Source organism: Myotis myotis, unplaced genomic scaffold (assembly GCF_014108235.1).
Source record: "Myotis myotis isolate mMyoMyo1 unplaced genomic scaffold, mMyoMyo1.p scaffold_m19_p_5, whole genome shotgun sequence".
Classification (NCBI taxonomy): domain Eukaryota; kingdom Metazoa; phylum Chordata; class Mammalia; order Chiroptera; family Vespertilionidae; genus Myotis; species Myotis myotis.
Window position 1 is genome coordinate 88,093,788 of NW_023416357.1, and position 102,497 is coordinate 88,196,284.

A 102,497-nucleotide genomic window follows, 5' to 3' on the forward strand; every position below is an offset into this window, starting at 1 on the left:
TCAGTTCACACTTCTCTCTCCTGAGTTTTCAGTTTCTCCCTCTGTACTGTAGCCTATGTGATGTGCCGGTTTCTCCCATCAGAACAAACAACAATTCTTCCTCAATTCTGCATCCTTTTCCAGGCAGCACACCTTTCTCTGTCCCTTTGTGGTCAATATATTCACCAGCATAGTCTGCACTTGCTTCCTCTACTGCAGCGGTTCTCAACCTGTGGGTCGCGACCCTTTGGCGGTCAAACGACCCTTTCACAGGGGTCACCCTAGACCATCCTGCATATCAGATATTTACATTACGATTCATAACAGTAGCAACATTACAGTTATGAAGTAGCAACGAAAATAATTTTATGGTTGGGTCACAACATGAGGAACTGTATTTAAAGGGCCAGAAGGTTGAGAACCACTGCTCTACTGCCTTATCACCATTGCAAGTTAGATTCCTGATCCATCACGTCACGGAAACTGCTCTCCCGAGGATCAGTGTGGCCTCCTAATTGCCAAGTCAAACGATTTGTCCTTTTTGAACTCTCAGAAGCATGTCACTGCTGACCAGCTTCTCTCCCTCTTAAACCTCCTTCCTCCTTTAAATTTCATGGCCCACTTCCGGCTCTCCTCTTCTCCCCATCCCTTTTCCAACTCCTCTGCAGTGGTGTGGGATCCCAAAATTAGTCCTTGGCTTGCTTCTTTCCTATTCTACATATGCTCTCAAGATGATTCTGTCTACTCCCGTGGTTTCAACCACGTTAAAGATTCCCAACTTTAAATTTCCAACCCAGCTTTCTCTTGAATTTCAGATCCTTGTCGGACATAAAACTATTTGACACTAGAACTGGATGTCCCCAAGGGCACTTCAAACTTAACATGTCCAAAACCTAACTCAGCATCTTCCCTCCAAATGTTTCATCCTCCTTGATTTCCCCAATTTCCTCAACTCCTTGCTCCTCATCCATAAGGTACAAAGGAAGAAATATCTTGATTGAGAGGGTGGGTTGGAGGGTTGGCCTTCCTTTGCTCTCCCAGCTTTGAGGAGGAGATCATTTGCCAGCAGCTTCCCAAGGCACAAAAGCTTGGCTAAAGGCCCACTTGATCTCAACCCAGCTCAGCTCTCTCTGTCCAGCCTCTGGTGCACCCCCATTCATTAACCACCGCTATTCCTTAGCCTGGACTTCTCTCCCCAAGGTCTGCTTGGTGCAGATGAGCTCTCACCTGTTTCTCACCCCCCTTTAAGTGTGCCTCACTGAATACTAGAAGCTGCCATCTAGAGCTATTTTCCCCAGAGTACTTTGCATTTTGCTTGGTGAAAGCTGGGTCAGCTATAGAAGCCAACTTTCACCCAGCAGGATCAATGCCCTTGGGAGTGGAAGGGGGACAGTGAACACTGAATTGGAGGCCATGCTCTGTCTCTTTTGGCAGGCAAGCTTGGACGTGGATGTGTTAAAACTTTTCCTTCAGCTGTCATGGTAGCAGAGGTCCCAGTGTTGAGTTCTACTTTCCTGGATGTCAAAAAGCAGGGTGAGGGCATCATTTTTGCTGTTTTATTTATCTCTGTAATATCTCCAAGGCCCAGTAAAATGCTTGGCATGTGATGGTAACTCAATAGGTGAATACATGAAAGAAATTTGTACTATGATCATGTTCAAATAATTACCTCTCTCTTGTCCTGACTGGTTTGGCTCAGTGGATAGAGCGCCGGCCTGCAGACTCAAGGGTCCCAGGTTCGATTCCGGTCAAGGGCATGTACCTTGGTTGCAGGCACGTACCCAGTGGGGAGTGTGCAGGAGGCAGCTGATCGATGTTTCTCTCTCATCGATGTTTCTAACTCTCTATCCCTCTCCTTTCCTCTCTGTAAAAAATCAATAAAATATATATTAAATAAAAATAATTACCTCTCTCCATAAAATTGTTTCTCGTGTGTTTAATTGGTAATATTAGTATACTAGAGGCCCAGTGCACAAAAATTTGTGCACTCGGGGAGTGGGGGGTCACTCAGCCCAGCCTGTGCCCTCTCGCAGTCTGGGACCCCTCGGGGATGTCCATCTGCTGGCTTAGACCTGCGCCCTGGGGAATTGGGCCTAAGCTGGCAATCAGACATCCTTCTGGCAGCCCAGGAGACCTCGGGGGATGTCCACTTGCCAGCGGGGACCAGGCCTAAGCTGCAGTCGGACATCCTTAGCGCTGCTGAGGAAGTGGGAGAGGCTCCTGCCACCACCGTTGTGCTGGCAGCCGTCAGCCTGGCTTGTGGCTGAGCAGAGCTCCCCCTGTGGGAGCGCACTGACCACCAGGGGGCAGCTCCTGCATTGAGCGTCTGCCCCCTGGTGGTCAGTGTGTGTCATAGTGACCAGTCATTCCCAATGGTTCTGCTGTTAGGGTCAATTTGCATATTACCCTTTTATTATATAGGAAAGGGGCATGGATTCCTGTTATTAATATCTTAAAGGTAGAGAATTTCAGGATGCTGTCATCCCTGGGCTGTGGGGACTGGCTTCCCTCAAGTTGTAAGAGGTCCTAGGGGTCTTATTCAGAACAGAACATGAAGGGAGGGCTCTTTGGTTTGGGGGGCACACTGTTAACCATGGCTACCTTTACTGAGAAAGAAGATATGGGCCCCAAAGTGCTCTCATCCCAAGTTCTTCACATGTAGGCTTTTGGTGGGTGTTGTTTTATATTTTCATTTATTATTTAATTAAATAAAACAAATAACAAAATACAGGTGCAAAAATAACACATCTAGAATTCCATGAAAACAGTGTTTTATGAGTCTGGTTTAAAGGTCTATAGTTGTGTTGCCTACTATTGCCTATTCATTTCTCATCCCTATGTCTCCAGTCACCTCGGGAAGCATTATAGTCAAGTCCCACTGGTGGGCGGGTGAGTATCTTGGAGCCACATCCCCAGTTCTCCCTCCCACTTCATGCCCAGTTTGTATAGCATTTCCACTGGTCTCTCAGCTCAGGGTTAAGCACCTCACTGCTACAATATCTGTCACCTCCATGGGTCTCCAACAAGTGGAGGAAGACGTTAGCTGAGAATATAACCCCCTGCAGGCTGTCTTCTAATGTTCCCATCTCTGGGGCCTCTTCACCATTCCTCAGACTTTCTCCCCACAGGCACCCCCCACCACTTAGAAACTGCCTTGGATTTGTGGCTTGGAGGGGCCTCCTTCTCTGGGGCAGTAAAAGGGTATCTGGGAAAAACAACTTGCCTTTTAGGGGCTTCCTAACTCTGACATTTGTTTAGAATTGCCCGTTGAAAGTCCTTCTGGTTGGTGAGCAGCATTAAGGTGTGCTGAAACATTCTCTATCCTGAGGCAGGAGCAAACTTTCCTGCAAAGGTCCAGATGGTAAGTATTTTCAGCTTAGCGGGCCATTCATTGGTCTCAATTTTGCTGCTGTTGAGGGAAAGCAGCCATGGCAAGACATAAATGATAGGTGTGGCCAGAGTCATTTCACCGGTTGTAGTTTGCCTAGACCTGTATAAGAAATAAATCACTGCTACCCTCATTGTGATCCTTTCATATGTGCTCCACTAAATGTCCTCATCGCTGACACCCTGCTTCATTTCCGGTTCAAGTCCAAGTTACTCATTTCTGAAGAACAACTAATATTCAAGTCTTCTGATTATTTTTTACATTGATTTTAGAGCTCATTGGTTGCTTCTTGTATGTGTCCTGACTGCGATAGAACCCGCAACCTTCGTGTATCAGGACGATGCTCTAAACAACTGAGTATCTTGGAACCTGGCAAGGGCTTCAGATTATTAATAGTACTAATTTTTAAATAAAAATAATTGGCTAAAATAATGAGATTTATCATAAAATAAGTGAACTGATTGTCAATGTTAACTAGATATGTAGCTGTGAATAAGTCACCGCATTGTTCTAGCCCCCACTTTGTGAGTGTTTTTAAGTTATACGATTAGGAGGATTCAATCTTTTGATTTATTTGTTTAAACAAAAACTCTCATTGTTTTCTACTTTTTATTTGCAGAAGTAACTCACATTTATTGTAGCAGGTCTAGAAAATAAGCAGAAAGAAGAAAACAAGAATCCCCACAACTCCACCAGGAAGAGATAGCACTGCTAACATTGTGGCCTATGTCCTTTCTGTTGTCTATCAATTTAGATAGCCTACTTACTTTTTTAACCTACTCTTTAAATAAAAATGGAATCATAATAAACAGCTTTGTGAGCTCAGATTTTTATTTACTGTAACAAATATTTTTGATATTTTTTTTCAATTTCATATTTATAAGCTGAAGAATATTCTATTCTGTGAATGTACCATAATTCATTTAACCAATCCCCCCTTCGTTAGGTTGTTTCTAATTTTTTGCTCCTATAAACTACATTGCAATAGACATCTTTGCAGAGAAAGTTTTGCATACTCTGTGGTATATTTCCCCTTATTGCTTTCAATGTTAAACTTTTTCATATGGTTAACAGTCATTCCATGTTAGACCAATAGAGGGCATTTTAGGCTTGCCTTCTCAGGGTAAGGCCATAAAGCCATTTCTACAGCATATAACAAAAATAGTGGTTTTATTGTGAAAAATGATTTAATTTTGGATCTTCAGTAATAATCAATAAACCCCAAAGGGAGAATCAAAGTCATTTATTTTCATGTCTAACAAGACCACACACACACACACCTCAATGAATTGCTTTGTTAGAACTTAAACCCAAAGTGAATAAAAATGATCTCTTTTGCCCAATTCAGAATAACTAAGGAAGTGCTTTATGCAAAGGTCTAGAGTGCCTCCAGAGGACTGTGTTGAGTGGTGACAAAGGGAACTCAATGGGAAAGCACTGACCTTGCCGGAGAAAAGCCCAGAATCCATAGCTCCCTGGAAATGCAGACTTGGGGGTAACACTAAATGGAGTCTTGCCTAGACCATTATGTGTCTATCACCAACCAGCCAGGCTTTATAGGCCTTGTTAGAGCTTGAAATAATTGTTTCATGTGCATTTTTCTTGATTTTCACCAAGACCATAAATTCCCAAGCGCAGTGATCTGCCTACACTATTTGGCACACCCACTCTTAATTGCACCTAGCAGGTTACTAAGTACAAGGGAGGTACTTAAACAGTTGTCACTCGATGCTCGTGACAATTTTCTTTTTGAGTGTAAATACAGATGATGATTGAGAGGTAGTGGTTAAGGGTGTAGGCCCTGGAACCAGGTTGCTAGTATTTGTATCCTGACTCTGTCATTTACTAGCTGCAGTAGGTGCGTCACCTCCCTGAGCCAGTTTTTGTAAAATTATCTCAGATGGTAATTATGAGAATTAAATGAGTTTAAACATGTACAGAGGTCATCACAGGGCCTGCACCATGAGACGCTCTTGATAAATGTTACCGGAATGGTTACTTGACTGGTTACTAAGGTTCCCCCTCATTTTAAAAGTCTATGATTCCCACTGGCTGATGCTCTCTCCAAGCTTCTGCCATGGCCACTAAGGACACCGGCTTCTCCCTGACTCCCCGGGTTCACCGCTGGCTGTGGCCATGGCTATGGTGGCTCCAGGAAGCCCTCCCATAGTCACAGGTCACACATCCACCCTGATCCTTCACCCAGTTACCTCCTTTTAAAATTTTACTCCAGCCATCTTGCATTTGAACAGGAGTTCAAATTGATTCCATCAAATCACATTTCACAAATACAGGCAACTTCAGGAAGGTGGTCGAAGATGTCATGTGGCACAGAGATGCTTTTCTTCACAGGCTTAAAGGAAATAGAGCTTCGTGAGAGAAGGAAGGCCAGTAAGGATGGAGATCCCACAGCGTGTGCTTCTCCAGGCTAGCTGTACAGTGGCGTCCTTTTCCCGAATCAACCATTCTGTGCAGTGGTTCTCTGTCCTCTTCCTGTTCCAATATACTCCCACACGTGCAAAGTGGACAGGTGTGGAAATAAAAAGCACATGTCCCTTAGAGGCAAGTATTGGAGTCAGGCTGGGTTAGTTGAATATGTCCTTCCCTCCCATTCTGATAGGCTCTATAGGAATATGTGACTTCTTCCCTACAAAGTCGGTGACATAAGACTAACACAGGAAATAAGCAAAAGGAAAGTTAAGCTAATGCTGATTTTTATTGCTATTTGGTGGTTGGAGCAGTTGAATAGCAAGAAATGGGACTTAAGCCAGCTGAGTCCTCAATGAGGCTGGCATTTCCCAGGTAGAGGGGAGAGGAGTGGGCTGATAGGCATCTGGAAGAAGCAGAAAATGAAGGGTATGTGAGGAGACAGGGAGGAAGTATACTGTACCCAGGGAGTAGTGAGGCTATATTGTGGAGGCAGAATAGTTTAGATGTAACGTGTTAGCATTAGAGAATCAAAGAAGGCTTTTAAACAAAGGAGTGACAGGAGGTAGTGCTGAACAAAGAATTGATCTGGCAGCAGTATTTATTTTAAATCAAAGGGGGCAGAGAATGCTGGAGCACAAAGGCAAGGTGGAAGAGATTGGCCTGCAACTCCATGGGGAGGAGGGCAGCAGCTGGATCTCGGCAGGAGTCTGGATTCTATTCTAAATGAAATGTAAGTGGGAGGGTCATGCCCAGATGTGCATTTTATTTATTTTATTTTACTTCACTTTATTTTATTTTTGTTAATCTTCACCAGAGGATATTTTCCCATTGAATTTTACGGAGAGTGGAAGAGAGAGGGAAAGACAGAGAGAAACATCAATGTGAGAGAAACATATCGATTGGTTACCTCCTGCACATGCCCCAACCAGGGGCCTGGGCCAAGTAGCAGCCTGCAACCAAGGTATGCGCCCCTGACTGGAATCGAACCCGGGTCCCTTTGGGCTGCAGGCCAAGGCTCTATCCATTGAGCCAAACCACCTATGGCCAGATGTGCATTTTAAAACTCTTACTCTGCCTTGTGCTGAACAGAATTTGAGGGGGCAAGAGGAGGGATAGGGTGTTGGTTAGGAGGCTGTACACTGCAATAGCCTAGGTGATAGATGGTGATAGATGAGGGTGGGGCAGTGGAGTTGAAGGGAAAGGGATGGATTCAAGAAATATTTTGAAGGTGCTGAACAATGAATTGGCCTGGCAGAAGTATTCACTTTAAACTGAATCAAAGATCTTATAATGAAAATATGTAAACTGCCAGGATGCTTCACACTTAAAGCTTTTATTTTGAAAAATAAAATACAAAAGTCATTACATTGTAAATGTATACAGGAATCCCTCAACTTCTCAGAAACAATACAATTTAAATAATTAAGATATTTAGTATTATCCACATCAATAAACAGGTACGAGTATTCTACAAAACCAAGAGAAACTGACCAATTTTACTTACAGAATGCCAATTTTAAACCCTCCCCTTTAAAACAAAGTTTGGAATCTGGTACGAAAAGATAAGGGCCAGAGCAGTTTTAACAGAAAGCGCACGTCCCTTCGGGGCTCCTAATCCGCTGGGTTGTGCATGCAATAGAATCAAGAGCGCTGTGCTCAGGACACAGATCACTCAGGAAGGCCCAAATGTGTTCTTCACCCCACCCTCTCAGTGGGAGGAGTCTGACAAATGAACAGGAGATGCGGGCCATGGTATGTACACTCCCTGGATCTCAGCAGGTGACAGCCAGTTCTAGATGAAAAGGCATCAGTCTTCCCTAGGGGAAACAAAAGGAATTCGGTTACAGGTGTTGAGTCTCAGTTCCTTCTTCCCCTGTACCACGTGGCCTCCTTCCCAGTTGTGGGCCTGACATGAGCCAGGTAGATGGGCAGGAGGATCAACAATTCCGAGAACAGTTAACCTCAGGGCCATGGAAGAGGCACGCTCTCCCTCCATCTGGGATGCATGGAGATGCCTGCCAGGAGCTCCAATGTGCAAAACAGGCAGATGGCAGGCAAAACAAGGGCTGCTCCTGCCTATTTCTAAATGACTGCAACTGGCATAGCAACTGAAGCTACTGCGGGGGCACTGGTAGGGCCGTCAAATGTCCAGAGGTCCAAAATGCTGACTCTTCTTTTGAGAAAGTGGATGCTAAGGAAGGTTTAGATAACACAGCAACTGTCATTCAAATGACAAAGGATCTGAAAGACAAGAAGACAGACTGGTATCTGTCCTGAGATGCTCTGTTGTCTTCCTAGCTTCTCCAGAGTCCTTCCCTCAATGCATGTGGGCACTTACAGGCCCCGATTGGCAAACAAGAATGAAATGCTAGTGTCAACTTGACATGGCATTATGTCTTGTAAAACAAACACTATACTTTCAGGGATCATGTCTGTACTTTGTTACTAGAGAAGTTTGTCTGGATGTGTCTTGTAAAACAGCCGTCAATAAATAAAGCCGTATGTGGTGTGTGTGTGTGTGTGTGTGTGTTGGGGAGGGGATTTATAACTTTTGAAAGTATTTTGGATAAACAAAATTATCCAAGGCCTGATAACAGCTGTTGGATATGCATACCCATAGAGTATTAAGTCTAACATTTAGTATTTGCTCCTTAGCAAAAGGACAAACATAAATCCTAAAACCTATTCATGTTACTGGCTCATTGCCATCCATGATTTTGACATGGCATAGCAGTATTCATGTGCTTATACTATCTATAATCCACGAACACACCGCAAGTCATACAAATCTCCTATTCAAATTATTCAATCTCAATTTTCTCACCAGTACAGCAGGAATAATACTACCTACTTGCCAGAGTGCCTTGACACTTGAATGAACTCATTCAAATACATACATATATTTATCATAGATCTTGTTTCACATATTATATATTATACTAGAGGCCCGGTGCATGGATTTGTCCAGGGCGTGTCCAGCCTGTCTTGCCCAGTCTTGATCGGCCAGACCCCAGCAGCAAGCTAACCTACCTGTCAGAGCGTCTGCCCCCTGGTGGTCAGTGTGCATCATAGCGGCTGGTTGAATGGTGGAACAAACGGTCGGACACTTAGCATGTTAGGCTTTTATTATATAGGACACCATATAATATATATCATTTATATACTATATATAAAATGCGTAGCATTTTATGCTTGGTATGGAGTATGCACGCAATACATGGCTATTATATAAAATAAAAATAAAACAGCAAGCAAAAATCAAATTTTCAAAAAGCTTTTCAAGTTCCAAATGATCTAAGGCAGTGGTTCTCAACCTTCTGGCCCTTTAAAAACAGTTTCTCATGTTGTGACCCAACCATAAAATTATTTTCATTGCGCCCTAACCGGTTTGGCTAAGTGGATAGAGTGTCGGCCTGCAGACTGAAAGGTCCCAGGTTTGATTCCAGTCAAGGGCATGTACCTTGGTTGCGGGCACATCCCCAGTAGGAGGTGTGCAGGAGGCAGCTGATCGATGTTTCTTTCTATCCCTCTCCCTTCCTCTCAATAAAATATATTTTTAAAAAAAATTGTTTTCATTGCTACTTCATAACTGTAATGTTGCTACTGCTATGAATCGTAATGTAGATATTTGATATGAAGGATGGTCTTAGGCAACCCCTGTGAAAGGGTCGTTTGACCGCCAAAGGCGTCGCGACCCACAGGTTGAGAACCGCTGATCTAAGGCATCACCACATCATTCAGAGCAAAATAGGATCTTCAGCAAGTGTGGGAGAGGGGGATAAGCTCTGAGTGGCTCCATCAGGGGGTCTGGGTCCAGAATCCAGCTTTGCCACTAAGTGGCTGGTGACCCTGGACACGCCCCTGGTGATTACTCATATATAAAGGGGGCGTATAAGGCCTGGCTGGCCTAGCCCAAACTGCAGTTCTTGGCTACCGTGAGACAATGCAAGTTACAAACATGAGACTCATAATACATTAAAATCAGCAAGGGCAGACTTGACAAACAAACCAACTAGCCCTCCCAAATATTAGTACAAAAGTATGTGCCTGTCAGCACACAGAGAAAGCAGGGTGGAGAGAGAAGCGCTGGGTTCTTCAGCCCTGGGTTCTCCGACCTGGGATGTGACCTTGACAAATCACCTACTCTCTCTAGGGTCAGTTGCCTTACCAGCAAACAGATGATTGAGGTTGATGTTCTCCAGGTTTCTTTCAGCTAAAATATCTTATTATTTATCATGTTGAAAATAACAACACTGTTATTTTGCTTACTATGTATCGGGCTTTTTGCAGACATTATTATGGTGAATTCTTACTGCCACTCTCTTGTTAATATTGTCCTCATTTTACAGATGAGGAACTAAGAAACAGAGAAGGTGAGTAATTTGCTCAGTGTCACAAAGAGCCAAGATTCCAGCCCAGGCCAACCGACTCCAGAGCTGTGCTCTCCACCCTGGCCACCCTGCCCTCCTACAAGAGCCTAAGCAGGGAAACCCAAAGACCAGCCATGTCCCCCAAACCTCACCTTAGGATGTAAGAGGCTCCTGGCTCTGCTACTCCCCCTGCTCAGTCTGTCAAAAAAAGCAAAAGCTGTTTTAAAGTCCTCAGAGTTGGTCGGCATGAGTAATGACAGCTCCGGTCAAAATACCAGGTGTAGCTTGCAGGCTCTGATTAGACTTTCTACTGAACTCAGTCTGCTACTGCTGTATAATAAATAATTTCACTGGCCTTTGTCCCTGCTTCCTGATGGGGAGACTAACTCCTTAAAATTCCTGCGAAACAAGTGTATTTACGAGCCCCTTGGATTTACCCTAAGAGATGAGATGACTCAGAATGGGGGCTGCTCACCAGAAACAGCAACCCTGTATTTAGAGGGCTGGGGCTTTCAGCCAGCCCAAGCTCTGGATAGGGGACGCTGCCTGGGGATTGAGCTCAATCCTATGGCCAATGATCCAATCAATCATGCCTATGCGATTAGAACCCAATATGCCAGAGTTCAGTGGAGCTTTCTGGTTGGCGAACACTCAGATGTGTGGGAGGAAGTACCCCGATTCCAAGGCACAGAAACTGTGTTTGAGACCCTCCCCAACTCTGTCCTGTGTCTCTTCATGTGGCTGGTCCTGATTGTATCCTTTATAAATATAAAAGTGTAATCACAAGTATAAAGCCTCCCTGAGTTCTGTGAGCCATTCTAACTAAGTTCAAGGGTGAGGGTTCAGTGGGCTCCAGTGTTACCATTTAGCAGAAGTTAAGCAAAGTCTTTTATAGGCCCTTTTCTAAGTATGTGTGTGATGCAGTAAATGAAACTACCAGAGTAAGGGGATTGAAGTGCTGGATATACCTTTAAAAGTATTTGTTTAATTGATTTGTAGAAATTATCTATATTCCACAGGTAAGTCAATTGTTTCAAATATTTTCTCCTACTTTTTTTACTCCCTCTATGATGCTTTCTGATAAGTAAACATTCTCAATTTTAATGTAGTCCAACTTAGCCATTTTAAAATTAATGATTAGTATTTTCAATGACTTGTTTAAGAAATCCTTCCCTCTTTTTTTTTCTTTATTGATTAAGGTATTACATATGTGTCCTTATTCCCCCATTGCCCCTCCCCCACTCATGCCCTCACCCCCTGGTGTCTGTGTCCATTGGTTAGGCTTATATGCATGCATATAAGTCCTTTGGTTGATCTCTCCCCTTTCCCCCCACCCTCCCCTACCTTCCCTCTGAGGTTTGACAGTCTGATCGATGCTTCTCTGTCTCTGGATCTGTTTTTGTTCAGCAGTTTACATTGCTCATTATATTCCACAAATGACTGAGATCATGTGATATTTATCTTTCTCTGACTGGCTTATTTCACTTAGCATAATGCTCTCCAGTTCCATCCATGCTGTTGCATATAGTAAGATTTCCTTCTTTTTTACAGCAGTGTAGTATTCCATTGTGTAGATGTACCACAGTTTTTTTTAAATCCTCCCCTCATAATATTCTCCTCTCTTGTCACTAAAAACTTTATTATTTTGCCTTCCACATTTAGGTCTATAACCCACCTAGAAATGATTTTTGTGTACGCTGTGAAGCAGGGGTGTCCCTTTAGTTTTAGTCTTAAATACCCTTTCTTGACTCCATTAGACTTATTATGCAAAAGAGCCTTAAAATTTGACATTCCTTCAAGACTCTGAATCTTGGATTATTCTCTGGCTCCAAATGCCATAGCCTGTGAATGAGTGACAGCTTGTTCATGAATTCACCTGGGTTTCTGGAATTCATGCCCTGCCAAGCTCAGGGCTTGCAACCCCTTGTATGCAAAAGTCTATCAGAGTTTTTTGGATAGATCAGGAGATCCTTGAGAAGATTTAAAAATGTTTAAATGTTTCAGTTATAGTTGATATACAATATTATATTAGTGTCAGGTGTACAACATAGTGATTAGGCATTTATATAATTTACAAAGTGATCACCCCAATAAGTCTAAGTACCCATCTGACACCCTATATAGTTAATAAAAATATTGACTAAATTCCTTATGCTGTACTTCACATCTCTGTGACTGTTTTCATAATGGGCCTGGAGCAGATACACAAGGCAAGCCCCTTCTATGTGGAACACTTTGTGGGCTGGAAGACCTCAAGCAATCGGATTTTAGTTACTAATAAAGTATTTCCCTAGTTTTGGAAGATAGTGAGCTCTCTGAAATTAAGACTGCATTAAATTATTGTTAAAACCAACAATTACCAGAGGCCAATCTTTCTACTACAAGCACATACTATCTTTAAAAAGATCACTTCAACGCAAGAGCCCATCTATATACATCAAGAGGGAAAACAGATACAGTACCTGAGGTTTTTCTTTAAGAAATTCAGGTAGCTGAAATTCTCCTTTATAGACCTGGAAAAAGAAAGCAAACAGCTACTGTCATCATCACTTCCAAGTGCTTGCAGTACCTGATGGTGGGTGGGCTTACTGCTTCAGTCTTGGTGAGTTTTAAAATTGGAGGAAAGCCTGCCAGTTCAAGAGCGGCCAGGATTGAAGGAGTGAGTGAAACGCATTCACTCTGATCCCACCTGCTCCACATTTACCCCAGTGCTACCAAAAGTGGGCTGGCTGGGAGAGGGCTCAGAGTATTGGAAGAAGAAAAAACAACATCCCAACATCCCAAGTTCTAATCATTTTAGCTGAAAGAGAAACAAGCCCTAGCGCTTCTCTCTCAAGCAACCAACACAGAATTCCCACAATCTAGGAATAGGCTCCACTTGACGTCCTTTTGAACTCTCCAACCTTAAAACCCTGGATTTAATCCAACCTTTCTTAATGTACCCAAAATTCCCATAATAATTTAAGTATTAGATGATTCTTAAAATGATAAATACTTTTAAGCTCATAAAATCTTATGATACTTATTATTTTTTAAATCCCAAACTAGTCACACAGCATTACGATGTTATTGATTGATTGATTTTAATCCTCACCTAAGGATAATGCTTATTGATTTTTAGAGAGAGAGGAAGGGAGAGAGAGACATCAATGTGAGAGAGAAGCATCAATCAGTTGCCTTCCATACATGCCCTGACCGGGGATTGAACCCACAACCCAGGTATGTGCTCTAACTGGGCAATGAAACTGTGACCCTTTTGGTGCATGGGACGATGCTCCAACCAGCTAAACCACCCGACCAGGGCAATCTTATAACTAAAAATTTACTCTTTTCTATATGTAAAATTATGTTTCTAATGCCAGTGATTAGGAAATAATTTTTTAAAATAATACCATTTACACTAATATTTAAAAACCCCACACCAAATACCTGAGAATAAATCTAATAAAAGATGTATAAGACAAGACCAAATAAATAGAGAGACATATTATTTTCCGGGACTGGGGAAGGGGTAATTTGAAGCTGATTATAGAAGTTATATGGAAATGCATAAGACCAAAACTACTCAAGGTAATCTTAAAAAGAAGAAAATGGGAGGGGCTTATTCTACCAGATATTAAGACATTATTATACAGCTATAATTAAGCTATATTATCTATAATAATAAAAGTGTAGCCGAGACCGGTTTGGCTCAGTGGATAGAGCGTCGGCCTGTGGACTGAGAGGTCCCGGGTTCGATTCCGGTCAAGGGCATGTACTTGGGTTGCGTGCACATCCCCAGTAGGAGATGTGCAGGAGGCAGCTGATCGATGTTTCTCTCTCATCGATGTTTCTAACTCTCTATCTCTCTCCCTTCTTCTCTGTGAAAAATCAATAAAATATATTTTTTTAAAAAAAGTGTAATATGCTAATTAGACCGGACAGTTGAACGACCTTCTGGACGAAGCCAGGGCTGCGAGGGCTGAGCCCCTTGCACTAATTTTGTGCATCGGGCCTCTAGTATAGATATATAATTAAGACAGTTAAGTTTTGGTACTGACAAAAAGAACACTTTCTACTGACAAAGCAATTCCTATTTAGTCAAGAAACCAAGTCCTGCATTGCTTACAAAAACAGCAAAGTTAGGAATAGAATTTCCTTTGGTGACAAGAAACAGTGTTCTGGACATACTACTCCCTGGCACTAAAGACTGAGGGTTTTGTCTGACAGCGATGAGTTAGGTACTCAGAATCCGTACCTCTCTACAGAGCCCCCCCACCCCACCCCACCCCACCCCACCCACTTCAAGCACTGAAGAAGTGACAGGAAGACAAAAGTAGGCGTTTGTTTTGGAGGGTGCACTGGAAATAAAAATGAAAAGAACAGTAGCTAAACTTTACTACTTTCTCTGCACCAGGTTAGTGTTAAGTAAGGGCTTCATATGTACTATCTTGTGGAACTCCACAATCTCTGGAGGGAGGTATTATCTTTTTAGAGAGAAAGGCACAGAGAAGTTAAGTAATTTGTCCAGTGCAGGGAAATGGGAAGCTATGAAGCACCATCCTCAGACTTCCGTTGATCTGTTTACCTTAGACTGAAGTATGGAGGCTACGGCCATAATCCAGACGAGAAAGGATGGCAAGGAGGGTGGCGGTGGAGGTGGTGAGGAGTGGTAGGTTTGTGGATTTGTTTTTCTAATTACATGTAGACTTCCTAACAGACTGGATATGGTATGTGACAGAGCAGAGTCAAGGATGACTCCAAGGTTTTTGGCCTAAGCAACTACCAATTGGAAATATGCAGCTGCCATCAACTCAGTTAGGAAAGATTCTGTGTTTAGTAGATTTTTGGAAGATCATTAGTTCAGTTTTGGATATGTTAAGTTTGAGATGTCTATTAGCCAATGAATGAAAATATCAAGTAGTCAGTTGGATATACAATTCTGGAGTTCATGGAAGAGGTCTGAGCTGGGATATATAGATTTGAGAAGCATTAACTTAGAGATACTAGGTGAAGCCTCAATACCTGATGAGGTAACCCAGGGGGCTAAGGGTGGATAGAGAAGAGCAGAGGACTTAAGATTGACATATTGGGACATTCTAACATTTAAAAGTCAAGGAGAAAAAGAACCAACAAAGACGACTAAGAAGCTATCAATGACATAGGAAAAAAATATATTTTAAGTCGTGTCCTAGAAGCCAAGTGAAAGAAACATTATCAAGGAGGGAGTAATTGCCCTAGCTGGTTTGGCTCAGTGGATAGAGCACTGGCCTGTGGACTGAAGGGTCCCAGGTTCGATTCCGGTCAAGGGGCACATGCCTGGGGTTGCGGGCTCGAAACCCAGTAGGGGCTGTGAAGGAGGTAGCCGATCAATGACTCCCTCTAATCATTAATGTTTCTATCTCTCTCTCTCCCTGTCCTTTTCTTTCTGAAATCAATAAAAAATAAAAAATAAACTCATAAAAAAAAGGAGGGAGTAATCAATTGTATCAAAAAATACTGGGAGGTAAAAAAAAATGACCACTGGATTTAATAACATGAAGGTTACTGTGACCTTGACAATGTAAATTAAGTAGCCTGGTATTTATGAAATTCTGAATGTATGACAGAATAAAGGAGAAAGAATTGGAGACAGGGAGTAAAGAAAACTTGAGCGTGTTTTTTTTAAAGGAGAACACTAAGAATTTTTCCCTCAAGTCTTACTCATTTTTATTGATTTCAGAGAGGAAAGGAGAGGGAGAGAGGGATAAAAACATCAGTGATAAGAGAGAAGCATTGATTGGTTGCCTCCTGCAAACCCCATACTGGGATTGAGTCCATAGCTTGGGCATGTGCCCTGATCGGGAATCGAACCGTGATTTCCTGGTTCATAGGTCGACACTCAACCACTGAGTCAAGCTGGCCAGGCTGAGTTTTGATGTAAAGGGCAGCAAAGAAACGGAAGTCTGTGTGTGCATGTGTGCATATTAAGCTAAAAAAAAAAACAAAAAAAACCCCACTAAGGGCATACTTGTTTATTGATGGGAAAGACCCTACTGGAGAGCAAAATCTGATGATGCAGAAGACATGGTGAAATGGGCTTGGGGATACATGGGGGAAACATCTTCAGACTGGAGCATGGATGTTCACTTCTGTTACACAGACTTCCTATTATAATAGACTAGAGGCCTGGTGCACAAATTCATGCATGGGTGGGGTCCGGCCCGCCCCAATTGGGGCTGAATGGGCCGGGCCAGCCGCGGGGAGGGGCCACGGGAGGTTGGGTAGCCAGCCCCGCCGCCTGGTAAAACTCCTGGTAGAGGGGATAATTTGCATATTAGCTTTTTATTATATAGGATGAGGATATCAGGTCTGAATCACTTCCTTTCCTCTAGCTTCTCAAAAATTACACAATAGCCCTGACCGGTGTGGCTCCGTTGGCTGGAGCATTGTCCTGTACACTGAAATGTGGGTTCGATTCCCAGTCAGGGCACATACTCAGATCCAAGTTGTATTCCTGGTTGGGGTGCGTATGGGAGGCAACTGATTGATGTTTCTCTCACACCAATGTTTCTCTCTCTCTCCCCCCCGCCCTCTAAAATCAATAAGCATATTTTTGGGTGAACATTAAAAGAAAGTACACAATACTTTTTTGTTAAAACCACATTCTGTACATTTTCATTATTATTACAATATAAATATTTATATAAAGTGAAAGTAAAAATATCACACATTTACTTCTTTTACACAACTTGTGTGTATTTTTTTTTTTTAATATATTTCATTGACTCTTCACAGAGAGGAAAGGAGAGAGACAGAGAGTCAGAAACATCGATGAGAGAGAAACATCGACCAGCCGCCTCCTGCACATCTCCCACTGGGGATGTGCCCGCAACCCTGGTACATGCCCTTGACCGGAATCGAACCTGGGACCCTTCAGTCCGCAGGCCGACGCTCTATCCACTGAGCCAAACCGGTCCCGGCAACTTGTGTGTATTTTAGCTGGGGTTAATAATTGCCCCATACAGTTTTACATTAATAGAATACTTTTAGAGCAGTTTTAGGTTTACGGAAAAATTGAGCAGAAAGTAGAGTCCCCATACTTCCTCTCTCTCTTCTACAATTTCCAGTATTATTAATTGCATTACTGTAATACATATGCTACAGTTAATGAATCAGTATTAATATGCTGCAATTAATAAAAGTCTTTTTTTTAAAAAATATATTTTATTGATTTTTCCACAGAGAGGAAGGGAGAGGGATAGAGAGTTAGAAACATCGATGAGAGAGAAACATCGATCAGCTGCCTCCTGCACATCTCCTACTGGGGATGTGCCCGCAACCCAGGTACATGCCCTATGCCCTTGACCGGAATCGAACCTGGGACCCTTCAGTCCGCAGGCCGACGCTCTATCCACTGAGCCAAACCGGTTTCGGCTAATAAAAGTCTTTAGTTTGCACTAGGGTTCGCTATTTGTGCTGTACTTTCTGTGTACTCACCATGACAGTAGAATACAGAATAGTTCCACTGGCATAAATCTCTCCTGTGTACTACCATCTGTTCATCTCCCCTGGTCTCAACTTTTTTACTGTCTCCATAGTTTTGCCTTTTTTATAATGTCATACAGTTGGAATCATACAGTATGCAGCCTTTTCAGATTGGCTTTTTTCACTTAGCAACTTTTTATTAGTGCTATCATGGTATATCTTTATTTACCCCTATATTTATACTTATATTTATATTTATTAATTTTAGAGAAAGAGAGGAAGGGAGAAGGAGAGAGAAACATCAAAAGGTTGCCTCCCGCTCACACCCAACGGGGGACCAAACCTGCAACCCAAGCATGAGCCTCCCTCCTATGAAGATCCTTGTGAGTACATTGGGCCCACCCAGATAATACTGGATCATTTCATTTTAAATTTCTTAATCACATCTGTCAAGTCCCCTCTGCCATTTAATGTAACAAATTCACAGATTCCAGAGATTAGGACATGGAAATCTTTAAGGGGCATTACTCAGTCTGCCACGTGTAAGCAATAGATGACTAATGCATTATACTTAGAATTTTTACAGTTTACAAACAGAAACATAGGGATGAACAAAGTGCTACAGAAATGGAAGTTGTATAGCCTTATACACAATCAAAAAGCTGATGAAACATAGTATTTGCAACCTTCAAAAAATTCTACAGCAGCAGCAGCAACAAAACATCTGTGCATGCATGTTCATACAGAGAGATAGATGAAGAAATGAAGCAAACATGGCAAAATTTTAACAACTAATGAATCATGTTAAAGGTATACAGATGTTCTTCAGATTTTTCTATAAATATGAAAAAGATGGGGAAAATTAGAGAGACAAAAAACATTTTCAACACCACAAATATATTAATCTTACAAAGCTCACTGGAGTATATTATAAGAACTATATAATCTGTGAATGGGCTAAAATTTAGGATTAAACTCAGGGGTTGGCAGCCTAACTCTGTAAAAGACCAGAGAGTAAATATTTTAGGCTTTGTGGGTCCTACAGCCACTTTTCCAACTACTCAGCTCTGTAGTACAAAAACAGACATTAACAAAATGTAAATAAATAAGCAGAGTATATTCTAATAAAACTTTATTTACAAAAACAAGTGGCAGGCCAGATTTGGCCTGCAGGGTGTAAGTGCCAATCCTTAATTTAACTCAAAACATTCTTTCAAAATAAGAGAATTTTAAACAATCTCCAGAAACATGTACTAATGATTATACTATGTATTAAGGATTCATTCCAAAGGTTAAAAGATTAGTCTCACAACGCCTGGTTGTAAATTCAAATTCCACTGTAAACTCAAATCTAACTTATTCCTCCTTCTTCTTTCTGTAAACTCACTATAAACTCTATAATATACTCCTCCCTCCCTCCCTTCCTTCTTCTTTCCAATTGTACTCAACTGCACAAAAATGAATTAATCATAATTCTTAGTTCATGACAAACTTTCACCACTGACCCATGCTTGGCCTGCTGCAGTTTATTTTGTAATGTAATTCATTATTTTTAATAAAGTATTAATCATTCCCCCTTAAGAAATTATGACTTGATAGTTTCACATGCAGAGAAAGCACATGATATGATAATACAGCAAGGAATCTAGGTTTTGACATTTACATCTTCAATCCCACTTGGCTCTTGTGGCCCACTGGAGACTCATTATCTCTAAAGCACAAATATGAAATAGCTGATAACATGTATGTTTACATATTCCATTTGTCTAAAAATATTTTGGCAGCTTTGCAAATCTCCACCCGGGTTCTTAGAGAGTTCAATAGTCTTGTGCTGTCCAGAAACAACTGGGCGAATGTTACATTTCCTATATTAAGAAGAAAAATATTAATCAACTCAAAAGCATGGTAGTGTACTGAAACAATGTTTTCTTAAAAAAGAAATATTTCAGTGTGTTGACTTTTGGGTGGAGTTGGATAAGATGGACTGGAATGTGAGTTGAATTGGGAACATGTAGAAGCTGTGAACTAAAAACAGTTAACTGCACTCTATGTTCACCAAACTTCTTAAGGGGAGGGTCGGAGGATTCATCATTCTTGTATCTTGGACACAGGAAGAATAGACAATTGGCTGAAAAAAGAAATAAATGGGTGGGATCCTTCCATAATGGTCTCCATCAGTGAAGAGTTACTATTTTTCATCTTACTCACTCTTTTCTTTTTCTATAAAATAATTATTTCCAAGAGACTGCTAGAGACTCCATAATAAATCTTAATATATGCCATCAAGTTTCTGCTCAAAAGTACTATAAATTGAAATGCATGCTTAAAAAATTTTAAGAATTCTGAAATCTGTATCTTTTTCAACCCAATTTGGAAAAAGTATAAAACAGTAGAAAATGCTCTTGGGGAATAGTAATGTCGTGGCTGTGTTAAACAGAAATTCTACTAAGAAATAGTTAATTGATTATGAGGTCACTGGTCATTGAGTTCTAGTTAATGGCAACTATCTTTCCTTACTATAGCAATAACATTGCACTTAAAATTGTACATTGTGTTATAAAAGTTTGAGATTATCTGTAATAAAGTGTTATAATTATGACATGCAAACAGATAAGATGAATTATTCAAATAATTTAATTAAATCACTCACTCAACAATGAAGCCTTTTTTAAATTTTTATTTTTTAATTGTCATCCGAGAATATTTTTTCCATTGATTTCTAGAGACAGTGGTAGGGAGGGAGGTCTGTGTGTATGTATGGGGGGGGGGGACATTGATGTGAGAGAGACACATGGATTGATTGCCTCCCGCATACACACCTACGAAGGCTGGGGAACTTGAAACCAAGGTATGTGCCCTTGACTGGGAATCGAACCTGCAACTTTTCAGTCTGTAGGCCCACACTCTAACTACTGGGCCAAACTGCCCAGGGCAATGAAGACATTTTTTGATGTGCAGGCCCTGTGTCCAGAATTACAGGTCTCAATGAATATGTAAAGGAGTCATCTCTCAATCCAAATTATGAGGAATCCATTCCAATCCAAGCCAGATGCCAGCCTGGTACCAGGACAGAGAAAATGAACATGCACCATTAACGTATCCATTTATTTCTGTGTTTTCAAAGGAACCTTTTATTGCTTTGCTTAAAAAAACATTTTGGCTCAGCCAGTGTGGCTCAGCGGTTAAGTATCGAGCCAGGAATCAAGAGGTTGCCAGTTCAGCCCTGGCCAGCTTGGCTCAGTGGATAGAGCATCAGCCTGCGGACCGAAGGGTCGATTCCGGCCAAGGGCACATGCCTGGGTTGTAGGCTTGATCCCCAGTAAGGGATGTGCAGGAGGCAGCCGATCAATGATTCTCTCTCATCATTGATGTTTCTCTCTCCCTCTCCTTCTCCCTTCCTCTCTGAAATCAATAAAGAAATATATTAAAAAAAAAAAAAAAAGAGGTTGCCAGTTCGATTCCCAGACTGAGCACACGCCTGGGTTGCGGGCTTGATCCTCATGGGGGGCCAGGGGGGTGCGGGCATGCAGGAGGCAGCCAATCGATGATTCTCTCTCATCATTGATATTTTTCTCTCTCTCCCTCTCCCTTCTTCTCTGAAATCAATAATATATATATGTATATATATTAAAAATTGGTAAGATTATTGAAGATTATTATAACACAGTTAACCACCTTGACCTAATGTCATTATATAGCAACTGTAAGCAAAAAACTTCAGAATCAATATTCCTTTAAAGTAAATGAAAAAGACTTTTTGAAATTAACAATTTGTTGGGCCAAAGTTAATAAATTTAGCAAGTGTTTAACAATTTATTAGCAAGTGTTAACAAATTTCAAAAACCTAAAAAAAAACTAGCAATAGATTCTCTGGTACGGTGGTATTAAGGTAGAAATTAATTACAAGAAGATAACCAGAACATTCCTAAATGTTTGAAAATGAAGGAATAAACTTCTAAATAGTCCATGGGAGCAAAAATAAAAAAAATAAAAAAATGGAAATTACCAAATATTTTTAACTAAAAACCAAAAAACATTACATATAAAAATATCTAAGATGTTAATACAGCCTTGGTGAAAGGGAATTTTATACCTTAAGTGGATATTTAAGAACAAAATAAGGGTAGGAACCAATGATCTAAGCATCCATCTCTGGAAGTTAAGATTAAGAGTAGCATATTAAACCCAAAGCCATAAAAAAGAAGAAATAAGGTAGAAAACAGATAAAATAGATAAAATCAACAAAGCCAAAAGATGATTTTAAAACTATAAAAAACTTTATAAACCTCAGGCAAAACTGATAAAAACAAACAAACAGTACATTAAAATAACCAATATAAGTGAAAGAGGAATCATCATCACAGGCATTTAAAAGGTAATCTAGCCCTGGCCAGTTTGGCTCAGTGGTTGGAGTGTTGGCCGTCAGCCCTCAGCCCAAAGGGTCATGGATTTGATGTCAGGTCAAGGGCAAGTACCTCGACTGCAGGTTCAATCCTGGGGCGTAAGCCGGAGGCCACCAATGGATGTGTCTCTTTCAAGTCAATGTCTGTCTGTCTGTCTGTCTCTCTCTTTCTCTCTCTCTCTCTTCCTCTCCCTCCCACAACTCTCTCTAAAAATCAGTGGGAAAAATATCTTCACTCCTTGGGTGAGAATTTAAAAAATAATAAAAATAAAAGGTAATCTAGCAAATGATTTGTCAGATTTGCTCATCATCCTAAATAACCTATTTTAGTTTTGTTGATTCTATTTTTTCTATTATCTATTTCATTAATTCCTGCTCTAATCTTTATCATTTCCTTTCTTCTGCTGGCTTTGTGTATAGTTTTCTGTTCTTTTCCCAGTTCTTCAAGGTGTTACATTTTAGATCTTTCATTTTTTATAGAGATAAATTTACCTTTTATGCAGCTTTTTTTGCATCCTATATATTTTGCTATGTTGTGTTTTTGTTTTCATTCATCTCAAAGTATTTTCTAATTTCCCTAATGATTCTTCTTTGGTTAAGAGTGTATTGTTTAATTTTCACATATTGAAAATTATCCAGTTTTCCTTCTGTTATTAATTTCTAACTTCATCCTGTTGTGGTTGGAGAAGATATTTTGTATGAGTTAAATAATTTAAAATGTACTGAACATTATTTTATGGCCTAACACATGGCCATGCTGGAAAACGTTCCGTGAGCTCTTGAGAAGAATGTGCTGTTACGGGGCGGAGCACTCTGTGTAAGCCTGTTAGGTCTCAGTAGTTTATAGTGTTGTTCAAGTCCTGTTTTTCCTTACTGATGTGTCTAGATGCTTTATCTGAAATTGAAATTATGTCAGTGTTGCCCCGTATGTTTTGAGGACTCTGCTCCTCATATCTGCTCATTGGTTCAGAGATTATGTAAATACAGATGAGCACGGCCTTTTCCCACCCCTACTCTACTTTCCTACTACTTAGCTTCTGCTATCAGGGAACAAGTTTGGACCATAAGTTCAATTTTGGACGTTGTTTGAGGTCCTCACAAACAGCCAGGTGGAGATATACAGAAGGTAGTTGGAAATTATGAGCCCGGGGCTCAGGAAAGAGACCCACTGAGAAATACAGATTGATGATCATCAGCAAATAGGCTGCAATCAAACTGAGTGGATCAGCTTGACTGAGGAGACTATAAAACAGAAGTCCTTTATCTGATGGGCTTCAGGGGCACCGATGAATCCACTGAAATTTTGTATATATATGTGTCTATATTTCTGAGGTAGAGATCCACAGGTTTTATTGGATTCTCAAATAGGCCTGTAAACCTAAAAATATTAAAAACCTAAGGAGGAGGGAGAAGACTAAAGATGCAACCTAAAGGGCACTATTTACTAAAATGTGCTACAATTAGAGTCTGTGACAGGAAAGAGCATGGAATGTGTTAGCATTTCATTTCCAATTTACCATCTGAGTCACAGCACCCATGAAGCACATGATTTTTACTCAAAGCTGGGCAATATGTCCCCCAAATATGCTGTCTTAGACACCAGTACTTCTAGACTTGTACAAAAACCAGCACATATAGGCCTAGGGCTTTGGATTCTATATTCCCATACAAAATAAAAGGAATTTATTCCCACTTTCCACCCTATAAAGGGAACAATCTCGTCAGCTACCTTCTTTCTTTGGAGCCTATCTCATGTCATAGCTGACAATCAAAGATCACTTTTTAAGCATTACTTTATAAAACTTCATGATCATCAATGCTGTATATTTAAATATCTGTGTTTTTACAGGCAAAAAAAGTTTCGAAAGCACACAGGATTTGGATTGCAAGAAGGGCTATGAAATACAAACCCACGAAACAAGAACGTCAGCTTGTATGCATTACCACAAAGTGCCCAAAAATGCAATTATAGTTCACACTTTATCTTTTTTCCCTCAAAATCATTTGTCACGTTAGAGATAGGAGGGCATGGGAAGGTTTTTCTTTTCAGTGTGCATTCTGAAGCCCTTTCAAAAGCCACAAATGTGTCTGAAACAAATTCTCTAGTCACATGGATTCAAGTCATAGCATTCTTCCCAAACTACCACTCAAGCAAGCCAAGAATAATCTAGCCAGCCAACTTGAATGTAGGAAAACTATAATGCTACTGCCTGGAAAACCTCTAAATACCATTTACACATGCACATTGGTTTATAAAAACCATTTCAGTATTGTATAAAGGAAAAAGCTATGAATTACCAATTACTAAGAGATTATCAAGCACTATGATGAGGGATACTAGATTGATATGTAACTCATCTTTAGCAAAATGTAGTTCACAAAACTTTAAAGCATATAAAACTTTTTTAAAAACTTAAGAGATGGTTCATAAAAAGATATGTACATATAGGTTAAATTAGAAAATGTTCAATTACATTAATAAATGAAACCTATTAAAATTAGAAAAAATCTAAAATAAAATGATGTATATTATGCTATTAGTTTAAAAGTTTAAAAAAATTATCAACATATATCAAACACCTTAAAAAATATCAAGTACTATGATCTGGTTTAATTCTACTCTCATTAGTCTAACCTAAAAGAATATACAAAAAAACTAAAATGTACTATGTGTAAATATGTTCATTGTAGCATGATTTGTCAAAAAGAAATTGTAAACAACGAAAGAAAAATGGTAAAACGAATTCTAGAACATACACTAGAGAAACATTTTATTTGCTCATTCATTTATTTACTATGTTTCAGAAAGGACTTAAGGTGGCTCATGTAAGGATATATTACATAACCATGAAAATTTATGTTTAAAAAGCATGTGCACAATGGGAAAATACTAATAAATATTAAGAGGAAAGGCTTGGATACAAAATCATGTGTATGCAAAGGTAAGACTATAAAATATGTAATCTTATCTGTTTACCAACATGTAGAGAAGGAAGGGAATCCATCAAAACAATAAGAATGGTATGTGTATCATACCATTGGTAATATAGCAGGATAATAATAAGATAGGAATATTCCTGAGCAAATGAATGGAGAAACTGAGACAAGAAAATTAAACAAAGCCAAACAGTTTGGGCAACTTGCAGACAGCTTGTAAAGTGCAAGATCCTATCTTCCCCAACCAAAACCACTTGCGAGCAAATGGTTAATACCTCTCCTCCCTAACCAGAGAATACATAGCTTAAGTCAACCTGGTCTGAGAAAACAGAGAACAAAGATTGAATTAATACCATTTGTGCCAACTAAACTCAAGAACAAATATCACTTGGGGGATGTTAGGGCAGGAGGAGGGGTGGGAAGAAAAAGGGGAATTTATCTCACCCACTGAATAAAGAAGGCAGCAGTCTTGGGACTTGCCAAGATAAAACTACTAGATGTTCTTAGAAATTCTGGGAAAAGTCACAAAAAAGTAAAAGGGGGACCTTGAAATCTAGTCTGTTGCCCAAGATATCTGTCAGAGTAACCCTGAAACCTACAGACAGAAAAGTATAAAACTCTTAAACCTCCACCAGGGGCACTCAGACCAGCTGGGTTGCCCACTGTGCTTTTGATAAGTGTATTTTTAAAATTTGTTTGCCTTGCTCCCTTATTAAATTTGCTTGCTTTGCTACAACATTGCGGTCTGTCACTCATCTGAAATCTTTCTTATGAGACTGACTAGAACTGAGGAGGGGACAGCCCTCACCCTCTGACTCAGGGGGCCGTCCAGTAACAGTAACATTATAAGTGAATTTTATTCTCTTATCTTTTATACTGAGGTTATATTTTTATAGTAAAATGTTCATATATATAAAAAGTATAAAAAGAACAAAGATTATTTTACAAATAAAAAATCTGTCTTTATATATGATGGGTTACAAGAAGATAGCTCTTCCTACATAGCCACTGATGAACTGAAAAAGGAAAATGAAAATAATACTTAAGAGAAAAAAATCCACATTGGAAATTAACCTCATAAGATATAAACTTGTGCCCGGCTTGTGTTGCCCAGTGGTTGAGCATTGACTTATAAACCAAGAGGTCATGGTCTGAGGCCTGGTCAGGGCACATGCCCAGGTGGCCAGCTCAATCCCCAGTAGGGGGCATGCAATGATCAGTGGCAGCCGATCAATGATTCTCATCATTGATGTTTCTTTTTTTTTCTTTCATCATTGTTTCTACCTCTCCCTCTCCCTTCTTCTCTGATATATATATATATATATATCAATTAAAGGTATCAAAAGAAAGAGAGAATAAAGAGAATATATTATAAGGTTGTGGGGAGGGGAGATCACTGACATAAACAAAATAATGCCTGAAAAAGGCAAGAAAGTTTAATCTTGAAATCAAATAATTTATCAGTGAACTTATGCTAACATGGTTTTCTTGTTTAAATTATAGTTTCAAATACATCTAGAGACTGAAAGTAGAACTGTGACTGCCAGGGGCTGGAGGGAGGGAGAATAGGTAATGAGTATGTAGTTTCAGTTTGGAAAAATGAAAACAGTTCTGGAGATGGATGGTGGGGATAGTTGCACAACAATGCAAATGGATGCTTTTCAGAGTCACCACCAGGCCCTGGGAGGCCTCCCAGATCCCATTTCCCGGAGGCTGTGGACAGCTCCCTGGATCAGGCCTGATTTTTCAGCGACGCCCGTGACACCAGCTTGTCAGTCACCGGGGCAGAGGCCTACCTGGTCCAACAGTCTTTCAGGGCTGGGAGTTCCCAGAGCAGCGAGAAAAAAAGCCCCTGATGCCTCCCCCACTGTGGGGGCTGCCGTGACCCGTGCCCCACCAGCGGCTTGCTGGGTGACCTTTGGCAAAACAAACCCCTGGGCTTTACTGAGCTCGCTATATCTAGGTGGCAAATGAACGGGGTTGGATGAACATCTTTGAGATCCCAACCAATTCTGGCTTCCAAACTGCAGCTTCCATTTAATTGCCAGGCTGTCCAAAACCTTTTTGCACTGGGGCTTGGGGCGTAGTGCAAATTTCCCACAAAAGTAACGCCCCAACATGGGGGGTGAGTGGCTAGAAGAGGTTGGGAGGTCTCCCAGGGGAATAGGAAGAGGGCCCAAGGCCCAGCTGGCTCCATCTCTGAGAAGCCAGGAGAGGACAATGGGGCATCAATTCTGAGCCTTGTTGTCCAGAGGGAATTTGACTGTGGCTCTGTCAGGGGTAGTCATTCCTATCTCCAGGCCCAAATCGGCAGTTGGTCTCTCTCCAGGGCCATTTCTAGTGGGTTCCAACCTCTCTGCCCTCCCACACCCAAGGTTTGCATTAACTGATTTCATAGAAAGCAGAAAGAAAACCGCCTTCTCCCAAGCTCACACTCTTCCATCCCTGGCCCCAGATTTAAGGACTACCCATGTTTTGGGACCCTGGTGTCGAAAGAAAAGGAAAGAAAGAAAGAAAGAAAAGAAAGAAAGAGGGGAGGGGAAGGGAGGGGAGGGGGGAGGGGAGGGGAGGAAGAAAGAAAGAAAAACTCATTTGAACCCTGTAAACACATATGCCAGGCTGAAAAGCCACCAGGCTCTTAATAGGACTAGTTCTTGCAAAATAGCAAAGGGATGGGGGTGGTGGGAAGGGAAGATTAAAAAACAAACAAAAACAAAAAAAAAACAATGAAAATGTATTAATGCCACTGAACTATACATTTATAATGTTAAGTGGTAAATTTTATGTTATGTGCAACATTTTGGTTTACAATATATATTGATGGGGAAAATAAGACATTTTGGGGGGGCTAGCAATCTGAATCTGTGCCAGTAATCTAATGTACTTTATAGCCTATGATTAAGATTAAGTCACTGCCCCTTTCTCCACAATTTGGTCTTGCAAGACCTGTTTACCTAAGTATTATTCCCATTTTACAGAGGCCATAAACCATGAACAATCCCAGGAGTGGGTTATCAACACTGGCACCAGGCCAGGTCTTTAGGTGTGGTCTCACGGCCCCTATCCCAACACCTAGGGCTTTTTGCAAAGCCTGCGAAAGGTCCAGAAGTCCCATCCCATATTTGGGGGGCAAAGAAACCGAAGGGTATAAAGGGAAAGCTTCCTCCATATTGGCTTGCTCAGGATTTGGAGAGAAACATTCTCCCCTGAGTCACTGTACTGGTACATGTGGAACATCTGAAAATAAATGGGTTTTTCCTGTGTCTCCAGTACTCCTGCATATTTTATGGTCGCCTGGTAAATTCTGTAACAATATATTTGGTCATTCAGATGACCAAAATATATTTCTCAGATGTATCTGGTCTTCATCCACAATTCTTGGCTCACAGCTCTCCAACTCCTTGTAATATCTTAAGTGATGGGAGCAACAATGGTGCCTCTTGTTAATGAGGTGACTTTTGGAAACAACCCCAGGGTAGAGGCTGGTTGTCACTGGAAACAAACCATGTGGTTTGAGGTTTAGAACATTCAGTCCCACCCCAATTTTCAGGGAGGGGAGAAGGGCTTGAGGCTGAATCAATGGACAGTGGTCAAAGACTTAGTCAATCATGACTATATAATGACGCCTTCGTAAAAAACCGAAAGGACAGCTCTTAGACCCTTTTTGGAGAGCTTCCACCTACAGGAACCAGAATGCTACCATGTGCTGGTATCAGCCCCATGAGGCTAGAATCTCCTTTATTCGGGACCCCCCCACCACATAACTCTTTGTCTCACTATCGATTCCTATCCTTTAATGTCCTTAGTAATAAATCCATAATTTAAGTGAGTAAATGGGTTTTCTTGAGTTTTGTGAGTCATTCTACCAAATTAATTAAATCCAAGGAGGGTCATGGGAACCTCTGATTTGTAGCTGTTCGGTACAACCGGGGCTGCAACTGGTATCTAAAGTGGAGGGTGGTCATGTGGGAATGAGCCCTTCCCCTGTGGAATCTGATCTGTCTCTGGGTAAATGGTGCCAGAATTTAGTTGCATTCTTGGACACCCTACTGGCGTCAGAGAACTGCTTGGTGGTGTGGGGAAGCCTGTACACACAAGATGGAATTTGGTCTGAGAATCCTTTCATTATGCATATTTTACCACAATTTTAAAAAAGAATACATTAAGGTCTGATTTGAAGTAGACTCAACTGGTAAGGTATATATATTCAGATTAGCTCTTGAATTTTCAGCTTTTCTGAAACAATATTTCATAAAGATGTGAACATACTTTTTTTTTGTTTTTTTTTTAAAAATATATTTTATTGATTTTTTACAGAGAGGAAGGGAGAGAGATAGAGAGTCAGAAACATCGATGAGAGAGAAACATCGACCAGCCGCCTCCTGCACATCCCCCACCGGGGATGTGCCCGCAACCCAGGTACATGCCCTTGACCAGAATCGAACCTAGGACCTTTCAGTCCGCAGGCCGACGCTCTATCCACTGAGCCAAACCCGTTTTGGCAAGATGTGAACATACGTTTTTAATCGGAAAATTTATAATATACTTTAACAGCAACTTTTTCTCAATCAGAAGGTAATTTATTGCATGTTTAATAATTCTTCTAATGTAGCCTAGGTTTAGTTTTTAAGTATCAAGAAATCATGCCTCATCTAAACAATGGTTTAAAAGTAAAGTAGTCATTAGATTCAAAGAAAAAAGAAACTAGAATTAAGTGAGGTTGCTAGGTTGCTAGTAATTCTGGTATTTATGCAAATTTGTGGTAAATCAGCTATGAGTATAAATCTCCCCCAACAGTAAGCACCATCCTATGGAACTGGAGAGCATTATGCTAAGTGAAATAAGCCAGTCAATGAAGGAAAAATACCACATGTTCTCACTCATTCATGGATAATAGAGACCATTATAAACTTTTGAACAATAATAGATACAGAGGCAGAGCTGCCTCAAACAGATTGTCAAACTGCAGCGGGAAGGCCGGGGAGGGTTGGGGGGCAGGAGGTAGGGGGGTAAGAGATCAACTAAAGGACTTGTATGCATGCATATAAGCATAACCAATGGACATAAGACACTGGGGGATAGGGGAGGCTAGGGGACTGTCTAGGGCGGGGGGATAAAATGGACACATATGTAATACCCTTTGTAATACTTTAAGCAATAAATTTTAAAAAAAAAAGAAAAAGAAAAAGAAAAAAAACAACAGTAAGCACCATCCTAGAAATTGTGCAAAATATATTTAAAAATTGTCCCCATAGTTCCTGGGAAGAGCCACAGTTTTCCTTAAAAATGCAGTGGAAGACATATGATAATATAGCATTCTACAAATAGAATTTTTCTACTTTAAAATATTTTTCTAATTACAAAAAGCAAGGAAAAAAAAACTTTTCAAGATTCAAATTCTATATCCAGTTTTCTCAATTCACTTTAAAAATCTCACTTACCCTTCTAGTGTTTTCAAGGATTTTGGGATCAGGTTTTCCATAGTTGGGTGGATTGGCATATGGGTCATATCCAAGTTTGGCAAGCATGGGTGCAATCACTGCCATGTCTTGTAAAACGTCTGGAGGTATTTTCCCAACCCATTTTGATAGAGCTGCTACATTGACTGGCTTGATGACTTGGTCTGTTGATCTCTCCACTCTGGAAACAATAGAATATGAATAAATATTTATTTAAAATACAAAAAAAAAGTGTTCAAAGACCACTGAAAATTATTTTTGATAACTTTAAAAATGTTAAGTGTCTTCATTATAATGCGGGCACTGACCAGGCTTAACAGTATTTACCAGAAATTGTTTAATATGCTAAATTTGACAGTAATTATTGGCAACCTCAGATTTCTAGAAATAGGAAAAAGGATGAGCTGATACCATCTGCACAAAATGTGCTGACATTTTAATTACAATGTTCAGAAAAAAATACAACTGCTTAGAAAAACAGCTAGTCGACTTACTCGAAATGCACCAAAAAGAAAAAAGACAGGACTGATGAATGACTAGATGGACAGACATGTGATAAAGCCAATATAGCAAAATCTTAATTGTATAAATGTAAAATCTTAATTGTGTAAGATAGTGGGTATAATTCTTTCCATTCTTTGTACATTTGAAAATTTTCATAATAAAACAGTGGAGAGAACCATGATCCACTAAGAATACATAATATTCATGTGTTCTATTTTATTGTTGACTTCCTGAAGAACTCTACTTTCCAAGGAAGAAAAAGAGGTGCTGTTTCTGACTTTTAATATTACAAAATAAATGTGTTCTACCTCTTAACCTAGAAACCTACTTTAAGCTTGTATTGACTATATTCACAATATTTTACTAAACAACTCATAATCTAAGGAAAAATCTACACTAATAAAAGAGAAAAATGGTAATTGGCGTACAACGCTACACTTTTCATTGGCTAATCAGGGCTATATGCAAATTAACTGCCAACTAAGATTGGCAGTTAACTGCCAACTAAGATTGGCAGTTAACTGCCAACAAGATGGCGGTTAATTTGCATATGTAGGCACAATGCAGGGAGGCGAAAGGGAAAGCAGGAAGAAGCCCCCTGCCACTGACAGTGATCGGAAACCCAGGGGGGAGCTAAGAGCTGGGGGGCAGGGCAAAGGCGGCCCTGGGGAATGATCGGAGAATCAGGCACCTTTTCTGCCCTGGCCAGTGATAGCAGGAAGTAGGGGTGGAGCCAGCGATGGGAGCTGGGCACGGTCGAAGCTGGCAGTCCCGGGAGCTAGGGGTCCCTTGCCTGGGCCTAAAGCGAAGCCCACGATTGCGGGGCCGCTGCAGCTGCGGGTCCCCGCTGCCTGGGCCGGACGCCTAGGCCAGAGGCGTTAGGCCTGGGCAGGGGCGGAGCCTGCAACCGCGGGGAGCTGGGGGTCCCCTGCCCAGGCCTGACACCTCTGCCGGAGGCCTCAGGCCTAGGTGGGGGGCGGAGCCGGGGATTGGAGGGATATGATGGTCCCCCTGCCCAGGCCTGAAGCCTGGGTCAGAGGCGTCAGGCTTGGGCGGGGGGTGGAGCAAGCGATCAGAGGGAGATGGGGGTCCCCTGCCCAGGCATGATTCCTGGGCCAGAGGCCTCAGGCCTGGGCGGGGGCCAGAGCCAGTGATCGGGGGGAGATGGGGGTCCCCTGTCCAAGCCTGACACCTCTGGCGGAGGTGTCAGGCCTGGGCAAGGGGCCGATCAGGCGATCGGAGGGTGATGGGGGTCTACGCCTCTGGCCGAGGCATCAGGCCTGGGCTGGGGGCAGAACCAGTGATGGGGGGAAATGAGGGTCCCCTGCCCAGGCCTGACGCCTCTGTCAGAGGCGTCAGGCCTGGGCAAGGGGCCGATCCTGCGATTGGAGGGTGATGGGGGTCAACACCTGAGGGCTCCCAGTATGTGAGAGGGGGCAGGCTGGGCTGAGGAACACTCCCCCACACACACACCCAGTGCACGAATTTCGTGCACCGGGCCCCTAGTATAATATAAAATGACATCTAGATACAAATTGGTTCTGAATTAGCAGATTTTGGCCAAATGACTAAAACAAAAGTGCTTAAGAGAGTTACATATCATAACATAGGTCATTCAAACATGGTATTCAAACAAAGGTAACAACCCTTTTTCTTTAAGTATGTGGCCTTTCACTGCAGATAATCACTATCTGATGAGGAATCCCTCAAAGGGGCTCCCTGCCTAAAAAGACAAGAGAAAATGAAATTATTCTTCCCTGGTTTAGGGAGTGACTATAGGGTTAAGCCTTGGACTGACCTGTTGGCAAAGCCACAAACAAGTCCCAGCTAAGAGGGCACAGCTCTCTTAGCATAATTAGGCTTGACCTTATGATGCTCCCTAGATCTTATCTGGGAAGCTAATGGGCTGTGGGAGATGCAGCAAGTGCTGCCAAAACAAGTGAAACTCACAAGAACATTGTAACTATGGTGACCACTACCTTGTTTACCTCTGGCTATAAAATAAAGGCTCAGCTTGCCTCTGGATCTCTCTGTGGCCTCAGCCAGGCACAGGAAGATCCACCTAGACTCAGCTTATTCTCTGTCTGTCTTTTCTACATCCTTCACTGCTCCCTCTCAGGCTCACCTAACCCTTGGCTGTGCTGGCACGGCACACCCTGAGATTCTGTGAGGCCACTAGCTCCAGGTTTTTTTCCTGCCTCAATAACCAATTCTTTTTTCCTCTCTTAAAAATTTATCCCAGACTCCACTTAACCCACAGCTCTCTTCACTCTACACATTTCTCCTGGATGGGTTCACCTCTAATGATCCTTGCTTGACTTTCTTTTCTCTCCTTTTTTTTTTTCTTTTTTGAGAGAGGAAGTGGAGGGAGGTGAAAGAGAGAGAGAGAGAGAGAGAGAGAGAGAGAGAGAGAGAGAGAATTGATGTGAGAGAGAAACATCAATCAGTTGCCTCCCCAATGTGGCCTGACCAGTAATCCAACCCATCACCTTTTGGTGTACAAGACAACTCTCCAATCAACTGAGCCAGGGCATTTGCTTGACTTTCTTTACCTGCATGGAGAACATCCTGGCCCTAGCCAGTTTGGCTAAGTTGGTTGGGCGTAGTCCCATGCACCAAAGGGTTGCTGCTTTGATTTCTGGTCAGGCTCATGACTGGATTACTACAAAAGCCTCATAATTTCCCTGCATTTAAATAGTTGGCTTTCAGCCCAACTACCTAACAGTCCACCAGAATATAAGGAAATTCTATGTCTTATTAATCTCTCTATCACCAGCACTAGCACATGAACATAAAATAGGTACTCAAAAAATATTTGTTAAATAAATAACAAAAAACTTTTCATGAAATAAAAACTTACAAATTTAGTTTGTACAAACATGATCAAGAGAAGTCATGGATCATACCTTTATAAGGAGATCAACTGATACAAGATGAAATAACTAGAGAATATTCAGGTACAAACTGCATGATATTTACTGTGGATGTATTAGGAATGTTAGAGAATGAGAGCCATGTCTGCAGAAATAAACATCTCCAGCATAAAAAAAGTTTTATAGTAAACAAAGAAAAACATTTTCTGATCATTCTATGTCAGGTACTTTGCATATGATATCTCATTTAAACCTTAAAACAACCTTAAGAGAAAGATATTATCAGTCCTCAGTTTTCAAATGTGTAAACTGAGACCCAGAGACAGTTAAGTGAGTTACCCAGAATCACAGAGTCTAGAAATAATGAAGTTAGAATTAGAATCCATATCTATCTGACTCCAAAGTCCCCAGTTTCTCTATTGCTATATTATTGATTAACTTAATTTTTACATTATATGCCTCCCTGAAAACCTTGGCCTTTTGCCCTGAGTAGATTGAGCAAGTTGGTTTGCCACAATGGCAGGATCATACAGATGAACTATACATATAATCCGAATATATCATGCTGTGCTGGTACCGTTTAACAGCCTGTTCTCCATGGAAGAAAAGGCCAGGATTTGTTGCATTTACTGATGACTATAGTGGAACAACTCCCACCAAATGGCTGATTTCAACCTACCAACATGAAGTCACCAACTGCAGAGTTCGGAATAGATGCACAAAATGAGCTTTCTGCAGCTGGGGCAAGCCACCTCCAGCAGACCACTGGATATCTACAGGGCCACAGTCTCTTGTCCTAATTTTTGAAACCCAAAAAGCTCTAAGAACTAAACATATTCCTGTAATTCATTTAGTAGTGAAACAGGACTTGAACTTATCAGAATCTATGTATAGGCTTTATTCTACTTGATATAAACACTCACACTCTTTGATGAAATATTAATGTGTTTGATTACAGAGTGTTGAGCCAGAACCAACAAAATCCTATATAATAAAAGGGTAACATGCAAATTGACCCTAACAGTGGAATGACTGGTCGCTACGATGTGTACTGACCGCCAGGTGGCAGACGCTCAATGCAGGAGCTGCCCCCTGATGGTCAGTGCACTCCCACAGGGGGAGCTCCGCTCAGCCACAAGCCAGGCTGATGGCTGTGAGCGCAACAGCGGTGGCAGGAGCCCCTCCCACCTCCGCGGCAGTGCTAAGGCTGTCTGTGGGGAGTGAGCCTAAGCTGCAGGCGAATATCCCCCAAGGGCTCCTGGGCTTCCAGAGAGATGTCTGACTGCCAGCTTAGAACTGATACCCTGGGGAGCAGGTTCAAGCTGGCAGGTGGACACCCCCAAGGGCTCCCTAACTGCGAGAAGGCGTAGACTGGGCTGAGGCACCCCACTCCAAGTGCACGAATTTTTGTGCACCGGGTCTCTAGTATCTATAATAATAAAAGTGTAATATGCTAATTAGACCAGACAGCCAAACGACCTTCCAGACAACCTTCCAGACAACCTTCCAGAAGAAGCCAGGGTTGCAAGGGCTGAGGCAAGCCACTGCAGCTGCGAGGGCCAAGCCCCTTGCATGAATTTTGTGCATCGGGCCTCCAGTGTTATATAATGTGTTATGTCACAAGAGGCCCAGTGCACAAAATTCATGCATTCCGGGGGGTGAGGGTCCCTCAGTCTGGCCTGCGCCCTTTCACAGTCAAAGAGCCCTCAGGGGATGTCCAACTGACGGCTTAGGCCCGTTCCCTGGACATTCTTAGCCTTGCTGTGGAGGCGGAGAGGCTCCCGTCACCACCGCTGCACTTGCCAGCGTGAGCCTGGCTTCTGGCTGACCGGCGCTCCCCCTGTGGGAGCACACTGACCACCAGGGGCAGCTCCTGCATTGGGCGTCTGCCCCCCTGGTGGTCAGTGCACATCATAGCAACTGGTCAACCAGTCAGCTGTCTGCCCCTGGTGGTCAGTGCACATCATAGTGAGAGGTTGAGCAGCCTTAGCATATCATTAGCATATTATACTTTGATTGGTCGAATGGCCGACTGGACACTTAGCATATTAAGCTTTTATTATATAGGATATGATCTTTCTAAACTCCAGAACTTTCTCAATTCTGAAACATATGTGTGTTAGGCAATGGAGCCACACATAAGGTCTTGTATGCCATGACTGGGAAGCTGGCTTTATCTTGACAATGTTTGGGGATGATAGAAGGGTTTAATTATAAGAGTGATATGGTAGAATATTCAGTGGGAAGAATCCATTGAAAGATGGGACAATCAGGATCAGGAAAAACAATACAGATGTTCAAGTATATATTGGATGAGTTGAAAAATTATTAAAGTTTCAACTAGAGCAAATGAAACAGAGCTGGAAGAAAGAAAATCTCTATAGATTTTTAAAAGAGATATTTATAAGACTTACTGGCCAATTAGATATGGGGGAAGTAGGGAAAGGAGTCTAAATGAACTCAGATTTGACTTTAAGGACTGAATGGATGGTGTTATCATTCATTATAATAGAGAACATGGAGGAAAAACATAATGTTGCTTTGTTTGTTTCAGGTGTAGGGAGCAAAAAAAAAAGAGGTAAATTGATAGTACTCAGAAAGTTATCAAAGGTGTAAAGAAAAATCAGAGATTGGAATGTAGCATGTGCTCAGTAATAAATAATAATAATAATTTTTTTTTAATCCAGATTATAGCACTGGCTCATAAGTAAAGTGAAAGCCACTATTTACCATTAGGATTGAAGAAATGATTTAAAATAAAGTCCAACCATCTCTTGTCTGAAAGAGATAGAACTCTAAAATAAAAGAATTTGGAAAGCTTTGTTATATAACCAGAGTCACAAAATCCACTAGCAGCAAATGTAGTTCCTATGGACTCCTTAGGGGAAGAACTTGGAATCCTATTGCATTATCAATCAGGTGCTTCTCACTAAGACAGTAGTAATGGCATTTTATATTTATTGAGCATAAAAATCAAATTAATCATTTAACAAAATTTTTTTTTTATTGATTTCAGAGAGGGGGAGAGAGAGAGAGATAGAAACATCAATGATGAGAGAGAATCATTGATCGGCTGCCTCCTGCACATCCCCTACTGGGGATCAAGCCCACAACCCAGGCATGTGCCCTTGGCTGGAATCGAACCTGGGACCCTTCAGTCCGCAGGCCAACACTCTATCCACTGAGCCAAACCAGCTAGGGCCAAATTAATCATTTTTTGAATACCCACTATGTGTCACATCAAGTGTTAGATACTAAAGATGCAAAGATGACTGACTAGGCCACAGCCCTCCTCTCAAGAAGATCAGAATCCAGTACGAGAGATAACATAGAAACATGATTAATATACAGCACGATAAATGTAATGACAAAGGTTAGAAACCATATCATTGGAATGTAGGAAACAGAAGTAGGCTAATTCTTCTCTTGGGTGAGGACACATGAGTCAGGGTAAATTACCAAGTAGTTAATGCAAGAGTTAGCATTGTATGGGTTGCAGGCCAAATCTAGTCCCACTGCCTGTCTGGCCTTTGAGCTAAGAATGGCCTTTACATTTTTAAGTAGTGTTTTTTTTTTAATAAAAAGAATAATATCTCATAACACATGAATCACATAATATCAAATTTCAATGTCATAAAGTTTTATTGGAACACAGTCATGCTCATTTGTTTACATACTGTCTATGGCTGCTCTTGTCCGCAATGAGAGTTGAGTAGTTGAGAGAAGGACCTTATGGTTCCCAAAACCTAAAAGATTTACTATTTAGCCTTGTACAGAAAAAAGGTGTCAACCCTGATCTAAGACTGTATCTTAAGGGCTGTAGGATCTAGTGAAGGGGGAAGGGTCTCAGGAGATGTCCTTCCTCACAGAAGAACCCAATCAACATTTGCATACATGAGGGAACCTGTGAGTTTAGAGAATGGCACATGAGGAGAGTAAAGGATGTACTGAGGCTACTTGGTGAGGAGTGTGAGGGGGGAAAGTGTTTACTTTGCACTTATCAGGTTCAAGAAAGGTATCTGTTGGTCTATAAGGATGGATAAGTAAGATAAAATGAAATAGAAAATAAAAAGCAATCCTCCAGGAGGTCATTGTCTGTTGGTGAACCACAGGAACTTTCCCACTCTTTTTTAAAAATATGTTTTTATTGATTTATAGAGAGAGGGAGAGCAATAGAGAGACAGAAACATCTCTCTTCCATCGGCTGCCTCCCGCATGCCCCTAGTGGGGATCAAGCCCACAACCCCAGGCTTGTGCCCTGACTGGGAATAGAACTGTAGACCTCTTGCCCTGACTGGTTTGGCTCAGTGGATAAAGCGTCGGCCTATGGACTGAAGGGTCCCAGGTTTGATTCCAGTCAGGGGCATGTACCTTGGTTGCGGGCACATCCCCAGTAGGGGGTGTGCAGGAGGCAGCTGATCGATGTCGTTGATGTTTCTAACTCTCTATCCCTCTCCCTTCCTCTCTGTAAAAAATCAATAAAATATATATTAAAAAAAAAAAAAAAGAACTGTAGACCTCTTGGTTCATGGGTTGACACTTAACCACTGAGCCACACGGCTGGACCAAACTTTATACTCTTAAGAGCTGAGTTCCAAATCAACTCTTTGGGCTCACCTTTCCTCTCTTCCCATGGGTTCTAGTTATTTAGTTTGGCTTTTTCTAAGAGGAAGCAAGGTGTAGCAGGATAATACAAACCTGGAGTTGGGCCTGTGTGATCTCACTTTGTGATCTAAGAAAACTGATCCTCAGAGTCTGGGGATAATGACCACTAGCAGGTAGAGACACAGTTTCAAAAAGATTGTTTAAATGCAGAGATTGGGAAACTATGGCTCAAATCTGGTCTGCTGCCTGATTTATAAATTAAGATTTACAGGAACACAGCCACACCCAATTGTTTCTGCACTGTCTACGGCTGCTTTTGTTCTACTATATCAGAGCTGAACAGTTACGACAGAAATCATGTGGCCTGTAAAGCCAAAAATATCTGACCCTTTACAGAAAAAGTTTGCCATTCTGTGTTCAAAAGGGTACAGTGATTAGAAAGAAATGAGCCTGGTCCAGAGAGCCTGATTTTCTTTTTCAGACAACAACCTGCAGGCTGGATGGAGCTCATCAAATCTCTCTTACTCTTGTGGTCCTTCCAGAAATTAACCAACAGTTAGGTCTGAAGTGTACTAGGGTATAAACTAGTTACCATTCCAGTATCTTCGAGTCTCCCTGGGACCTTAAAACATGACAGACTGGTATATTTCAAAATCTACAACCCAGGCACAGCACTGCAGGCAAGACACCTGGGAATCTGTAGGTTCTCCCCCATTGTAAGTGCCCAGGCTTCCTTCCCACTGTAGCATTCATAGCAGAAGACACTCCTCCTCGGAGAATGGGGGCAATGCCAAGGTCTTGAATGACTGAGATGAATATAATCCTCCAAGACACTCATTTTAAAAGCATGGATCTTTCACAAGTCTTCATTGAACACTTACAGCTAGGCCGGCTGCCAAACCACAGGTGTGAATCATAATACACAGTAACTACAGGAAACCAAATCTTCTGCACTAAAGCATCAGGGCTAGAATGGACATGCAAAAAGGCATGTGTAAAAGAGGACATAATCTATATGGCTAGTGTTATTATAGTAAAACTAAAGATGAAATACCATTAACTCATGTTTTCAAAGATTATTTCACTTCTAGAAAATGCTCCTTTTATGTCTTGTGAAAAAAGATCTAAAAATGTATACACAACAGAAATTCAATTTTGTAAAAATAGGTTATATATGAATGTTTTATATGTATATGCATAGAATTATACAAAAATGCTAACAATGACAGTGACATGACTAAGTGTGATTTTTATTTTCTTAGAGTCACTCAGAAGTCCAATAACTATATCTGAAGCTCAATATAGTCCAAACTAAACTCCTGATCTTCCCCCAAAATCTACTATTTTCGTAGCCCTTCCCATCTCAGTTGAAAGCAACTCCATTCTTCATGTGCAGGATTAAACAAAATAAAACTGAAATTGTCTTTTGACTACTCTCTTTTTCTCATACTCCACATCCAATCCATCAAAAATCTTATCAACTATACCTCAAAATATATCCAAATAGCATCACTTCTCATGAACTCCACTGCCATTCCCCTGGTCCAAGCCAATATTATCTCTTGCCTTGATTTCTACAATATTTTTCTAAATAGTCTCCCCGCTTCTTCCTTGATATCTTTGTGGTCTACTCTCAGTATGTGAGCCAGATAGAGCCTTTAAAAACACAAGTCTTATCTTGTCTCTTGGGAAGATATGATAAGAAACCAACTCATTATTTTGAAAACTACCAAATAAAGAATAAGAATCAAGTATTTATCATTCGTTTTTCCTATCCCGTAAATCTGGGTATCAAATAGTAGATGCAGGGAGTATCACTTTATAAAAGTTTTCCAACTAATACATAGAAAGGAAATCAGGTTAGAATATCAAAATGTTGTAGGATCCAACACATTGATGAATCTAGGCACCGAGGATCATGGCTGCTAAAATCACAGCCTTGCCAAGTCGAATCTTGAGTCTGATTAATCCTCTGGATTCAGATGCCAATTTGCATGAAGTACAGAATTCAAAAGAATACGTTGGACAGTCAGCAGTTAGATTGCAAAAATTTTGCAATCAGCTAAATTAAGATTGTAAATAACTTTACAGGCTAAATGACCCAGACTCTTCTAAAACTAAAGAATCTGATACCCCTGGCTGGTTTGGCTCAGTGGATAGAGCGTCGGCCTGTGACTGAAGGGTGGTCATGGGTTCAGTTCTGGTCAAGACCATGTACCTCTGTTGCATGCCCTACTCCTGGCCCCGGTCGGGGTGAGTGTGGGAGGCAATCACTCGATGTATCTCTCTCACATTGATGTTTCTCTCTGTGTCTCTCCCCCTCCCTTCCACTCTCTCTAAAAATCAATGGGAAAATATCCTCAGGTGAGGATTAACAACAACAAAAAGAACATGATAAAGAAAGAAATTGATTAAAAGAAATTCAAGACATCAAATTATTTTTAATAGCCGAAACCGGTTTGGCTCAGTGGATAGAGCGTCGGCCTGTGGACTGAAAGGTCCCAGGTTCGATTCCGGTCAAGGGCATGTACCTGGGTTGCGGGCACATCCCCAGTGGGAGATGTGCAGGAGGCAGCTGATCGATGTTTCTCTCTCATCGATGTTTCTAGCTCTCTATCTCTCTCCCTTCCTCTCTGTGAAAAATCAATAAAATATATTTTAAAAAAAAAGTTTAAAAAAAATTATTTTTAATAGGTAAGACTATAGTATATAGGTATACACAACTGGGTGATAAAACTATAAAGAAATATAAGGAAGTGATCCTGACAGTGCCAGAATAGTGGATAGGTGATAAAGTCTGAGAGAGCATACATGGAAAGGCTTCTAGATTGGCAAAGTTTGATTTCTTGACATAGCTAATAGTTACAAGGGTGTCTGACTTATTAAAAATCATTAAACTATTTCTAAATTGTCCTTACAATGGTCTTCAAGGTGCTACACAACATAATCTGAATTCCACAAACTCCCATGTCCATGTCGCTAATACTCTCACCTTCTTCAAGACCTTCCTCAGATCTCAGCTTCTCCATGAGGAATATCCTGACCACTCTACTTAATATTACAGCCTGTCCCTCAAAATCCCCTGGGTCTTGATTCCCTTTACTCTCCTGATTTTTCTCTTTCCATAGCACTTAAAACCTCCTAATACACTATAGGCTTTTCTTATTTAGTGTGACTTTTGTTTTTTGCTTTTTCCCACTAGATTGTAGGCTCCATGAGGGCGGGAATTTTTGTTTTGTTCACCTGCTCTTGCTCTCCCATAGGTCTCTGCTAGAAATGTCTACCTTATCAATGAGGACAGGATTTCCCTACTATCCCTATGCCTCCGCTCTTGGCAATTGCCTATTTTCTGCTTTATTTCTCTCTACAGTACTTATTACCATCTGATAAATGAGACATTTAACTTATTTTTTTATGGATGACTCCCAAATACTAATGTAAGGTCAGTGAAGACAGGGTTTATTTTGTTTTGTCTTTGTTAACTGCTTTCGCCCCAATTTAGAACATTACCTGGCATATAATGGGTGCTCAGTAAAAACATGTTAAGTAAACAAATAGTTTACTTAACAGTTTTTATTTATGAATGACAACTAAATTTTACCAAGAGCCTTTTCAGCATTTAAGTGACATGCTCATATGGTTCTCTTTAATTTACTAATGAAGTGAATTATATTAAAAGATTTTTCTGGGTCATAATAGTGTATTAATCTTTGATATACTGGTGAATTCTGTTTACTAATATTTTATTTATGACTTTAGCATCTATATGCATAAGAAAATTGATCTGAGGTTTTCTTTTCTGTTAATTTCTACAGGGTTCTATCATTAAGTCACGGTTTCATAAGATGAACTGGGGAATTTTCCATCTTTTTCTATGACCTAAAATAGTTTAAATAGCATTGGACTCAGCTGTTCTCTAAAGGTTAAAAACAATTCAATTGTTAATCATCTATGATTTTTTAAATAGACCCTCTTAATTACCTTTTCAATCTCTTTGATGCTAATAAACCTATTTAAGTTTGCCATCTACCTTGAAAAATCAGCGATTGTCTCTAGGCTTTCAATTTATTACAAATGTACTTTCATGCAGTATTATCATAGAATTATTTTAATTTCTATCTGTGACTAACACTATTATATATGTGATATGTATTACCTTTATATTGATCATCTTAAATCATCAATTTTGGTTTTTATTTATCCTTTCTACTATTTTTACCTATTTTATTAATTTCAGCTTTTAACTGCATTGACTTTAGAATCCTACTATTCTTGGCCCTGGCTGGGTAGCTCAGTTGATTAGAACATCGTCCTAATACATCAAGGTTGTGGGTTCAATCCCCAGTCAGGGCACATACAAGAACCAATCAATGAATGCATAACTAAGTGGAACAACAAATTGATGTTTCTCTCTGTAATCAATTAATTTTTTAAAAATTTAAAAAAGAATCCTAGTACTCCTTTGTGTAGCATTCCATACCATTGTCCTAAATTTTTTTTTTATTTGGGCCTATTTCTTATTCTGTTCTTTACCACTTATCAAGACAGATCAATCTTGATTCACATGCAAGGAGAATTTATTATTAAAGGACTGAGAAGGGTCTCATTAGAAAAGGTAATGGAGCTTCATTAGCAGCATTAAACTGGAGGTTCCAGAAGGCATGGGCAGTGAAGGCTAAAGTATGGCTAAACAAGAAAAGTAGCTACTTAATGTAGACTCACTGCAACATGTATGTGTACGCACATTCCTGCTCCACTCCCATCTTTAATATTTGTTCCATTAAGGCAGGAATTTTTGTCTCTTTTGTTCACTGCTGTATCACGAGTGCCTACAATGGTGCCAAGCACATAGCAGAAGCTCAATACTTGTTGAATAAGTGAAGAAACTGGAGAAATCTGTTTCTAATTCTTCAGATAAAAACCAGCATTTCTAGCTTCAGATTAAAGCTAGTACAAAGTCAAGAAAAAAATCCCTCTTCTCCCTGATTAACCTTCCTCTCCTCTGTGCCCTGGTCATGTCCCAGTCCTTATTCTTCAGTTCCTTGGACATTCTGGGATGAAAGCAGCTCTGTTGTGGTTTTGTCTCTTCTTGTTTTATTTTCTCTGTGTAGCAACATCTTGGCGTTTGACCAGCCCTTGCATTCTTTGTGAGGAACAGATTTCATTTGTTTTTTATGGCCTACAAGTAGTTGTAAAAACACTGGCACTTCTATTTTTCAAAAGTTCTCTCACTTGCTCATTCTGCCTTGATCCTCCAGTGGGAAATAACAGAACCAAGCTGCTTTAATGTTGCTAATAATTGCCCTTAGTCCATTATGGACTTCAAAAATAACATTTGTGACAAAATATTTAAATATTACCTAAAATCAAATAGTTTAATCAGCAGATTTATCATCAGACCTAATTATGTTTTTTCTCAAAGGTAAATCATTTTAACATGTTATATCTGAAGGCTTTTAGCAGTTACAAATAATGAAACTTGGCTGAATTTCCTTCCAGAATGACTGCATAGTATTATTTATCTCTGATTTAAACAACATTGATAGAGCAATCTATATATATAAAAGCCTAAGCGACCGAATGACCTAACAACCGGTTGACGTTCAACTCAGGAGCTGCCCCCCGGTGGTCAGTGTGCTCCCATAGCCAACCTCCCGTGGCCAGCCAAACTCCCATGACCCCAAGTGGCCCCGATCACCGGCCAGGCTGAGGGACCCCACCTGTGCACGAATTAGTGCACTGGGCCTCTAGTAAAGATATACACTGAGTGGCCAGATTATTATCACCGGACAGATTATTATGACCACCCCATCAGTACTTCATTGACACTTCCAAAAATACTGTGAATACTGAAAACTTCCTAAGCAAATACTCTCAAGGTTTTATTATTATTATTATTTGCGTAACTAATTCACTTCACTGTACTGATGCGGTGGTCATAATAATCTGGCCAGTCATAATAATCTGGCTACTCAGTGTATATTTCTTTGAGATCTTAACCTATCTTTCATAATATGAAGTACAGAAGACCTTCAAGAGCAGCAACTTTTTTTTAAGTGTTTAACTCAAAGTTTTATGTCTACACCCATGTAACCACCACCCAGAAGACAGAGAACATGTCCAGCCTCCAAAGTGTCTCCTTTGTGTTGCATCCCAGTCAGTACCCCAAAGATAACCACTATTCTAACTACTACTAGATCGGTTTTACCTACTTTTGAACTTCATATAAGTGGAAACTAGATTCTATACTCATTTGTGTCTGGATTTTTATGCAAAGGATATTATTTGTGAGATTCAACCCCATTGTATCAGTAGTTTGTCCCTTTTTTATTGCTGAGTAGTATCTCATCATATGAATATACTACATTATCCATTCCCATGTTGGTGAGCATTTGGATTTGTTTCCAGGTTTTGGCTATTATAAATGGTACTGCTATAAATATTTTTTGTGTAAGTCTTTTGGTATAATTTCATCGTGTGTATAACTTCTTTCTGTTGCATATATACATACCCAGGAGTATATTGAATTGGTCATAAGACAGTCATATGTTTTTGCCATGTAGCCATAACAAGTAGTTTCCCCACATAGCTATACTAGTTTACACTCCCACCAACATTAAGAGTGCCACTTGCTTATATCCCTGCCAACACTCTTTGTCCATCCATTCAATATTAACCATTTTGGTGGAAATGTAGGGGTATCTCACTATAGTGTGTGTTTTTTTAATATTTTTATTGATTTCAGAGAGGAAGGGAGAGGGAGAGAGAGATTGAAACATCAATTATGAGAATCATTGATTGGCTGCCTTCTGCATGTCCCCTACTGGGGATTGAGCCCATAAGCCAGGCATGTGCCTTGACCAGGAATCGAACCATGAGCTCCTGGTTTATAGGTTGATGCTCGACCACTGAGCCAAGCTGGCCAGGCAAGCCTACTCTTTTATTTATTTATTTATTTACTTACTTACTTACTCAGAATTAGAATGGTGAAAAGATCCCATCCATTAATCTATTCAAAAATTATATACTGAATGAAGGAAAGGGGCAAGCCTCCTCTCAAAAGTAGAGAAGAGAGAAGTGTGGTTCATTACCTTCTTAAAGCAAGTGATCTTTGAAAGCCCTCCTTTTTCTAGGGACCAACTAAGCCAGTCCTGAGTCAACCTATATCATTGACTTTGCCCATTAAAAACATTTTTTATATGGATTAGAATCTAGTGTTCTTCCACTTCAGCCTGAAGGACTCCTGTTAGCATCTGTTGGAGGTTGCTGTTGAATTCTCTCCATTTTTATGAGGATCATCTCATTTTCTTTTATTTCTGAAGGATAGTTTTGGCAGATATAGAATCCTTTGTTGAGTTTTTTTCTCTATTAGCACTGTGAATATGTTATCCTGCGGCCTTCCAGAATCCATGGTTTCCAATGAAAAGGCAGCTGTTACTCTTACTGAAGGTCCCTTGAATGTCACTTACTGCTTTTCTCTTACTGCTTTAAAGCTTCGTCATCTTTCTACAGTTTGATCATGATGTGTCTACATGTGGATTTCTTTGGTTTTATCATACTTGAAGTTCACTGAACTTCTGAAATATGTCAATATGTTTTTCATTAAAACTAGGGTTTTAATTTCTTTTTTTTTAAAGGGTGGGTTTTCTTCCTTCCTCCCTTCTTCCCTGCCCCTCCTCCTTTTCTCCCCCTCCCCTCCCCTCCTCTTTCTTTCTTCTTTCTTTTCTCTCTCTCTCTCTCTCTTTCTTTCTCTTTCCTTCCTTCCTTCCTTCCTTCCTTCCTTCCTTCCTTCCTTCCTTCCTTCCTTCCTTCCTTCCTTCCTTCTTCTTTCTTTCATTCCCCTCCCCTTCTTTCTTTCCTTCCTTCCTTCCTTCCTTCCTTCCTTCCTTCCTTCCTTCCTTCCTTCCTTCCTTCCTTCCTTCCTTTCTTTCTTTGTTGTTGTTAATCCCCCCGCTGAGGATATTTTCCCATTGATTTTTAGGGAGAGTGGAAGAGAGAGGGAAAGAGAGAAAAACATTGATGTGAGAGAAACACATCAATTGGTCGCGTCCTGCATGAGCCCAGACCAGGGCCCGGGCTGGGGAGGAGCCTGCAATTGAGGTATGTGCCCTTGACCGGGAACCCCTTTGGTCCGCAGGCCAACGCTCTATCCACTAAGCGAAACTGGCTAGGGCTTAACCATTATTTCTTCAAATAGTCTTTCTGTCCCATTCAATATCTCCTCCTCTCCTTGTAGAATTCCCATTATGTGTATACTAGATTCCCATTCACAAAATTCATGCAAGAGTAGGCCTTCCTTCCCCCGAGCTGCCAGCACCGGCTTCCCTCTGGCCACCAGCAGGCACCCAGGACCCGGGCTTCCCTCGCCCCTTCTTCGTCAGGAAGGATGTCTGGTCTAATTAGCATATTACTCTTTTATTATTATAGATTAGTACACTTGATGAAGTCCCACACATCTCAGAAGTTCTGTATGCCTTTTCCACCCTATTCCTCAGATTGGATAATAGCAATTGACCTATCTATATTTGTTTTCTTTCTTTCTTCTTCCAGTTCAAATCTCCTCTTGGACTTAATGAATTTTTCATTTCAGTTGTTGTACTTTTCAACTCCAGAATTTCCATCTAGTTTGTTATTATAGTTCTATCTTGATATTGATATTCTCTGTTGGTAGAACATTGTTCTCATATTTTGCTTTATTTATTTTTAAAAAATGTATATATTTAAGGTATACAATGTGTTTAAATATACAGAACATTGTGAAATGATAACTACAGTAAGGCTAACAAACATTTACATCCCCCCTTTTTTTGGTATGTGGTGAGAACACTGAAGATCTACTCTTTAGCAAATGTGAAGTATTATTAACTACAATCACCATGTTGTACATTAGATCTCAAGAACTTATCCATTTTACATAATGAAAGCTTTCTGCCCTTTGACTACCATCTACTGGGGAGATGTTGGTCAACGGGTAGAAAATTTCATTTATTATTCAATCTGAGGAACAGGGGTGAAGAAAAGTTGTACATAATCTATGATACTATTGAGACATCAAATCCCCCAACTCCCTGGCCCTCGTAAGCACCATTCTACTTTCTACTACTGTTTATTTGACTTTTTAAGATTCCATATACACGTGGGATCATGAAATAATTTTATTTGTCTTTGTCTAGCTTCCTTCACTTAACAATGTATTCCAGGTTCACACATTGTTTTCACAAATGACAGGATTTCCTCCTTTTTAAGGCTGAATAATATCCATTATTCATATATACCACATCTTCCGTATCCCATTCATCTGTTAACAATGCTTAGGTTGTTTCCACACTTTGGCTATTGTGAATAAAGCTTCAATGAATATGGGAGAACAGATCTCTTTGAAAGACTGATTTAATTTCCTTTAAATATATACCCAGAATGGGATTGCTGAATTATATGATAACTCTATTTTTAATTTTTTGAGGAAAAATTCCATACTATTTTAGATAATGGCTATACCAATTTACATTCCCATCAGCAGTGTACAAAGGTTCCCTTTTCTCCACATTCTCAACACTTTTACTTCTGGTTTTTTTATCTTAACTGGTATGAGATCTTATCTCACTGTCTTCTGATTTGCATTCCCCTGATTAGTGATGTTGAGCACATTTTCATATACCTGTTGGGCATTTATAAGTTTTCTTTGGAAAAATGTCTATTCAAATCCATTGCCACTTTAACTGGGTTACTTGGGTTTTTCGCTCTATAATTGTATGAGTTCCTTATATAGTCTGGGTATTAACCACTTATTACACACATGGTTTGCAAATGATTTTTCCCACTTTGTAGGATGCCTTTTCATTTTGTTGATTATTTCCTATGCTATGCACAAGCTTTTAAATATATTTTTATTGATTTCAGAGAGGAAGGAAGAGGGAAAGACAGAAGCATCTATCTTTATTGATCGAGAATTATTGATCGGCTGCTTCCTGCATGACCCCTACTGGGGATCAAGCCCGAAACAGGGGCATGTGCCCTGAATGGGAATCGAACCATGAACTTCTCGTTCAAAGGTTGACACTCAACCACTGAGCCACACCAGCAAGGCCTATGAACAAGCTTTTAGTCTTATGTAGTCCACTATGGCTATTTTTGCTTTTACTGCCTGTGCTTTTGGTGTCATATATAAAAATCATTGCCAAGACCAATGTCAAGAAGTTTGCCCCTATGTATTCTTCTATGAGTTTTATGGTTTCAGGTCTTATGGTTAAGTTTAATTCACTTCAGGTTTTTGTGTATAGTGTAAGATTAGGGTTCAATTTCATTCTTTTGTATATGGATATCCAGGTTTCCCAGCACCATTTATTCAAGAGACTATCCTTTCTCCATTGTATATTCTTACTGTCAAAGATTAGTTGACTGTATATGCATAAAGATATTTATGGGCTCTCTATTCTGTCCCATGGTCTGTGTGCCTGTTTTATGCAAGTATCATACTCTTGTTATTACTATAATTTTGTGGACCCTGAGATAATCTATTTTTTAAATATATTTTATTGATTTTTTACAGAGAGGAAGGGAGAGGAGTAGAGAGTTAGAAACATCGATGAGAGAGAAACATCGATCAGCTGCCTCTTGTACACCCCCTCCTGGGGATGTGCCCGCAACCAAGGTACAAGCCCTTGACGGGAATCAAACCTGGGACCCTTCAGTCCGCAGGCTGACGCTCTATCCACTGAGCCAAACCGGTTAGGGCTGAGATAATCTATTAATGTAACTTACTGTATTAGTAGCCTAAGGGAGAAAAAAATCATATGACTACTTCAATTAGATCAAAGTTAATCTTTGTGGTAGACTCCTTCTAAAATGGCTCCCAACAAATCAGTCATACAAAGAATCCTTTAAACAAATTAAGGGTATGCCTCCCAGGTCTTCTCAATTGCACCAAAAGGCCTCTAGGAAGTTTAAGCACATTATCCTTTGGCCATCTCAGCAGAAGCCCAAAGTAAGAAAGAGTTTATTTCAAAGAGATTTGTGGGTATAAACTATTATCCATTCCAATGAATCCCAATGAGATTTAGAGAACCCACACAGTTTTTGAGGAAAGTTTATCATCGGAAACACTGTCATTTTGGACTGAAAGAGACAGAAATAGTATAAAATGTAGATGCACTTGTCACTGGGTTGTGCCACCACATCATTAGTTCATATTTAAACTTCTACTGACTTCCTTGTACTCTCTCCAAAATAACCCATGACAAAAGCAGCCTGAACTTGTCAAAAACAGGTAGAAATTCCAGGGATAGCTAAACCTGCTGGAAGGAATCAAGGACCATAACTAAGAAACTGGTTTGCAACAGAAAGATCCAAAATGGCATCTGAAACCCCCTCCCAAGCATCCTTTTGAAAAACTTTTCATTAGCATACTAAAAAACATGCCCAAGAGTAGAGATTTAAAATTAAAATAAGACAGGCAATGTATGGCTAGGCATGTTCTAAGCATGTCTGAGAACAGTGCATGCTCCCTTGGAAACCACACATTCCACCCCTAAACCTGCCTGCCTCCCCCATCACCACCACCCCCCCCCCCACACACACACACACACGTACCCTTTAAGACTTTTCTAATTCCTCAGAATAGGGCAGAAGGGATTTTTATAGCATGAGGTCATCCTTCTCCATTCCTTGGCCAAAGATTAGTGCTTCTGACCTGTTTTACAGAATGCAATCTCGTCCTATTGGTGTGAGCTACACTAGGTAGAATAACCACGATTTGGGGTCTGTGACCCACAGGGGTCGGTGACACTTTCATGACAAAAAAAGGATCACTTAAGAGCTAGAGGGTAGAACTGAGATTCATGAAGAGTAATTCCTAGAATTACTCTTAATTGACAGCACCAACAGAAATTTCTTTCTTCCATTTGTGTAACTATTTCCCTTCCTTTTTCTCATAGAAACTCATTGCCTTAACCCTGAAATTGGGACACAATTTGGGTTTCTGCCTTGATCTGTGTCCCTAGATTGCAAGCCTTGTTACCTTTCACTTTGGTTTGTAGGTTAACATTTTACACACTAAAAGTTCAAACATATATATGCCTATTAAAACTACATGTCTTTTAAAAACCATTATAATCCCAACCTCTTAACATTTTTATTATTTCTATAAATTTTAAGAGGATATTATAATCAGTTTTTTTCTTTTGAAAACGAAACAGAAGTTTTATAATTCCATGAGTTTCACTTCAGTTTTGTTAGATCCAAGCAAAATTAAGTTGCCTCAACCAGAGCCACCGCAAGTCTAAGCATTTTTAATACCAAGATTTCTTATGAAATTTCATTTGAAAAAAGTGTCCCACTGATAAGAGAAGTATGAAGCAACCAGTCTACAGGATAAAATTCAAGGTCTTTAGCATAAAATATAAGGTCTTTCAAAGCCTGGTCCCCACCAACTCTCTTAGGTCTTATTTCCCACTACTTCCTGACTGAAAAATAAACTCTCTAGCAACACCAAACTGCCTATAGATCCTCATAAGTACCACGATGTTTCTCATCTTTGTAAATTTGTCCATATTGTAACTTCCAAATGATTACTGCAAGGTTTTATTTTATTTAATGTTTAAAAAATAGATTAAGCTATGAGAAACAAATGCCACATTAGAAGCCCAGGTGGGACTGAGCTTGGGTGACTTCCACCACATAGTGGGAGGACAGGGTTCCCAGGTCACGTGTTGTTCCCTAGGTCGGGCCAGGAGTCATACCACAAGAAGTCCTCCATCTCACCTCTCCTCTTTGCACAGTTGTAGGACTAGACCAAGACACAGGCTGCTCCCAGGAGTAATATTTCTTGATGGCTCATTAGATGAAGAAGAGAAAGACACTCTGGACATTCAAGAAAGAACTACTGCACTCCAACCATGGGTAACCCAAGGAGCACAATATCCTGTTGATCAAAACTGAAATGTTCTCTTTTATCTGTTAAACTATCCTTCCTTTAGGTCAATGGTTCTCAACAGGAGTGGGGAGGGAGAATATCCCCCCGACCCCCTGAGGGCATTTGGCAATGTCTAGAAACATTTTTGGTTGTCATGCTTGGGAGTGGGAGCTGTTACTAGCATCTGTTGAGTTAGGCCAGGGATGTGCTAAGCATCCCATAATGTACAAGACGGCCCCCACAACAAAGAATTACTGCCCCAAATGTCAACAGTGCCAAGGCTGATAAATGCTACTTTATTTCTCAGTTTGAGACCATATTTTTCAGGAAAGCCTTCCTGAATAAACCAGACTGAATTAGGTACGTCTTCTTGGATTCCCATAGTACTTAGTGTTGTGTTTTACAGTCATGTGTCACTTAATGACAGGGATAAGTTGTTAGGAAATTTTGTCACTGTGCAAATATTATAGAGTGTACTTCCATAAACCTAGATGATCTAGACTATCACATACCTAGGATTATGGTATATCATATTGCTCCTAGGCTACAAACCTATACAGCATGTTACTATGCTAAATACTGTATCTGTGACACAATGGTGAGTATTTATGTATCTAAGCATGTCTAAACATAGAAAAGGAACAGTAAACTATGGTATAAAACATTTTTAAAAATGGAACAACTATACAGGGCACTTACCATGAATGGAGCTTGCGGGACTGGAAGTTACTCTGGGTGAATCAGTGAATGGGTGATGAGTGAATGTGAAGGCCTAGGACATTACAGTGCACTTTATAAACACTGTATGCTTTCTTTCTTCATTAAGTATTCATTAAGTATTTTTCTTTCTTCATTAAGAAACTAGAGGCCCGGTGCACAAAAATTTGTGACTTGGGGAGGGGGGTCCCTCAGCCCAACCTGTGCCCTCTCGCAGTCTGGGATCCCTCAGGGGATGACCACCTGCTGGCTTAGGCCTGCTCCCCGGGGGATTGGGCCTAAGCTGGCAATCAGACATCGCTCTGGCAGCCTGGCAGCCCTCGGGGGATGTCCACTTGCCAGCGGGGAGCAGACCTAAGCTGCAGTCAGACATCCTTAGCACTGCTGAGGAGGCAGGAGAGGCTCCCACCACCACCGCTGTACTGGCAGCCATCAGCCTGGCTTGTGGCTGAGCAGAGCTCCTCCCATGTGAGAGCACCCTGACCACCAGAGGGAAGCTCCTGCATTGAGCGTCTGCCCCCTGGTGGTCAGTGTGTGTCATAGTGACTAGTCATTCCCAGTCCTTCTGCTGTTAGGGTCAGTTTGCATATTACCCTTTTACTATATAGGATAGAGGCCTGGTGCACGGGTGGGGGCCGGCTGGTTTGCCCTGAAGGGTGTCCCGGATCAGGGTGGGGGTCCCGCTTGGGTGCCTGGCCAGACTGCATGAGGGTATGATGACTGTTTGCAGCTGGTCACACCCCCTTCAGGGTGGGGGTCCTCACTGGGGTGCCTGGCCAGTCTGGGTGAGGGGCTGAGGGCCGTTTTCAGGCTGGCGGGTGACTGAAGCTCCCAACCTCTCCTTTTTTTCTTTTTTTTTTTTATTCTGGGAATTATTTACCTTCTATGGCTGTCACTGGAACTGAGAGCTGGCTTTAGCTCTGAGGCTCGGCTCCAGCTCTGAGACCTCGGCTGCTGAAAACAGGTATCTGGGTTTGTTTGGCTTCTATAATTGCAACATTGTTTCTTAGAGTGCAGCTCAGAGGCCAGCAGTGGCAGGCAGGGAACCTTGGCTTCCTCCATCACTGGAGCAAGCAAGCCTCATGTTTGCTTTAGCTGCCTGGCTGCTGGCCACCATCTTGGTTGGCAGTTAATTTGCATATCACCCTGATTAGCCAATGGGAAGCATGTCGGAGATATGGTTAATTACCATGTTTGTCTATTATTAGATAGGATTAACCTTAGCTGTAACATTTTTACTTTATAAACTTTTTAATTTTTTTTTTTTACTTTCGACTCCTTTGTAATAATACTTAACTTAAAACACAAGCACACTGTAACATTATTACAACAATGACATCAGAAGGCGATAGGAACTTTTCAGCTCCATTACAATTTTATGGGACCACTGTCATAAATGCAGTCCATCAATGACCAAAATGTCGTTATGTGGTGTATGACAATATATGAATCTGCTTCTTCCATTAGATCACATGTAACTTTCAACCAGGCACCTTAACATTGCTCCTAGCACATAGTAGGTACTCAGTAGAGTAGCAGAGACTGCTATCTGCCTACCCTAATATCCAATCTATTCCTCTTAGTTAAAACAGCACCAACTCTCAGTTGGGTGCATGGTCATGTAGTCTTGGAATAAAGACTACATTTCCCCACCCCCCTTATATGGTCATAAAACTTAGTTATGGCCAATAGAATGCAAGTAGAGCTACCTGCAAGCTACTAGGAAATATCCTAAGTACTAAATGCCCCTTCTTATTTGCCCACTCTACTCCAACCCTTCTGTTTAAGACATAGATGATATGACTAGAGCTCCAACTTGGACCATTAGGATGACAGACGAAAAGCTGAAGCAGCCTTGGTATGTCTTCTTTTATAATTAGCCACTATTTTGTTTAAAATCATTGTTATTTTGGGTCTCTATTTTTTGCAAAGACACCTAAGCTAAATTAATAAGTAATCCAATACCCAACTTCTACTTTTTGTCATCAATTGCCATATTCTTCAATAAAAGTACAAATTGTGCTTTATTAATTTATGTTCTTATTCTACTTCTCATTCTTCACTGACATATTCTTATATATACATTTTTTCTCTGCTGTTTTCCTTTTGCAACCTGTTGTCAATTATAGTTCCTGTTTATTCAATCGCCCTTCTCCAGCTAAGAGTTCTCAGCTACTTACTTTGATTTGCAAAAGAAGCACAGCAATTTCCATAACTCCAAAGGCATTCCTCTTAGATGGTATTTGATTAACAACTGGTTTTATAAAGATAGATTTACTCCCTTCACAAAGGATAAGTAATCCAAAGTAAATAGGCTTGTTCTCTGATAATTTAATGGAAAAAATGTAATATTTATAAAATTCTTCTGGGATATTTTAATTTGAGCTAGTCGAGCTCAGGTAATCCCAATTGCATGCTATTAATTTTACATGCTGTAGAAGTGATCATAATTTATAGGAATATAGCCTGTCTTTGTCTTAATTTGCTCATAATATTCTTGTTATTCTTAAATCTCTATTCTTTGTACCTCCTCAAAAATATCTTCATTTTTGCCCTAACCAGTTTGGCTCAGTGGATACAGCGTCAGCCTGCAGATTCAAGGTTCTCAGGTTTGATTCCGGTCAAGGTCATGTACTTTGGTTGTAGGCACATCCCCAGTAGGGAGTGTGCAGGAGGCAGCTGATTGATGTTTCTCTCTCATCGATGTTTCTAACTCTCTATCCCTCTCCCTTCCTCTCTGTAAAAAATCAATAAAATATAAAAAAATAAAATGTTTAAAAAAAAATCTCCATTTTTAAAAACTTTTTTGTATTGTTTTCACTTATTTTATCTTCCATTGCTATGGATCTGATTTCTAGTTGTTTTTTCTTATTAGAAGTTTTAGAGTTGTCAGTTATCAAGTTCTTATTCTCTTGTATTTGCCCTGTTATTATATTTGTCATTCTAACCTATTTGTGCTTAAGAGTTATATATTCCTTTTTGTTCTGAGTGGACACACTTCTCTCTGAATTGTAGTTGTGATTCATGTACTTGTTCTGTTTAAGCATTATCATTACACTAGAGGCCCGGTGCACGACATTTGTGCACTTGGGGGGGGGGGCGTCCCTTAGCCCGGCCTGCTCCATTTCACAGTCTGGGAGCCCTCGGGGGATGTCCGACTGACCCCTTAGGCCCAGGAGCGGGCCTAAGCCACAGTTGGACATCCTTGAACACCCTTAGCGCTGCCAGGGAGGCGGGCTGCTGCGCTCACCAGCCATCAGCCCGGCTTCTGGCTGAGCGGCACTCACCCTGTGGGAACGCACTGACCACCAGGGGGCAGCTCCTGTGTTGAACGTCTGCCCCCTGGTAGTCAGTGCACGTCATAGCGACTGGTTGTTCCCCGTTTGGTCTATTTGCATATTACCCTTATATTATATAGAATTGTTTTGTTTTATTAGCTTTGTTCTTTGACCTAGTAAATTTGTTGGCTAATCCTTTCTCTCATCCATGAGTATACCTTGGTGGGCTTTTTTGTTATTGTTACTGATTTTTATTTGTTCCAGGTAATTTTATAGTACCTTAATGAGTTTAATAGTAGAAACAACTGTACATTCTAGAAACTTGAGTATTGACAGATGGAAATAGCTGAAATTCCACAAAAATCCCACAATTCATGAAAAGAGAGCAATGTAAGTAGCTTACTGAAAGTTGAACATGGTGGTGGATGGCCCTAACACTTACTTCTATTTCTTACTCAAAATATTTGAGAAGCAGATCTCAGCAGTAGATACCACTCATTAATCAGCAAGATCCTCTTCCATATTCAATCACTGGGAGAATTCTAGTGCAATACATCTACTGCATAAAGTATTTTCCTTATACTGTACTCCTCCTGCCTTTCTAGACAAACATTTATTTTCTTTAAAAAAATATATTTTCATTGATTTCAGAGAGGAATGATGAGAGAAAATCATCAATCAGCTGCCTCCTGCATGCCCTCTACTTGGCTCCAAGCCCATAACCTGGGCATGTGCCCTTGACTGGAATTGAACCCAGTACCCTTCAGTCCACAGGCCGAAATTCTACCCACTGAGCCAAACTGGCTATACAAATATTTTTTGAAAGATAAAGGCAAAAACACATTTTAAAATGTCTTATGGTTTTTTTTTCTTTTTCTACTCTCTATTAATTTGGAAGAATGAACTACTACTATCTATCCTAGCAGTTCTCAACCTGTGGGTTACGACCCCTTTGGGGGTCGAACGACCCTTTCACAGGGGTCACCTAAGACCATCGGAAAACACATATGTAATTACATATTGTTTTTGTGATTAATCACTATGCTTTAATTATGTTCAATTTGTAACAATGAAAATACATCCTGCATATCAGATATAACAGTAGCAAAATTACAGTTATGAAGTAGCAACAAAAATAATTTTATGGTTGCGGGTCACCACAACATGAGGAACTGTATTAAAGGGTCGTGGCATTAGGAAGGTTGAGAACCACTGATCTATCCTATCTAATAAAAGGGCAATATGCAAATTAACCATCACTCCATCACAAAGATGGCGGCGCCCAGGCCTCTCAGCCCCGCCGGAGTCCCCCAGTCCTGGGGTGGCAGCCACTAAGAGCGGGCAGCGTGAGCAGCCTGGTGGAATGCTTGCTTCGTAACCACAGCGACGAGGCAAGCATTCCACCCCAGCTGCGGAGGGCCTCTGGGCAGCGGGCGCAGAGTGGCCAGGCCCCACAGAGAGCTACTGGTACATGGATTTGTGCACAGGGCTACTAAAATATATATATAAAAGCCTAATATACAAAGTGTCCCCTTGGGAGTTCGACCAACTGGGAGTTCGATCGCTTGCTATGATGTGTGCTGACCATCAGGGGGAGGCACAGAACAAAGGAAGGCCCCAGCCAGCAGCCAGCTTCTGCTAGGGACCCTACCTGTGCACAAATTTTGTGCACTGGACCTCTAGTTTACTATATTATGGGTGAATCTCATGTTAAATAAAAGAAGCCAGGCACAAAATAATAGTTACGATTGCATTTATATGAAGTTCAAAAACAAGCAAGAATAATTGTTTTTGAACTTCGCATACAACCTCATTATCACTGCTAGATGCTAGTAATTTTCTATATGTTGATATGGATGTTGATTATACAAATGTATACAGATGTAAACATTCATCAAATTGTACACTGAATATTTACGTATTTATTATCTGTTATCCCTTAATTTTTACAAACTCTTATGGTGGCAAGAGTCTTGGGAATAAGCATTGGAAGTTCTACTCGTGGTTCTGCCATTTGTGACTCTTGACAAAGCATAGGACCTCACTGGGTGTTCATTCCATACAGAACCTGATGCTAACGTCTCTTTCCCTACTGAAATCCATTCATTCAAAATGTCTATGAATTTCCTTAGTCTTCACGTTTGACTTAAAACGTAGTAAACATATATGCAAAATTATATTTTCCTGATTTCCAACACATATAACTTGAGCATATTTCTTTAATCCCTACTTGGAAAGACTGGGGAGTCTAATAGGCTTATTTTATATTAACAGAAGGAACTAGCATCAGAATCTCTGGGTCAACATACAAGCACACAAAGTGAAAGGCTTACCTAAAGCTACAGGTGATTAGAAATTAGTTATAGTCTATATCTGGGGGGGGGGGGGGGGGCGCGAGAGGGGACAATAAACTGTGATAACAGTAGCTAGAGCTGTAATTTATCTGAATCAATAAACATAAACTATAGCCACTAGAGTGACGATACCTAATAATTTGTAATCAATAACTAGAAGCTAGGTGCAGAAAGGCAGCTGTTCCTTTCAAATTATCTACATGAAGAATCAATATTGACTATACAAGTTCTATAAACACTGGAAACAAATCAAGATATTCCTCTGGCCCTGACCTGTTTGGCTCAGTGAATAGAGCGTTGGCCTGTGGACTGAAGGGTCCCGGGTTCGATTCCGGTCAAGGGCATGTACCTTGGTTGCAGGCACATTCCCAGTAGGGGGTGTGCAGGAGGCAGCTGATCGATGTTTCTCATTGATATTTCTAACTCTATCCCTCTCCCTTCCTCTCTGTAAAAAATCAATAAAATACATATTAAAAAAAAAAAGATATTCCTCTATCAGGACAAGCAGGTTACACAAGGGAAGTACACTGTTTGTTTGTTTTTACAGGCCTAATAAGCAAATTGTTCCCCTCAGGAGTTCAACTGGGAGACTGGGAGTTTGATTGCTCGCTGTGATGTGCGCTGACCACCAGGATGTGGCGCAGAACATGGTGGGCGACCAGTGGCGGCAGGGCACTGAGGGAGCGAGGGAAGGAAAAGGAGGGGAGGCCAGAAGGTGGGGAACCTGATCGACCCTGATTGCCGGCCAGGCCTAGGGACCCTACCCATGCACGAATTTTGTGCACTGAGCCTCTAGTATATATACATACACAAATACATCTCTATTAGCTGAATATAGGGTCAAAATAAAAACATAACATCTACTCACTTTGACAGAGATACTCCCCCAGCTTTCCCAATCATCTCTTCATGGTGTAATACTGAGTGGTTCCACGGAACATGGAGGAACTTTAAGAGTGTTCGCATCCACCGTTCAGGATGTAAGACCAGTTGTTCATAGTGAACTAACATGCATTTTTTATAGCCAACCTCCATACACTGGTTATACATGGTTTCTATGGCACGATTCCACTTGGTCAAACAGTCCCTATAGCTGTTCAGGTCAAACCCAGCTATAGTAACTTTTCGAGAAATCATTGAATGTACTGACGCCCGGCCATCTCGGACCATCAGGAGAAATTTGGCATTGGGAAATAATCTAGCAAGGTAAGTTAAGGACTTCAGGGCAAAAGGATCTTTATTACATAAATAAGGAGCTGGCTCCCCGTGCTTAACAATGATTTCTAGTAAGAAGGCTTGCATGGCAGAATCCAGCACTTCATCGGTGACACCAGCCTCATCCAAGCGTATTTTCTCTTTACTTGACCGTGACCACATCTGCTTCAGGGCCAGGATTCGGGGAATGACCCTGGTTTCCTCTCCACAGCGAATATCAGGATGTGCATCTAACATGGCCCTCATGAGTGTGGTTCCACTCCGAGGCACACCTCCAATAAAAATCAAAGGCATATCTTTGTGATAGGCAAAAGTTTTATTGGCTTTGATGTCCAGGCCAGTTCGCACAGTCGTCTTCGTGCTTTCCAATTTAAGAGGCTGACTACGTTCCTCTATTCGGTGATGGCATTCCATGGCGTGTTGGCCCAAGTAAAACACAGTCACAGAACTAATCACCAGACATGCCAATAGTAAGTTCTGCTTCAGTTTTCCAACCATCTTGATGTGGTTATCTTTCTATTAAACAGATATTTTGCTCAAAATTATTTCCAGAAAATGTTCAGGCCATGGAGATTCTTTTTCAGAAAGATGATCAACATCTAATAGGAAAAGGAAACAGTTATATTATTAAGATTGTTTATAAATTAGTCATCAGTTACAATTATAACATTTTAGCTAGAAAGAAGCCAAAGCTGTCTTAGATCCTTTATAATATTCTTAGAACACAAATATACAAAAGTGTGAGCAAAAATAAATCAAAATTCCCAATCAGAAATAGCTTCTTAATATAACAATTCTAAAACTATGCACAAAATGGAAAATCTAATAAAACTATTTCCATCAGTGAATCAAGTGAATATTTAGTATGCCCAAGTATATCTGGAGTCTAACCCAAGGCTCATGTCTGGTATTTATTTTGATTCATCCCCAAAAAGTCATTATCTCCACATTCTACTATGAAGAAAAATTATAGAAAAATATACAACTTCTAAATCTTTAACACACATTCAGTTTATTCACCCCACAAATTATTTATTTAGGTACTACAGGACAGACACTTGAGCTTGGCTGAGGATAAACTTTGAAAAGCATAGCAGTACAGTGACCCATGCTCTCAGGAAACAAAGTCTTGGGAACAGACAGATACGCAAACAATGACAATAAAATGCGATCAGGGCCTCAGTAGAAATAAGCACAGTGGACAATGGAAGTAGAATTAAAAGCAACAAATTAAGTCTACCTGAGGAAGCTACAACAGACTTATAGAAAATAAGAGGTACAGCTACTCCAAGCAATAGGAACTTGTGTGCAAAAGCACAACCGCATGGCAGAATACGGCATAAGTAGGTAACAAGTAGCAGGAGGGCTGGTGCATCGGGTGCGAAGAAATATGTGTGTGTGCGCGCACGTGTGTGTGTGTGTGAGTGTGTTTGTGCATGTGTGTGTGTGTGAGAGAGAGAGAGAGAGAGATCTAGCCTTTAGAAGGACAGATAAGATAGGGACACACACAGCATTCTAAGCTGAGGATGACCAAAGATGTGGACATACGGAAGTAGAGCATGTGTGTAAAACATACATACTACATAAAATATACATGCTATGGAACTGCTAGTTTAACTGGAACAAGAAGACATGCTACAAAGCAAATAGCAATCAGACTATACAGAGACAGCTTTTGATCAAAGGGTAGTAGGCTAAGATGGGAGTCATGGTTGCAAGCTTGTGGCCAAACCTGAGGCTGCACATCGGCAGAAAGGAGACCTGAAGGGATTGAGTGGAAAGTGAATGTCAGGGCAGATTTGAAAATGGTCTGAACTTTGAATGTGCTCATCCACCCATACACAGATCCTCTGTCAGAGGACAAGTCTTACTGGCTCAAGATATTTGAGCATAATCACTATCCTCTAAACTACACAGACAAGGGGGGTAACCCGTAGAAAACCATGTTTAAAAAATTCAAAACAATTGTGTGTGTTTATCTGAGCAGCTACGTCAGTTTACATTTATATAAAACTAGAGGCCCTGTGCACGAATTTCGTGCACAGGGGAGTCCCCTCAGCCCAGCCTGCACCTCTCCAATCCGGGACCCCTTGGGGGATGTCCTACTGCCGGTCTAGACCGGCAGTCAGACATCCCTCTCACAATCCTGGACTGCTGGCTCCTAATCGCTCACCTGCCTGCCTGCCTGGTTGCCCCTAACTGCCCAGCCCACTCCCACCCCCAGCCTGATCACCACTCACTGCCTCTGCGTGCTGGCCTGATCGCCCCTAACTGCCCCCCACCCCCGCCGGCCTGGTTGCCCCTAACTACCCCCCACTGCTGGCCTGGTCACCCTTAACTGTCCCCCCCGCTGGCCTGGTCACACTCAACTATCCCCCTCTGCTGGCCTGGTGGCCCCTATCTGCCCCCCCCGCCAGCCTGGTTGCCCCCAACTTCCCCCCCACTGGCATAGTCACTCCTCACTGCCCCACCAGCCTAATTGCCCCCAACTGTCCCCCCTGCCGGCCTGACTACCCCCAACTGCACCTCCCTTGCCAAATACCCTCAACCTCCACCCCCCTGCCGGCCTGGTTGCCCCCAACAGCCCCCCCTGCTGGCCTGGTTTCCCCCAACTGCCCCCCCCCCCGCCAACTTGGTCACCCCACGCAGCCTGCTGTTCAGTCGTTTGGTCGTCCCTCACTAACCCCCCTGCCAGCCTGGTCGCCCCCAACAGCTCCCCCTGCTGGCCTGGTTGCCCCAACTGCCCCCCTTGCCAGCCTGACTACCCCCAACTTCCACCCTCCTGCCGGCCTGGTCGCCCCCAACAGCCCAGCCCCCCTGCTGGCCTGGTTGCCCCCAACTGCCACCCCCCACCAACTCGGTCCCCCCACGTAGCCTGCTGTTCAGTCATTTGGTCATCCCTCACTAACCCCCCTGCCAGCCTGGTCGCCCCCAACACCCCCCCCCTACTGGCCTGGTTGCCCCCAATTGACCCCCTGCCAGCCTGGTCACCCCTCACGGCCCCCTGCCGGCCTGGTCGCCCCACGCAGCCTGCTGTTCAGTCGTTTGGTCGTCCCTCAATAACCCCCTGCTAGCCTGGTTGCCCCACACAGCCTGCTTGTTCAGTTGTTTGGTCATCCCACACTCCCTGCCGGCCTGGTCACCCCACACAGCCTGCTGTTCAGTCGTTTGGTCATCCCTCACTAACCGCCCTGCTGGCCTGGTTGCCCCACGCAGCCTGCTTGTTCAGTCGTTTGGTCGTCTTTCGGGCCGGCCCTGGGTGGCTGGGCAGCTTACATCCAAGGCTTGCCTGCACCTTGGGCTGGCCCTGGGTGTCTGTGGGCTGAGGGGACTGGGCGCCGCTCAGTGGCTGTGGGTGCTGCCATCTTTGAGGGTGTGGCAGTCAATTAGCATATTCCCTCCTTATTGGCTGTGGGTGCTGCCATCTTTGAGGGTGGAGCAGTAAATTAGAATATTCCCTCCTTATTGGCTGTGGGTGCCATCTTTGCGATGGTGTGAGGGTCAATTAGCATATTCCCTCTTTATTAGATAGGATGCCCATACAAGGTAGATTTTCAGAGACAGAAAGCAGGGCGTGGAAGCAGGAATTCAATGACAAATAGGCATGAGGGGACTCTGAAGTGATGGAAATGTTCTAAACCTGGACTGCTGTGATAGCTGCCAAACTCTCTAAAATCTACTAAAAATCACTGGACTGAACCTGAATGATGGGTAAGTTTTATGGTATTTAACTTGTACCTCAATACGGCTGTATGTGTTTTTAAAGAATACATTCCTAGAAAAATATTTTGATAGTCTCAGTAGGATACACCAGCCAAGATCTGGTTTCTGTTTACTTATGTATTCATTCCTTTACTCACATATTTAAACACATATTATTGTGCCAGGCACTATACTTTATTATAAAGCTGCAACAAAAAACCACAAAGTGATAATAAGTTGAGATGAAAACATCAGCTTAATAAGAAAAGACTGTAAAGAAAAAAGCATTAAGATAATTGGTAGCAACATAGAACCAAAATATCTATGCAGAAAACTGTATCCATGATATAGAAGGCACACTTAAGATATTATATACCATATATACAAAATATTCACCAGTCAACTATAGCAGCAACCAATAGTATCTGATAACAACTTCCTATTAAAATACCCCCAAATTCCCAGTAAAATACATAAAATACAAAAACTGGAAATATATGATCAATGTATTTCCTTGTCCAGAAACATACTTGTAAATCAGTTTAATGCATAATACTTTACTGATAGGACCTACAAATGTTTATTTGGCCAATTCTCTATTGTTATTTACTTGTTTTTAAATTTTCATGACTATAAATAACACTATGAGAAATATCTGTGTATATATAAACACCTTTGCACACATGATTATTTTCTTAAACTAAATTTTTAGAAGAGGAGTTGCTAGGTGAACAGGTATGGGATGTACTTGATTACAAAGCATCTATATGTATAAAAGCCTAATATGCAAATTGTCCCCATGTGAGTTTGACTGGGAGACTGATCGCTCGCTATGATGTGCGCTGACCACCAGGGGGCGACGCGGAACGAAGGAAGGCCCCGGCTGGCAGTTGGAAGGCCCCAATTGGCCTTAATTGCTGGCCAGGCCTAGGAACCTTACCTGTGCATGAATTTCGTACACCAGGCCTCTAGTTCAGTGGTTCTCAACCTTCCTAATGCCGTGACCCTTTAATATAGTTCCTCATGTTGTGGTGACCGCCAACCATAAAATTACTTTCATTGCTACTTCATAACTATAATTTTGCTACTGTTATGAATCATAATGTAAATATCTGATATGCAGGATGTATTTTCATTGTTATAAATTGAACATAATTAAAGCATAGTGATTAATCACAAAAACAATATGTAATTATATATGTGTTTTTCGATGGTCTTAGGTGACCCCTGTGAAAGGGTCATTTGACCCCCAAAGGGGTCGCAACCCACAGGTTGATAACCGCTGCTCTAGTTTAATATATATTTATTTAATCTCTTTCTCACACCCAACATTCAAATCTGACCAAAAAAAAATCTATTGGCTCTACTTTCAAAATTACTTCTCAACACTTCCACTCACTACGCCAGCATTTCTCACAAGGATTACTAAATGAATCCTTACTTTTATTCCTGCCCTCCTAAAATCTATTCTCAAATTCAACATCCAGAGGGATCTTTTAAAAATGTAAGTAAGAAAGTATCATTTCTTTGCTCAAAACCTGGTACTGTTTTTCAAGGTGTTCTTGAAAGAGCTTATTTTAAGATATCCAACACTAAATCTGTATTAAATTTCTGTCTCTTTTTCTTGAGTTTCTTTATCTGTCAAGAAGTCTTTATTAGGCATCAAAAGTAGCACTGAGGTCAGGCTAATATATCATCATTCCAAGACAGTGTTGTGCAAAGTAAAGTAATTGAGAGGTATCTCTTAACACTAAAGGTTTCATAAGGATTCAATGAAGGCAACTCCCTCTTTACTAAAGGATAATCTAGGGGGAAAGAACACCTTACTATATTTCCAAGCATACTAGATAGTTGTATCAACACAATTTTGGGATATTTTTTCAAGTTTTAATATCAGTTGTATTTTAAACACTGTCTCCCCCAACACACATGAGCAGGGAGCATATTTCTATAGCTCTTGAGGATGTTTGAAAGTAAGTATGACAGTGGTCAAAGGCCTGCTCCCCGGGGGATTGGGCCTAAGCTGGCAGTCAGACATCCCTCTGGCAGCCCAGGAACCCTCGGGGGATGTCCACTTGCCAGCGGGGAGCAGGCCTAAGCTGCAGTTGGACATCCTTAGCACTGCTGAGGAGGCAGGAGAGGCTCCCACCATTACCGCTGTACTGGCAGCCGTCAGCCTGGTTTGTGGCTAAGCAGAGCTCCCCCTGTGGAAGCGCACTGACCACCAGGGGGCCGCTCCTGCATTGAGCATCTGCCCCCTGGTGGTCAGTGTGTGTCATAGTGACCAGTCATTAAAGAGTCCTTCTGCTGTTAGGGTCAATTTGCATATGACCCTTTTATTATATAGGATAGAGGCCTGGTGCATGGGTGGGGGCTGGCTGGTTTGCCCTGAAGGGTGCCCCGGATCAGGGTGGGGGTCCTGCTGGGGTGCCTGGTCAGCCTGGGTGAGGGGCTGAGGGCCGTTTTCAGATTTGCCACAGCCCCTTCAGGGTGGGGGTCCCCGCTGGGGTGCCTGGCCAGCCTGGGTGAGGGGCTGATGGCTGCAGGCTGGCCAAGCCCCCAAGCAGGGACCCTCACCCCATGAGGGTGTGGCCAGCCTGGGTGAGGGGCTGATGGCTGTTTGCAGGCTGGCCATGACCCCCAGCCACCCAAGCTCCAAGTGGAGGCTGGCTGGAAGCAGGTATCTGGGATTTATTTATCTTCTATAATTGAAACTTTGTTTCCTGGAGCAGAGGCCACAGATGACCAGGGCAGGCAGGAAGCTTGGCTTCCTCCATCGCCAGGGCAACCAAGCCTCCTGCTTGCTCCAGCTCTGTGGCTGCCGGTGGCCACCTTAGTTGGGTTAATTTGCATATAGTCGCTCTGACTGGCTGGTGGGCGTGGCTTGGGCGTAGCGGAGATGTGGTCAATTTGCATGTTTCTCTTTTATTAGATTCGATATTTTCCTTACTCCAAAATATTTTAAGTTCCTGAGGCTCACAGATCTTGTCAATGTCCTACCACAGCACATGTCCAGGGGTTCATTTGAAAGATAGCTTTGCTGGCACAGCATGTGTAACAGAACACCAGGTCCACTGAGCCTTCAAAGAGCATCAGTAAACTAACCAAACTGGGAAGTACATTTCTCTAGAAGAGAGATGCTGTGTAGCTTGTGGACTGACTCTATTCACACCTTGATACTAATTCTCAAAATCTTGAAAAAATTAGCCCTATAATTTAAGAAGTACTGTACAGGAAAAGCTGGTCTAACCATTACCCTTAAATATTCAATCACTATGCACACGCATTGCATATATGTGAGCACACACAACACACACACAGGGGCCTCTTTCCATTACTTTAAACTACATTTCACTGTATTTTCAGACAAGCAGTATAAATATTTTCTCAACTGGGACATTTAAAGAGCTGAGGCTGAGCCAGAAGGGAATACTATAAGTTTAGTCTCATTTTTATCTCCAGGGGGAAGAAAAAGCATTGAAACACTATTAACAAACATATCTGAGAAATCACTATTAATAGCACTGCCCTTTCCCAGCAAGCTAAATGGAAGACTCCCAGAAATACTGCTCTACAGAATGAGAGAGTGCTGACATTGTACTTCTATACTTACATCTTTGCAAATTTTATAAACATTTTTAATAAAAAAACAGCATCACTCAACAAAAGTAGAGGTACAGAGTCTGGTAGTCAGCAAGACCATGTCCAACACTCAGTGCATACAAACAAGTCCAAGCATGCATGGAAGTGGCCATGTGCTAGGTTCAACGAGATGCTGGGTAAATGTTCCAGCAAAAGACAAATTATAGGAATGCAATGATCTCTTAAAAAATTTTTTTGTTAATCATTAGCTCCTTGCTTCCCATGCCTATTTATGATGCCAACTAATGTCGCAAATAGCAACAGCCAATGCCATTTTGCCTGGTGTCTAAAGTTCAATCTACAGGATATGGCAAAAGTAGGTTTACAGTTATTTGTATGGAAAATAATACAATAATTAATAAGTAATACTACAGGAATAAACTCTGTGTTTCATGTACTCACAACTGTAAACCTACTTTGACCTTACCCTGTATAGCTGGTTTTTCTATTCCCTTCTAGATCTTGAACTTGCCAATTAATGTTTCCAGGAGTTCACCTGAATAACTTTGCCAATCAACAAATAAACCCATGTTGCAAGATCAATCCTTATGTCAGCTCATGGTCAGAGCACAAACATGAGAACATGTTTTTCTAGCTACACATTGGAGGCCAGCACTAGAACCACTGACAATAAATGGCAAATAGTAAGAAGACCATGTTATACACAGCTGATGATCTCTGGGAATCTTCTGGGACACATCTCCTTAAAGAAGCAGTATACTAGGGTTTTGTTTTCAATAAGCACCATGGTCAGGAAGGAAAAGAGCTGGTCAAATACTAAGAACTAGACCTAAGGCCTAGGACACAAACAGAGATAAGAGCACAAGTTAAACTCGAGCATAACTTTATTAACAGTTCAAGTTAGTGAAATTGTCTCAGAAATATCTGAGGGCAGATGTGTGTATGGGGAGAGGGTTATATATGAAATCAGATGGCTATGAGTTAATAAATGTTGAAGGTGAATGATAAGTACTTACGGGTTCAATGTAATTTTCTATTTTTAGGTATGTTGGAAAATTTTCATTATAAAGAGCTAAATTGAAATAAAACAAAATAAACAGTTACCAAATTCTAACCTTCTCAGACCTGCAAATCAGAGGATCACTGTAGACTAACCATTTTTCTTCTAGATTCTTCACTAATGTTTATTGTCTGTCGAAACCACCCATGAGAGAAAACACAAAGATAGCAAATTTGCTCAAATTATATCCTCTCATTCAGTAATTCAATTATGCAATTTACTACTAACCTCCTAACTTTCAGAATTAAAAGTAACTGGAATAGAAAAAGGAGAAAAGTGGATGGAGTTGAATTAATGTAAAAGAAGTCTAGAATATTAGTCAGAAGACTTAGGCTCTAGTACAAAATCAGTTTTTTCTTAGCCATATGGATCTAGTTCAGCGGTTTTCAACGCGTGTGCCACAAGAATTTTTAAAACATGCAATACCTGACTATTTAGTGAGGGGAAGTGACCTCTTTTCCCTTAGATCAGCGGTTCTCAACCTGTGGGTCGCGACCCCTTTGGGGGTCAAACGACCCTTTCACAGGGGTCGCCTAAGACCATCCTGCATATCAGATATTTAAATTACGATTCATAACAGTAGCAAAATTACAGTTATGAAGTAGAAATGAAAATAATTTTATGGTTGGGGGTCACAATATGAGGAACTGTATTTAAAGGGCCAGAAGGTTGAGAACCACTGCCTTAGATTGTCAAATAAAAAAATGACAACAGCCAACACAACAATAGCCATCCAGTGTGAGTGAATCCAAATTATACCTATTTTTTTTGTCAGATTGACAAAAAATCTATTTTTTGGTGTGCCACAGAATTTTAGAAATTTTGGTGTGCCACAAGATGAAAAGATTGGAAATCGCTGACCTAGATAAATCACTGAGCATTAGTTCCCTTGTCCATAAAATAGGAATAATGATAAACTCTTTTTCACATGTAATTAGAGTAGAAATTATGAAAAGAAGGAAGGGCGAAAGTGCAAAAGGTAAAGAAACACCCGCATGTTCTCCTTCCTTTCACAGAGCTGCTATGACATTCAAGGGGGTAACATGTGAAAAGACTGAAAGAATAGGGGCCTGTGGCACCCTTCACACACTGGCTCCTGCTCATCCTCCAACTTCACCTCTCAGCACTCCTCCCAAGAAGCGGGCCACTCCCCATCCACACCAGGCACCTCCACACCTGGCCTTGGCTCATGCTACTGCCTCCTGTGTCATGGCCCTTCCTCCCTGTTGTACATGCCTCCTCAGTGCTCTTTTTCCATCTCTCTCACCCCAGAAATCAATTGTTCCCTCTTCTGTAACCTCAAACATTTGGTAAAAACACATTGGTTTGCACACTCATGCTCTGTATTGTGGTTAGTTTACCCCACTAGACTATAAACTCCTTTAAAGCACCGATTAACCCATTCATCAGCCATGCAGTCAGTACATGAATATCAGATAAAATACAAAGCAAGGGATTTACAGATGAATAAGCACCTAGTGAAATTTTCTCTCCTAAATCTCCTTAAAATACCTATAGAGTCATCTGAAACAAAGCAAATGTTTAACGGAAAAATGTCAAATGAAACAAGGAACTACCAATAAACAAAAATGAAGTAATCTAGAGGCCATGAAAAAAATTGCAAACCCAATCCTTATCCCAATAGGATTTTTAAAATCAGTCTAAAGTGGGGTAGGTAGAGGTCGACGAGGGCATAGAGGGCATAAATGATGATGGAAAAAAGGCAAAAATTTTTTTAAATAAATTAATTGAATCTACAAAATTTATAGCAGGTAGGAAAAATAGTTTTGACTAGACTTTGCAAAAAGAGCCATAAAGATATTAAGGTATTAACAAAAATATTTCTACTGTTATGATACTAATAGTAGAAAGCCCAGAAAAAAAAGAACAGCTTTAACTATGTATACAAATTTAATAGGTTTCAAAAGCAAACATCACAAAAGAGTGACAAATGAATACTGAGTTTAAGGTTCCCTCATTCACACTCCTACACTCACCCTGCTTCATCTATAGTCACTCTTAGTTATATTCTGATGTCTCTCAAGTCTATCAACAACTAGACTTCTGTCCCAAATCTTAGACCTGACCAATGGCCAAGGGATAACTCTATCTGGATGTCCCATTGGCATGTCAAATCCAAAGAACAAATGGGAAAATCTTTCTTCCTCTTCTATTTCCTGGCAAATGAACCACTTTCTCCAAGGTGTCCAAGCTAAGTACCTGAGAGCCTTTATGTACTTCTCCCTCAACTTCTCCATAAGTAATTGGTGAAGTCCTGTCCTCCTTCAATTGAATCTATTCTCCCTCTTCTTCCCCTGCTGGCATGGCTTTAATCCTCACCCTCATCCTTTCTCATAAGAATAACTCCCAGCCTCCTAACTGGTACTCTCTGACTTCCTTCAATAAGTTCATGCACTATCCTGCTTCAGCAGTGATCTTTCTAAAATGTAAATATACTTAAGGCACTCTCCTGCTTAAACCCCTGCAACGACTATTTACTTCTTTCAGAAACGAATCCTCCCCATAACATAAGGTCCTTCATGATCCAGCCTTTGCCTGCCCGAGACTCTTCTTTCATCATTCCCCATCACCAACACCACGCAGACACTCATTCTCACACATGCTGCCTTCATCTTGAACAACCTGTAGCATCTCTTACTCATTAACTCCCACTCATCCGTCAACATTCAGCTTCAATGCGGTCTCTTCTAGGAAGCTTTCCTGAAGCTCTCTGCCGTGTATGACATAGATATCTTTTCTAGTGCCCTATACTTCCCATGTCATATTTCTTCTTACATTATAGGGTTAATTTGCTTTCACCACAGATTGTGAAGTCCTTGAAAGTAGGGGCTCTTGAATGAGTTAATGGATTCTTGATTACCAGTAAGTTAATGTAACTAGGTTCTATGAGTGTAATTAGTTGTGAGTTTTGGGGAGGTATTGACTACATCTTATTCATTTCAGCTTTCCACATAGCATATAACATAAAATGCTACATGCATTTTGAGCACTCAATAAATATGCATTAAGTGACCCCAGTAAAAGTTTCTTGCTAAAACCTCAGACAATTCTTTCCTATTGTTGGAATAATGGTCTTTCCTCCTGCTTCCAGTGTTAAAATATGAGTTGACTATATTTAGAAATACTAAAGTACAAAGTTCACTTCCTGTTTTTCTCCCTCTGACCTTGCTCTTCTAATCCACTCTTTATTGATCAGTCTATTTCATCTGCCTCTGTCATTTCACACTCTTGTTGACAAATGAATCAGAATTTTTTTGTAATCCCTTGTTCTCACTGCACTGATTCTGTCCTAGAACCATTTTACATATGAGGAAACTGAAGTTCAGAAAGGATAAGTAGCTTACTTAGGTATCAATATTTGGCAAATTGTTGACCAAATAGGAACTAAAACTGACTCTAAAATTGTGATGACTACTCCATGGTACTCCCCAGACAGGGGGTCTGGCATGAACCAAAAGCCACGTATGCAACAAGTATGGTGCAAATTACAGTGAATCTGACATTGTTATAAGGCTTTCATTACATATGAATTTAAAAATATACCTAACTTTTGTTTTGTTTTTAATTCAGAATGACATCTTATAAAAAGATTTATATAAAAAGTTACAAAGATGCATTTATAAACAACATTTGTAAGAAGTAAACTAGCTTCCTTGGAGACAGCCCCCTTTACAGAAGTTCCAGAGCCAAAGGAGGGGTGTACAATGTCTGAAAAAGGAATTCCAGGTGTCCAAGATGCTCACATTAGTTATGAGTGAGGACAGAGATTTTAAGACATCCATGTGTGCTTGCAAACTCAGTCTCAACATCCCTGGGGACAAAAAAAGCCCCGAAGAGATTCCAGCTGCAGAGAATAATATCACAGCAAATGAATGATTGCATCTGCATGATAAAAACGTACAGGAACACACTCCTTCTCAGGAATGTTCATATATTCAACACATTATAGACAGTGGAGGAAATGGGTTTGCTAGCTAACAACTAGCTTCTGATGCTGATGCGATATATAGCCTTCAATGTGACCCACGTACATCAGGTTGGCCAGAATACACTGGGCTTCATCGATGTCCATGTTTTCCACTGAATTTCCATGAATTTCAAAGCAACTAGAAAAGCATCCAGAAATAACTGGTGTGTTTAACAAGTACACTTCCTTAAAGATTCCTACTGGTGATTATCTTCAGCTTTTCAAGGTTAAGGAAGATACCACATGGGGGGGGAAAAAAGGGCTTGTGCTTCATCAGAGCCTCATTCAATAGGAGATTGCCTTCACTTACAGCTTCGGTTACTTCAACAAAGTTCATGAGATGATACTTTTTCAAATGCTCAATGGTTGGCATATGACCCAATAGCATTTTTACTGGAAATAAATATATCAGAATCATCCTTTTGTTCTTCTGATTTAAATGGTGACAGTGCTCAAAGGCACAGGATAGGTACTCCTTGGTTTGCTTAATGCCGGGGTCCGACCCCAGCAGGTCCAAGGGTCCCCAAAGGTGTGGACGGAGTCGGCGAAGAAGGAATGACACAGAGACAGCATTCAGTTGATCAGCAGCCTAGCCAGGATCTCTAGCCAAGTTCTGGTCAGGATCTCCAGCGAAGTTCTGGTTAGGATCTCCAGCCAGGTTCTGTGTCCATGTTCTCTTGCTAGGTTCTCCAGCCAGGTTCTGTAGCCATGTTCCCTCACTAGGTTCTCCAGCCAGGTTCTGTCCAGGTTCTCCAGCCAGGTTCAGTCACCAGGTTCTAGTCAGGTTCTCTTGCCATGTTCTATCCAGGTTCTGTAGCCTTTAGGTTCTTCAGCCAGACTCTCTCGCTAGGTTCTGTCTCTAGGTTCTGTGTCCTGTTGTCTTGTTACATCTGTATTTATACCAGTTGATTCCAATCCTATCAATCTCTATTCCAAAGGTTAGGGCGTTTCTTATCTCCATTCCAGGGAGTAAAGATTATGTAGCTTAAGTGGGATTGTTCGTAGTTAAAGTGATTAACTACCCGCCTGGCACTTAGTTAAGGGGTTTTATTCCCTCCCTAACTTCAGGGGAAAATCCCTACCTGGGGAAACAACCTGTCTCGGAGAGGTGACCTTGGTTAAAACACATAGCGCCAAGAAGGTGAGCAAACATATTAAGAACAGTATGCCATATACGCCAGGTCCCTTGAAACATATGCTGTGCAGATGTTCCTTCCCTGCAGCGACTGTGTCAAGCAGCAAGGATGGACCAGCTCCCAGCAGCTTAAAGCCACCATGGAACATGGCCTTTCATCCAACATAGTACCTGTATGTCACCCTCTGCGCTGTGCTATAATCATCTTTCAGGTTTGAGCTATCCATAGCTCAGATGAGCAGTTTACACAAATAGAGTTTGTTAATTTATTATTAAATCCTCACCCTACGAGTGAGGATATTTTCCCATTGTTTTTAGAGAGACTGGGGAGAAGGAGAGAGAAACAACAATTGAGAGAGACAGATCAACTGGTTGTCTCCCACATGCACTCCGACCAGGGGCAGAATCCAACCTGCAACCCAGGTATGTGCTCTTGACAGGAATTGAACCCACAACCCTGCAGTGCACAGGTCATTGCTCTACCCACTCAGCCTGCCAGCCAGGGCAAGTTAGTTGATCTTAAAGTAAAACTTGAATAACTGATTCACCAGAAATAGCATCCCCCACTTCCTCTATACCAGCACGAGTATCACTGGCACAGACAGGAAAACAGCTCATCAACAATTCAGCTGCTTTTACCAACATTTCCCTGACTTTGCTTTTTCCTTTCTTTTCCAACTGCTGATCTGCATTACTGGCAAATACTTAAAGGTCAAGCGTTATTGCATACATGCCAGGCAGAGCCCAGTTTTCGTCTTCTCCTTTGGTGAGGCCAACTGAAGCCGTGGATTGGCAACATGAGGATGCTTGAAAGACACCAGCTCCACACAGGATGCCCAGTCTCTGGTGTCGATTGCTTCATAAACCAACTATAGGTAGTGATCTGCGCCATGACAATGCCCATCGCTGGGACCAAGTGGAGCCAAAAATATATGAATTATCCTATTATGATCATCTCAGGTCTAATTAGACAGATAGGAAAAAATTCTAAATCTATGTATACATTGTGCTTTGGTTGCATAAATGAGCAGCATGCATATTTGCATACTTTCTCCAAGTCCCGGAAGCTGTCATCTAGATGAGATTAAGAATATAGAACTAGCCTTGGCTGGTGTGCTCAGTGGTTAGAGCATCAGCCGGCACACCGAAGGGTCATGGGTTCAAAACCAGTTAAGGGCATGTACTGGGTTGCATATTCGATCCCAACCCTGGTCGGGGCACAAGCGAGAGGCAACCAATCAATGTGTCTCTCTCACATCAATGTTTCTCTCTTCGCCTCTCTCCCTCCCTTCCACTCTCTTTAAAAAAAAAAAAAAATCAATGGAAAAAATCCTCAGATGAGGATTAATAACAACAAAAAAAAGAATGGAGAACTATATCTGGTCCCAAGAGATAATAGATATATACAGAAGCTAGAAATTAGCATGTTCTTTATCAGTTTAATTTTACTTTAGCATAGACACTCTCACATATAAGTAAGTTCCCACTTTATGAGAAATTATGCCTCTCACATAGTTACTCAGAGCTGAAATTCTGTGATCTCTTTCAAAAGCTGGACATCAAGAGGAGAGGGAACCAAGATGGCAGTGTAGGTGAACGCCGGTACTCGCTGCCTCCCATAATCACATCAAAATTACAACTAAAATACAGAACAACCATTATTCAAAACTCCCTGAAATCTCACTGAATGGAAGTCTTACAACTAGAGAAGTAAGAAGAAGAAAGTACATTGAGACTGGTAGGAGGGGTGAAAGCACAGAACAGGCTAGTCCAACACCTACATGTGGCGTGTTTTTAATTGGGAGGGATATCTTGGCTGCAGAGGCCTCCTGTGAGAACAAAGGGCTCCCAACCCCACACCACACCCTCAGCCCAGAGTTCAAGAGCTTGGAAGAGAAGTACCCATAACTTTGGGCTGTAAAAACCAACAGGGATTGTGGCTGCGTAACACGGAGGCTGCTGGAGCCCAAGGAAGTTCTTACATGTTTCGCTTCCTCTGAGCTCTAGCACTGGGCAGTGGCTTTGGGGGATCCAGGGACGTACAGGGAGGAATGGGACTGTCTGGCATTGGGGCAGGAACTTGGGGGTGGCTTTATCCCAGGCAAGGGTGCTCGCAGGGGTCATTGTTCCTGTGCTGTGACCTTCCCCGTTGAAGAGCTGACTAGTAGCCATATCTGAGTTTACACCAGCATGGTTCACATTGTTTGCTCCACCCTAGTGATTCCCTGAGACCCTGCCCCATTCAATTTGTAGCCCCACCCAAGCTGTTGCCAGGGGCTTTTCCACATGAACAGCCCATCCTGGCTCAGGCTTCAGACTTGGCTAAAATTTCTCAAACAAGCAGCAGCTAGCAGCAGCATGCCCCAAACCTATCAGTAAAAGGCCCAAGACCCAGCACTAGCACCAGCCTGCCTTGCTTCACAGTTGGGCCTTGCCAGATCACTTCCAAGCTCAATACAAGTAGCAGCCATCTGCAGATCTCTCTGTAGCTCCTGCTGGGTAGCCTCAGGCAGTGGCTGACTTTACACCTCCCAGGAGTCCCCAGAGCCACTGCACCCAGGGGACAGCTTCAGACCATATTACATACCAGATTACAACTCTACATTTCCACAAGTCACACACTCAAGGGAAGACTCAGTGAGCAACAAAGTCCCACTGAAACAAGTCCTGCTCCATAGGGGTGTCTTCTGCACAGCAACTCTTCCACTGTAGTCATAGCTGGTCCTCACAGCCAATTGGCCTAGAAGCCAATCCCTACCAGTGATGTCAACAGCAATCAGGGCTCAACTACAATAAGACTGTGCACACAGCCCACACAGGGATGCACCTAGAGTGCCCAGCTCAGGTAAGTGGGGAGGCTAAGCCACTGGGCCCTACAGGACACCTACTACACAAGACCACTCTACCGATTCCAGGAGACATAGCAGCTCTACCTAATACACAGAAACAAACACAGGGAAGCAGCCAAAATGCGGAGACAAAGAAAACATGTCACAAGTGAAAGAAATGGGAGCAAGCAAACTACTGGATAGAGAGTTCAAACCCATGGTTATAAGGTCACTCAAGGATCTTAATGAGAGCTTCAAGGGACTAAAAGAAAGCTTTAAGGGACTTAGTAAGACTTTCAAGAATCTTAGTGAGAACGTCGAAGACATGAAAAAGGACCAGTCAGAAGTTAAGCCTATACTAGCTGAAATAAAGAATAATTTACAGGGATTCAACAGTAGAGTAGAGGATTCTGAGAATCAAATCAAGGATTTGGAATATGAAGAGGCAAAAAACAAAACCAAGATGGCGGCATAGGTAAACACCGGAGTTTGCTGCCTCGAACAACCACTTCAAAAATACAACTAAAAGATGGAACGGACATCATCCAGAACCACAAGAAGGCTGGCTGAGTGGAAATTCTACAACTAGAAGGAAAGAGAAAAGCATACTGAGACTCAGAGGAGGCACAGTACGGAAGTAAAATACTAAGGTGCAGAGGTGCATGCGGAACGGGCTGGCAGCCGAGGGCGCGGTTGTCGTTTTCAATCGGGAGGGAGTCTCAGGCTCTGAGCTCCAGTTCCGGGCGAGTCTCTAGGGGCCCAGACTCATACGGGAGAAGTGGGACTGTCTGGCATCAGTCAGAACTCGAGGGCAGCTTTCTCTACAAGGGGCTTGCAGCGATTACCGAGACACTGAGAAGCAGAGCCTCTGAGGGCAAGACTGAGAGCAGCCATAACTGCTAGCCTTGCCCTGTTGATCCCGTGGGACCTGCCCCGCCCAAGCCCTGCAGGGAGGCTTTTGCTGGATAGCCTCAGGCAAAGGCTAGATTAGCACCTCCCTAGAGATCCAGGAGCCAGGAAACCCAGAGGTCAGAGTGGGAACATCCAGTTTGCAGCTCCGTGGAACCATAAAGGACACACTCAGGGGGCAGATTCAGTGAGCACCAAAGCCCCACTGAAGCAAGTCTTGCCCCAGAGGGGTGTCTCCAGCACAGAAGTTCTCCCACTGCAGACACAGCTGATTCTCACAGCCAATTGGCCTGGAGGTCAATTCCTCCCAGTGATAACTACAACAATCAAGGCTTAACTACAACAAGACTGTGCACAAAGCCCACAAGGGGGTGCACCAAGAGTGTCCTCCTCAGGTAATTGGGGAGGCTGAACCACTGGGCCCTAGAGGACACTCAGCACAGAAAACCACTTTATCAACACAGGGAAGCATAAAAAATGCAGAGACAAAGAAAAAGGACACAAATGACAGAAATGGAGGAAAGCAAACTACTGGATATAGAGTTCAAAACCACACTTTTAAGGTTTTTCAAGAATTTTCTAGAAACTGCCGATAAACTTAATGAGATCTACAAGAAATCTAATGAGACCCTCGAGGTTGTGATAAAGGACCAACTAGAAATTAAGCATACACTGACTGCAATAAAGAATATTATACAGACTCCCAACAGCAGACTAGAAGATTGCAAGAATCAAGTCAATGATTTGAAATACGAAGAAGCAAAAAACACCCAACCAGAAAATAAAATGAAAAAAGTATCCAAAAATACAAAGATAGTGTAAGGAGCCTCTGCGACAGCTTCAAGCGTACCAACATCCGAATTATAGGGGTGCCAGAAGAAGAGAGAGAGCAAGATATTGAAAACCTCTTTGAAGAAATAATGACAGAAAACTTCCCCTACCTGGTGAAAGAAATAGACTTACAAGTCCAGGAAGCGCAGAGAACCACAAACAAAAGGAATCTACAGAGGACCACACCAAGACACATCATAATTGAAATGCCAAGAGCAAAAGATAAAGAGAGAATCTTAAAAACAGCAAGAGAAAGAAACTCAGTTACCTAAAAGGGAGTATCCATACAAATGTCAGCTGATTTCTCAACAGAAACTTTGCAGGCCAGAAGGGAGTGGCAAGAAATATTCAAAGTGATGAATGCCAAGAACCTACAACCAAGATTACTTTATCCAGCAAAGCTATCATTCAGAATTGAAGGTCAGATAAAGAGCTTCACAAATAAGAAAAAGCTAAAGGAGTTCATCACCACCAAACCAGTATTATATGAAATGCTGAAAGGTATCCTTTAAGAAGAGGAAGAAGAAGAAAAAGGTAAAGATACAAATTATGAACAACAAATACACATCTATCAACAAGTGAATCTGAAAATCAAATGAATAATCTGATGAACAGAATGAACTGGTGATTATAATAGAATCAGGGGCATAGAAAGGGAGTGGACTGGCTATTCTTGGGGGGTAAAGGGGTTTGGGGGATGCAGGAAGAGACTGGACAAAAATCGTGCACCTATGGATGAGGACAGTGGATGGGGAGTGAGGGAGGAGGGTGAGGTGGGAACTGGGTGGAGGGGAGTTATGGGGGGAAAAAAGGAACAAATGTAATAACCTGAACAATAAAGATTTAATTAATTAAAAAAAAAGCAAAAAACACCCAATCAGAAGAGCAAAAAGAAAAAAGAATCCAAAAATATGACAATAGTGTAAAGAGCCTCTGGGACAACTTCAAGCATAACAACATTCACATTATGGGGGTGCCAGAAGAAGAGAGAGAGCAAGATATTGAAAACCTACTTAAAGAAATAATGACAGAAAACTTCCCCTAATTGGTGAAAGAAATAGACTTACAAGTTCTGGAAGCCCAGAGAGTCCCAAACAAGAACTAAAGAGGCCTAGACCAAGACACATCAAAATTAAAATGCCAAGGGCTAAAGACAAAGAGAGAATCTTAAAAGCAGTTAGTTACCTACAAAAGAACCCATATGACTGTCAGCTGATTTCTCAACAGAAACTTTGCAGACTAGAAGGGAGTGGCAAAAAATATTCAAAGTGATGAATAGCAAGGACCTACAACCAAGATTACTCTACTCAGCAAAGCTATCATTTACAATTGAAGGTCAGATAAAGAGCTTCATAGACAAGAAAAAGCTAAAGGAGTTCATCACCACCAAACCAGTATTACATGAAATGTTGAAGAGTATTCTTTAAGAAGAGGAAGAAGAAGGAAAAAAAAAGATAAAAAATATGAACAATCAAATGGCAATAAATACATAACTATCAACAAATGAATCTGAAAATCAAAGTAAACAAACAAGAAACCAAATGAACAAAATAAACTGATGAATAAAATAGAATCAGAGGCATAGAAACATGGAACAGACTGACAACTCTCAGAGGGAAGAGGGATGGGTGGGAAGAGATGAACCAAAGATCTTATATGCATACTAGAAGCCCAGCACGTGAAATCGCACGACTCTGCCCACCTACGCCAGTCTTTGGTCATTATGGCAATAGGGACACAGGCCTTTTATAATATAGATATGCATTACCTATGGACACAGACAATAGGGTGGTGAAGGCCTGGGGCGGGGCAGGAACCGGGTAGGGAGGGGCATTGGGGGGATATGAGGATGACATCTGCAATACTCTCAACAATAAAGATTTTTTATTTTATTTTTTTTTACATATATTTTATTGATTTTTTACAGAGAAGAAGGGAGAGGGATAGAAAGTCAGAAACATCGATGAGAGAGATCGATCAGCTGCCTCCTGCATGCCCCCCAGTGGGGACGTGCCTGCAACCAAGGTACATGCCCTTGACCAGAATCGAACCCGGGACCCTTGAGTCCGCAGGCCGACGCTCTATCCACTGAGCCAAACCGGTTCGGCAACAATAAAGATTTTTTAAAATAAAAAATAAAAAGCTGGACATCAAATCTTTGATCAGAAACCACTATTGTAACAATCTGTATTGGAGATTTTTATCTTCCTGTATCTTTCTAAGGATTATATAATGTAGTGTGTGGACAACCATGTATTGTTATTTAATTTTTCCAGAGTATACAATTTCCTCCAATTCAATAATGGATGAATAAAAAGTAAACCCAGTCACAATACCTACTAGTAAAATGTTAAACATTCTCTCAGTGAACCTTACTCCTACACTTCAATTAACAAATGTGTATTGAGCATATAAATGGGTATGATTCATCATATGCCTTCAAAGAACTAGCAACTTAGCTGGGGTACAAGACAAGAAACTATGTGATGAAATAATACCATGGTAATACAAAAGGTATGAAAAATGGCATGCAGGATTACATCCATGGGCTACAGAGAAAGAAAATTATATCAGAATGAATTTTAAAAGATAAGCAGGACTCCCATTGTGAGAGTGAGGGAAATAAATAGAGCCTTGAGCAGAGAAAATAAGATAACAGGAAGCCTCAAGGTTGAAAAGAATAGCACGTACTCAGAAAATATTAAGCAATAAACACAGCCAGAGTGTGGGAAAATAATAGCACATAAAACATAAAAACATAATTGTATAACCTCAGAGTTCTCAGTAATTAAAACAATCTGCTAAAATTTAATGCATGAACCCCTCAAACTACATAAATAAAAGCCCGGAGGAAGCATATCCAGCATGGGAAAGTAAGGCACTCCAAAAGTCTGATCCTCCGTAAAAGTAATGAGAAGACTGGCAAAATGCAAACTCAACTTTTTCAGAAATCTGAAAATTAACCAAAGGCTTGCAACAATCCAAGAAACATTTATCCAAGAAAAACAGCTGACTTTCAGTAAGCAGAACAAGATTTATGGCATTTTAATTCTCCCAATTCCCTTTACCCAGCTCTGTGGAAGACTTGGAAACCAATAACCTATAAGCATTATAGCTGTGAACAGCAGCAGCCCAGAAACCATTTAAGAACAGGTTAGGAGTTCCCCCAAACCCACATCTCCAAAGAACTGTCACTACTTACCCTATCTGGAAAAGCTACATTCTCAGAGCTTATCTTTATTGGACCTGAATCAGAGCACCCTCAATGTGACATTTCTATGACCAGGGTATTTGTTTAAAGTATTGAGACAATTTATTTTTATTATTTTCTTTTCTTTGTAAGCTGTGTTTATTTGTATTTCTGTACCCCAAATATATGTATATTTTATTTTTATTGAATTTCTTGGGATGACATTGGTTAATAAAATTATATAGTTTTGGGGGGCATAATTCTATCATTCATCACCTGTATTTTGTATTGTGTGTTCACCACCCCAAGTCAAGTTTCCTTCCATCACCATTTATCCCCCTTTCCCCTCTTCTACCTCTCCTACTCCCCTTTCCCTCTGGTAATCACCATACTGTTGTCTGAGACAAATTTTAATTGAACTTTTTTGTTTATTTTTAAGATTTTTCCATTGCAATTGACATTGAATATTACTTTAGTATCAGATGTATAACATAGTGGTTACACATTTATATAACTTACAAAATGATCCCCCAACAAGTCTAGTACCCCCGGACACCATCGTTATTACAATATTATCAATTACATTCCATGTGCTGTACTTTACATCCCCAAGACCATTTGTAACTGCCAATTTGTACTTCTTAATCCCTTCATCTTTTTCACACATCTCCCCAAGCCCCTCCCACCTGGAAACCATCCGTTTGTACCCTGTATCTATGAGTTTCTCTTTTGTTTGTTCACTTTGGGTTTTTTAGATTCCATATATAAGTGAAATCATATGGATTTGTTTTTCTGTTTGACTTTTTTCAATACCCAACAAGGTTCATTCTTTTTCTTGCAAATGGTTAAGATTTCATTCTTTTATGGCCAAGTAATATTCTATTGTGCATATGTATCATATCTTCTTTATCCAATCATCTATTGATGAACACTTAGGTTGCTTCCATATCTTGGCTATTGTAAATAATGCTGCAGTGAACATAGGAATGCATATATACTACTTAATAAGGGTTTTGGATTTCTTCAAATAAATACCAGTAAGTGGAACTGAGTCATAAGGTACTTCTATTTTTAACTTTTTGAGGAACCTCTATACTGTTTTCCATAATAGCTGTACCAATTTGCAATCCAATTCACAGTGCAGGAGGGTTCCCTTTTCTCCTCAACCAACACTTGTTGTTTGTTGATGTATTGATAATAGCCATTGTGACAGGTATGAGGTGATAGCTCATTGTGGTTCCATTTCTCTGATGATTAGTGACACTGAGAATTTTTTCATATGTCTATTGGCCATCTGTATGTCCTCTTTGGAAAAATGTCTATTTAGGTCCTCTGCCCATTTTTAAAATGGAATGTTTGTCTTTTTTGGTGTTACCTGTATGAGTCCCTTACATATTTTGAATATTAATTCCTTATTGGATGTATCATTGCCAAATATCTTCTCCCACTCATTAGGTTATCTTTTCATTTTGTAGATGATTTCCTTTGCTGTGCAAAAACTTTTTAGTTTGATTTCATATGTGTGGGTCTTGATTTTTTATTCATCCAGCCACACCATGTCTTTTAATTGGAGCATTTAATGCTTTTACAGTTAAAGTGATTATTGATAGGTATGTAGTTACTGTCACTTTATTAGGCATATTTTGTATCTTTTTTTTTCTTCTTCAAGAAATCCCTTTAACATTTCTTGTAATACTGGTTTGGTGGTGGTGAATGTCTTTAGTTTTTTTATTGTCTGGGAAGCTCTTTATCTCTCCTTCAATTCTAAATGATAGCCTTGCTTGGTAGAGTAATCTTGGCTGTTGTTTCCTTGCTTTTCATCACTTTGAATATTTTCCCCCCAATCAGCTGACAGTCTTATCAGGCTCACTGGTATGCAGCTAACTGCTTTTCTTTTGCTGCTTTTAAGATTCTGTCTTTGTCTTTAACTTTTGGCATTTTAATTATGATGTGTCTTGGTGTGGGCCTCTTTGGATTCATCTTATTTGGAACTCCTTGGGCTTCCTGTACTAGTATGTCTATTTCCTTTGCTGGGATAGAGAAATGTTTAGTTATTCTTCAAATAGGTTTTTTAATCCCTTGCTCTCTCGCTTCTCCTTCTGGTGTCCCTATGATGTGAATGTTGGTATGCTTGAAATTGACACAGAGGACTCTTATACTATCCTCATTTTTTGGATTTCTTCTTTTTGCTGTTCTAATTGAATGTTTTCTGGTACCTTTTCTTCTAAATCCTGATTTTGATCCTCTGCTTCATCTGCTTTACTGTTCTTTTCATCTCATGTAGTCCTCATTTCAGTTATTGTATTCTTCACTTCTATCCTATCTAATAAAGACAGGATATGCAAATTGACCGTCACTTCGCAATAAAGATGGCGGCGCCCACAGCCAATAAGGAGGGAATATACTATTGATGTGACAGAGATGGCAACGGCTAAGCTGGAACTCTTGCGTCATTGCCATGGTGATGACGCAGGTGTTCTGCCCTGCCCCGGCTGCTCTGGGCCTCTGGGCAGCACACGAAGGCAGAAGGCAGCTCCGGGCCGGAGTGAAGGTGGTGCTGGCAGCCAGGGGAAGGAAGGCCTATTCTTACACGAATCTTCATGCATCGAGCCTCTAGTTTTTTAATAATCTCTATGTCCTTTTTATGTTATACCTCTTAGTTGAAATTCTCACTGAGTCATCTATTCTTCCCCTAAGTTCACTTTAACCAGTGTTTTGAACTCTGCATCTAGTAGACTGCTTGCCTCCATTTTGTTTAGTTCTTTTTCTAGATTTTTTTCCCACCTGTCATTACATGTGGGACATGTTTCTTTGTCTTCCTATTTTGGCTGCCTGGGTTTGTTTCTACATATTAGATAGATCTGATAAGTCTCCCAGGGTGGCTTAAGGTACTAGGTGTCCTGAGGAGCCCAATGGCACAGTTCTCTGGTCACCTGAGCCGGGTGTTCCAGGGATGTCCCTTGTGTGAGTTACGTGTGCCTTCCTGTTGTGGTTGAGCCTTGACTGCTATTGGGATACCAGTGTGTGGAATTGATCCTCAGGCTGACCGGTTATGAGGACTAGCCATTACTGCAATGGATGAGCTCTTTTGTGGAGGGCTGATCCCCCAAAGTGGGATTCACTGCTGCAGGGCTCTGGTGCCTACTGAATCCACCCTTCAGGCATGTTGTTTGTGGAGTTAATTGGGTAGTGCTCTTGTGTAGTCTGAAGCTGGCCACCAAGTTTGTTGATTCTGGGGCCTTTTGCAAGAGGCTCTGATGCAGACCCAGATAAGCTGTAGCTTGTGGCTGGCCTGAGGCCACCTGGTAGGAGCTGAAAGTGATTTGCAATTGGTAGCTGCCTGTGCTGGGCTTGGAGGTGCCTGTGAAAGGCTATGCTGCCAAACGTGGCCAGCTGCCACTAGTGCCAGACTGGGAGTCACTTAGCAAGAGGTATAGTGCATGCTGAGTCCAGGTGCTGCTTGGGGTTTGTGAACCTTTGAGAGATAGTAGGCAAGTCCAAGACATGGGCTGAGGCCACCACTTGTAACAGTCACTGAAGGAGATTCAGCCTATGCATAAGTTGGGTGGGACAGGTTCTCAGGGAATTAAGAGTGTGGGGAGTTTGATGAACACTCAGATTTGGAGCCCACCTGCACCTGCCTGCTCTGTGAGGGGAAGGTTCCACAAAGTAACAAAATGGCTGAGAGAGCTGCCCCTCCAGCCCTTGACCTGAAGTCAGACAATGCAGTTCCTCCCCATATGTCCCTGGTACTTTTTGAGCTGCTGCCCAGTGCTAGAACTCAAACTGAATGTGTCTATCACCAACTAAGTCCATGTGAGGGCCCTTTAAGAGGAACACCTGGGCCCTAGCTGGTTTGGCTCAGGGGATAGAACGTCAGCCTGTGGACTGAAGGGTCCTGGGTTTGATTCTGGTCAAGGGCACATGCCTGGATTGTGGGCTCGATCCCCAGTAGGGGTCCTGCAGGAGGCAACTGATCAATGATTCTCTCTGAGATCAATAAAAATATATTTTTTTAAAAAAAGAGGAACGCCTGGGACTCCAGCAGCCCTCCATCTCAGCCAGATGGAATCCTTGCTGATTTTCACAGCCAGATACTGTGGGGGCTCCTGTTCCCAGCACTTGTGCTCTGGACTGGGGATCCAGGTGTGGAGATTATACCCCAGCTCCTCAGGGGTACCTCCAAAGCCAAGATATCCTTCCCAATTCTTAACTGCCACATGTGGGTATGGGGCCAGCCTATTTCACATCTCCACCCCTCCAACCAGGCTTGACTTAGCTTCTTTATATCCTTAGTTATAAGAGTTCTATTGAGTTAGTCTTCAGGTGGTTCTCAATAGTGGTTGTCTAAAATTTAGTTGTAATTCTGATGTGGTTATGGGAGGAGGTGAGCACAGTGTTTACCTACTCTGCCATCTTGACCAGAAGCTGAGATAATTGTTTAATTAGCTGTCTGCAGTGACAATAACAGTTGAGGCAAACAGGACATTGATCAAACACTTAAAAAACTGAGGAATGAGTTGTACATACAGGGCTTAGAAAAGCTCCAATATATTCTTGGGAACCTAGAAAGCATGCACATGCCCAGGAAAGACTTGGGAAGGCTCTCACCTCTAACTGACCTTGATGTTCTGCACAAGCAGGAAGTGCAGTCTAAGGCATAGTGTAAACTGCATGATGGGAGTCAAAATACACAAACACACACACACACGCGCGCGCACAAAGGCTGGGAGACTAATAGTTTCAAGACATTTAAGGAAATCTGTCCAATCAGTAGATGACCACTAGGCTAACCAAGCAGAGACTTCAGTGATTATACAGGACAAAGAATACAACAAACTTTGGGGGAGAAGGGTTTAATTTCCAGGGTAGCCACATTATATTATTTAAAGTGTCAATTTTCAGCCCCAGCTGGCATGGCTTGGTGGTTGGGCATTGACCTATGAACCAGGAGATCACAGTTCAATTTCCGGTCAGGGTATATGCCGGGGTTTTGGGCTCCATCCCCAGTGTGAGGCATGCTGGAGGCAGCCGATCAATAATTCTTTCTCATTGTTGATGCTTCTGTCTCTCTCTCCCTCTCCCTTCCTCTCTGAAATCAGTAAAAATAAATTTTAAAAATAAAGTGTCAATTTTCAACAACAACAACAAAAAACTATGACATACATAAAGAAATAAGAAAGTATTGTCTATACACAGGTGGAAAGGTGAAGTCAATAGAAACTATCCCTGAGGAAGCCCAGATGTTGGACTTACTAGACAAAAACTTTAAATCAAATCAGCTATTGTAAATATGTTCAAAAAAACAAAGAAGACCATGTCTAAATAGTTAAAGAAAATTATGAGAATTATTTCTCACTAATAGAGAATGTCAATAGAAATACTTTGTTTTAAAAGAACCAAAGAGACATTCTAGAGTTGAAAAGTACAATAATTGAAACAAAAAATTCACTACAGGGGTTCGACAGCAGATTTAAGCTAGCAGAAAGATCAGGTAGCTTAACAGATCAATTTTCTAGTCTGAAGAACAGAAAGAAAAAAAATGAAGAAAAATGAACTGAGCCTCAGACCTGTGAGATATCATCAAGCATACCAAAATATGCATAAAGTCCCAAAGACAAAAAGATGGGGGAAATCAAATTTATATAAATAAATGGCTGAAAACATCCTAAATTCAATGAAATACATTAAACACCCAAGGAACTAGATGAAACACCAAATAGGATATACTCAAAGAGATGTGCACATAGACACATTATAATCAAACTGACAAAAGCCAAAGACAAGATCTTGAAGGCACCAAGAGAAAAGTGACTCATCTATATATATAGAAGCCTAAGTGACCAGCCGACTGGTATTAATCCAAAGTAAATTGTTTTAAAATATTAATTGTAATCACCAGGAAAATAAAGAAAAGTTGTAAAAGAAATAATAAGCTAATTAAAGTATATACTGGAGAATCCGATATAATAAAAGCCTAATATGTTAAGTGTCCAGTCGTCCAGTCGACCAATCAAAGCATAATATGCTAATGATAAGCTAAGGCCACTCAACCACTGACCACCAGGGTGCAGTTGACCAGTTGACCAGTCGCTATGACGTGCACTGACCACCAGTGGGAAGACACTCTGACCGGTAGGTGAGCTTGCTGCTGGGATCCGGTCGATCGGGACTGAGTGAGATGGGCCAGACACTCCCTGGAGCCCTCCCACAGTCCCTCCTGGGTTGGCCAACCTCCCACACTCTTCCCCAGCCCCGATCATACACTGGTGGGGTCCCTCAGGGGATGTCAGAGAGACAGTTTCAGCCTGATCCCACAGGCTGAAGGATCCTGGCCTCTACTATTTAATAAAGAAGAAGGCAGTAATGAAGGAATAGAGAAACTAAAAAGACAAGTCATATAGAAAACAAATATCAAAATGGCAAGACATACAGAAAACAAATAGCAAAATATAAATCTGAATGGACTGATAATTACATTAAGTGTAAATGGATTAAACACTCAAGAGGTAAGAATGACAGTGCAAGTATGAATGACCTGTCAGCAGCCAAGAAACAGCTGGTCAGCTAGCAAAACTGTGAGTTCATGATGTTTTACATTATTTACCAAAATAATTCATTCAACCAATTTTCATCAAGTTTCTAAAATATATAAGGCAGTGATGAAAAGATAAGGCAGTGTGATACTGTGATATAATAATTATTATAGAATAAAATATAATATATTAGGTCTTCATCCCTGGTTCCTAGCACAGAGCTCCATAATCCTTGGAATTTCTTGTTATACACAATAAGTCGCTTTCAACCATATCTTGGAGGTTGAAAGGTTGCCAAAGGAACCATCCCCTAACTTCCAAGGAGAAAGGGTCTGTAGATTAAGTTAATTACCTATGGTCAACTATTTAATCATTTAGGTCTGTGTGATAAAGCCTCCATAAAAAAACCCTAACTGAAGAGTTTTGGAGAGGTTCTGGACTGGTGAACACAAGATACTGGAAGGGTGACATGGCCAGAGAAGGCATTGAAACTCCATACCCCTTCCCACATATCTTGCCCTACACATCTCTTCCATTTGCCTGTTACTAAGTTACACCCTTTATAATAAAAAGTAATGACAAGTAAAGACCTTTTTTTTCCTCCCTTTTTAAAATATATTTTTATTGATTTCAGAGAGGAAGGAAGAGGGAGAGAAAGATGGAAACATCAATGATGAGAGAGAATCATTGATTGGCTGCCTTCTGCACGCCCCCCACTGGGGATCAAGCCTGCAACCTGGGCATGTGCCCTTGACCGGAATCGAACCTGGGACCCTTCAATCCACAGGCTGACGCTCTATCCACTGAGTCAAACCAGCTAGGGCTAAAGACCTTTTTTTATTTCTGTGAGCAGTCTGCAACTAACTCCAGATAGTTAGTGTCATAATTGAGTTAAATTATAGGACACCTAGTTGGTGTCTAGAGAGTTGGAGAAATGCTTAATATAAGGGGAAAACCCACATATTTAGTATCAGAAGTGTTGTGCATAATGTAGAGGAAACAGTAGTTCATTTTTAGGCATGGTCCCAGACCTCAAGAAATTCCTAGTCTTGAGAAAAAATGGACCCATGAGAAATAAGTTAGAGAAAATGTGATCATAGGTACATGTACTTTAATATGGTACATGTACAAAGTACCACGGAAATAAGTAAGTAATCATGCCAACAAAAATGACATTCATCCTGAATTTTAAAGGATGAGTTAAATATTGTAATTCCTTGGGGTTCTATCACTCCCTCTTTGAGCTTTCAGCCCAGTTCTCAGCATCAGCTGCATATTATCTACCATCACATGGGAAGTGTTTTTTAAATGACAAGGTCTGGCCCCACACCAGACCAAGTGAATCAGAATCTCTAGAGATATTTTGATCCCCTCATCCTTACACTTTAAGAGCTCCCAAGGTGGCTTTAAATTAGTGCCTGGGTTGAAAATGGCTGACACTGACTCTATTTAGAAGAAACATAGCACAGGCCTCAACCAATCTCCTGGCAATGAGGAGGGAAAGAAAAGGATTACAGGTGAAGCAATAGGATCTACAACAGACTTAATGTCTGGAAAGAAGAGGGTTCTAAGCTCCTTAGGGTAAAGACCTAAAAATAGGAGTGTCTGTGTATGTGTTTGAGGGGACTAGGAGTAGAGGGAAGGGAAAGGAAAAGATAACCAAGTTTAAAGTACCAAGTATCCAGTATATTTTTATCCAACAGACACTCCTATTTTAAGGTCTTTAAAAAGAAACACATGAAGTCCAAGAAAAATGGGGACTGGATATACATCTTTGAAAACCATAAATATACTGGTGCTATTTGTAGCCATAAGAAAAAGTGTAACACACAAGGAAATTAGAGAGAACAGAGAAAAGAACGAAAAATGAAATTCTAAAGAACACCACGTTAACCTGAGAAAAAAAGAGGGAAGCATCAAGGGAAGGTTTTTGTTTTTGTTTTGGATGTGGGCTGAGAGAAAAAGGAGAATAAAGCGGGAGGTCAGAGATGTTATTCTTAGGAGGACTTCCTCTGATAAAAGAAAAGATCAGGAATCAGATAGGTACAGGCACACAGAAAAAAATGAGATCCTTGCCCTAACCGGTTTGGCTCAGTGGATAGAGCATCCACCTGCGGACTCAAGGGTCCCAGGTTCGATTCTGGTCAAGGGCATGTACCTTAGTTGTGGGCACATCCCCAGTAGGGAGTGTGCAGGAGGCAGCTGATCGATGTTTCTCTCTCATCAATGTTTCTAACTCTCTATCCCTCTCCTTTCTTCTCTGTAAAAAAAATCAATAAAATATTTTTTTAAAAAAGTGAGATCCTTAGGAGTTCAGGGCTCATGCCCACCAATTTCTTCTGTGAGGTTGGAGGCAAAATAAGCAATGAAAGGAACTCAAGAGTAGGACAAATGGTTAGAGGAGAATGGTAAAAATCTATAGACAGCCATTTAGGCTTTTAGTACATAAGAGGAACCTAAAGGGCAAGTCAAAGCATACCCAGGCAGTGAGAGTAAAGTTGGAATCCAGTTTAGATCAGCACCAGCAGCTCGCTTACATGATTGTCTCCAGCCTGCTCTGGAGATCCCCGGAGCAGGAAAAAAAGCCAAGTGTTTGATTCATCCAAACTTGGAGACCATCACAGCAAATGTGGCAAGAATGGCTTGAGGCCAGTAACATTGCTCTTACCATTTTAAAAAGTCAAATTTATATTACTCTTTGAAAAATGGACTGCAGCTCTTTCCTCTGATAGCCAGAAAGTGTGTTCGGGGCCAGTGCCAAAAAGCGGGGCAGTTGAGGGGTGGGGGAATAGTTGAGTAGGGGGGGCAGTTGAGTGGTGGGGGGAGTGGGTGTGTTAATTACTTTTACTTTTAGAGAACTTGTCAGAACCGTGGCTCCTAAGAATTTTTTAAAAAATTGACTTTAGAGAGAGAGAGAGGGCGGGAGGGAGGGAGAGAGAGAGAAACATGGATGTGCCATCGGTTGCCGCCCATATGCACTCTCACCACCGGGACAGAACAGACAACATGGGTATACTGTATGCCCAGGAATCAAACCCCACACAGGACTAGCTCCAATCAACTGAGCCACACTGGCCAGGGCACTCCTAAGCAGTGCTGATCCCTTCAGCAATTGACTCCAAGAAATCTAAACCTGATTCCTCCAAATTCTTAAAGCATGAAAATTCACCGCAGGACTGGACTAGCAGAGAGATAAACACACTAAACACTTCTTACACACAACGCTAATTTCAACTCGGAGGTAGGGGCTCTTTCCTCCTAAAAAGAGATGGGGACGGGGAGGAGGGGAATTATATTGCAAAGCTCACTAAGAATTGCTGACACCACCAATTAATGCAAAATAGTCTAAAACAATAAATAGAAAATATAAAACAATGTACAACATAAAGATCACACTTGGAGTTCACGAATTCATCCTGCCATCACCCACACCACCCTTCAGGTAGTGAGTGGGTTAGCTCTATGGATACTGGACCTCTTGCTACCACCATCTGGAGAGCAAGCGCAAAGGCCTGGAAAGGGTCTAGAAGACTAACGCGTGAGCATCCCACATGCGCCAGACCTACTGTGTGCCGGGCTCCGGGCAAGGCGCTTTACATGCTATGGTTGCAGCACGCTTAAAGACGAATTGAGATGTCAAAACTACAGACCTGACATACCGGAGGGTATTAACGCGACTGAAGGTTTAAGTGTAAAGGAAGAAGTGCCGGCTAAGGTGGTAGGTGGAGAGTGAGGGGAGAAGAAGGGAGCGTGGAAAGGAAGGCATCTGGGAGCAAATGGCAAGACCCAGGACACCCGGGGGGCGGGGGGGGGGGGGGAGATGTAGAGAGTACGCGGTCTGAGGACAGGACAGCGGAGCCTGCAGGAGCGAAGCCCGGGTGGAGGTAAGGGCACAAGTCCGATGCCGACGGGATGACGGGGAGAGAAGGGGTCTCATCCCTCGAAGGCGCACGAAGGAATGCGGGGAAGCGGGGCCGGGAAGCGGTGTCAGCCCGGCGAAGAGGAAGGGGAGAAGCGGGAGGCCCACCCCGGCGGGGGCCAGCGGGCGACCCAGAAGCCGAGACCCGGAAACCCTGCCCCTGGGGGAAGCGGGGTGCATGCAGGGGCGGCCCGGCCACAGCGTGGGGGGCCGGGACTGGACAACTGCCCCGGGGCAAACCGGGAGAGGGACGGGCAGAGGCGACGTGGGGCCGAGGGATGCCCGGCCGGAGGCGGCCGGGATTGCGCGCCAGGTGGGCGGCGGCGGGCGGGGAGCGGGCCGCGGCGTCCCCCTTACCTGGGATGAGTGAGGAGCCGCCGCGCCGCCTCCCCAGCATCCTGGGCTCAGCCGCGTCTCCCGCCGCCCTAGGCGGGGGCCATTCCGCCCGCCCGGGAGCCCGCCCTCACGGCCAGGCGCCAGCAGCGGCCAGCCCGGCCCGGCCCCTCAGAGCAGCGCGACGCGACCCGCGCCCGCGGCCGCCTCAACAGCGACTCCCGCAGTCGCTGCCTCGGGGCCGGCCGCCGAGCCCCCGGGCGGGCGCGGGATCACACGCCCGCGGGGATTGGCTGCCTGGGCGATGTGTCCGTCTCTCTGATTCGTGGGCTTCCCAGGCTCCCCACCGAGGAGGCGGAGCCGCGGGTTGCGCCGAGTCCCGCTGGCGCTGAGGGGCGGGGGTGGGTCTGACGTGGTGGTCGGGCGGGTGCCCCGCGTTTCTGCGAGTGCGCGCTCCTGCCAGGGACTCCCGGGCGCCACCTGCTCGGGCGGGTTGTTGCTGGAGCAACGGTGTGCGTGGCCTGGCTGCCGGGGAGCCGGGCGGAGGTGGTTGTCCGCGCGCAGCTCCGGCCCGTTTCGTGGGTGGCCTTCATCCGTGGAACCCCGGGACGGAGCTAGGAAACCAGCTTTTTCGGGAAGCCCCCCTCTCTGTCCACTGCTTCACATACCGACCATGTGCCCGCTACTAGCAGAGGAGCTTTCATCTCATAGGACGCAACTCACACATGCAAACAGATTCCAACTACATTCCGTGCCACACGAAAGTGTACATGAGGGAGCAAATTCTGCCCCTGTTACAGGGGAGAGGAACTGATCCCTGGAAGGAAGAACTGAAAGCTAGGAAAGGAGAAAAGGGCAGAGAGGGAAGGGAGAGGTAGGGGAAAGGGCTGAACTATCACAACGGAAAATTAACTGTTCACGTTTATGATTACTTCTGTGAAAATGAATAAAAGGAGCCTTGGCCATAGCTCAGTTGGTTACAGCATTGTCACCACCATATGCCAAGGTTGTGGGCTCCGTCCCCATTCAGGGCACATACAAGAATCAACCAATAAATGCATAAATAAGTGCAACATCATCAAATGTCCTCTCTCTCTCTCTCTCTCTCTCTCTCTCTCTCTCTCTCTCTCTCTCTCTCTCTCATTTAAAATGAAGTAGGGAGACCCTGAAGAAGGAGTGCGCAGGCACTAACCACTCACTGCACCTTGCAGACTCCCAGAGGAAGGAGCTAATGGTTCTCACAAGGAAGAAGCATACTTTACTACTCCAACCAGCGGGAGGAAGATTTTCCCCTCGCCCAGCAACAGCCCAGCCAATGAACAGCCATCACCACCCTGAACTCTGGCTCTCTTCTCGTGGACTTTCCTTCACAACATTCTCTCCTAACTTCCTTTTCTTTATAAGGGTCTTCTCCTTCGTTCTCTTGCCTGTGGTTTGCCATAGCTTGCATGTCCTGAATTGTAGTTCCTCTACTATTCCTGAACAAACCCATTTTGCTGGTAAAATAACATGTTTATTTTTAAGGTTGACACTTCCTACAGGCATATCCATACCAGGTTCTGTCAAACAATTATTTCAACTCTATGAACATAGATTGAAGAAAGCATGCACTTAGGACTCTAACAGCTGTGTTCAAACTTGCTGTCTACCATCCTGGAAGTTCTGTTATCTATAGAATGAGGTCTATAAAATATGTACCTTAGAGAGTTACTATAAAGATCCAATGAGGTCCATACAAAGACTTGTGCAGTAATGTTCATAGCAGCATTCTTCATAATAACCAATAAAATGGAAACAAACCAGATGTCCATCAACTGATTAATGGATAAACAAAATAACTTATACCCATACAATGAAATATTATTTAGCCATGAAAAGGAATAAAGTTTTGATACAAGCTACCATGTGGGTGAATCTTGAAAATATTATGCTAAGTGAAATAAGCTAGTCACAAAAGACCACATATTATATGAGTCCATTCATGTGAAATGTCCAAAATAGGCAAATCCATACAGTCAGAAAGTAGATTAGTGGATGCCTTAGGCTGAGGGGATTGGAGAGAAATGGGAAGTGACTGTTAATGGGTATGGGGTTTCTGTGGGGTGATTGATGAAAATGTTCTAAAACTGATTGGGGTGATGGCTACACAATTGTATTAATATACTAAAGCCACTGAATTGTGTACGTTAAGTAGGTGAGTTATATGGTGTGTGAATTATATCTCAATAAAGCTGTAATTTAAGAAAAAATCAGATGAGATAAACCGCTGAAATCCCCTGCCTTTGGTGCCTCTCTAAGAACAAGGGTTCAAGATATTTAACTTTGTCTTTTTCTCTTTCAATTGGAAAATCTTATAAGCAATTTGATCTGAGGAAATTGAAATGAATACCACCATGATATTTTTCTTTGGAACATCTAAATCAAATGAAGATGATTTGATACACGCTGTTTGGGGAATACAAGCTCATCAAAAGAATATGAGCAAGGTCAGAGGCAGAGAGCAAGGGAAAGAAAGGGAAGGAAGGAGGTAGCACTCTATAAGGTAATTATGGAGAGACCCAAAGTCATTCAACCAGCTTTAAACATCAAGGGCTATGCCCCATTCCACCTCCTGTATTCCAGACCCTTCAAGAAAAGAGCTCACCATGGCCTGAGTAAGCTGAAGCTACTGCCAGCACTACTGGCCATTAATCCCTTCAACACAGCCCCTGCCAGGCTCTCTCCACAAACCAGAAATGCAGCTCTGAGGTGACCGCCGCACTGCTGAGAAAATTATTCACCACCTACACGACCGCAGAAAAGAACTGAGTAGCCATAGCCAGGTTTAGGGGTGCAGGGGAGCGCTAGCACTTGTATCTCGTATATTAAACTCTGAGAACAAATTCCAGGCAAGGGCAAGAACAGGACACATCCATTCAGTGACATCTGGCAGAGAGGTTAGCTCCCTGTCTGTCACATGGCAGGTTGTCTCCCAGAGCAAAACAGCCTCAGGTGGCCCCAGGGCCACACTGTCTGTGGCGAGCAGCCAGAAGCTCCATCTTCAGATGCCCAGGGGCACTTGGAAACAAGCTTTCTCTGCTTTCTAAATCTACCCCCAACTCATGTAGGATATGTACTGAGGGGAGCAGAGCTTTGCCACTACAAAACATGCCTTTTGGGGGGATATTGATTATTTTAAGCTGGCTATTTTTAAAAAATATATTTTATTGATTTTTTACAGAGAGGAAGGGAGAGGGATAGAGAGAAGCATCGATGAGAGAGAAACATCGATCAGCTGCCTCTTGCACACCCCCTACTGGGGATGTGCCTGCAACCAAGGTACATGCCCTTGACAGGAATCAAACCTGGGACCCTTGAGTCCGCAGGCCAAGGCTCTATCCACTGAGCCAAACCGGTTAGGGCTAAGCTGGCTATTTTTAAAAAGCAAAGACTCAGGAAGGACCTTTGACCTTCCCCCTAACTGCCTAAAAGAATTTAGATAACTCCAGAAAAAGAGCTGTCATCATCGATAACTATAGTTTAATATGAACTGGTGTGTAATGGACAGGGATGGAGCTTTGCTCAAAGTCCTCGCTGTGTGCTATTGTGTAAAGATGGCCCAGCAAACATTTGTTTACCAAACATATGAATTGCTTTTTTCCTCTTTGAAGTCCCAACCCAACCCTCCCCCCCTCTCCCCCATCACCACCATCAGCTAACTCAAGATGGCAAATTAGCCTCAACTGCCCAGTTTGTCCTCAGGACCTATGTTCTTATGGAAGCCCTCGTATGTACATACATAATTAAATTTGATTATTTTCTCTTGTTAATCTGTCTCATGTCTCCTTCGCAGAACTAGTAAGAAAAAAAGACTCCAGCCCTGGACAGTGTGGCTCAGGTGGTTGGGTGTCATCCTGGTCACTTGATGCCCGGGTTGCAGGCTCCATCCTGGTAGGGGGCAGCCAATTGATGTTTTGCTTTCACATCAATGTTTCTCTCTCCCCCTTTCCCTCGCTCTCTAAAAATCAATTTTAAAAGCTTTTTAAAATAGACTCCAAAATATACTCTTAAGTGAAAAGAACAAAGTTAAAAACAGCCTATATAATATGCTCATTGTGCTTTTGTGATTTTCATAGACCATCTTCAGAAGGATGCACAGTAAACTAGCAACAGTGCTTGTGTAGCACATCTCGCTTCGCTTCGTGGCGTTTCCATTCCCAGATCTGGCCTGGAGAGAGGCTGGTGCGGAGATGGGAGGTGGATGGGACAGGGACGACCTCAGAAAAAGAAAATTGGGGAGGAGAACCATGCTGGGTCCTACGTTTTTATTTTCTATCCCAGATCCAAGGAGCTAGAAATGAAGGTTAGAAGCAAGGGGTTTGAACACAGAAAAAGGAGAGGACAGGCTACCTTTGAAATGCAAGTGCAGGAGCAGAGATCTCTCAGAGCACAGACATGACTGTGGGAGGAAGTGGAAAAGTGGGGACAAAGGAAGTTCTTAGGGAAGGGCTGAAATGATGAGGACAGAAGGTAGTTTGGCTGCCCCAGCCCCCACCCTGTTCCCTGCATAGGGCGTGGCACTAAATGAATGAATGGATGGGAGAATGAATGGATGGATGGTTAGCAAAAGCTGTGGTTATCAATGAAGGCCACCAGAGCAAAGCAGAGGGGGACACAGGAAAGAGAATAAGAGGGTGCTCAGGGTCCTACCTGGAAGGGAGGGAGACAAACTCCAGGTAAGGGCTTCAGGGCCAAAGATCCTTGATAGGGAATTGAGGGTAAACTTTCGTTTGACTTAAAATGACCCCAAAGCCCTGACTTACTTGGGACAAGTTAAACACTTACCTACAGACAGCATCAAAGAGCCAACGAGCTGCAGGAGACGCCTCACAATTCTCTTGAAGCTTGTGGGACAGAGGAAGTTGAGACAAAAATAAAATGGGGATACAATTCAAAGAAAAGGGAGAAAAGGGGAGCATGCCTCCTCACTCTCCCCACCCCTAGATCCAGGAAAACTGGCTAGGTCAGGCCCCGCAGCCACATCAGCATTTTAAAACGAGAATCCAGCTGAGCCTATGAGCAGGCATTTTCCAAATGGCTACGGAATTCCTGCACCTTCCAAAAATACCTCTTCATGCAACTCCCGCCAGGGAGAGAGGGCCACATGCCCAGGCTGGAACCAACCAACTGGCTTCCTGAGCCCAGGAGCTGCGCTCACATGCTCTGCAGACCCCAGCTACAGGAAATGCTTACTGCTCGGTGGGTAAACACAGCCAGGCAGCTACTGGTGCTGAGTGGAAGACTGGCAGCAAAGCATCCTCTAGTTCCACCTCTGATGAAAGAGATCGTATGACTGCAGGGAGTGGTTTCCAAGCCTCGCTGTGCGCATCAACCACCTGTGCAGCTCTGCAAAGCGCCAGGCCTCTGGTCAGTTTCATGAAGCAGAAGCTCTGGGGGGACAGGGAGGTGGCATGAAAGGGACTCCAGAGAGGCCAGTTGGTGATATTCTGTGTCCTGACCTGGGAGTTACCTCGTTTGTTCACTTTGTGAGAATTCATCACACTATTTACCCATGTGCACTTTTCTGTGTTTGTTATACTTTACGTAAAAAATATATATATATCCCGGATGAATTCTGCCCCCCTGCTGTGCTTTAGAACCACTGAGTCAGAGGTCCCGGATGAGAGCCTTGGGTTACACAAGTGATGCTGGGTGCTTTGCGTATGGGCTAGACTTGTCACCGGTGTTTGCCTCCCTTCCCGGGCAAGTGGCTGACCTACAAGGGGAAAAGCTCCAGGGAGGGAGGGATGGGGAAGGGAGGTACTCCAGGGAGCCCTTCTCTGCCCGCAGATGCTGACTAGTGACCAATGTAAACCAAAAACAGCCGCCAAGCCTGTGACTTGTCCTGTACCCCATGCACGGCTTGGACAGAGCTTATTCAGACCCCGTGATACCTGATTCAAAAAGGCGATTTCCTCCGGTGGCTTGGTTTCCCTCCCCGGTTAAAGAGACCACAGAGGCTACCAGATTCTAGCCACCCTTCCGGGTCCCTTTTCCAGGGCAAGCAGCTTCTATGCTACTCCCAGCAGGATCTGTGTGACTCCAGCACATGAGATTTCCCAACGTCCTGAACCAGGCACTTGCTGTTCTAGGCACTAAGGATGCATCTGTGAACAAGTCAGTCCCTGCTGCACTGATGGGTTTACTAGTATATCTTCATGTACAGCCTGACATCCAAGTACATCTGAAGGAGATTAGAATTCCCCGCCTCAAAATATGCCTCTGTGGTATATAGGGATTCTTTTGAGCTGAGGGCAATTAAGAAACAGAAAACACAGGAGTTCTTTGTCCTTTTTTTCTGCCTGAAGCAAGGCATAGATTTCTCTTTTGTAAAAGAAGTGTTTCCATTTGAAAATTGGTGAGAGAAATACCAGGCACTTAGATATGCCGATGACACCATCTGCCTGGCAGAAAGTAGCCATGATTTGAAACAGCTTCTGATGAAAGTGAAAGAAGGAATTGTCATACGGGACTGCATTTGAACACCAAGAAGACAGCACTCATGACTACAGGAGAAATACACAACTCTGACACAGACAGTGAAGACTCTGACATTGTTGGAGATTTTGCTTACCTTGGCTCAGTCCATTCAAATGGAGACTGCAGCCAAGAAATCGAGAGAAGGCTGAGATTCAGAAGAATTAGAAAAGATCACCCAGACCAAAGATGTGTCCTTAGATGCCAAGGCTGAGACCACCCACACCCTCATATTCCCAGTTTACTATGAACAGATGCAAAAGTTTGACAGTGAAGAGAACTGATAAGAAAATATAAAAGATTCATTTGAAATATGGTTTTGGAAGGGAGCTCTATGGATACCCTGGACCAGTAGAAAGACAAGTGAGTCTTAGAGCAAATTAAGCCTGAAACGCCACTGCAGGCAAAAATGACAAAACTGTTGTTATTTTACTTGAGACCCATCATAAGAAGGCAGGGTTCTCTGGAAAAGACAATAATGCTGGGGGGAAATGGGAGGTAGCAGGAAAAGAGGAAGACCAAATATGAGAAGGGTTGACTCCAGAGAACAGTGGTTCTCAACCTGTGAGTCGCGACCCCTTTAGGGGCTGAACGACCCTTTCACAGGGGTCGCCTAAGACCATCGAAAAACACATATATAATTACATATTGTTTTTGTGATTAATCACTATGCTTTAATTATGTTCAATTTGTAACAATGAAATTGGGGGTCACCACAACATGAGGAACTGTATTAAAGGGTCGTGGCATTGGGAAGGTTGAGAACCACTGCCATAGAAGGAGCCATAGGCATGAGTCTACAGGAGCGGAGCAGGGCTGTTGAGGACAGGAGATTGCGGACATCAGTCATAGACTCACCAGGAGTTAACGCAATGACAGCACAAAGGTACCCCCACATACACCAGGAAGAGGAGAACAACTTGGAGATAACTCTGACCTGCTTATTATGACTTGAGTCTTCATAACAAGCTGTGGACGAAAAAGGGGCCACATACTGAACCCAACAAGCATATGGGGGCCTGCACGGCAGGCCTGACAAACTCAGAGACCTAAAGTAACCGCATAGGATGGTCTGAAATGAAAATTTCTTAACTAAAAGCTAGTCAACCTAGGCTAGACTCTTCCCTGACAAAAATCAATCTTTACCTTAATTGAGCCTGTTTATTGTCTTTTTGGAATGTCAGAGTACTGTAATTCCTTTTTTCCAGATCACTCAGAGCATAATCTCCCACCAGAATGAGACCATGAACCCCTTAATTGTTAACTATTCTATACCCACCAATATAAAAGAAGTAAGTGTCTATCCATTTTACTTTTTATCTAATCTCAGAGATTTTCCCCAGTTTTGCTTTCTCCCACCTCCTTAATCTATCACCAATGGATTTTATGTAACTGGCTTACGTCTTGCCCTTTGATTCTGATCTATAAAACAAGTGGCAAAAATGCCATTTTTCCAGAGCATTTTCTGAATCTGTTGAGATTTTGCTTCCTGGCAATTGTCATCAATTTGACTAAAATAAACTCAAAAATTCTCTACAGGTTTGGATGTTTCTTATACCTACAAAACCTTACCAAATAACCTTTATCTTCCATTAGTTGCCCACATATATTTAATTTACCACACTTTACCACTCCTAGAAGCCCAAAACCTTCCCCTCCCTTTCTCCTATTAAGTCAGGAATATAAACTTTTAACTCTAACCTTAAGTAGGAGCCAGCTACTTCCTTTATTGGCTCCTTCCTGTGTGCCTGGGCAGTAAACCTTTGTCTGCGAATCTGTTTTTTGTTTCTCAGGCCCCACGGACACTGAGTCTAAGGGTAGAAGACAGGTGTTGCCTTCCCTACCTGCACTTAACAAAAGCGCTCAAGGCAATAAGACTTGCTCACACTCTGAGTGCCCAGGTTTCCACTTCTGTTCCTCTAGTCTTTCCACCTACCAACTTTCACATCACCCTGCAAATGCCAGGTCCACTCAGAAGGGTCTCATCTCTGTGACGCTTATGGCCTGTGCTATGCCCCAGTTCACACCTTTCCTGAGGCACTTCTCCCACTATGCTTTGTGTTCTTGTTCTTAGTGTATTCATCTGTTTCTCCTCCCTCACCCCCAGCAGACAGAGAGCAGGGAAAGCAGCTGCAGAGAGCAGGGAAGTCCCTCTGAATGCCCCGCTGGGAGCTGAGCTATTGCTGAGTTGTGGGTGGCAGAAACCCCACGCCCCTTCAGTGCCACCAGGCCCCTACACGCCCTCCTTGCTTAGGTGGGGAAGGGCATTTTACTCCCTGCACATTCCTTGCAGCACCCAACACTAATCTGGGCCCATAAGAGGCTTTTGAATGTTTGTTCAGATGGATTAATTTGAATGATGGGAGGGAAAAAATCATTAATTCATTTTGTTCTACATCTCTGTAATCCACAGAAAGCAAAAGCCCTATGGGTTTTTTAATTTTTAATTTTGAAATATTTTAAACATAGAAAAAAAATTGGTGAGAACAGTACAATTAACTTCAATATATGTACCTGTCACCAAGTGTCCAACCATTGATTCAACAATTGTTAACATTTGCTTAATCTTCTGATAGATAAAATCATCATTATTGTTATTGAACCATTTGAGAATAAATTACAGACCCTGCATCTTTTGTCCCTTTACCCCTAAATATTTCATTGGTTTCTCCTAAAAACAAAGATACTATATATGAATACATATTTCAGAGAGAGAAAAGGAGAGGGAAAGAAAGATAGAAACATCAATGAGGGAGAAACATCTATTGGCTGCCTCCTGCACGCCCCCTACTGGATATGGAGCCCACAACTCAGGGCAGGTGCCCTGACCAGGAATCGAACTGGTGCATGGGACCATGCTTAACCAACTGAGCCACACTAGCAGGCTACAAGTACACTCTTTTATATGATGATACAATGAAGGCAATTTAACATTGATATGATACTATTATCTAATACTAGAGGCCCAGTGCAGAAAATTCGTGCACAGGTAGGTTCCCTAGGCCTTGCCAGCAATCAGGGACAATCGGGGCCTTCCAGCTGCCAGCCGGGGCCTCCCTTCCCCAGCTGCCAGCTGTGGGCCAGGACCTCCCTTCATTCTTCACTGCCCCCTGGTGATCAGCGCACATCATAGCGAGCAATTGAACTCCAGGTCTCCTGGTCGAACTCCCGAGGGGACAATTTGCATGTTAGGCTCTTATATATACAGATACAGTTGATACTCAAATATCCCCAATTGTCTCAATTGTTCTTTATACTGTTTTTTCCTTTAAAACTATATTTTTCATTTAGTTATCATATTATATCATTCTAGAGGCCCGATGCATGAAGATTCATGCAAGAATGGGCCTTCCAAAAAAAAAAAAGAATGGGCCTTCCTTCCCCTGGCTGCCAGCACTGCCTTCGCTCTGGCTGGAGCCACCTTTCCGCCTTCCCACACTGCCCAGAGGCCCAGAGCGACAGGGGTGGTGTGGAACTCCTGGGTTGTAGCCATGGTGATGACGCAAGCATCCCACCCCGCCCCTGGCCATTTGGAGCCTGTGTATGCAAATTAACCCCGACATCTTTGTTGGGTTAATTTGCATACTCACTCCTGATTGGCTAGTGGGCGTCTTGAAGGTACAGTCAACTTGCATCTTTCTCTTTTATTAGTGCAGATCACTTTAGTCTCCTTTAATCTGGAATACTTCCTCAGTCTTTCTTTGTCTTTCATTCTTGAGGCACACTTATTTGTAAAATGGCCTTCAACTTGAGTTTGCTGTCTCAGGTTATGCATTTGGGAGAGAGTCATGTCCCCAAAGTGATGTTTGCCTTTCTCAGTACCTCACAGCAGGGGGCATGCAGGTCAGTTCCACCCATCACCAAGAGATGATAATTTTGATCATCTAGTTAGAGTGGTGTCTACCAGCTTTCTCCACAGTGAAGTTACCATTTTTCCCTTTGTAACTTTTAAGTAATCTGCTGAAATTACTTAGTCTTTTCAGCAGATCACTTGTAAGACTGTGGAAATATCCTGTTCCCTGTCTGATGGTGATTCCTGCCTGGTCCTGCTGTGCTTGCCAGTCATGCGAGGAAAGTGGAGCTGGCCTGCATCTAGGAGCTGAGCCATTGGCGATCACAGAGCCAGGTTGGACAGAGAAGAAAAAGCAGCTGCAGAGAGCAGGGAAGTCTGTCTGAACGCCACACTGGGAGCTGAGCTAGAGCTGAGTTGTGGGTGGCAGGAACCCCGCCACCCTTCAGTGCCACCAGGCCCCTCAGGGCTGCCAGGAGGGCTGGCCCTTCCCCAGGATCATGCTCTGGAGAAGAACCAGTTTGCAGGAAACAGGAGGACTTTCCTTTTCTCCTTATTCCCTGGTTGCCTCTGATGATTAGAGAGGGAAGGGCAGTGGTGGGAATGGGGGAATGCTCCAGAGAATCTGAAGGGTTCCAGACCTCGGGGCCTGGCCTAGCCCTTCTAGCCAGGCTCCCCCACACACCTCCAACCTGTTTGCTCTGCCCCTTGCAAATATTTCCTGTGTTGTTGGACACAACCCTGGGATGGCAGTCAAGGTGGAATGTAGAAGGTGCATGCCCACAGGCCACACATAGCCCTGGGCAAATTGGCCATGAGTTCTTGAATGCCTGACACAGGTATTTTAGGTTCCTATGGCTGCCATGACAAATGACCACAAACTGGGTGCTTGAAATAACGTGAATTTATTCTCTGACAGTTCTGGTGGTCAGAGTCTGAAATCAAGGTGTCAGCAGGGCTGTGCTCCTTCTGCAGGCTCTAGGGCAGCGGTTCTCAACCTGTGGGTCGCGACCCCTTTAGGGGCTGAACGACCCTTTCACAGGGGTCGCCTAGGACCATCGAAAAACACATATATAATTACATATTGTTTTTGTGATTAATCACTATGCTTTAATTATGTTCAATTTGTAACAATGAAATTGAGGGTCACCACAACATGAAGAACTGTATTAAAGGGTCGCAGCATTAGGAAGGTTGAGAACCACTACTCTAGGGAGAATCCTTTCTCACCTCTTTCTCACCAGCTTTTGGTGGCTACGGAATTCACGGGCAGCACTCTTCAATTTCTGA

The 102,497-nt window shown here is 42.1% G+C and overlaps 1 protein-coding gene and 1 pseudogene across 4 annotated transcripts; both read right to left on the minus strand.

Moving 5' to 3' along the window:
• Positions 1 to 7,087: 7,087 nt before the first annotated feature.
• On the minus strand, positions 7,088 to 96,294 carry TPST1 (tyrosylprotein sulfotransferase 1). 4 transcript variants are annotated; one of them, XM_036310301.1, is made up of 6 exons: positions 96,134 to 96,294; positions 95,726 to 95,784; positions 58,521 to 59,466; positions 30,394 to 30,592; positions 12,630 to 12,680; positions 7,088 to 7,614 (listed from the first exon to the last, which is right to left on the minus strand). In XM_036310301.1, the coding sequence occupies exons 3-6, from the start codon at positions 59,363 to 59,365 to the stop codon at positions 7,570 to 7,572; spliced, it is 1,140 nt and encodes a 379-aa protein (XP_036166194.1). In that variant the 5' UTR covers positions 59,366 to 59,466; positions 95,726 to 95,784; positions 96,134 to 96,294; the 3' UTR covers positions 7,088 to 7,569. The 4 variants fall into 4 exon arrangements, with proteins under 4 accessions (XP_036166194.1, XP_036166195.1, XP_036166196.1 ...); XM_036310302.1 differs by lacking the exons at positions 95,726 to 95,784; positions 96,134 to 96,294 and adding exons at positions 10,320 to 10,365; positions 90,926 to 91,171; XM_036310303.1 differs by lacking the exons at positions 30,394 to 30,592; positions 95,726 to 95,784; positions 96,134 to 96,294 and adding exons at positions 10,320 to 10,365; positions 90,926 to 91,174.
• Positions 71,189 to 74,527, minus strand: LOC118656545 (annotated as a pseudogene).
• Positions 96,295 to 102,497: the final 6,203 nt, after the last annotated feature.

What these genes read in the sequence shown, in the direction of transcription:
- TPST1 (XM_036310301.1), bottom strand. Translation starts at nt 59,365, where the DNA reads ATGGTTGGAAAACTGAAGCAGAACTTACTATTGGCATGTCTGGTGATT. An exon ending in TCCTTGAAAACACTAGAAGG is followed by an intron (nt 12,681 to 30,393) that starts GTAAGTGAGATT and finishes TTCTTTTTCCAG; the next exon opens with GTCTATAAAGGAGAATTTCA. An exon ending in TTCTTAAAGAAAAACCTCAG is followed by an intron (nt 7,615 to 12,629) that starts GTACTGTATCTG and finishes TGTTTCCCCTAG; the next exon opens with GGAAGACTGATGCCTTTTCA.